Source organism: Muntiacus reevesi, chromosome 18 (assembly GCF_963930625.1).
Source record: "Muntiacus reevesi chromosome 18, mMunRee1.1, whole genome shotgun sequence".
Classification (NCBI taxonomy): Eukaryota; Metazoa; Chordata; class Mammalia; order Artiodactyla; family Cervidae; genus Muntiacus; species Muntiacus reevesi.
In genome coordinates this window covers 22071305-22192316 of record NC_089266.1, presented here as the reverse complement: position 1 = coordinate 22192316, position 121012 = coordinate 22071305, and the positions used below count along the sequence as shown (strand labels likewise).

The following is a 121012-nucleotide window of genomic DNA, read 5'->3' as shown; positions in this document are numbered from 1 at the left end:
TAGAGAAAGTTAGAGCAGTGGTTCTCAATCTTGACTGTGCATGAGAATCCCCTGCAGAGTAATTAAAACCCCCAGTGCCCAGATCAGACCACACCCCCAGATCAGCTAAATCAGAATTTCCAGAAGTGGAACTCAGTCATCACTACTTTCAACATTTCCCTCAGGTGATATCTGTGTACCAGTGAGAATCACTGTGTTCAGAGGTGATAGATGCAACCTCTAAAGTGGAAACCTACTTTTGGCACTGCCCTACCCTTCTCCAGGGCCTGGCAACCCACTCCAGTATTCTTGCCTGAGAATCCCATGGACAGAGGAGAGTGGTGAGCTACAGTCCACGGGGTTGCACAGAGTCGGACACGACTGAAGAGACTGAGCACGTCTACCCTTCTCCTCCCAACACTCTCCACTACTACTACCACACACACACGCATGCACACACACTCAGCTGCCACACTTGAAATGCATTCCTTGGGGCCAGAGGGCTCAAAGGTGAGGACTGCAGCTACCCTGAACATAGCTGGCCTCCATCCTTACCCAACCACGGTGAACCGCCATCTTTCTCTGCAAAGAGAGGAAGAATAATCTCAGCGAGTCCTCAGGTCACCTCCACCCCAGCTCACCCCATGGACATTCTTGTCCCAGTGGTGGGGGTTCTCAATTCTAGACTCTGAGCCCTCACTGCCTATGCTGGGGAGCCGGCATCCTTATCATGGTGTATAAATGACAAAGTACTATATTTACAGACCCCTTCCTACACTCAGAGATAGGCAGCCATAGGCATATGCCTAAGATGATTGAAGGAGAAAGGGAAGTCCAGAGAGAAGCACCATGCCCTTAGTCACTCAGAAAGTTTGGGTGACAGCAGGAACTGGAATCTATTCCCTGACTCCTCTGTGATGGCACTTAAGAGTGACAGAGAATCTCACTTGAGCTAGCAAGACCTCGCCAGAACTGAACCTGCAGCTTCTACAACTTTCAGTAATTTCTCTTGAGTGTTCTGCTCCACCTAGACTTCTACTCCACCTAGAACCTCGCTCCACTCCTTCACAAGGGCCCTTAGGCAGAACAACCATTATGGGATTCAGGGAAAGGTCAGAGGAAGCCACACACTGAATCATACGGGTCTCCTGGTCTAGTCCTAGTTCCTTTTAAGGTTAGTACAACCTGGGGGCTGTAGGCCTATTGAGCGGCACAGCCAGGCCAAGACCCTGAGACTATCTGACTCCTAGTCCAGTGTTCATGCTGTTGTATGAGAACAGGCCAGGCAATTCAACTGTGCTTTGTAAGCCAATAGGCCTTCTGTAAGGACTGTGAACCCAGAATCCAGCCCACTGACCTACACAGAGCAAGTCAGAGTTGGCGGAGCCTAGAAACCCTAGGCCAGCTTGCAATCCAACCTACTTATCCAACAGGCAGATTTTCCTCCTGCCCTCACCTTGGCTCAAACTTGAGTACATCCTGTTACATTCTCAGCACTGATGACTCTATAATTCCAGGTCATTTGCTATCCTCTTTTTAAAACCAGTATCCCTGCCAATTCTAGAATGATGAACAGGAAGCCCACTCACTCACCTTCTGGAAAGGATCTGGTTTCGTCGAAGAAACAAATGTCTAAACCAGTTTTTTAAAAGAGAGGAAGAGAGATCAGTTGTTAAAAAGCCCAGTTCTCTCTCTGTAAGTTCTTCTTTTTAATATCTCCCCAGTCTTCCCACCCTGCCCAACAGGAAAAATAAATTCTGGGAGAGAGACAGGAGCTAACACCTCTAGGGAAGAATTGGGTTTCCCAGGTGGCTCAGCAGTAAAGAATCCGCCTGCCAATGCAGGAGACACAGGTTCGATCCCTGTGTTTGGGAAGATCCCCTGGAGAAGGAAATGGCAACCACCCATTCTAATATTCCTGCCTGGGAAATCCCATGGACAGAGGAGCCTGGCAGGCTACAATCCACGGGGTTGCAAAAGAACTGGACATGACTTAGTGACTAAGCAACAACACCCTCCATCCTTCTTCCCAGTCCCTGAAACTTCCCCCCACCTTCCAGGTCACCAGGACACCTACAGACTGACACAGACCCCAGTTGAACTGACCCCCACCTTCTTCATATGTTCAGCTCCCCTATCCCACCCCACCCACTGACCCCACGAGGCCTAGCTTACCCATCCTCTCCGCGCTGGGGAAGACAAGCTGCTTTACCCGATAGGCCAGGACCTTCTCCGGGGTGATGGTCACTTCCTCTTCATTCTAGGAAAAAGGAGCGATGTAGATTGACCCCTCAGTTCCTGACATAATTACCTTGCCTGGTCTCCCAAACATTCCTGGGTGGTAGACATTATTACCCTCAATTTACAGATGAGAGAACCGAAGCTCTGAGAGGGTCAGCAGATGAGCCCATTTCACATCAGCAGAGTTGATATTTGACTCCACATCTGATTTCATTTCCATTTCATTCAACAAATATTTATGGGGAATTCCCTGGCTGTCCAGTGGCTAGGACCCAACACTTTCACTGCCAGGGGCCTGGGATCGATCCTTGCTTGGGGAACTAAATTCCCACAAGCCACATGGTGTGGCCAAAAAAAAAAAATTTATGGAGGACAAAACATGCCTGTTTTGTTCCAGGCATCATGGCTCCTGTCGTCCTGCCTCCTAAACGGGGAGGAAGACAATGAACAAGCAAACACCACCTGTGTAATTATGAGCCATGGGAAGCGCTATGAAGCAAATGAAAACAGAGCACTGCCAGAGATTTAAAGGGGAGAGACTGTGTGATACTATATACTTTCTTGGGGCAAGAAGAGAAGTTGTAAGAAGGCAAGACTGCTCAGAAAAGTCTAGAGGAAGAGATGAGGAGCCTGGTGTCTGGGCTGGCAGCCCCTGACCTGCAGTGGGTAAGCCAAGCTGGCTTGCCCACTGTCCCTGCCTCCAGAGATGCTAGCCTTGCTTTCGTATTGGAGATCAGAAAGTTCCAACAGGATCTGAAAACTAAGTTGCTTTTTACATTTCAGAGTTTCAGTCTTTGCTATCTTCACAGTTTCTGTCACTAGATACAGGTCTTCTCTCTTCGCCTGGATTGATTGGAATGAAGAAGGCAGTTCCTTCTTCAGCTTCCTGGAAGGAGTAAAAGGGGGAATGAGAGGGGCCCCACCTCCTAGGCACATCTCTCCCTCCCCACCAGTTACTCTGTATTTGAGACTTAGTGCTCCTGAGGTCGGAAAACCAAGGTACATGGAACCCCTGTCAAAGTTCACTTTACCCACCATGGAGGGGAAGGGGTGCAAAGTGGGAAGGGAACCCACTAGCATTTCTGGAAGATTAGAGTATGCCAGCACAGTGAAATACTTCACACGTTGTTTCATTTAACCCTCCCCACATCCGCATGATATAGGCAGGCTTGCATTCATTTTTCATACGAAACTGAGGCTTAGAGACAGGTCCTGAATGGTCCAAGTTCACACAGCAAATAAGCAGAGCTGGGATTCAAGCCCCGGTCTGTATGAGTCCAAAGCTTCTGCCCTTCTCATAGCACTGAGATGGGCATGTGCCCAGCCCAGAGCAGCCCCTTCTCTGAGAAGCGGTCCCAGCTCCCTACACGGGTCTCTGGGACCTGGTTGTGTATTGTCCACCTTCAGGGTCCATGTGCCATTTCTGATTCCATAAGGGAATTCATGGGCTTCCCCAGTAGCTCAGAGGGTAAAGCATCCACCTGCAATGCAGAAGACCTGGGTTCAATCCCTGGGTCGGGAAGATCCTCTCAAGAAGGAAATGGCAACCCACTCCAGTATTCTTGCCTGGAGAATCCCATGGACAGAGAAGCCTGTGGGCTACAATCCATGGCGTCGCAAAGAGTCAGACACGACTGAGCGACTAACACACAAGGAGATTCATTTTGTGACTTAACACAGCCTGGTGGAATTTCTGGTATTTGCAGCCAAAAGATCTCTCTACATCCTTGCCTCTGGTGACCTTCCTTTACCTACCTGCCCCCACACAACTCTATTTACACACTCAACATAGCCTCACCCTAGAAACAATGCATTCTAGAAAAAAAAAATGAGTTCCCTCAGCAAAGGCCCCTCCCCAGCAAGACTGTGGTGGTAGGAGAAGGTCAAAGGACCAGTCCAATTTCACTGGAAGCCTTTCAGTTCTGAATTAAAAAAGGGAAACAAAAGGCATCCACCCTGCCCAGGGAGGGCTAGCCCAGGAAAACAGAGGGGCCTCTTTCCCTGAACCAGCCACACTTTGCAACGATTCCAGCTAGGGGAGAAGCCACCAATACCAGCCACAATATAACTGCTGAGGCGGAGGCTGCTGGAGTCCCTCGGAGGGACCATGCCCCCAGCTATCAGCATGTCTGTAGCCCTTGATCGGGGCCACTCTGCTGGGGCGGGGTGATGGCACTTCCTGTGCAGGAAATGTTCAACCGGGGTGCTTTGATTTCACCGTGCGTCCCCTCTGCTCTCTTCTTGAGCACTTACCATGTGCTGCGGATAAACAGCGAGGTTAGTAAAGACGGTCCCTGGTCACAAGCTCTTCTTAGTGCAGCGAGGGACAGGTACATGGAAACCACTGACTTGCCAACAAAGCAAAGTGAAACAAGCACAGAACGAAGGTTTGGGCAACACAGTTTAAGAAAACAGAGGAGTGTGGTCTCAAAACCAGCCAGTTTGCTCCAAGTCAGAGCCATCAATTACCCTGGAGGACAGCAGGAAAGGAAGTGAATTGGGGACTTCAGAAGAAGGATTCCTGGAGGCTGGTTCTGGCTTGCTAAGGGTGGACAAGAGGAGGGCATGCTTGAATAAGGACTGGGTTGAGGCGGGGAGGAGTACTGGGAATAGGGAGTGACAGGCAGCACCAGCCAGGGCTCCCCCCACCTCCGATGGCCTAGGTGCCCCAAAATATGGGCTGCTCCCTCTTCTCCTTCTCCCTTGCTGTCCACCTCCAGCCTCACTTGTTGCTAAGGGAATCCAGGAATTTGAAGGGTATCTTGCACGTTTTTAACTTGATATTCATCTCATGGAAAATGTGAAATGCTATTTTAAATGTCATTTCGGGGGAAAATTTCACTGTCCAATTTTCCTTTGAGTCTTCGACGTCCAGAATTTCAAAGTTACCTGGAAAGAGAAAGGTAAGGTCACAATGTCGTTATTATCACTGAGGCTAACCCAAAAGATCTCTAGAAGATCCTTGCTGATGTGCCCCATCCTGGGCTCCCCTCATGATCCCCTTCTCTTCTGAGCAAGTCTTCCAGCCATGGCTCCCAGTCAATGCTGTTCTCCCAAGAAGTTATATAGTTGGAGCCCGCTCAGCCACATTCTTACCAAATGACCTTGGGTAAGTCACTCCACCTCTGAATCTGTTTCCTCATCTATAGAAGGAGAATATTCTTAGCACCTACTTCCAGTGCTTGAGGAGATTAAATCATACCGCTAGCACTTAGCACACTGCTAAATGCTCAGTAAATGTGAACTAGTCCTATTAAACCATTTGAGAGGTTGAAACGGAACAAAGAAAAGTAAAGCGAAAGAATTAGGAGCCCCTGACCACTTGGCTTCCCAGGTGACGCTAGTGGTAAAGAACCTGCCTGCCAATGGAGGAGACAATGAGACTTGGGTTCGATCCCTGGGTCGGGAAGATCCCCTGGAGTAGGAAATGGCAACTCGCTCCAGTATTGTTCCCTGGAGAATAATGGACAGAGGAGCCAGGAGGGCTATAGACCATGAGGTCACAAAGAGTTGGACACGACTGAGGGAATGAACACAACCTTTGGGAAATAAAAATAGAGCAGAGTTCAATCTCTGTGTTCGTGTGACCTGAGCAGGTGTAAAGTGAGGCAACTCTGGAAAGTTGCCCACCAGCATGGACTCTGCCCGGCCTTGCATAAGGCCTTGTGTAAGGGCCTAGAGTCCAAGTTCATTGCTGCCCCAGAGTTAATGGTGAGTGTGTGGAGATGCTGCCAAGCTGAGTGCCTTTCTCTCAGACCTCCCAGTTCTGAGCCCACAGAGGAGGGAGAGAATCTACTGCTGCATTTTAGGGGTGGGCCTGAATTTCTAGAGAAAAAAATGCATTTTGAAACTGGTGGAAACATGACAGACTTAGAAACAATGCCTGAAATCAGTCCTGTTTGTGTGATGCTAATGTCTCAGGGGCCATTTGTTTCTTGAGTAACGGAAAACTTGGTGTACTTTATCAAAGAGAAAGAAAAATCAAACCTCATGCACACAAAGGCTACAGCGTGGGAGAATTCTCTGGTCCAGTAGTTAGGACTCCATACTTCCACTGCAGGGAGCATGGGCTTGATCCCTGACTGGGGAACTAGATCCCACAAGCCATGCAACATAGCCCACACAGTACGGAGAAGGGCAGCGGGGAAGAGTAACGTGACAATGAAGAAACCTAACAAGTACTACCTCAGCCAGGTGACCAAGGTCAGTATCAATAGTGATAAGTCTTGTTGATAGTACATAGCCTTGCTATGAGGGTTTCCCAGGAGGCTCAGTGGCAAAGAATCCTCTGGCAATGCAGGAGATGCAGGTTTGATCCCAGAATCAGGAAGGTCCCCTAGAGAAGGAAATGGCAATCCACTCCAGTTACCTGGAAATCCCATGGATGGAGGAGCCTAGTGGGCTTAAGCAACAGCAGCAGCAAACCCTTGACATGATGTGGTGAGAACAGCACTTTACCTCTGTAATCTTTCCCCACCCCCCAAACCCATTTCCTAGGTCTAAGAGACAGAAAAAAAATCAGACAAATCTCAGTAGAGAGGCCTCCTACAATATGCCTGACTGCTGCTGCTGCTGCTATTGCTAAGTCACTTCAGTCGTGTCCGAGTCTGTGTGACCCCGTAAATAGCAGCCCACCAGGCTCCCCCGTCCCTGGGATTCTCCAGGCAAGAACACTGGAGTGGGTTGCCATGTCCTTCTCCAATGCATGAAAGTGAAAAGTGAAAGCGAAGTCGCTCAGTCGTGTCCGACTCTTCGAGATCCCATGGACTGCAGCCCACCAGGCTCCTCCGTCCATGGGATTTTCCAGGCAAGAGTACTGGAGTGAGGTGCCATTGCCTTCTCTGATATGCCTGACTAGTACTCCTCAAAACTGCCAAGGCGTGTAACTCTATGGCTGATTCATATCAATGTATGACAAAACCCACTGAAAAATAAAAAATAAATAAATAAATAAATAAATAAATAAATTTTACAAAAAGTTAAAAAAAAAAAAAAACTGCCAAGGCCATTAAAAACAAGAAAATTCTGAGACACTGTCACAGCCGAGAGGAGCCTAAGGAGACATGACAACTAAATGTAACATGATGTCCTGGATGGGATCCTGGAACAGAAAAAGGACACTAGATGAAAACCAAAGATATCTGAATAAAACTAAAGAAATCTGAATAAAACTTTGTTGCTGTTCAGTCACTCAGTCATGTCTGGCTCTTTGCGGCTCCATGGACCACAGCACGTCAGGCTTCCCTGTCCTTGACTATCTCCCGGAGCTTGCTCAAACTCATGTCCATTGAGTTGGTGATGCCTTCCAACCATCTCATCCTCTGTCACCCTCTTCTTCTCCTGCCCTCAGTCTTTCCCAGTATCAGGGCCTTTTCCCATGAGTTGGCTCTTCACATCAGGTAATGGACTTTAATTTTTAAAAAACCTATGTACACACATCCACACCAAAAAGTTAAAAATAATAATGTTTCAAAAAGAAGCAGGTCAAATTGCTAAAAATCAATTTAAATTATCAGTTCACCTATTCTTAATTTTTTTAAAGTTTGGTTTCACCTCTGTCTCTGAATTCTTTATGCAAACAGAATTTCCCTTAAAGGAAGTTAACCTCATCAATTTTCCATAATTAAACTTGCCCCTGCTGCCCCTGGAGAATAATGTGATCGTTGCAAAACATCCTAGTCCTACTTTAAAGTTTTTTTATTTTTGTCATTTGGCAAACTGATTTTTTTTGTTGGGGGGTGGGGTAGTTGGCCATGCTGGGCGGCATGCAGGACCTTAGTTCCCAGGAACTTAGTTCCCCTACAAGGGTTCGAACCTGTGCCCCCTGCAGTGGAAGTTCGGAGTCCTATCTACTGAACCACTAGGGAAGTCCCTGATTTTGATTTTGACTTTTTTAAAAACTAGCTTTTAGTAAATTGACTCTTGGCAATTCAACTTTCAGAAAATCGAGTCTTTGAAAAATGCTAATCTGAAATTTTCCTAAAGATGCTTGCTTGCTGAATTAAATTCCACTTGTGGAAAAGCCCATCACCTCTGAGCAATCTGGGTACAGTTCTTGATCACATAATAGTCATACGTGGCAGGTGCTTTAGAACCATACAGTGGTGTTGTTAGAATTCTTTTCCATCTCTTGTGGAGAACCAAAAGGATTTTGGTAGAGATGTCTGAGCTGTAAAACTCCTCACCATGAGGCATGAGACGCCGTAATAAAGTCTCCAAGAGAAGTTCATCGACACCTCTCCTGGGGCTTCTGAAACCCAAGAAACCCCAGGAGTTGGGAATCGCTGAGCTTGGAAGCAGGAGAATGGGACAGACTTCTCTCCTAAGGCCTCTGAACCCTTACGGAGTTCTGCTGATCAGCAACTTCCCATTCAACCCACATCCCCAGGGAACTTGAAGGGCTAATAACTGCCACCAGCAAAAAGCCTGGGGAGAACTTTCATTGAATGCTCCTTCTTGCCGGCACTGTGATAAATGATTTACATAATTCACCTCATTTGACTCTTCCAACAGTCTTCTCAAGTTGACAGATGAGGAAACAAGCACAGATAAAGCAACTTGTCCAGAGGTTACCCAGCTGCAAGTGTGGCAGAGCCAGGTTTTGAAGTCAGATGCCCCCCAGTTCTAAAGCCTGGGTCCTTTCTTAACCACTATGCAAATTGTTTGCATTTACTTATACGTTTCAATGATTAACTTTATAAACACATGAGAAGACCTTAGCTAATTTAAAAGCGAATTATTTACAAAGGGAAAAAATAGGAAAGAAGACTATTTAGGAATAGTTTGCAAGAGAAACAAACTGCCACTTCCCCAATTCCCTTCTCCCCATGCAGCTCTCTTGAACATTTCTTAAGTTGAAGTGTATGGATATGTACATACAAATTCTATGGTTTGTTTGTTGACTGGTTGACCTGGTTGTTAGCAATGGGGCATTGAGAGAGGGGCAGAGTAGGAGCGGGTAAAGTCTCTCACACCTCATACTGACCTTGGAACTCAGGAACCACCACATCAAATGGTACTTCACTCTCCAGGATGTCTTTCAGGGTGAGGTTTGTCTTGTCATACTGGTATCCAAAGAAACGTCTCCTCTTCTTCACCAGATAGAAGCAGTGGAATTTGTCAGCATCCGTGAAGCTTCTGACAGCAATCAACTCTCCACTGTTGTCTAGCTCTTCAACCACAACTCTTGTGATTGACTCAAATAGTGTGGGCATTGTGCCTGGACCAACTGGGGAAAGGAAGTCAATTGCAGTTTGGGGGCAGGGGGATATTGGTTCAGGTTTTATGATCTTCTACTTTTGGCAGATCCAAAAGTTCTAAGCCAACCAGAACTTGGAATGATTTGGCTTCCCTGTTTCTAGAAGGTGTGGCATTCACTACAAACTAAGATGGAATGACCATTACAAATGCCAGACTCTCCTCACCGCTGGTAGAACCCTTCTGGAGGAAGGCTGGAATGGCGATTGCCCCAAAAGGAAAGTGAGACCTGTTTTCTGAGTCTCCCACAGCAGAGTTGCCCCCTTGCTCAGAGGGACCTGATGGGTGGGAAGGCATTCCCACCATCCCCAAACCTTACCAGCGCTGATGAACAGAGGAACCAGGAAGAGATGAAGAGCCCGGCTGCAGACCTCACGTTACCAACCCCAACAGATGACTTCTTCCCTTGGCTCTGACTCCTGGGCCTCCCTCCCTTCCTGTTCTGCAAGGCAGTTGGATGGGTGCCCCTACCCACCATTTCCCAGTAAGATGGTGATAAACTGGTCTCAGAAGGAAACAGAAAGGGTAGTCCCTACCTTTATACTTAAAGAGTGGCTTGCAGCTGGGTACCTTGGACAGCCACCCACCCCCAAGTCCTGTCTCCTCCATTTCTGGTCACCTTCTGAAGGATTACCTCATGTTTGGTAAAAGCAAATGAATCCTGAAACCTCACCTGGGTATCTCCCGCCACCCACTCTCTGCTTCAACCTCTCCCTGGTCTACTTTTGGCCCCTGTACCTCTCCACTCGCTGGCCCTGCGGGACCTTCCACAGGCCCACCACCAGTCCAGCCTGACATACCCACCACGTTGGAGCCCTCAGGCTCTCTTCCCTCTAAATCCTTCCTACTCTCTCCTCTTCCATCAATCACTCTGCCCCTCCTTCCTTTTCATATCTTTTCCCCCTTTCTTCAGGTTCCTCTGCTACCCTCCTGAGGCCAGACCACAACCCACAGGCTTCCTGGTCACCTTCCCCTAATTCCCTTCTGGCTGACGCAGGCACCTGCTCACCCCTCACCCATGTTCCCCTCTCTGCCCCTGCCCCCGTCATGGTGATCAGCTCACAACTCACTCCCCACCGGAATCCTTCTGGGATTATGGAGAGGCTGTGCCCGGGGCCTAACGGGTCCATCTCTTTGGACCACAGGTGTGTGGTCCAAAAAAGAGGCCACACACCTCTTTTTTGTCCTCAGCTACTCACCAAAAATGGAGGTTGTAAGAATTCCCTCTGTGTAAGGTCTCTGCACAGTTCCGGGCCACTGTGTCTTGGGACTATATAATATGGGAACTGAAAGAAAAAATAAACTGGAGAGCTAGGAGCCCCACCTCTCAGATTTTTAGATATGCCACTTTAAGGCCTGGCTGGAGGCCGACCCAGGTCAAAGGTAAGAAACCGACAGGGGTTCCCTGGTGATTCAAAGGGTAAAGCGTCTGCCCGCAATGCGGGAGACCCGGGTTTGATCCCTGGGCCGGGAAGATCCCCTGGAGAGGGAAATGGCAACCCACTCCAGTTGCAAGTGGTTCTCTTGCCTGGAGAACCCCATGGACAGAGGAGCCTGGTAGGCTACAGTCCATGGGGTCGCAAAGAGTCGGACACGACTAAGCGATTTCACTTTCACTTCCCTCCTCAAGGACCCAGGACGCAGATAGGTGGGAGGCAGACAGGTAGACACAGATAAGGCACAGAACGGGCTGTAAAGGCCCCTCCCTGGCAGTGAGCCTCAGTAAGTCCTCTTCCCTCCCAGTCCTGCTTATAGAGGGAGAAGGAAGCAGGAAGCTTCCTCTGAGGACACAGAGGCCAGGGGGAGAAGCCGCCCTCCAACGCTGGAGGAGAAGTGACAGGAATTCAGGGGGAGGAATTCAGAGGAAAGGACTGGGCACCCCTTGGGACTCTGGCTTCTTTAGGAAGCCATGGCTGAACTGACACCCTCCCTGGCTGCAGCACAAACTCTCCCTCTGCCGGCCCAGCCTGGCTCAGCCAGTCAAGCCTAGAGGTGTAAGTTCTGTCTGAGGACCAGCCAGGCAAAGTCCCAGAGCAGACTGCTGCACTCTGGCCAGCTTACTGCCTTGGCTAGCTCGCCACCAGCCCTTTCACCCCTTTCTGCTGGCCCCAGGGGCCCTCTCACCATCCAGCAAAGGGTTGGACCCATGCTCCACACTGCCCTCCCCCCGCTCCTCCTCCAGAGCCCTCCAGGAAGCAGAGGCCAGACTCCGGGGAAATAGGAACACATTGTCCTTTATTTGCATTTCGCAGAATACTGTACAAAGGGAGTAAAAATCCTATTCACACTTTGCTTAGAAAGATTTTGAGGTGAAAGTTCCCTATGATACATGGGGTGGCCCTTGGGGGGACCAAGAGGCAGAAAACAGGGCCAGTGACCCCCCAACCCCCACTGCTCCCTCAAGGCCCTGGTACCCACACCTCAGAAGTGACACAGACCCCAGTCAGACGGGGGTGGGGGGGTGGGGGGGGTGGGAGTGGGGAGAAGGCGGCTCCCCTCTGGTCCGTGCTCAGGCTCCCGCCCCCCTCACCTCCTCAGCCTGAGTGGACAGCCCCCACAGGTCACTCCCTGCTCCCTCCACTGTCCTGCTCAGGCGGGGACCATGCAGGACTCTCTAGCCCACCAAACCCATTTGGCAGTGACCTGATGAGCCCACGGGTGCATGCCACATGAGAGGCCCTGGCCCAGCCCCCATCTGCGCGAGAAGGTTACAGGTGAAGGGCTGCAGAGGGGCCGCAGCAACGTTTCTGTGCATCGTCCCCAGGCCGCCCCCCACCACCACCGCAGAGACTGTCACATCAGATCTGGGCTTACGATGACTCACGGGCCTCTCCAACCCATTCCACCCCCCCACGCCACCCCTGAACTGCAGATTCACAGCAGCCTCCCTCCCAATGCATGACCCCACCATGCGGGGGGTAAATGACCCCTCCGAGCCTGCCCCTCCTCCCAGACCACGTCTCAAAGAATGAGGTTGGGTCTGTCCCCACCGCCCACCCCCCTCACACCAATCCCAGCTGCTATGTGACCCCATTCTTCTAAGACTCAATTCAGGATCCCACCCCTGCCCCTAACTCCCTCCCCCAGGGCCAGGACGGCTGCAGCCCTGGCCCCTCACCCCTGGGATCAGGCCACCCACATTCAGCCCGCCATCCTGCTCCTTACCCTCCCCACTCCTACCCAGTACCCCAGGTGGGTCGTGCAGGAGCCATCTGACTTGGATTAGACAATTCTCTACCCAGAGCGATGAGGTGCTGCCACACCTCATCATGGATACAAGCACACACTAAGTGTCACTCTAAAGACTTAAGAATTAAAGTGAAACAAACTAGAAGCTGTACCGTCCCCTCTGCCCCACTCACAGGGGTTAAAGTGCTTTAGCAGTCTGAGGATGAGCAAGTGAGCGGGGGGCTTCTCTTACCCCAACCTCACAGGTCTGTGTTCAGCCCAGAAGCCCAGCCCATTTCATGAACACCCCCCCAGAGTCTCTATCCAAAAGGCAAAAGGAAAAGATTAAAAAAAAAAATCAGAAGGGTCAGAGCCCAGGGGGCCCCACCCCAACCCACTACAAGCTACTTCAAGTCTGCTACTGGGGGAAGTGAGGGGAAAACTAGGGCCCGGAGGCTCATCCCCCGTCTCTGGTGGTTACCAGAGGCTCCTTCTGTCTTCAGCATCACAGCCCAGGCTTCGACCCCTCCCCTGCCATCCTGGGCAGGGGAAGGGGCTGCACCCTCAGTACTTGTTGATTCCAAAAATCCGGACTCCGTGGAGCTGGGGCAGCTTGGGAATGAGCACACTCATCAAAGACACAGTGTTGAGGATGAAATGGATCTGGTCGTACTTGGTATAGAAGCTGGTGAGGAAGTACCTGTAGCAGGAGGTTGGGAGGAGGTATAAAACTCTGTTTAAAAGATCCCTTTCTTCCCCCCTCCCTGGTTGGAGGAGACAGATTCCTGACAGTGAGGAGTTATGGGAAAGACCCCCCAGAACTGAAGTAGGGTGGTAAGATCCCCCCAACTACAGAAGCCCCTGCTGACCCAGGTCCCGTGTTCTACCCCAGACCTGTGGACCAAACTCAGTGGCAGGAAGGAAGCTCCAATGGAGGACAGACAGGACCAAGGAGTCACAACCTGAGCCCAGCAAGAGACCCAGGGGCACCCCAGCCTTTCTTCCTCTGCTCATTCCTAAGCCAAGAGACACAGCTGGCGAGGGGTTTAAGCCTCGCAGGGCCCCAGGGTTCCCCGGGCCTTGGCCTTTCCACTGGTATCCTCCTCTGCCCAAGGCACTCACAGCACGATTGGTGTGATGGTCAGGAATTTCCGAGACGCGGTGAACTGGACCCCATAGTCCATCTGCTCCCAGTGGGTGAGCAGCCTCGCCTTGCCCTGGTCTGGGGTCTCAAAAGGTGTCCCCTTCACTGTGTGCAGGAAGATGTACATGCCCTGGAGGGAGGGGCCTTCGTTAGAGGACGCAGAAGGCCAAGGGTCCTCCAGCTCAGCTCCTCTGCCCCAGTCACAGACATGGGCTCCCAGCGATTGGGAGCCCCATCTACTGGGCAGGGGGATGCGGGCCGGAGGTCAGGCTGAGCAGCTGGGAGACTGGCCAGAGAATAAGGAGACCCACTGGGTGAGAGGGCAGGCCTGGCATGAGGAGAATTCCTGGGGAGGAGTCAACCATAGAACCAGCAAGGAGACGCCATCCCTCTAGTCCAGGACTAGGCTTCCTGCGCCAGCTGCGAGAAGGCCAGCTAATGGGAAGGAACCAGGTCTTGCTTGCCCATCAAGAGTACCAGGGAGCAAGCAGGTAGTGAAAGAGCATGGAGGGGCAAGAGAGAAGGACACTCAGATCCTGACTGGGGGAAGAGGCATTTCTGCCCCAGGTTAGGCATCCAAGTGCTGCAGACTCTTTGGGGTCCTTAGCTCAGCTCTTGATGACCCCCTCTTCCAATCCATAAGCCACCCCGTCCAAGAGGTGTGGCCATAGCTGCAGATTTTATTCCAGTAACGGGAAGTGGGGCAGAAACAAGAGAGCTCTGGTGACTGATGTCAGCATGTCACCCTGACATCTGGCCCACGTCTGGGGGGGAGGGTCTCCTACCCCCACCCGCACCCCACCAAAGGCAGGCAGCAGGCAGGCCCTCACCATGTTGTGGATGAGGTTGGTGAGGGTCCAGACGACGGGGACGCTCACAAAGGGGATGCTGAGCAGTACGACGTGGAGAAGCCCGATGGCCAGCACGTACGAGAGCCAGATGCCGCGGCTGTTCATCACCCGCGTGTTGGGGTTCACCTCGCTGTGTGCTGTTCCCACGTTCATCCTGCTGCCCCTCTCCTACCACTGTCCTACAAACAAGCAGCACAGGTGAGACAGGTTACACCACTTTCCCTGCTCCCTCACACCTTCCAATTCCTGCAGGGACGCAGGCTTTATCCATTTCCCGCTGCAGGGCTGGGACAAACTCCAGGCTGCTCTGCACGTCATCCAATCAGGACAGTGCCCTTCCAGGCATTGGAACTGCCTGGGTGGACAGGCCATCAACAGGCATCCAGCCCCAGAGCAAAGAAACCACTGCCTGCCCTGCCATCTCACGCTCTAGGGGGCCCTCTACCCAAGAAGCCCAGGGCAGTGGAGAAGAGGCCTGTGCCCTAGCAATCACTCAGCAATAACCCCTGCTGGACTCCGTCTCACTGAGGGTCTGATATGACACATCTCCACCCCTGAACCCCAGCTCTCCTCATGAGAAGAAATAAAAGGAGGTGAGAACAGGCAGTAGTGAAAGAAGTATTTGAGGGTCACTGTTTCTACCCACCTTTCCTAATTCTCCAATTCTGAGTATCCCTGCACCCTAACTCAGGAGAATTGGTGGGGGTAGAAAGTGAGAGAAAAGTTAAAAAGAGAAAACAGACAAGAGACAACCTTTGCCCAGACCTGGAAGCTGCCTTCTTGGGGACACAAAACCACCCATCCAGATGTTTTATCCATTTGGCAGCCACTCAGGCTAGCCCTCCTGATGCCACCCATTTTCCTGCCAAATCACCTTGGCCCTTTTCCCTATTAGAGGAGGGGCAAGGACAGTGAACATGATCAACATCTACAGTGCCCATGGGTGTCTGGAGCCCACATCAACAGAGGTCTCCCAGGGACACACCTACGGCCTCTCTCCTGACCCCTTCCCTCTCTGTCCACCCATCCTCACCTGAGCCTCTTTTCCTAGTATCTGTTTCCAAGTGTAAGTTATTAGCACTATGCCTTCCTCCGCCCAGTTCCAAGAGCAGAGGCCCTGCAGCAAGGGGAACCAGGAGGGCTGCCCTGGCTGCCCATGAAACCATGCAGCCCAGCCTGTTCTTGGATGCAGGTAAGGAGGGGAATGAGCAGCCCCTTGTCCAGAGCTCAGCTGTCCCCAGAACTCTGAGGGCCCTCTGACCAGCAGGAGGTGGGAACAGATGGCACCTTTATACTGGCTCACCTCCTGAGCAAAGGGGAGATCCTGCCCAATAAAGACCCAAAGGTCATCACCATAGTAACAGCCCCATATTTCCTGGGGATACAGAAAGGGGTCCCAGATGAGGGTATCCTGGAAGTGCTCAGAAGGTCATCCCCCGACCCTGCTGCGATGACCCCCCCACCCCCAGACTCAGTTGCCCTCTATCTCTGGGTGGGATCACAGAGACTGCATTGGAGCTGGAATTCTCAAGGATCAGTTCCCTACTTCCAGAATAATGGGAACAAGTTTCTGCCTCTCGGATGGCTCCAAGCTTAGAGACCGCAGGGGAAATGTGACCCACAACACACCTTCCCAACATACAAACATACATGCGATGGCTCCAAAAGCAGTTATGCTCTTGGGGCCCATAAGCTCAACCCATTAGGTTGGATAATTGGGCCTAAGAGAAACCCAGGGAACTAGAAAACCAGGACTGGCTCAGTTGTTTACCTTCCCAAGGCTTTAGGGCTTCAAGTTACCCAAACACAGCTCCTGGGAAACCTACTGCACAAAAGCCTCCACCTGGTGGAAGGGGAGTGGAGGTTGGGGGAGACTGACTAGGAAGTGACGGCCTGAAGGGCTTAACTACTGACGAAGAAGAGGGAGACAGTTCCCCAAGTAGGACCAGAAACTGCTTCCCTTCCCCACTTCCCCCTAACCTAGACCTACAAGGATAAAGGAGTAGCAAGACCTCTAGCCCTCCCGAGGAGCCTTGCTGAATCCCAGATGATTCGACACTCCTTGCTGGCTGTAACAGGGCACCCAGCAAAGTCTGAGGTGCCTCGGGGCGTGGGGGCGGGGGGGCTCAGACCTATGGCTTCAACTGATGCCCTAGGAAGCTTCTTTCTGCAGCCTGAACACCAGGTGCCCAGAGAGCAGAAATTCCCAAGAGACCTCCCCCCAAAAAAAGATAGAAAAGTCAATAAACTAAGGGAAAGACTGGCAGCAATAAACTAAGAAAAGCTCTCTTGAGACTTTTGTGTGACTAAGGGTACACACCACTTCCATTAGTGAAATAACCAACTGCCCCTGGCCCAGAAGGGGAGAAATGGGAAGAAGAAGCTGGCAGACACAAAGTAAGCTCACAGCAGCTGAGGCTGAAAAGTTCTGCCACTAAACTAGCAGGTGGCTGCCCGCGTCAGTCCCCGAGGTGGTTTCATAACCTGCCTCAAACCAAAGCCTGCAGCAACTCTGTTCTGTTAACTACTTTCTTGCAGGCAGCTCTTTCCTACTCCTTCCCTCCCTTTCCTACTGGCTCCTACACAAATATCTCTGCCCAGTCTGTCAGACACCTAAGCCAACACCACAGTGCCAACGGCCAGGTGAGTTGCTTCGTAATCTCTCCCCCAACTAAGGGCAGCAAATCTTTCGCCTTCTGGGTGAGGAGCTCAAAGCACAGCAGCCTGCAACCTGGACCCCAGCGGGGAGTCCCTGACACAAAGCCACTGTCTTTCTGCCCACCCCCCAACCGGCAGGGCCACCATCGTCACTCACCACTTAGCTCCGGTTCTCCGGGAGGGCGGTGGGGATGGAAAGAAGGCGAGAAGAGGAGCGAACCCCTACTACCACGGGGAGAGGGTGAGGCGAGGAGGCGGAGTCCTCACTATTGTTGGGGTTTACAGAGTGGGACTTCGAGACGAAGTGGGGGTCTCCGCTCCACACCCCCCAGCCTGGCACCTCGCACTCGGAGCCTGGCCTCGTCCGGAGCCCCACCCCCACCCCCACACGTTCACCCAGCTGGAAGCGGCCAAACCTTTATCCCCGAAGCCCAGCCTCTCCCCGCCCCCATCCCCAGCGCTTCTCCTCGACGCCCCATCCCCTGCCTCCTGCCCCCACTTTCCCCTTTGGGCATCACTTCGACTGATGCACCCCCGCCCCCCGGCCGATGCACCCCCGCCACCTCCACTCGCCCTGTCCCGATCCCCTCCAACCCGGGCGCCTACCCAACAGCCCCCACCTCCTTTCCCGACCCTCCTGTAGCCCCAGGGTACTCCCGGCTTGGCCACTCCACGGCCGCCCGTCTGGACTCACCGTGTGGGGCCGGAGGTCGAGGCCCGGGAAGGGTACCCGGGGGCGGGGGCCGCTGCTGCTCCAGCAGCTGTAATGAGCCGCGGCGGCAGCCACCCCGCTGGCAGCTCGGGCCGAATCAGCGCCCCGCGCCAGCCCCCATTACGTCACCGCCCAGCGCCGGGCCGCCCGCAGCCTCCTGGGAGTTGTAGTATTTACCCCTGCTCCAGCCCAGCGCTCTCTGGGGCCGCCCGCAGGTTTCAACTGTACGCGATACAAAGGTCAGCTGGTATTGCTTTGACGCATAACAATGCCTGTTTTTGCGTCAGCGTGCTTCTTGTGGAGTTTACTATTGCCCGGTTTTGCAGATGAGGAAACTTTAAGCTTTAAGTAACTTGCCATAGGTCCCCGCTGGGTCCCAGCCTGGATTGAAACCCAGAAATTCTGACCCCAAGTCAGAGTTTTTCAACTACACCTCGCTGCCTCTGGCTCTCCAGACAAGTGCTGGCTCTGCCCCTGTCGGGCCCTCCTGGAAGCGGGTTTTTCGCGGTATTGGTTAGTATCAGAGTCTGGAGGGCAGAGAACTAAGTCCACAGCCTGTCTGCTGCTCAGTTACACCTGACCCAGGCCGGCCTGGGCCAGGTCTCATCTTTGGCCTTCCCACATTAGACGTGGGAAGAAGACATGTGACTTGGGAAGACACCCTGATGAATAACCAGGTCCCTGAGTCCCAGGCCCAGGTCAGCTGTGTGGGTTTTGGGTGGCTCTGGGGTCTGCAGTTTTCCCCTCAGAACTCTGCAGGCCGGGGCACAGATTTTCCTGCCAGGTAGACTAAGCAGGTACTGCCTCACCAGCAGTATAACCCTCAGCAAATAAGTTGTCTTAATCTCCAATTCCATACCTGTGAAAACCTATCTCCAAGGTTGTGGAAATTCAAAAGAATGTTTGCAAAACGACTGTTATATTGTAGGAAGCTGTTTCTGTAGGAGGCTGAACTAAAGGACTCTTGAGGTCTCCTGGGTCACTCCCAACTCTCCATGTCACCAAGAGGGCCTTGTTTGAGTAGTTTCTACTTTCCCTGCCCCAGCTTTTAAGTCCACTCTGTGCCCAGCAGGGCTGGAATAGCAGGATCAGGTGATGTCACGACTGGCCAACCTGCCTGGCTGTGAACACACACTGAAATGAAGGTGAGGGAACAGAAAGGAGAATGCTGGTCCAGGGAACCTGGGGAGCACTCCTCTGTGACCTCACCACCCTCTCACCAAGGGGCTGTCAGGAAACAGCTGTCATAAAGCTGGAGTGGGCCCCTGAGGGACCTATTGGACACCCAACAGGTGGATATCTGAACCACTCAGGGCAGGAGAACAGGCAGCTTCTGAAATATTTCCAGGGCCAGTAGCTCGAGAGCACTCAGCCTAAGACTTAAATAGTCACCCCAGAGTCCTTTTTTTCTTTTTTTTTCACCCCAGAGTCTTAAACAGTTGTGCCTGGGCCTTACAGAAGTTCCTGCTGGTTGATAGTGGCCCCTTCTGAAGAAATAAGCAAAAACTGCATGTTGTCCTTCCATAGAGGCCTCCCCAGTACTAAAGGGAAAAAAATTCTCTTATTTTTCCCAAAATGCGCCTACTGAACTCCTTCCACTTTTCTCTGGGAGTCTTTCATCCTCCCCATAGTTGATCAAGCTCTCTGATCTTTGCCAATTTCCTGTCTGTGAAGTTCAGTGACCCAGACTGGTTCCAAGCCTCAAACAAGGGTCTGACTAAATGCATAGTCTAACGGAAAGATTACTGGACATGCCATGACCTATTAATAGTTCCTGTTATCAAGGGTGGTTTTTTTTTTCTACAATGAGAATGAACAGAGTCCTGACTCACTCTAGGTTTGTGGTGAATTGTGGATCGCTTTCTGCTTAATTTAGCCTGAGTCCCTGTCATCACCTTTCTCCTCTGGCTCTCTGCCCTTGTAATTACCATGTCTTCACCAGACATCCTTCAGCCTTGAATAGGCCTAAGCACAGTCCAGAATGAGTGACAGCACTCTTATGTGGCGCTGGCCAGTGTATAACCCCTCAAACAAGCAATTTCTGATATATGCCAAGAGGTTAAAAAATTGTTCAGGCCTTGGAGCCATGATTACACTTCTGGTAACAGATTCCGAGGAAGTACAGCCCATGTACTATATGTGAGGGTGTTCATTCCAGCATTATCTATAACAATAGAAAACTGAAAGCAACCCGGTTCAGTTCAATTCAGTCCCTCAGTCACGTCTGACTCTTTGCAACCCCATGAACCGCAGCACGGCAGGCCTCCCTGTCCATCACCAACTCCTGGAATCCACCCAAACCCATGTCCATTGAGTTGGTGATGCCATCCAACCATCTCATCCTCTGTTGTCCCCTTCTCCTTCTGCCCTCAATCTTTCCCAGCATCAGAGTCTTTGCAAATGAGTCAGCTCTTCGCATCAGGTGGCCAAAGTATTGGAGTTTCAGCTTCAACATCAGTCCTTCCAATGAACACTCAGGACTGATCTCCTTTAGGATGGACTGGTTGGATCTCCTTGCAGTCCAAGGAACTCTCAAGAGTCTTCTCCAACACCACAGTTCAAAACAATTCTTTGACCCAGAGGAATCCGGTGGAGAGGGAGGTGGGAGGGGGTTCAGGATGGGAAATACGTGTAACTCTATGGCTGATTCATATCAATGTATGACAAAACCCACTGAAAAATAAAAAAAAAATTAAAAAAAATAAAAAAAGCAATTCTTTGGTGCTCAGCTTTCTTTGTAGACCAACTCTCACATCCATACATGACCACTGGAAAAACCATAGCCTTGACTAGGCGGACCTTTGTTGATAAAATAATGTCTCTGCTTTTTAATATGCTGTCTGGAGAGTTGGACTGTGAAGAAAGCTGAGCACTGAAAAATTGATGCTTTTGAACTGTGGTGTTGGAGAAGACTCTTGAGAGTCCCTTGGACTGCAAGGAGATCCAACCAGTCCATCCTAAAGGAGATCAGTCCTGGGTGTTCATTGGAAGGACTGATGTTGAAGCCGAAACTCCAGTACTTTGGCCACCTCATGCAAAGAGTTGACTCATTGGAAAAGACCCTGATGCTGGGAGGGATTGGGGGCAGGAGGAGGAGGGGACGACAGAGGATGAGATGGCTGAATGGCATCACCAACTCGATGGACATGAGTTTGAGTCAACTCCAGGAGTTGGTGATGGACAGGGAGGCCTGGTATGCTGCGATTCATGGGGTCACAAAAGTGGGACATGACTGAGTAACTGAACTGAACTGAACTGAACTGTGGTTGGTCATAACTTTCCTTCCAAGGAGTAAGCATGTTTTAATTGCATGGCTGCAATCACCATCTGCAGTGATTTTGGAGCCCAGAAAGATAAAGTCAGCCACTGTTTCCACTGTTTTCCCCATCCCAAGTGCCCGAGAAAAAAGTTATAATACTATATCCATTGAGTGACATAGAAGGAAGCCATATAGTAAATGATTGTGACTAAGAAAATGTTAAAGGAAAAGATCAGGATACAAAATAGCCTGTGCTGGGAGTTACCTAGCAGTCCAGTGATTAAGCACAGGGCTTTCAGTGTTGTAGGCCTGGGTTCAATCCCTGGTCAGGGAACTAAGATCCCAAAAGCCATGCAGCCTGGCAAGGAAAAAAACAAAAAAGTCTGAACACTCCCCAGGGATGCAGTCAGCAAAACAAAAACCCAACTCCATCTACAAATCAATTGGAAGAAAAAAAGGAGAGGGAGAGACTTAAAATTAAAGGAAATTAAGAAATCTATCAATCAAAAGCCTTATTGGGGTCCTCATTAAAGTACACCAACTTTAAAAGAATATTTAAATTATTGAGGAAATTTGAATGCCAACTATTCAAATTGATTATTTTAATGAAATATACATTTTAAGGCATGGTATGGTACTGTGGTAATTTTTTCAATAAAAAAGTCCTTATCTTCTGGACATATATGCTAACATATGTGGATGAAATTATATGATGAAATTATATGATTTACTTCAAAATAATCTGGGCTAGGGGTGGGGGAGGGGAAGAAAAGAAGCGAGTTGGACCGTGAGGTGATAATTATTGAAACCAGGAGATGGGGACATGAGATTACTTCTCTTATTTTCTATGCTTTTTTGCGTTTGAAATTGTCCACAATAAAAAGTTTTTATAAACCTGCAAATGCATTAACGATTATGATGTGACAAGACAGAGCAACAGTGGTAAGATCCCGGCACCAGACTGCCAGGGTTCAAGTCCCAGCTCCTGTGGTTGTCAGCTGTGTGACCTTAGGTGAGTCACTGGACCTCTCTGCGCTGTGGTTCCTAGACATGAAGAATGTTGATCTTCATGGTGATACCTGCCACGTGTTGTTGTGAGAATTAAATGGGTCACTACATCTGAAGCACTTAGAACAAATCCGGGCACTCAGGAATCGTTATCGACTTTTATTAATCCAGTCCACATTTGAGTGATATTTGATCATCTACTTCACAAGGCTGTGGAAATCCAATAAAATAAAAACAGATCTTGTGTTAGGATGGAGGGGTTGGGGGTGATCTTTTTCATTCTCTAGTTTCAAACTTTGTGTAATGGGAGATTATTCATTTTAAATTTTGTATGAAAAGTGTTTATGTTTTTAAAACAGAGTGAGTCATCTTCACTGACTTCTCCCTGCCCTCTGGGAACTCCTTAGTCTGCTCAAGTAGACATGTTCCCAGCCTTGGGGTGTTTCCATCTGGCGGGGTGGTGTGGCCTCTGCTTGCCACAGATACACCGTGTGGGCCGAGATAGCAAACAGGGGCGGGGTAACAAGCTGGGAACACATTCCTGGGGTGCTGGCAGTGGTGGGAAGTGAGGAAGGTGGGATGTCAAGAAACAGAACCCCTTCTTCTGAACCCCGGGGGGAATGACTGAGCCCTCCACTCTTATCACCTCCTACTCCCCTCCAATTCATTCTGGCTGCTCTCCAGCTCCCCCCACCTCACCTCCCTCCTTCCAGAAGGGGAGGTGTTGAGGTCACACCCAGAGCAAGTGCAAGGAAGCAAAGAGCTGTTTATGTCCGCAGCTGTTTTTGTTTGGGTGGGGGGGCACCCCGGACATGTGGTGGCAGCGGAAGGGAGGGGGCAGTGATGCTGAACCATCAGAGCCCTGAGTGAGTTTACCAAGTTGATGAGAAACAGGAGGAGGTGCCAGGACAGGCCGAGTTGCCAGTGGGCACTCCACTCTCCTCCCCTTGCCCTGCCCTGTGGTTGGCTATTTTGGGCTGCAGAGGGAAAGGGCCGAGCCTGCCAGGGCCTCCTGGGCCAGAATCAAGGCTAGGGAACCAGAACCTCCCTCTGGGAACCAAGAGCGGGCTGCTCATTAGGAACCCCTCCACCTGCATATTCTCTGATACAAACAACTGAGATTTTCCCTTATGCGGGGAGAAAAAAAAAGTTTAGAAAACTGTAAATATCACCAGATCAAAAGGGCAATGGATATAAAAACAGTAGCTTTAAGAAAAGCTCCCCTAGGTTCCTTCTAGTCTCATGACTACCCCTAGCAATCCCCACCTCTTTAGGAATTCTGGGCTGCCACTGCCCCAGATCAGCTTCCGCCTTCCCCTCCTAATACAGCTCTTCTTTCAGGGGTAATCACAGTCACCATTATTAGCATTTGCTCTGTTCCAGGCACTGGGCAAAAGGCCTTACCCACATCAACTCTCTCCATCTTTCTAACAACTCTGTGAGATAGGTATATAGGTAGATAGATAGGGTTTTGTTTGGGGTTTTTTTTGTTTTGTTTTGTGTGTGTGTGTGTGTGTGTGTGTGTGTGTGTTTTGCTGTACTGGGTCTTCGTTGCTCCTCAGGCTTTTTTCTAGTTGCAGTCAGCCACTCTAGTAGCCACTAGGCTACTCTCTAGTTGTGATGATGTGCGGGCTTCTCGTTGCGGTGGCTTCTCTTGTTGGGGAGTCCGGGCTCTAGGGCGTGCGGGCTTCAGTAGTTGCCGCTCCTCAGCTCTAGAGCACAGGCTCAATAGTTGCAGCACAAGAGCTTAGTTATTCCACGGCATGTGGGATCTTCCCCGGACCAGGGATCGAACCTGTGTCCCCTGCATTGGCAGGCAGATTCTTTACCACTGAGCCACCAGGGAAGCCCCAGTAGGTATTTTTATTATCTCCACTTTGCAAATGAGAAAACTGCTGTAGGAAGTTTAAATATTTTGCCGAAGGTCACACAGCCAGGAAATGGCATTTCTCCCAAAAGTCAATCCTGGCCACACACACTCCTGCAACCACCTGTCCTTCATGTTTGCATCAGTGCCTTATAAAGACTTCTCTCCTGCACTGGGAGCGCTGTATTTATGTTACACATCCACTGTCCCTGGAGGCTGCTTGCTCTGTATTTCTTACTCATATTTGCATTTCCTGTATACAGTAGGTTCTCAGGAAATGTTAGCCGTGAGGCACACCTACCAAACTACTGCTGCAACAAGCCCCTAACCACTCTCCCCTAACCACACCGGGCTCTCTCTTGCTCTTGTCTCAGACTACAATGCCTTTATGCTGCTGGTAGACTCCTATTTGTTCCAGAAAGCCACCCCTCACCTGTCTCCTTCTCTTTGAAGGAGACTGTCCAAATAGAACCCACTGCTTCATCCTCTCAGCTTCTCTGACGCCTGCAGACGCCTCAGCTACAGCCCACCCCTAGGCCATCAAGAGGCCAAATTTGCCTGCATACCCATCATCCCCTATTGTCTGAAGGCTATTCTACTTCTCTCTGCATCCCCAACGCCTAAGAGGCCCAGCAGGTGTGTCCCGAACTAAGGAGAGAGTACGTCTGAGGATGGGAGCGTGACTTATGTACACCCTTGTCAGTTTCCACAAAAGAGCAAAGGACTTTGTTACCCCCAAAGCCCAAACTGCCCAAGAGACTGGTGTTAGATGGGTCCCTGGTTGACATGCTGGGTCAAGGAGACAGCCCTCCTCCTTTCCTTTCAGTTGTCACTCTCTACCCAGGCTGAGCCTGGGGGTCGCTTTCAGTATAAGGCAGGGAGGGGCCTAGAGGACTGCTCAACTTCCTTCCTCCAAAGTCACATCTCTGGGGCATGGAGTTACTGTCGTTGGAGGGAAGAGTTGTGACTCAGGCCACGGAGGGTGGGAGCCTTTGGGGCCTACTTTCCAGGGCCCTGAACTTGGGAGCCAAGCCCTGTCATGCCTCAGCCTCTTCCCTGCCTCATCCTTGTAGATACATTAAACATCAGGCTGGAAGGGATTTCAGAGGCCAAGAGTCCAGACAACCAAAGACCCAGGGGAATTGGGGAAGGATGTGCCCACTGGTACAAGTGTCTGATGACCTTGAGCTCCTTCAGTCATAGCTCCTTCAGTCGCCCATCCCTCATCACTTTCCCACCTGGACTGGTGTGGTAGCTGGTCTCTCATTCACCAATACATCTTCCACACGGCCAGCGGCATGATCCACATTCAAAGCTAATTTTAATACCCTTCCATCCATCAGCCATGGAAACAAGTCCTAATTCTTGCCTTGTATACAAGGCCCCAGGATCTAGATCTTTTCCACTTTAACTGCAGCCTTTGCCACCACCCCTTCAGCTCTACATCTAGGAGAAGCCAAGCCTTCTGATGTTCCCTTCTACCTTCATATACTCTGCTGCTCCGCCTAATGAACTCAGCCTTAAAACCCAACTCAAATATCCCTCCCTGGTAAAGCCTTCCCTGAGATCTTGGAAAAGTTAGTGTATCAGGTAGGAATGCTCTCAAGTTAAAAGCAACAGAAATCCCAAGCAAAGGAATGATTCTGACCCTGGGTTGCCATCTGAATCATCTAAAGAGGAACTTCCCTGGTGGTCCAATGGTTAAGACTCTGCGCTTCCAGTGCAGTGAATGCAGGTTTGATCCCTGGTTGGGGAACTAAGATCTTTTGTGCCATGAGGCATGGCCAAAAATATTTTTAAATGAAAAATATTTAAAAGAATCACCTAAGGAGCTTTAAAAAGTCCCCATCACTATACACATGCCAGATCAATTTAATTAGAATCTTTGTGGTGGACCCAGGCATCTGTAATTCTCAACACCTCCCATGTTCTAATGTGCAGCTAAGTTAAGAAGCACTGAAGCAGGAGTTATCTTTCTCACATAATGAGTCCAGAAGTAGGCAGTTGCTGGTGTTGGCTGAACAGCTTAGCCATATCCAGGCCAGGTCTCAATGATACTCTTGACCTTTCCTTTCTGCTTTGCTGCCTCAAGGTCAAAATATGGCTGTAGTTGCCTCTTCATGTCCAATGGCTGAAGAAAGCTGTAGAGAGAAGGGGAGGGTTCAATCCATCCTCTTTTTATGAGCAAATCAAAGACTGTCCTAGAAACCCCTCAGTCAACTTCAGCTTAGATGTCACTGGTCACAGTGAGCCACACCCAGCTGCCAAGATCGCTCCTCCCAAATCAGTGTGTTATCGAGGAAGGAGCTCAGGAACGGACACTGAAGGGTGGCAGAATACACCACCCCAAAATATGCCACTTGGGCCGAAGGATTATTTTGAGCAGGTGCAAGAAGGGCCTTCTAATCTCCTCTTTTCTTCCAGAAAAGAAAGTGGAAGTGTTCATTGCTCAGTGATGTCCAACCGTTTGCGACCCCATGGACTCTAGCCCACCAAGCTCCTCTGTCCAAGGACTTCTCCAGGTGAGAATACTGGAGTAAGTAGGACCTTGTCATTTGTCTTTTTTATATATAGGGGTATGTATCTGTTAATCCCAAATTCCAAGTTTATCCCTTCTCATCCATGTGAATGTGTATGCTTTTCTCCTGTTAATCTGCTTATGTCCCTTCAATTATCAGGCCCAGCTGAAAAGCCCTAATTGGGCAGGGGAAAACTGTTGCCTCCCCTAGAGCACCAGCAGATTCTGCCACGGTGACTTAACCTCTCCCTTGGCTTCACACATCATCTGGCAGACATCGCATTAAAGGCATTGTGCAGACGTGTGTCAACATGTCCGTGTCTCCCGCCAGACTGGCAGTTCTTAACTCAGACTGAACATTAGAAATACCTGGGGAGCATTTTGAAAAATACCAGTGCATACACCCCATCCACAGAGATTTTAATTGGTCCAGGTACACCCAAGCATAACTAATTTTAGAAACTCCCCAGAGTGATTCTAATGGGCAGACTGGGTGAACCACTAGGCTAAACCACTGCTATCTAAGACCTTCAAAACGGGGGCTGGGGACTCCCCTGGCAGTTCTGTGATTAAGACTTCATCTTCCAAAGCAGGGGGGAGTAAGTTTGCTCCCTGGTTGGGGAGTAAAGATCCCACATGCCTCATAGCCAAAAACTAAACCATAAGAAAAAAAAAAAAAAAAACCTAGAAACAATATTGTAACAAATTCAATAAAGACTTTTAAAATGGTCCACATTTAAAAAAAAAAAAAAGAAACTTAAAAGAACAGGGGCTGAATCTTGAGCACAGCACCACTTATAAAATGGGACTCACAGGGTATCTTCACTGAATGAACAAATTAATAAATGAATGAACGGCGGAGAAGAACTTCTGCTTCAGCCTTGTTCACCCTCAGACTGTACTGTGCACCATTCTGAGTGTTATTCTTCCTTCTTCTCTGTTTTCTCATCTCTACTGAGCACCACATTCAATCACTCTCAGTGAATGATGTCCGTGAGCCAGCCGGACCCTCCTTGGTGCACGGACTTCCTGCTTCTCTGACAGCTGCCATGCCAGACACCCCAGTCCCACTCTTACCTGGCAGCAGCCCTAGTTGAAGAAGATAACTCTCTCCATCCACATCCAGGCTCCCCTTGTGTGCCTTAGCTAAAGCCCCCACCCAGTGTGACAAGACAGCAGTGGGAGGGCGGGGGTAGGGTTTCACGTGCTTCCTCTTCCACACTCCGCCCCATCCCAAAGTGGACCCCCAAGTATTCAGTAGCAGAGTGTCTGACCTAACAAACAAGCAACCCACAGACAAAAGGTCCACTTCTTCTGCCCAAGTGTAGAAAACGCATCTTATTGGATTCCATAGACAATCTGCAGTCTGAGAAATGACCCTGTTAATGTCACCGGAATGAGTCAGTGGTGAGCACATCCTCAGTGATAACATCATCCCATATCCTAGCCTCTGATTATGACTTCCATTACCCGCCGAAAATGCTTGTTCAAGGTCACCTACAGGGCCAGGCTCAGGTCCTGCAACCTGTGCAGGGCCCCATGCCCTCCATTCAGTAGGGTCCTGCACTTGGTTTTACAACCTACTGCTGTTGCCGTCTTGAAATTCTCAAGTTTTGAACAAAGGACCCCACGTCTTCATTTTGCACTGAAGCCTGCAGTGCTGTTCACCGAGTCTCTTAGAAAATCCAACAAGGTTTTTTCCTCCCCAGAAAGGCCTCCACAGCACATGACCTCAGCTCTCTGTGACACGCACTCTTCTGTTCCCTTCCCTTACATTAGGAGAGGGTGGCGTGATGGGGCGGTGTGGCTGTAAATGACGGTCAGGATCAAGAGACCCTGGGGAGTAAGTCGTCCAAGCTCTCCCCAGCTCCTGGGCATGAGGGAGAGTTAAAAGTACCAACTTGAGAGCTCAAGACCCCAGTAAACTAAGAGAACATGAGTCAGGTCCAATCCAGAACAGAAAACCAGTGAGAAAGCTTCTAGATGACCGTATGGGACTTCAGAAACCTTGAAGAACTCCCTCCAGCTCCTTAAGGGGCCATCTGCCAACAGTACAGAGAACTAACAGTGCCCCCTTCCTGGCAAGGAGGCTGGACACCCTTCAGGGAGCCAGAAGATGAGGTCCTCCCAAGAGAGACAAGTTTTCCCAGAAAAAGAGTGAAGGAAGCTTATTTACCATGGAAGAAGGTATGCGTAGTAGGAGGAGAGACGGGTTGCTGAAGGCAGTGGTGTGAGATGAGGCCCCCCCCCCAGGCCTGCCAAGTGGGAATCCTCCTACTGAGCCAGGCTTGGGTAGAGGGCAGAGGTTCTAGGAGGCAAAGTCTCAGCCCTGGCAGAGAGAGGAAGGATGGAGGCTAGCAATGTCAAGGCCTTGGAAAGGGAGCCTGAGGCAAGGAATAGAATTGGGGCCTGGTCTTCCCACGACAGGGCTCATCAGAGTCCGGGATCTACCCTCTCTGGGCATCGCCTGGCCAGACCAGGGCTCAGGTATCCGACACCTGGGGCCCGGAGTCACATGCCAGGAAACCCAACACTCCTGGGCCCCAGCCCCCAGCTTCCAGCAGCTACGGGAGCAGGGCTCCGGAGGAGGAAGTGGGTCTCCAGAGTCGCACCGCAGGGAGGCTACTTCCGGGAAGAGGGCAGCACAGGAGAAGGCTCTCCCAGCAACAGGGTGAGAGGCTGGGAAGAGGAGGAGGGAGAGGACAGGGAGGAAGAGTGAGGCGGAGAGGACAGAGCTGGGACGGGCCGAGGGGTGGACGCTCCAGGAAAGGGGGTGAACGGGCACAGAAGGTGGGGGCCTGAGTCACTCAGCCTGGCTGGATACCATGAAGTCCTATTACTGATCCGTCCTCCCCGTCTCCTTCACACGAGTGCTCTCTGGTGCCTACCTGGCCCACCTGGCAGCCATCCAGGTCCTTTATTCCAGTGGAAGGAAACAGTACATGGGCAGAAGCAGATGCTTAGGAGCCCCCAGACCCAGAATCACCAAGAGTCTTGGACAGAAAGACTTCCTAGATTAGCCCTCCAGAATCAAAGAGAACTTAGAAGAGTCTCAGGCCCAGGGAACCGTCTACCCCAAGGGCTCAGTAAGGAAGGAAGCAAAAGAGCCACCCAGGCCTGAGGGGGAGAAGGAAATGGCAACCCACTCCAGTATTCTTGCCTGGAGAATCCCATAGACAGAGGAGCCTGGCAGGCTGCAGTCCATGGGGTCGCAAGAGTCAGACACGACTTAGCGGTTAAAGAGAGAGAGAGAGAGAGGCCTGAGGGAGCTCCCAAAGAAGAGGCCCTAGCCCATAGAGAGGCGGACTTCAGGAAGAGAATGCTGGCCGCAGGGAGCAGAATTCTCTCGACTCACTCTTCCTTTCTGGAACTTTTCCTTCCCCAGATTCTACTCCAGTCCAGGACTATGCCAATCTGTGGCCATGTTCCCGCCAGCCGGTCGCCTCCTGTCCCTGCTGCTGGTGATAGACGCAGGGGGGACCGTGCCCAGCCCCCAGGGGGTTCCCCAGGGCTGCTATGCGGCAGAGGAAGCTGGGGAGCGAACCTTCCGCTGCAGCCAGGCGGGTCTGAGCGCCGTGCCCACCAGCATCCCCAACGACACCCGCAAGCTCTACCTGGATGCCAACCGGCTGGTGTCGGTGCCAGCTGGTGCCTTCCGGCACCTGCCTGTCCTGGAGGAGCTGGATCTGTCCCATAACATCCTTGCCCACCTCTCAGGGGCTGCTTTCCAGGGCCTGGCGGGCACGCTGCGCCGCCTCGACCTCTCTGCCAACCAGCTGGCCTCGGTGCCCGTGGAGGCTTTCGTGGGGCTAAAGATCCAAGTGAACCTGTCTGCCAACCCGTGGCGCTGCGACTGTGCCCTCCAGGAGGTGCTCCGGCGGGTGAGGCTGGCCCCGGGCACGGGGACGGGCATCGTGTGTGGCCCGGGAGCCCGACCGGACCTGGTGGGGCAGGAGTTCCTGCCGCTGGTCGGGGAGGAAGAGTTGTGTGGGACGGGGCGGGGCGGGGCCCGGCGCAGCACCGACGTGGCCCTGCTGGTCACCATGGGCGGCTGGCTGGTGCTGGTGGTGGCTTATCTGGCCCATTACGTGTGGCAGAACCGGGACGAGACCCGACGTCCCCTCAAGCGGGCCCCCGTGCTGCCTGTGCGCTCTGAGGACTCCTCCACCCTCAGCACAATGGTCTGACGACCAGAGGGACACTGCTCCGGGCCCACGCCCGGCTCGCCTCTCCTCTCCTCTGACCCCCTCTGCCTCCCCTGCAGCCCCTTCCCATCCCCCAATTCCACCCCCTTCCTCCTCTGTCTCTCCGAAACACCTGATATCTCTCAGTCCACCAACACCATCTTCGGTGCCTGGGGGGTTGAACGCCTACTTTTGGTACCTACTCTGCTGGTCTCTCATAAAGAGAATGAGGGAGAGAGACTGTAACAGTTACTGTTATAGATTCACTGCATGGAAAAATATCTTCCAGAATTATGAATTAATTAACAGCCTAGAATTCTTTTTTCATACTTATGAACTATATAATGAAGGACTGCAATGCATTTTGCATAGCATTCATTTGTTTAAAATTGCTACTTTCTAAAATTCTCTTGTTTTCACATTTTCTTGGGGAACCCAACATCTCTACTGAGAAATCCAACTCAGTAGAGTTTCACCCAAGAAATAGCAATAGTTGGACATTTCTGGATTTTTCCATATTGCTTTTTTCTTGTTTTATTTATACTTGATTTTGAAGGGTTGCTTATGCTTGTGTCACTGCAAGCAATCAGTGCCCAGTCATCCTGTAACACAGTGATACTTACTGTACAACAAAGCCTGAGTTTCTACCAACTGTAAGCCCCTAGAGTTGGGTGTCTCCCTCCTAATCCATTTATCTATACCATGGCCTTTTCTCTTTACACTCAGCAGGTTCATAAGGTTATTTGCCTTTAGTGATTTCACTTTCTTACAGTATGAAATATGAAGGTTGATAAAAGGAGAGATTGCATCTAAAAAATAATAATAATAAAGAACAGCAAAGCAAAGCTAAAAGAAACAGCAGCTCTAATTTATTTCCTTGAGAGTCTCAGGTTTCCTTAAGTGTTTTCCTGTTTTGGCTCTTCAAATCCAGCCTAAGCTAAAATGAAGGGGTATAGTAGATGCTGGTATTATATATATGAACAGTTCCCAAAGACCCCAGTAGATTAAAGACCAAAAGGAAGCAAAACTAAAAGAATATAAAACAGGAGAGCTGGGTTCAATCCCTGGTTTGGGAAGATCCCCTGGGATCTTCCCTTGGGAGAAGGGAATGGCAACCTTGGGAGAAGGGAATGGCAACCCACTCCAGTATTCTTGCCTGGAGAATCCCATGGACAGAGGAGAGCCTGGTGGGCTACACTCCATGGGGTCACAAAGAGTCGGACACGACTGAGCGACTTTCGCTTTCACTGGGCCTGGACTGTGCTAGACTGAGACCCAGAGCTTCCGAGTCCACGGAGATGGGGGAGTGACAGACCAGAGAACAGTGGCAAATGGTCACGTGTGCCACCTCGGAGGTAGGAGCAGGCAACGTGGAGCATGGCGGAGGTGGTCTCAAAGGCCACACTGAGTGGATGTTTGAACTGACTCTTCAAGAATGAGGGGGGCTTTGGCAGAAAGGGGAAAGTGCCCAGCTGAAAGGTGGTGGGCCAAGGCAAAGAAGATGCAAAACAACTTGGAATGTCTGGGCAGCGGCAAGACTTACCTGGGGGCTGGAGAAGAGGGCATATAGGAGGGCGAGGAGACAGAGGGACCAATCTGGTGGTGAGGTCAGAAGGGACCCTGCGGGCTCCTCCTCTCTTCTCCCTCTGCCTCTGCTGAAAAGCTGCACCTGCTCCCCCCCGCCCTCTCTCTCTCTCTCTCTCTCTCTCTCTCTTTCTCTCTCTCAGACCCAACCTCCACTCCCACTACCCTCTACTGTGGATCCCCTAGCTTAGGGTCCCCTGCTTCCTGATTCGGAGATTCCCTAGCTCTCTGCTCTCTCCTTTATACACAGAAGGGCTTCCTGAACCCTTTCCCTTGGGAGAAAAGCGGTTTCTGCTCCACCTAAACTGGGGATGGATCACTAGAGAGCTAGAGGGATGGGGAGATTTCCCACCCCCACCCCAGAACATCACTGGACAATTCTGTGAAGTCCCTTTATTAATGTCGCTGATCTCTTTCTCGTTTCACTGAACATGTGCGGCCTTGCAATGGGGAGTGGGAGGGTGTTGAGACCTTCACCTCCACCACCAGCACTCCTTTGATGAGGGTGCTCCCACTGAGCTGGTTCCAGCTCCTCTCTCCTCTCCTACCTCCCAGCTCCTGACACCAGAGTCTATCTGCCACGGATGCCAGGGCCTATGCATTAATGATGATGGAAACAGAAGGAGAGGGGATGGGAGGGGACCAGGAGGGAGGTCAACCAGGGAGGAGGGAAGGAGGGCAAAGCCCAGACTACTAAGGGGGCACGGGCAGAGGGAGTCAGTACTCTCTTAGCAATCTGTCTCTTCTCTCAGCAGGAGTCCGGGTAGGGGGCAGGGAGAAACTCGATGTCCCCACAGTTAATCAAAGAATGCCTGGACAGAGTGGGAGGGGAGAAACCACGCTGGTTGAAGGAGGGGGCTGTATGAGACATTCCCATCACAAAGTCGGCTTTTCACGGGACCCAAAGTTGCCAACACACACTGTCCCTTGTCCTTATGAGGATGACTCACCCATGTGGCCTCCGTGGAGGAAACAGCCACTTTGGGAAAGCTCCTGGGAGACCCAGTAGAAACTGAAGATAAACACTGAAGCAGGGTTCCACCTAACTTATGGCAGAGCCTGGGGCAGAGGAGGAAGCCACTCAACAAGCAGCAAAGAGGAAGCCATCACCTCCCTTCGTCCCTCTGACCCATCCTGACTTCTCTATCTCCTTTCCAGTCCTGCCCGATCCTCTCTAGATCCCTGAGGTTCTCCGACCACTCCAAAGCTGAGCTTCCTCACCTCACCCAGGAAACCTCCACTCGACTTACCTCACAAGAACCTGGGACAGGCCCCCATCTTCTATTCTCAGGAGACATGGGCCTCCGTCTCCACTTCCAGAGATGCTCAGGGATGGGGGAAAGAACTTGAAGCTGGGGAGTTTCAGGCTGTGGCTTTGACCATCCACCCCAGCCACATCCTAGCCTGGGCCTTAGGATCCTTCCCCATCCCTATCAAACCCTCCGTCAGTCCCTCCCCTACCACTCTCAGAATCCACCCCCATTCTGCTCACCCATCCCCTTCCAGAATCAGCTGGGACTCATCTCACTGGGTTCTGGGAAATAGAGTCTGGAGACCTGTGGGAGTGGGAGGGTAGGGGACGGGTGGGGCTCGGGGTCCCTGTCATTGGTGCCTATTTCGGGAGGTTCATTCAAATCCCTGTTGTCCTAAGCAGCAGCGACAGCATCTTTAAGGTCTTCAGAGAGTGGGTTCCCCTACCCTGATCCCTAACTCCAGTTCTCAGAGATAAGCGCAGGATGGGAAAGGATCCAAGGAGGGAAGCCTGGATAGTAAACATCCCACCAGTTATCGCCATGGCTCCCCTCTGGCTCAAATTCCTTTCCCTCTCTGGAATTAGGACAGGAGGGAGGGAGAGGGAGGGCAAGTGGGGCGGAAGACAGGGGGCAGGGTGGGGAGGTGGCAGGGATGGGGAGGTGGTGGACTGCTGTGGCTCTCCTCCCCAGAGAGCAACCCCCTCACCCAGGCCAGTTGGGGTCTCGGAGGCAGAACTTGGTGCAAGGGAGATATCAAATGCTGTAACTTTGGACTTCCCTGGTGGTTCAGTGGCTGAGACTACGAGTTCCTAGTGCAGGGGCCCTGGGTTCGATCCCTGGTTGAGGAGCTAGATCCCGCATGCCACAACTAAGAGATTTCTCATGCCGCAATGAGCTAAGACCCAGTGCAGCCAAAAAAGAATCTGCCTGCCAATGCAGCGGACATGGGTTTGATCCCTGGTCTGGGAAGATTCCACATGCTGTGGGGCAACTAAACCCATGCACCAAGCCACTTAACCTACGTCCTAGAGCCGGTGATCCACAACTAGAGAAATCACTGCAATAAGAAGCCTGCACACGGCAGCTGGAGAAAGCCCACACACAGCAATGAAGACCCAGAGAAACCAAAAATTAATAAATAAAGGAATAATTTTTTTGAACGCTGTAGCTTTGACTCAACCCATGACAGGAGACTGAACAAAGTGGGACACCCATAGACTGAGAGAAACACCTGCTGGGATAACAGTCACTGACCCTAAGCCCTTCCCTCAGCACCTTGGCCTCTGGGTATCCTCTGAGCAGGCAGGAAGTGGTGGCAAACCTGGTTTCACCCCCATCCTTACCTCTACCAGGCACCAGAGGTCATAGAGCCAGAGTTCCAAAATGCCACCTGGGCCCTGGCACAGCAGCCGGATGACCTCATTTTTGTTCCCTGCTTCTGGCCCTTCTGCCTGGTCCAGAGGTAAGGGAGACATGCTGTGTCGAAACCAACCTCTCCCCCAAGGTGTGCTGGAGCTAGAAATAAAACTGCCAGGTACTGAGAGAGCCCAGCCACATGCCTAGTCCAGCTTTGATGCGAGAACCCAGGAAGGCAGGTCCCGGCTTGTCATCCACAAGCAGCACTCTGGAGCATGCGGGCTGTGGGTGGGGGTGGGGGCACAGGAGAGTCCCTCACTCAGCCTTTCCATCACCAGCTTCTTCCTGCCCATGGAGCAAAACCTGGAGTGGCAGAGAGAGCAGACGCTACCCTCAGGGAGTCCCCATCTGAGGAGGAGAGCTATGACCCTAATTCTCAGGGAACCCCTAGGCTAACAGAAGAAATTGCAGAGCTTTGATGCTGGTGAGGCCAAGACATCCCCCAGATGAAGCCCATGCAACGCCTGGTTAGCTACCAAAGGCAGTGGAGAGAGAACAAACTGAGTTCACGGGAACTGAGGGAGACAGTTAAGAAGCAGCAGGCGGGGCACAGCCCCACCCTTCCTGTCCTGGCCTCCCTTGCAGACCTACCAAGTGCAACCCTGAATGAGCAGCTGCTGCTGCTGCTAAGTCACTCAGTCGTGTCCAACTCTTTGCAGCAGGTTCCCCTGTCCTTGGGACTCTCTAGGCAAAAATACTGGAGTGGGTTGCCATGCCCTCCTCCAGGAGATCTTCCCTAACCAGGGATTAAACCCGCATCTCTTATGTCTCCTGCATTGGCAGGCGTGTTTTTTTACCACTAGTGCCACTTGAGAAGCCAGGTGATGAGAGGGTGTCGGTATTAAAACCAGGAGCGAGAACCAGGCACCTTCTTCCACATTAGACTCCCACATTAGACTAAGGGGAGTTCCAACTTAGAAACGGTTTCCCCTCATCTCTCTGAGGCTCTGTTATCAGCAACCTCAGCATCCTGTGAGGAATGATTTCCCAAACCAGGAAGGCAGAAAACCAAACAGACAGTGCAAGGTATCTGAGCTGCCACAGACAATGCCACAAGTCCACTCACTCATTTCATAAACATTTATTGAGTTACTATTACTTTTCAGGTCCTGCAGGTACAAAGAGAAGGAAGTCATGGTGCCTATCCTTGGGAAGATCACCTGGAGAACAGAAAGGCTACCCACTCCAGTAGTCTGGCCTGGGGAATTCCATGGACTGTGTGGTCCATGGGGTCGCAAAGAGTCGGATATGACTGAGCGACTTTCCCTTCCCTTAGTGATGACAGAGGCGTGCACAGGGGTCATGTGAGCCCAGAAGGGACATCTAAAGCAAATACTCACTCTGGTTCAGGCACTTTGTTCACAACAGCACTCACAGAGAACGCATTTATTTCGCCTATTTTTGGAAATCTTTTTTTACATAGAGGTCTAATAATATCGTAACTATGGTTTCCTGCATACAAAAGGTTCCTGCATACAAACATTCCTATTTGAAATAAGAAAAAAGTTCATCACAGATAGAACAACAGCAGGTCAAACCAACAGCCTGACAGCAGGGAGAGACATTACTGAAGTATTATTTTTTATTTATTTATTTATTTTTGGCTGCACTGGGTCTTTGCTGCTTGCCCGGGCTCTGTCCATAATAAATAACACAGAATGACTATTGGAAACTGCTCATTCTACCAGCGCTGTATCCTCATACCATCTACCCACGGGACCAAGATCTGCCCTGGGGCTGTACAGAGAGCCCAGTCGCTCCTGGAACAGCTCTTTGGGTGAGGGAAGATGCCTCTCCAGCACCTGAGTCAAAACATCATGATCCTTCTCTGGCCCCGTTTAATGTCTTATGTTCAACATCACACCCACGCACCGGCTTCAGTTCCCTGGCATCCAGTTTATCTCCTGCTGGTCTCAATACTCTCTTCTGCACTTATGATGATCACTATCTTCCTCTTTTAGAAAGTTAAAAACAACAACTCAAGTCCCCATTCTAAAACTAACGTCAGAGGTCAGCCCTCAATTTTCATTCATTTTATTCATTCATTTTAGGGGTCAGGGACCCCTATCATGCAAAGTCAAGCCACCAGGAAAGGTTCTCTCAAAGAATGTATGGGGGAAATTACAGGGGCATGGTGTCTGTCTTGGAGAACCAAGAAAAGACCCCGAGATCAACAAAGCTGCAGTCGTAGGACTCCCAGTGAATATCTCTGTCACAGGCAGCAACAAATGTCAAAATTCCTACACCCAAAATCTCAGCATTAAGAATGATCTGAAAAACCTAAGAAGGGATGAGTTTGCAGAGTGAGGTGGGGAGGCAGACTGAGATAACAGGCCAACCAAAGAACTTGGCACCAAGGGGCATGTCCTCGCCCCAAGCAGTGCAGGCTTTCAGAGTGGACAAAGATCTTTATTTCATTAACACTTCTGCCCCGATAGGAGGGAAACTTTCTTGAATGCATCATCTGCTCCCTATCCCTGAGAGTGAACGCTCTAAGATTTGACCTTTTTTGCAAGTAACTCAAAGTCAAGGAGATTGATATTACACGTTTTTGCCATTTTGAGGTGGGGAGAAGCTTTTGTCCACACAGGGCCATTTAGAAGATACTACATGTAAACTGGGCTTCCCTGGTAGCTCAGCTGATAAAGAATCTGCCTGCAATGAAGGAGATGTTGGTTCGATCCCTGGGTTGGGAAGATCCCCTAGAGAAGGGAAACACTACCCACTCCAATATTCTGGCCTGCAGAATTCCATGGACTGTCTAGTCCATGGGGTCACAAACAGTTGGACATGACTGAGTGACTTTCACTTTCATTTTCTTTCTTCACATGTAAATTGGTGCAGTCACTATGGAGAACAGTACAGAGGTTCCTCAGAAAACTAAAAATAGAGTTGCCATATGATCTTGCAATCCCATTCCTGGGCATATATCTAAAAAAAACCATGTAATTTGCACCCCCTTACTGCAGCACTATTTACAATAGACAAGACATAGAAACTTCAACATCCATCAACAGAAGAATGGATAAAGAAGATGTGGTACATAGATACAATGGAATACTACTCGGCCATAAAAAAGAACTAAATGAAATAATGCCATTTGCAGAAACATTGGTGGACCTAGAGATTATCATACTAAGTAAAATCAGAAAGAAAAATAAATACCATATGATATCACTTATGCATGGAATCTAAAATATGACACAAATTAACTTATCAATGAAACAAAAACCAGATTCATAGACATAGAGAACAGACTTGTGGTTGCCAAGGAAGAAGAGGGTAGAGGAGAGATGGACTGGGAATTTGGGATTAGCAGATGCAAACTATTATATATAAAACAGATAAATAGCAAGGTCCTACTGTATAGTACAAGAACTATATTCAACATCCTGTAATAAATCATAATGGAAAAGAATATGAAAAAGAATGCATATATAAGCCTACACATATATATATACCTGTGTATATACTATATATGTATGTATATATGAATCATTGATGTACACCAGAAGCTAACATAACATTGTAAATCAACTATACCTCAATAAAATAAATTTTTTTTAAAAAAAGATGACACTACAGGGCCCTACTGCATTGCTTTTTGAGTTCTTAAAAATACTTTTAGTAGGCCTTCCTTATTGATCCAGTGGTTAAGAATTCACCTACCAAAAAAAAAAAAGAAAAAGAATTCACCTGCCAATGCAAGGGACATGGGTTCCATCCCTGATCTGGGAAGATTCCTCATGCCACAGAGCAACTAGCCCATGTGACCCAACTACTGAGCCTGCATGCTGTGACTACTGAAGCCTGCAAACTCTAGAGCCCATGCTCTACAACAAGAGAAGCCACCACAGTAAGAAGCCCATGCACCACAACTATCAATACAAAAAAGCCCAGAAAAGGGTGGTGAGTTATCCAAGGTCACACAGAGAGTGAGGCGTCCTGGTTCTTCCAGGACTAGAATCCACAGGCCCCCCTGCCCCTCTATGATACACACACTCCCTTCCAAGGGAATGGGTTGAGGGAAGGGTGGACCCAGGGGTGCCACTGAGAGAGCTGGACATGGACAGGAAGAGAGCCCCACCCGCTCAGAGCCAGCTCCACCCCACCCAGTGCAAGAAGCTGAAGAAGCTTCAGGAGCATGGGGAGAACCTGTCTGTACATGGTGACTGAGGCTGTGAGATGCTGAAGGGAGCCAGACAGGAGAGTTATCTCCATCCCCCTCCTCACTGCTGCTGGGCATCTTTTATAATATCATATCTTTTAGAATATGTATTTATTTGGCTGTGTTGGACCTTAGTTGCAACATATAGGCTCTAGAGCGCAGGCGCAGTAGTTGCAGCGCTTGGGCTTTGTTGCTCTGTGGCAGGTAGGATCTTAGTTCCCCAACCAAGGATGGAACTGGAGTCACCTCCATTTCAAGGCAGATTCTTAACCACTGGGCCACCAGGAAGTTTCCCCTGCTCCTTGCTTCTCTTTTCTAAGGACTTTTCCATCTATTATCTCACACGAATCCTATGAAGTTGGGCTATATTGCTGCTGCAGTCCCCATTTCATGTGTTTAAGAAACTACCTGGGAAAAATCCAATGGTTCACCAGCTTCTTGGTGGGGAATCTGTGAGCAAAACCCAGGCTTTGAGACTCCAACCGGGGCTTTCCCCTCACAGCTCCACCTCCTGCCAGAGTTCTCACCCCGTCTGCCAGGTTCCCCTGTCTTCATTTCTCTCCCATGAACCCCCCTGCGCCATGCGCCCCTTGATGGCCTGTCTTTCCCCAGGGCTCTCTCAGTCCCATCACCACCATCAGCCTGCCCCAAGCAGTAGTCATTAGGGGGAAGGTGGTGGGGGTGTGCCAGGTGGAAGCTGGGTGAACACGAAGGAGAGGAGCGGAGGCAGGCAGTCCAAGGCTCGTCCCCCAGCCTCAGGGCTAAAATCTGGGAGGTGGAGGTCTTCCATTTCTCTTTAAGTTCTGCTCCCCAAACTAACTGATGACCCCAGCCCCGTTCTCAGCCCCTTCCAGACCTTTCTGTGCAGCTCCCTAAAGCATACACCTCACACCACTCCTCCCCTCTCCGAGACCGAGACCACACTACGTGGGTATATGTGGTGAGGAAAGCGGGCCAGAGAAGGCAAGATGGAGGCAGGGAGTCAGTGCCCCATTTCTGAACCCCCACAGACATGTTCCTATTCAAGGACCAGAACCTGACATTGTTCCCCTCCAAAGGTGAGAGAAGCTCTTCTTCCCTCCCAGCCCATAATATGATGGAGGCTGGGAAAAGGTGGACAAAGTCTTAGATGACGAGAGGGACACAAAGACCCCCGCTTTTCCAGCAAAGGAAAGAAACTGCTCAAATGAGGACCTCATTCCCAGAGTCCCTTGGGGTGATGGTGGCTGGGATGCAGAGGGGTCCCCCAGACCTTGACAGGATGCAGTGATGTCAGGAATCTCAGCCACGGGTTTCTTGGGCCTTTAAGTGCATCCTCTCCCTGCCCTCAGCCTCCAACACCACTCTACCAGGCAGGATGAAGCTGGGCTGCACCGAGGAGCCGGAGGACGCCTCTACCCTTCGGGCTTTCAGTCCTTCTGCTTCCCCTCTGCAGGATCCTCAACACCCATCGAAAAATACTGTAAGGAGCTGAACTCCTCTGGCATCCCACAACAGGCCCTGATCTGATCCTCTTTCCCTGGGGAGGGCTTCTTGGGGGAGGGCTTCTTGAGGGAGGACCAGGACACCAAACCCCACACTCAAGTGCCTGTGAGTGGCGGGCCTTTCGGGTGACGTTACATGAAAGTAGACACAGGGTAGGATTCTGGTCACTACTATCCTGTATTCAAAGCTCTGTCTGGACCTGAGCCGGTCCCCGGAGGGCCCACGGGGTTTCGGGAGCAACAGGCTGAGGTGGAGGAGTTGCTGCTGGCACCTCTCGGCCAGGCGCGGAGGCTGCAGGAGCCCTGGGCCTTGCGGGGGCGGGGGCGGGGTCGGGGCGCCCGGGGGCAGGGCCTGGGTGCCCGGGGGCGGGGCCGGCGTCAGGGGCGGGGCCGGCGTCAGGGGGCGGGGGCGGGGGAGGGGCAGAGTGGGCAGGATTGCTGGAGACTGGGGGCGGGGCGACACGGGAGTTCCGAAGCACGCTGCTGTGGTGACTGCAGGACGGCAGGGCTTAAAACGCCTGGGGGCCAGGTTTGGGTCTCTGGGGGAGGACGTGAGGTGCTGGTGATGGTTAGACCTTCGGCGCTGAGGGCTAGGCCAAGTGGTGGGGGCGGGACAACGGAGTGAGGGCGGGGCTTAACGCAGCTGGGGCGGGTGTGGGCGGTCTGGGCTGGAGCTAGGGACCGCAGGGGCCAGACGCAGGTCGGATAGGGCGGGACTGGCCTCCTCCGGGAGATCTCGGCGAGCACCTGCACTTCAAGGGAGGCTTCTTTATGCTAAGGTGGAGATTAGACTCCTGCCCCGAGGGAGCCCTCCCTCTCAGTGGGGAGACCTGCTTCTCCTCCCTCACAGAACTCCCTGTCTCTCTTAACTACGGGAATATCTAGCTGATCAGTTCTCACCTTTCTACCATATGGGTGAGCGGGCCTGGATCTTAACAAGCCAGAGGTTCTAGGCGTCCGAGGGGCAGGCCCGGGGATTCAGTCCTCAAATGACTGTAGGAGACTTCTAGCAAACTCAGCCCCATACTGGCTGAATACATCCTCTCCCTGTGGAGGCTCTGGGCGGTGAGGGTCGGGAGTTGGGGTGGGTTGAGTTACTGATGTGGTTGTGACGGCCCTACTGGACTCATCTCAGTGGTACTGGGTACTGGACTTGGCCAGTGCCAAGAAGGAGGACCTGAAACATTACGAGTCCCAGTGCACAATGAGAAATATGTTAAAAATTTATTGAGTTATTATTTAAGATGACAACTGTTGTCCTTTTAGTCACTAAGTCGTATCCAACTCTTTGGGACCCCATGGATTGTAGCCCACCAGGCTCACATCCTGGAATGTGAAGTCAAGTGGGCCTTAGGAAGCATCACTACAAACAAAGCTAGTGGAGATGATGGAATTCCAGTGGAGCCATTTCAAATCCTGAAAGATGACGCTGTGAAAGTGCTGCACTCAATATGCCAGCAAATATGGAAAACTCAGCAGTGGCCACAGGACTAGAAAAGGTCAGTCTTCATCCCAATCCCAAAGAAAGGCAGTGCCAAAGAATGCTCAAACCTCCGCACAATTGTACTCATGTCACACGCTAGTAAAGCTTAAAATTTTCCAAGCCAGGCTTCAGCAATACGTGAACCATTCCAGATGTTCAAACTGGTTTTAGAAAAGGCAGAGGAACCAGAGATCAAATTGCCAACATCCACTGGATCGTCGAAAAAGCAAGAGAGTTCCAGAAAAACATCTATTTCTGCTTTATTGACTATGCCAAAGTCTTTGACTGTGTGGATCACAATAAACTGTGGAAAATTCTGAAAGAGAAGGGAATACCAGACCACCTGACCTGCCACTTGAGAAACCTGTATGCAGGTCAGGAAGCAACAGTTAGAACTGGACATGGAACAACAGATTGGTTCCAAATTGGGAAAGGAGTATGTCAAGGCTGTATTTTGTCACTCTGCTTATTTAACTTATATGCAGAGTACATCATGAGAAACACTGGGCTGAAGGAAGCACAAGCTGGAATCAAGATTGCCGGGAGAAATATCAATAACCTCAGATATGGAGATGACACCACCCTTATGGCAGAAAGTGAAGAAGAACTAAAGAGCCTCTTGATGAAAGTGAAAGAGGACAGTGAAAAAGTTGACTTAAAGCTCAACATTCAGAAAACTAAGATCATGGCATTCGGTCCCATCACTTCATGGCAGACATATGGGGAAACAGTGGAAACAGTAGCTGACTTTATTTTTCTGGGCTCCAAAATCACTGCAGATGGTGATTGCAGCCATGAAATTAAAAGACGCTTACTCCTTGGAAGGAAAGTTGTGACCAACCTAGACAGCATATTAAAAAGCAGAGACATTACTTTGCCAACAAAGGTCCGTCTAGTCAAGGCTATAGTTTTTCCAGTGGTCATGTATGGATGTGAGAGTGGGACTACAAAGAAAGCTTAGCACCAAAGAATTGATGCTTTTGAACTGTGGTGTTGGAGGAGACTCTTGAGAGTCCCTTGGACTGCAAGGAGATCCAACCAGTCTATCCTAAAGGAGATCAGTCCTGAGTGTTCATTGGAAGGACTGATGTTGAAGCTGAAACTCCAATACTTTGGCCACCTGATGCGAAGAGCTGACTCCTTTGAAAAGACCCTATGCTGGGAAAGATTGAGGGCAGGAGGAGAAGTGGATGACAGAAGATGAGATGGTTGGATGGCATCACCGATGTGATGGACATGGGTTTGGGTGGACTCCAGGAGTTGGTGATGGACAGGGAGGCCTGGTGTGCTGCGGTTCGTGGAGTCACAAAGAGTCGGATATGACTGAGCGACTGAACTGAACTAAACTAAGGCTCCTCTGTCCATGGGACTTTCCAGGCAAGAATACTGGAATGAGTTGCCATTTCCTTCTCCAGGGGATCTTCCCAGTCCAGGGATCAAACCCATGTTTCCTGCATTGGCAGGTGAATTCTTTACGGCTGAGCCAACAGGGAAACCCTAACTTAACAACAGCAGTGTTAAACTAAGCATGACACCCATGCACAGCTTGCATGACCATCAAGCCAGCTGTGGTGCCAAGCAACGAAGCAGAATGACTCAGGGTCCAAGCTCCAGTTGTCCCTCCAAAGAAAAATAAGAGGTGCAAGGCTTCCTACCCCCCCATCCCACTCATTTTTTGCAATGAAAAGGGAAATATATCCTTTTAAGAATCTTCACTTATCTTCTCCTGGAGGGGAGTGAATTTGCGGCACCCCCAACAAACAAACACACACATCACACACATGCAAGCCCCAACTCCCAGAGCTGCCTTACAATCCCCTGCCCTCCAGAGAGGGAGAGAGCGTGCCCCTGTCCCTCATGTCATCACCACTCCTGTACCCTCTGCAGAGCTGAACCAGGAGCAGCAGCAGCTTCTGGCCATGTCCATGGAGAAAGTCTTCCTTCTCCGACAGAGTTGGTGAGGATCTGAGGATTGCACAATGAATGTCAGGGATGACAACAAAGGTAAACTTAAACACTAGAAAGGATGTGGGAGCGCACCCAGTTCCACCCCCTCTCTCATCACGAGCACTCTGGACCAGAGAGCAGAGGGTACTTCTCCAGGGCCACACAGCAGGCTCTTGGCAGAGCTCTCTACAGATCTCAGATCTCCAGATTCTTAATCCATGCCCATTTCTTCTCTGATATAGCACTAACGGGTAGAAGAGGTCAAGGAAGGGGTAGGGACTGAAATTTAAAATTTTACTGCAGACTACCTCTGAAGTTGGTAGGTCCCCAAATGCAAAGCACTTCGTGATGTTTATTCTCCACCATGCCGGTGGTGACCATCCTGGAACAAATTCTTCCAGTGGGAGGCAGTGCTCTTCTGTCTTCACTTCAAGCTGCCCAGGGGCTTTTAGGGTGAGGAGCTGAAGGTCACCGAGCCCTGGCTGAACTCTGCAGCCTCGACATACAAAGGGATGGGCCCCCCTATACCCAGGAGCCCAATGCCCCATCACCACTCTGCGTCCTCCACACCGTCCTTGCTATCTTTCGGGCGTGGCCAACAACACCTGGCTTTTCCCAAATGGAACAGGGCAAAGCAGAGTAGGGCTTGACACAGGCCTGAGAAAGCTGGAGAAATGGAGAGGAGCTTCGTCTACAAGTTTTCCTGGAAGCAGCGTTTCAAAGGCTCCACCTGGGACTCAGTCTCTTTAACCAGGATCTGGAGACTGTCCCATCTGGAGAGCCTAGGAATCACGACTGAGGAGGAAAGTTTCCCTTTCATCAGCCAGGAAATGGGTGGAGTTCCAGCCCTTGATGCAGCTGCATCTTCAGCCTGACAGGTCGGGAACCTGGCAGCAGAGGGCTGGGGGCTGCGAGAGCTGGAACCTTAAAGTTGGACATTGAGTTTGATGCATTTCTTCAGTTCTTCAGCATAACTTTGATTTGAGTATCACAGGCCATTGACCAATGTCTGCTCGGACAGGATTTGGGAGATATTTTGGGCTCCAAAGCTGATTTGGGAATTTGGGGAGAAAGCTTAAAGATTTTTAAGGGATAAGAAAAGAGGCTGGGGTTTTACTTCATTCATCTCACAATCTGAACTCTGCACCCCAAAACTTCCAACCTCCCAGGAGAAATATAAAACATGATGCCTAGGGGCCCATTCTTTCTGCTCCTTCATCACTCCAGCCTGTCTTCATCCCTAGCTAGTCCACCTCCTTTTACTCAGCAAAGGTCTAGAAGCTTGTCTGGGCAGGGGGTCACTTCCCCTAAATGCTCCAACCTTCCCAAGTCCTTCTCCTTTTGTCTTCAATCTGGAGAAGGGGGTAGCAGAGGATAAGATGGTTAGATGGCATCACAGACTTAATGGATATGAATTTGAGCAGACTCTGGGATTAATGGAGGACAGAGGATCCTGGCAAGCTACACAGTCCATAGGATCTGGCCTACATACATATGTTATATGTGCTAAGTGACTGCAGTCATGTCCAGCTCTTTGCAACCCTAGGGACTGTAGCCCACCAGGCTCCTCTGTCCATGGGATTCTCCAGGCAAGAATACCGGAGTAGGTTGCCATTTCCTCCAGGGGATCTTCCCAGGAATTGAACCTGCATCTCATATCTCCTATACACACACACACACACACACACACACACACACACACATAAATGAAGAAGAAAATGGATAATCTGCAGGGTCTGCAGTGCACTCTGTGGGTCAGGTTTTCAGAGAACAGGTGGCTGGGGCTTCCTCCCCTAAGTGTATTCCCTTCCCTGATCACCTTGGCTGATCCCCCATCTCCTAGCAGCAACACATAAATCACAAGCTTGGCGCAAAGCTCAGGGGTGATTATCACCCATTACCTCCCCTAATTTACCACCAGAGGGAGATAGAGAGCAAAGCCTGTTTCTTGCATCAGCACGCTGCCCCACCCTGGCTCCTGTTTCAACACATCTCTATTAATTGACCTAAAGCGTTCTTACACATTAGTACAGTTTAAATTTTCTCCAGTACAATTGTGTCCCAGATTCCCCTGAACATAAACAAGGACTCTAAGGAAAAGAAGTCTTTGAACCCTAAAGGGATTGTGTGTGTGTGTGTTGTACTTTTTGCAGCTCATGGACAGTAGTCCACCAGGCTTCTCTGTCCATGGAGTTTTCCAGGCAAGAATACTGGAGTAGATTGCCATTTTCTTCTCTAGATCTTCCTGACCCAGGGCTGGAACCCAGGTCTCTTGCGTCACATCTCCTGCATTGGCAGGCTGATTCCTTACCACTACGTCAGCTGAGAAGCCCCAAAGGAATTCTGTGGTCTATTCCTAATGCTTTTACCAGAGGTTTTCTTAAGGAACTGGTAGTGATGGGGGTGGGGTAGAGGGGGAGGTTGACAGAAAGACAGGATATCCTGGGTGGATGGGAGGAGTAGCACAGGGACAAGCTGACAGAGATGTTTTTATGCCAAAAGCACAAGATCTTCAACTGGCTGCCTCACAAACCCTTATTTCTTCTCTGTGCCTTGAACCCTCAAAGACTCCAGCTTGCAACACCATCAGGCAGTGTGGGGAATGGAGCAATAGGATGGAGGTAGGTGGGAGCAGGCCTTGTAGAGTTCAGGTTGAAAGAAGGATGGCATGAGAAGTAAAGGAGAAATATTGCTAGGCCAGAGGAGAGAAAGCTGGCTGGATGGATTTTGGGGGTCCTCAGGAAGAGCAGGTACAGGCGTGACTTTTTTTTTTTTTTTGGCCGTGCTGCACAGTATGTGGGATCCTAGTTCCCCAACCAGGAATCAAACCTGTGCCCCGTGCAGTAGAAGTGTGAGATTCTTGACCATTGGACCTCCAGGGAAGTCCCCAGGCATGACTTCTTGAAACCACTATTTTCCAAATCTTTGGAGAACGAGCGGGACTGGAAACCTTGACTTGCAGTCAGCAGGAGGAAGATAGACACCAGGAAGAAACTCCCAAAAGTCTGGCCAAGGCAATGGTGGCTGGGAAGAGGGTGGGGAGTGGGGCCACCTACTCTGGAGCTTATTAAGGGATAGGAGACTGCACAGCCCAGGACCACATGCTGGTTGCTGTGCAGTCACATCCATGTGCTGAATAAGAGCTATAGAGAGGAAGAGATGAAAATCCAGGAAGAACCAGGAAACGAGACGTGGAGAAGATATTACACAGACACACATTTCTGCATACACGTGCACTCATGGTGGGAACTGCATGACTAACGACAGCCCTCCCACACACTCCAGCTCCCACCTTTTCTTCTCCTAAGGAAAAGGGATGTTTGCTTAAGGTGATGGTTAGAGCTGTTGAAGGAGGAGGTATTAGATAGTTGCACAAGATGAGCGGGGGTGGGTAGAAAAAGAGGTGAACCTCTTTTTGGAGGCAGAGGACATCCCTGGTGGTCCAGTGGCTAAGACTTCACCCTCCAGTGCAGGGAGTGTGGGTTGGATCCCTGGTTAGGGAACTAAGATTTCCACATGCCACAGGTTGCAGCCAAAAAGTTTTTAAAAAAAATAAGGTTGGGGGCTTCCTTTGTGGTCCAGTGATTAAGAATTCACCTGCAAATACGGGGACACAGGTTAGATCCCTGCACCAGAAAGACCCCTCATGCTGGGGGGCAACTAAGCCTGTGCGCAAATACTACTGATCCCACACCCCCGAGAGCCGGTGCACTGCAACAAGAGAAACCCCCGCCATGAAAAGCCCATGCATCACAACTAGAGAAAGCCTGCACATGGCAACAAAGACCCAGTGCAGCCAAAAAAATTTTTAAGTAATAATTAAAAACAAAAAACCCCCCACAAAGTTGTATTCCTACAAAGTTAATACACAAAAATCAACTTAAAAAAGGAAGATAGGAGGCAGGAAACAGAGGCCCAGCAGGGACAAGGTCTTGTCTTGTTTCAGGACCCAGAGAAGAGAGATTTGGGAGCAGCTGACATACCGACTGAGACTCTGGGGGTAAAGGAGAAGTAGCTAAGTTTTCAGAACTTTGAGTGATGTGATCCAATCGCTCCCATTCACCACCAACCCCTCAAGAAAACCTCCAGTAAAGACCTAACTTATTCTTCATGGCCTTCAAGGTCACATTTCACTTTTGGTGGGTGATATTGAGGAAAGCCTACAGGCGAGAGCATGAGGGCTCAGTGGTATTCAGGTTTATGTGCAGATGGACAGTCACAGATCCCAACAACATAGGAGCCTTGCTTGTAAGTGTCTTGATTTGTCATCTAGGGACCTGTCATGTGTATAAAGCCTCCTTCACAATTCCTTCCAGGCAGAGATTTAAGATAAGAGCAAGACTTTGATGGGGAGAGATAAATTAGGAGTTCGGGGTTAACAGATACAAACGACTACATATAAAACAGACAAACAACAAGGTCCTACGGTATAGCATAGGGAACTATATTCAGTATCCTACAGTACACTTTAATGGGAAAGAATATGAAAAAGAATACGTACATACATGTATAACTGAGTCACTTTGCTTTATACCTGAAACTAGCACAACATTGTCAGTCAGCTATGCTTCAATAAAATTTTCAAAAACTATACTTCAATTAAAAGAAGATAAGAGCAAGACCTGAGTAAGCAATGGCGAGGAGTCTGAATTCCCATGACAAATACACATTGTGGGCTCTTTCCTTAGCTCCACTGGGCCTCTGCCTGCGTATATGTGTATGTACAATACTACGTGAGATATGGAGATGCTGAACAGGAAGCAATGCAGGGAAACACTTGGCGTATCTCCGTCTCCCACTGCACAGACATGAGCTTCCAGCAGTGCCATAGTTAGGTCTCTGTTTGACAAACAGGGCAGCAGACAGTTTTTCAGCTGCTCTGCTTGTTGTTGGAATCTGAAGACACACAGGATTTCTTATCCCCTCATCACACCCACAAGGCCTCATCATGAATCCTAGATGCTTCCTGATGACCATGATGATGAAACAGACATGCCTGTCCCACATCACACACATGCATGTGAACACACACACACACACACACACACACACACCTGCCTGTCCCCACTGCCTCTCTCTGCAGCCCCCTCCAAGGCACCTTCCTTCCTCTCCTCTCAGCCCATCAATCCAACCTTCAGTCGCCGCCTCTCCCCCACCCACGCTGGCACCTGCCTGGCAGCACCTCACCCATCCCCTCAGCCCTCGGGAGGCCAGGGCCCGGGGCAGGGTGCATGTGGAACAGGTTGATGCTGTTCTCCCGGAAGTGGAGCAGCTGAGGGGTGGGGTCACTGGAGCAGGCGGGGTCCCTGGAAGCCTACATCCTTGCCTCCACAGAGGCATAAAGCCACAGCCTGACCTGGTGAGGGACGGTCATTCTCTCAGCCTACAGACCCAGAGGGCTCCTGACCATCACCCAAGACCCAGCTGCCAGATAGGACTCAGCACTGCTCCCTGGTAAGAACTTGATGACACCAGGGGGTAGGGGGCAGGGGGGGCTCTAGGGGTGAACAAGAACATGGGTGGGACGGGAAGGGCCTAGGAGTCCCATAGGGCCCAATGGAGTAGAAATATTTTTTGTAGTATTTATTTATTTATTTGGCTGCACTGGGTCTTGCTAGATCTTTTAGTTGCAGCATGTGGGATCTACTTCCCTGACCAGGGGTCGAACCTCGGGCCCCCTGCATTGGGAGCATGGAGTCTTAGCCACTGGGCCACCAGGGAAGCCCGTGGGGTAGGAATCTTGACTAGCCTTGGGGAGGGAAGGGAGAGGTGGCCCTGTGAGCACTTCTCTAGTGAGGAGGAGACAGCAGTCACCCAAGACTTTCCTGGCTAACCAGATTGCCTGTCCCACCTGAGCCCTCCAAGGAATGAAGGATTAAAAAAGCGTGTTGGAGCATGGTTGTATGGTTGGCAGAATGGCCCCGTGTACCTGTGAGTGTGCCCCCGGCCTCCCTGACTCTGTGAGGTGCCCACAGGGGGTGGTGAGGTAGTTTCCAGCCAGCTGGTATGTCCTCTTCCACCCCTGGGGATAATTCAGCTTGGCCAGCTGGCTGACCAGCTAAAACACCTGGACTTGAACGTCAAAGGCAGGGACCAGAGGCCATGAACTTCTGGAGGCCGTGAACCTAATGCAGGCCCTGCACTCTCCAGGGTCCTCTGATCCTAGCTTATGTCTCCCATTGTTAGTTGCTTCAGTCGTTGTCTGACTCTGTGACGCTATGGCCTGTAGCCCGCCAGGCTCCTCTGTCCATGGGATTGTCCCAGCAAGAATCCTGTAATGGGTTGCCAGGCCCTCTTCCAGAGGATCTTCCCAACCCAGGGATCAAACCCGTGTCTCCTGCATTGCAGGCAGATTCTTTACCATCTGAGCCACAGGGCTGCATTTCTTCATTCACCTCCTCATTCATTCTTTCCACACACATTTGTCAAGCTCCGCGTCTGCACTGGGCACTGTGCTTGGCGCTGAGGCCACAGAGATGACTAAGACCCACTTCCTGGCCTCGGGGAGGTCATGGTCAAATAGGTGAAGGTCAGGTAAACAGATCACAGCCACATGAGGTGGCAGGTGTTTCAGAAGGGCATGTACACAGTGCTTTGTGGACATGGGGTAGAGTCACCGGCTGCTGGAAGCGGGGAAGGAAGGGGTCACAGAGGAGCGACCCAAAGTGAGTCTTAAAGGACGAACAGGGATTCTAGATGGGAGAGGAGGTATTACAAGCAGACAGGCCAAGAGCAGAGAGCATCAAGATGTCTGGATCTGTTGAGTGATACCTGGAGGGAAGCGGGTCTACCCATAGCTGTGAGCCAGGAGCAGGGCACGAGCGACGTTAAGATATAGGGAAGTGACTCCCACCCAAAGAGAGAGCAACTGGGTGAGCCTAGGCACAAATGGTGGCTGCCTCCCTCCCCCAGATTCCCCAGGTGGTGGCTTTCACGGTTCACTGGTGGGGAGACAAGGTGGGTGTAGCTGAGTGAAAGGAGCTTTACTTCCATGTTAATGAGATGTGCCAGTCAGGCTCCATGTCCATGAAGAAAGTGAGCAGGGAGTGAGCAAAGAGCCCTTCACAAAGAGAGGGGAGGTCTGGCTCCTCTAGCCAGCCTTGCAGCCGGGCAAGTTGTTTCAGCTCTCAGGGCCTCATTTCCTCACCATAAAACGAAGACTCCTCTGGTCCCTTTCAGCTCGGACATCCTGAGGATTCAGGCGTCTTTAAAGAGCCACCCTACCCCGGAGCCCATGGACTTGTCTTGGTGGGAGATGTCACCCTTCCTCCCAACTTATCACTTTCCCTCCCTGTACAGAGACAATGACCATGTTTGAAAATGTCACCCGGGCCCTGACCAGACAACTAAACCCTCGAGGGGACCTGACGCCCCTGGACAGCCTCATAGACTTCAAGCGCTTCCATCCCTTCTGCCTCGTACTGAGGAAGCGGAAGAGCACCCTCTTCTGGGGTGCCCGGTACATCCGCACCGACTACACCCTCCTGGACATTCTCGAACCTGGCAGCTCTCCTTCAGGTCAGCCTTGGCCACGGACTTGGGGACTGAGGGATGGGCTAGAGCCGGCCGACCCGGAGGACCTGAAGCTGTCTCTGTCCAGGGGACAGCGGTGGGAGTCCTCTAGCCAGAAAGTTCTCGAAGGAGGCAGGGAGGAGGAAGCGCCTTTCAGCCTAACCCCCTTCATCTTCTCCCTCCTGCAGACCCCACAGATTCAGGGAATTTTGGCTTTAAGAATATGCTGGATGCCCGAGTGGAGGGAGAGGTGGACGTGCCAAAGACGGTCAAGGTGAAGGGGACGGCCGGCCTGTCCCAGAACAGCACCCTGGAGGTCCAGACGCTGAGTGTGGCACCCAAGGCTCTGGAGACCTTGCACCAGGAGCGGTGAGACTCGGGGCAACGCTGTGCGGTGAAAGGGTGCTCTGGGCTTTGAGTCAAAGGGCAGGGCCCTCACACTGAACTTTCACCTATTGGTCACCCCAGAGGAGCTCTTGAAGATGACCCTTCAGCATATGGGTGCATCCGGGCCATTTCCTATCCACTCCCCTCAACCCCAGCCCCATCCTTCCACCGCCTCCAATACCACCTCCCCACTGTCACGAACACCCCGGGGATGAGTATTTTCACAGTAATGAGTTGTGTGGCCTTAGAAAAGTCACTTCGCTTCAGCTTTCTCTCCTGAAAAATGATGAGTGTTCGATGAAATCCTCTAGGGTTTTTTCCCTACCATAAGACTCTATGAAAATACACTAAAAGGGGAAGAAATCTTAAAAGCTCCCTACTGTGACGTGAGCCCAGCATTCTCCTTGCGTAAACAAAGCCCCCCACCCAACCCCAACCCTCAGCTCAGGAATGCTGCCCCAGCACCACAAGGGGTGTGGCAGTTGCCCTGTCTTGGGGTTTCCTCAGATGTTTGACTTGACAAGGGAACTGACTTTTTAAGTAGTTAAGTGGTGGTTGAAAGGAGGTGAGTGCTGGGGAGGCAAGAAGAAAGGGCTGAGGTGCTTGGGGAATCATGCAGTTAACTCAGCCTGTCCAAGTGCAAAGCACTCTATTAGCTGCTGGACTGCACTAGAATACCTTTGCCTTGTGATTTCAGAGTGAGGGGAGGAAATGTACAACAGTAGCTCTAACCCAAGACTAGAAATGTAAGTGCCAGAGGAGGGCTTTGCCTGAGTTTTGTGGCAGGTCAGAGGGACTTCTTGTTGGGGAAATGAGGACAGACTTCGCGGAGGAGGCAGCCCACGATGTAGGCCTTGAAAGTGCTCCATCAATAGTCGGGGAAATAAGATCCCACATGCTACACAGCGTGGCCAAAATAAATAAATAAATGCAATCCATCCATTTAAAAAAAAGCATTTTTTTTAACCTATAGGGGCCATGAATAGCCAGTTTGGCAGAAGCAGGTAAGAGTAAAACAAGGGAGAAATGTAGGGAGAGCCAAGACCATGGAGGACCCGGGTCAAGGACACGTCTATGCTGCAGGCACCAGGGAGACCTGGTGACTCTGATGTGCCATGATTAATCTGGCCAAACGGAGGAAGGGTGTCAGAGGACAAAGAACAGGGAAGGCAGGCAGACCAGGCAAGACTCTGTTCCACTGCCCATCAGAGACAGAAACTCAGTAGGGAGGAGCAGACAGAAAAAAAAGGGCTGAATGGACACAAAGTCTTGAGGACAACAGAGTGGGTGGACTTGGCAGGGTGAGGGAGAGGATTTTGTCAAAGTGCACCTGATGGAGATCTAATGTGCAGCCTGGCTGTGTTAGTAATTCTATATTGCAGGAAATTCTCTGATGGTCCAGTGGTTAGGACTCCGAGGTTTCATTGGCGGGAACCCGGGTTCAATCCCTGGTCAGGGAGCTAAGATTCCACAAGCCAAAACAAAAAAGTGGAGAGAAAGAAAGGACCCCCCCAGGAGAGATGCACAGAACTAAGAACGGGGAGGAAAAGGAGGGGCATCCAAGGGAGAAACAAACAACCACGAGACCCCATTCTTGGCCAGGGGCTGTGCCCGAGGGTTCCCCAGTCTCTCTCTCTCTTTCTCCCCGGAGGTCGGTGTCATTATCCTCGTTTTATAGATGAGGCCACCCAGACTCAGAGAAGCTGCCCTGCCAGGAGCCGGGAGAGCTGGGTTCCAGCCTGTCTTGCTCCAGAGTCCTCACGCTTCCTGACACCCGCATGCCTCACTCCTGGGAATGAGAGAAGAAAAGAGAAGGGCAAGGCCCAGATGGGGAGAAGCTCTGGACAGTTCCCTTCTGTTTCTCCTGTCACAGGAAGCTGCTGGCAGAGCACCCATTCCTGGAGGAGATGCGAAGCCGAGGAGAGAACCTGTACGTGGTGATGGAAGTGGTGGAGACCGTCCAGGAGGTGACCCTGGAGAGAGCTGGCAAGGCCGAAGGCTGCTTCTCCCTCCCGTTCTTTGCCCCGTTGGGGTTACAGGTTTGCCTCATGCACACACACTTACACTGAGTTTACCCTCAGAGGCTGCATTGCTTTGCCCAATCCACGCCCCCTGCCCCAGGATACTGAAAAGGACCCACTCCCTCCCCTTGCTCTTCAACATCCAGACACCAGTTGGCCAGGAACCAATCATCCCTACAGTCAAGTTGCCCATTTGGGTAGATTCGTGTGCCAGCTGCCACAGGGAGCTAGTAGGGAAGGGGAAACTCACCTTACAGTGCTCCCAATCTGTAAGAAAGTCATCCTTGCTGCCAGAAAGGTCTCAGTCTCATGAGGGAGACACAGAGGTGAAAGGCCAGAGAATACAGGCTTGGAAAATTCAATGTAAATAAGTAGTCTTTACTTACCTCTATCTATACTGTGTAAGTATAGATCCAAAAAAAAAGCAAGGAGGTGAAACCAGTCAATCCTAAAGTAAATCAACCCTGAGTGTTCACTGGAAGGACTGATGCTAAAGCTGAAGCTCCAATACTTTGGCCACCTGATACAAAGAGCTGACTCATTGGAAAAGACTCTGATGCTGGGAAAGATTGAAGGCTTCTAAAGGAGGTGATAGAGTATGAGATGGTTAGATAGCATCACTGACTCAATGGACATGAATTTGAGTGAATTCTGGGAGATGGTAGAGGAGAGAGGAGCCTGGCATGTTGCAGTCCATGGGGTCACAAAGAGACAGTCATGATTTAGCAACTGAACAACATACTGTGTAAATATTCAAGGGCTGAGTTGGAACCAGGAGTAAGGATTAGTCATGGAAGGCTTCCTGAAGGAGGTGATCATGGGACTGATGGCAAAGAGGAAGAAGGAACCAGGGCCTGGATGGACGCTCTAAAGTGGGACAGGGATGCACAGGCAGGTGATGAACAGGTCTGCCCAGTTCTTTCATGTGTCTGAACCCAGAAGAGAGAAAGAGGTCATTAAAGGGGTGATCAGCAGAAATGAGCAGAAGAACTCTGAAGCTCATTCCACACGGGATGGAGAGGTGATCAGGGACACCACTGAAGGGTTCCTAACTTCTCATCTCCCCAAAGGCTTTTGGGCCTGGCCTTCTACTTGCCCTTTACCCCCTCACTCCCAACATCTCACATGTAGGATCCCTGCAGACTCACAAATCCTCATTGTCTACTCCTAGGGATCCGTAAACCACAAGGAGGCTGTCACCATCCCCAAGGGCTGCATCCTGGCATTTCGAGTGAGACAGCTGATGGTCAAAGGCAAAGATGAGTGGGGTGAGCATGTTTTCCCCTGCAGACAAGAGTTACCCACACACTCCTAAGGCATCCTGCTCCCCTCTTGTGGCAACACTGGGGAAGGAGTAAAGGAGTATATTGTATTGTGGTCCAACCTCCACAGACAGAACTGTAGGGGCTGCTCTGGGAATGAGGAACCCTGGATTCTGAGCACCTCCTGAGTGCTAGGCACCTTTGTTAGCAGGGAGAAGGGAGTACAGAGGTGAACAAGCACACCCTCTGCTCTCAAGAATTCTGGGGCCAGGAGTTTCCTGGTGGTCCAGCGGTTAACTCTCCCTACCTCTACTGCTGGGGTCTTGTGTTCGATCCCTGGACAGGGAACCAGGATCTGGCATCCCACGTGGCCAAACAAAATAGAAGTCTGGTGCTGATGGAGGAAACAGACACGGACACCAGGACTAGAATGCAAAGTGGAAAATAGTGATATCATACGGAAAGGTTTACAGAGGGAGAAAAGGTTATTTCCAGCCGTAGAGACAGATCAGGGGATAATGTTGAGGTATTCAAAGATAGGTTCTTATCCTTTAGCAGAGTCCATGGGCTTGAGGCCAGAGAAAGAAAGTTGGGGCAGCTACTAAAAGTCCTTCTGCCCGCCCCACTCTTGTTCCTTACAGATATCCCACACATCTACAATGATAACATGCACACCTTCCCTCCTGGAGGTAAGTAAAAATTGCTTCCTGGCTCCCCACGTGTTCCTCCCTACCCCTGCATTATCTGCTGACATCCTGCACCCTCTAATAGGGTATACCAGAAGCCCCCAAGGAGCCCCCTGGTTTTGTTTCCCAAGACTCTAAAAATATCCATCTTCAGCTTTAGGAAAGGCAGATAGATGCATAGACATGTGCCCAAGAGAGCCAGAGAAACAGAAAGAGACTGGAAGGCACCATCGGAAGCAGAAATACTGGAGACAGTGTGTGTTCCCAAAATTGCAGGGGCGGATGAGCTCTGTTTTTATAATGATAACTGATAAAGCTGCCTTGACAACTGCTCTAGATAAAAAGACACAAAGAGGTTTTATGCTGACATATGTGCGTTGTTTCTGTCTTCAGAAAAGCCAGAAGATGAGAAGTTCACCCGTAAGTGCTTCCTGTCATTTCACTGAAACATTCTTGAGAGGATTTTAAAACTCCAATGTTTTTCTTTCCTTTTCTCTGGGACTGACAAGGAATGTGGCAGAGCAGATCTCAGAAAAACTATTGTCTCTGAAACGTGGCAGGAATTCCAATAGCTTAGAAGAAAGCAGTGGAAGGGGGAAACTCTTTGGACAAGACTTCCAAGTGGTCAGATACCTCTGACCTCTGTCCTCAAGGCCTTAGTAATAATGACCTGTCACATGCCCATCTGTGTCTCTGCTGCCCAGCACCTGGGGCAGGAGCTGCTGAGTCACAGTGATGCCAACTCAATCCAAGTGCCCCTTTTCACAATGCCTTAGCTTCTCTGCTGCCCCATTTCTGCCTCCCACAAATGGTACAAGAGTATCTTTAAGACAGCTGGGACATCCCAGGAGACAGGATGTATTTCCTAACCTCCATTCATGTCCCACTCCCTGGGTATGACTACTGTTTGGGAGGATTGCCTTCTAATTGGATTTTTTTTTTCCCTTCAGTTATCCAGGCATCTGATGTTGGTAAGGAATTTTGTGTTTCTCTCTAGATTTTGGCAGGAAGGCAGTGGAAGTAACCTTGGGGTGAAGGGAGAGGAAGACAAGTGCTGAGTCCTTGGTGGTGGGGCTTGGAGCCACTTCCAGGAAGCCCACTCTTTCCAAAGCAGGCTGGATGTGTTCCTAGGATGCCAGGGCCCTAGAGGGGCAGGCCAAGGTTCAAGCTATCCCTAGCCAACCCATGTCCCTGGATTTAGACCCACTGCTCTTGGGCTTCCCAGGTGCTGCTAGTGGTAAAGAATCTGCTTGCCAGTATAGGAGACATAAGACACACGAGTTCAATCCCTGGGTTGGGAAGATCCCCTGGAGAATGGTATGGTAACCCACTCCAGTATTCTTGCCTGGAGAATCCATGGAGAGAGGAGCCTGGCAGGCTACAGTCCATAGGGTCGCAAAAAGTTGGACATGACTGAAGCGACTTGGCACGCAGCACGCACACACTTCTGAGCAGTCCCCTTCTGATCTTCATCCAGTCACCAAAATCACTTTGTCAACTGACTCTTGCGAAGAGAAAATAGACCTTCCTTCTCAACTCTATGGGGGGTCCTAGAGAAAGGAAGGCCACTTGTCTACTGATCTGGGATGGAGCCTAGAATCTCAGGGGGAATGGACGCCTGGTTTAGATGATACTGTGAGTCCTGGCCCACCTCTCGATTCCCCATCTCCCCACTCAACACCTTAAGTCAAGTCTGGGGAATAACGTTATAACTGTGTACCTTGGTCAAGCAAAAATAGAAGCCAGGCTCTAGCTGAGAGCAGAACTCAGGGGCAGCAGAGCCTGGGGGCCTGAGCAGGGCTGAGTGAAGGAGACCCGCCGGGAGGGCATATACTGAACTGATGATGACGATACCGCATCTACTGTTCCCACAGGGGTGGTACACGAGGACTTCAGGACCCTAAAAGAAGAGGTTCAAAGGGAGACCCGGGAAGTGGAGAAACTGAGCCCAGAAGGGAAGAGCTCCCTGCTCAGCTCCCTCTGCAAACTCCTAGGGAAGAAAAAGGAGCTACAAGACCTGGAGCTCACGGTGAGGACCCAAGGGAAGGGTAGGAGATGCAGGAGAACATGTAGGTGGTGCAGCTGGTGGGGGATCCCACAGATCTGGCAGAAGATGGTCGGTGGCCAGAGGAGTCGACAGTGGATGACTTCTCCAAGGCTGGTCAAGTGCCCCCCTCCCAGGCTGCCAGGGTCACCACTGTGCCCTGTGTCCCTCTGGAGATGGGCAAACAGTGAAGATTCCCAGGCTTCCCCCTGATCGACAGAGGGTGGGCAGCAGGCCAGCAGGACCTCCTTTTGGAAGGGGGCTGGACCTTTCCTTTCCAGAGCCCAAGACCCAGGGACCAAGGAACCCAAGAGTCTAATACTTTTCAGGACTTGATATCTTGAAAAAGAAACAAGGAAATGGAGAGAGTTAACACACCTCAAGGGACTGTCATGGGCCAGGCACTGTGCTCTCTCCCCATGTTCTCCTAGTCACCCAGCTTTCCCCACAGCTTGAAGGAGCTCTAGGCAAAGGACACGAAGAGACCCTGGAGGCACTCCCAAAGAATGTCCTGCTATCAAAGGAGGCTATGGATGCCATCCTCTATTTCCTTGGAGCCCTAACAGGTAAGTGGGGAGTGAGGTCTTCATTTATACATCTATTCAGTAGTAAGAATGAGTCACTAAATGAATTCTTAAATGAATGAATGAGTAAATAAATGCCAGGCAAATTATACTGCAGTTAAGTAGTTTATATCCACATTTTAAAAAATTGGTTTCATTCCTAAGGATTCACATGGTCACCATACCCTAGTCTTGCTAAAAGAGGTTGGGAAATAACCCTAGTTTTATCAGCCATATATTTAAAACTTCTGCTTATTGCTAAGCTCATCACTTTAATTTCAATATCTGATAGCTTTAATCTGAGGATAACATCTTCTGATCTTACCCCTGAATTCTTTTTCCCTCTGCAAGAAACATTGTCCTACTTTGAAAAACACTCTGATCCTTCACATGTAAGCTGAGATGTTTGTTCCTTCAAGAAGGCTGCCCTAGGAGCTTCCCTGGTGGTGGCTAAGACTCCATGCTCTCAATTCAGGGGGTCCGGGTTTGATCCCTGGTCGGGGAACTAGATTCCACATGCCTCAACTAAGACCCAGCACAGACAGATTAATTGATTAGTTAAAAAAAAAGTAGCAGCCTACCCTCAAACACCAAGACCAAAGTAGATCATCAGCTATGGCTCCTGTCACAGCCTATATTGTAATTGCACGTTATTTTGTCTTCTCCACTAGAATGCAGACAAGTTTCTTGAGTGAGCATGATTTTTTACCTAACACACCAAGCAAAGGTGCCTGGCCCAAAACAGGCATTCCACCGTGGGTGAACATAAAAATCAGTGAATGCTGAAATTCTGGAAGTACACCCATTTGGAACTTGTAGTTCCCTTTACACCAAAACACATCTCTTCCTCTGCTTTTTTTCTCCAGAGCTAAATGAAGCCCAACAGAAGCTGCTGGTAAAATCTATGGAGAAAAAGATCCTACCAGTGCAGCTAAAGCTGGTAAGAAAAAATGGCAGATGTTAGGGAGACTTTGGAAGGGAGTCAGCTATAACTGGTGGAAAGATACAGTCTAACCTAATGACAGAACCATCCTACTCCGTCTTATCCTAGGAGATCATGCCTACTTCTCATTTCTCTCCATGTTTCTTCCTGTTTGCTATTTCACAACTAGAGGTAGAGGAATGCGTTTCTGGGCAACTATCTGCATTTTTCAGTCTGATCCTGGGAGAAGAGACAGAAAACTCTAGCTTGGTTTATTCCTAGCGAAGTGATGTGAGTCAATCTTAATGTCTCTGAGTCTGCCTCAATTCACTCCTCTGTAAAGTGAGCCTAAAAATAAATGTGATGCTCATCCTACAAGGCTGTTAAAAAGCCCAGGCAGAGCTGTCATGTAATGTAACCTAAGGGGTTATAGTGAGAGAAAGTTAGCCCTCTTTGTTGATTTTGTGAGTTGGGAGAAACTAATAGCGGTTTCCAGTTCTTTCTTTTCATGCTGCTTTGTTTCCCTCCAGGTGGAGAGCACAATGGAACAGAATTTCCTCCAGGATAAAGAGGGTGTTTTCCCCCTGCCACCTGAGCTGCTTTCCTCCCTTGGGGAAGAGGAACTGACGCTCACAGAGGCCCTGGTGGGGCTGAGTGGCCTGGAAGTGCAGAGATCGGGCCCCCAGTACACGTGGGACCCAGACACCCTCCCCCGCCTCTGCGCCCTGTACGCCGGCCTCTCCCTCCTGCAGCTACTGACCAAGGCCTCCTAACTGGCCTTTTCTATTCAACTCCTGCTTCCTTAATGCCTTCCCTACCTCGCTGTACCCTGTGCGGACACCCAAGGGCATTTCAGAACCACCAGGCTGAGGATAATGGAAACTGTAGCTGATCACTCAATTCCCACTTGTCCAACTCTGTACATCCCCCATCCCTACTGCTCCATAGCGCATCCACAGATGCTTAAATTCTCTAATAGTGGAAACACTCAAACTTGAAAAACTATGAACCATTTCGGCAAATTCCAAATTAATTAATTAAACTCCTATCCCAACCCCTCCCACTTATGATTCCAAAAATCAAACTGGAATTAATTAAAAAAAATATTATTTCACTTTGAGTGAAACGTCTTTTGGTGTTTTTCCTTAAAAAAATCTATCCTAAGGAAATTCTTAATTTGTGCCAGGAAAAAAAAATAGACATTATCATACTCTATACAGATTATATGTACATGAACACTATTACGATGTCCTCAGACCAGTTAGAAAATGCTTGGAGAAGAACTATGAGTGTGTAGAATGTGGAATCTAGACTGTAGAATCAGAAGATCATCAAAGCAATTTGTCTTCCAAGAGGAGCCTTTGAGGTTCTCTGGACTTGGGTTAGGGACTGGGAAAGGTGAAGACATGTGGTACAAGCACAAGAGTAAGACGACTTCCAAGTTTATTGAGTAGAAAATGCAGGGGAATTCCCTGGCTCTCCAGTTGTTAGGACTCTAAGTTTCCAATGCCAGGGAGCCAGGTTTTATCCTCAGTCTGGGAACTAAGATCCCACAATCCATGCAGCCAAAAAAAAAAAAAAAAGCAAAAAAATGCAAAAAAAAAAAAAAAAAAAATTTAAAAAACTTAATGCAGATAAGTCAAAAATAAATGGTAACCCAAAAATACTGGGTGGCTTCCCAGGTGGTACTAGTGGCAAAGAATCCACCTGCTAATGCAGGAGATGCAAGAGATGTGGGTTCGATCCCTGGGTCAGGAAGATCCCCTGGAGGAGGAAATGGCACCCCACCCCGATAGTCTTGCCTGGAAAATACCACAGGCAGAGGAGCCTGGTGGGGTACAGTCCATGGGGCCGCAAAGAGTCAGACAGCATGGAGCATACCCAAGAATAAGACTGATCCAAAATTTTAAACAAGAAAATATAATATTATCTTCTCATTCCAACTTTCCTTCTTCTGCCCTCAATTAGGGTGTTTGCAGGAGGAAGTGAGGTGGGTAGAATTGGCATGTGGATGGGTTAACATACAAATTCAGGCTCGTAAAACTGCTAGGTTTATACCAGCCTCCTCTGCCTAAAGCTGGGTTTTAACGTCTTTCACTGATCTCTTTTAACGTAGTTTAATGGGTGGAATAATTTCTCCAAGGTTTTTGGCCCCAGGAGTCAGACTCTTCCCCTTCTTAGCCACCCCTCTCCAGGCTGGTTCCCTCACTCACCAAGAATTCAAGACCAACTGCCAAAAACTGTGTTAAGCCATCCTCCCCCATACTGGGGCATCTTCCAAGGCCTGGATATATTGCTCAAGGACAGACTAGGTAGTTATCTGCTGACTTGATTGTTTTTCCCTTGTGATGTAAACTTAATAATGAAGTGAGCTAACACTCTAACTATCCAGAAGGGTAACCTCATAAAGATGAACAACAAAGCCCATCTGTTTTCTTCCTCTGCCATTCTCATCTACCTACAGTTACAGATATGGTGTTAGAAAGAACACGCTTTAGGGACTTCCCTGGCGGCCCAATGGCTAGCACTCCAAGCTCCCAATGCTGGGGACCCTGGTTTCATCCCTGATCAGGGAACTAGATCCAGCATGCTTCAACTAAGACCCAGCATGGCCAAATAAATAGATATTTTTTTAAAAGAAAAAGAAGAACACATTTTAATGAGTTTACTCCAGTGATGATTCAAAAGTCCTGTTATCCAATCTCCCAGCCCTAGAGGGCAGGGGTACAGTTAGGGAAGAATTGGTCATTTTTCACTAAAACTGGAGAACACAATTTTCCGTTTAAGAAGTCACTACTTAGTACAAGGAGCTAGCTATTCACTGCGACAGTATAAAAGGAGGGATACAAAGAATATCCTCTCTCTGTAAAAATATAAAGGAGAATATGGTCAAAACATTCTCTGCCCTCTAGGACCTAACAGCAGGACTAGGTTGCCTTGCAGGGTCTGACCTGGTCTAACCACAAAGCTTCCACTTACGGAAGAGATAAAAATTTCAAGGTACAAAAGGAGTTGTTTGTTTTTTGTGTCTTAGGAAATTGGAATCTGTATACTCCTGCAGAATCACCAGAGGAGTCCTTTGAAAAAGTGGACAGGGTTTCAGGTCCAGTTTCTTTTCCCTGGGGGACTCTTAGGCGCTCTTTAAGTGCACTATTATTCTGTTCCCCATTTCACTACAGTGTCTGTCTGGAAGCATATCATCTCCCCAAAGGACCCCCGAAGCCTCTCTGTTTCCTCCAGCCTCACAATACACCACAGCCCAGAGCAAAGCAGATCTTCCAGCATACCACATTCTGAAGCTGATTTCTTACCACCCGGCCCCCTAAATATGCTATCCCTAGGTTTCATAGAGAGTAGACTCCTAAATTTTGTTACATTGAAGTAATTACACCCAAATATACTCTCCCCGAAAAAAAGTCCAAAATGAAATGCAGTACTGGGATGCAATCTCAAAAACGACAGAATGATCTCTGTTCATTTCCAAGGCAAACCATTCAGTATCACAGTAATCCAAGTCTATGCCCTGACCAGTAATGCTGAAGAAGCTAAAGTTGAACGGTTTTTTGAGGACCTACAAGACCTTCTAGAACTAACATCCCCAAAAGATGTCCTTTCCATCATAGGGGACTGGAATGCAAAGGTATAAAGTCAATAAATACCTGGAGTAACAGGCAAATTTGGCCTTGGAGTACAGAATGAAGCAGGGCAAAGGCTAACAAGAGTTTTGCCAAGAGAACACACTGGTCATAGCAAACACCCTCTTCCAACAACAGAAGAGAAGACTACACATGGTCATCACTAGATGGTCAATACCGAAATCAGATTGATTATTCTTTGCAGCTAAGGATGGAGAAGCTCTATACAATCAGCAAAAACAAGACTGGGAGCTGACTGTGGCTCAGATCATGAACTCCTTATTGCCAAATTCAGACGTAAATTGAAGAAAGTAGGGAAAACCACTAGACCATTCAAGTATGACCTAAATCAAATCCCTTAAAATCATACAGTGGAAGTGAGAAATAGATTCAAGGGATTAGATCTGATAGGCAGAGTGCCTGAAGAACTATGGATGGATGTTCATGACATTGCACAGGAGGCAGTGATCAAGGCCATCCAAAAGAAAAAGAAATGCAAAAAGGCAAAATGGTAGTCTGAGGAGGCCTTACAAATAGCTGTGAAAAGAAGAGGAGCGAAAGGCAAAGGAGAAAAGGAAAGATATACCCATTTGAATGCAGAGTTCCAAAAAATAGCAAGGAGAGATAAGAAAGCCCTCTTCAGTGATCAATGCAAAGAAATAGAGGAAAATAATAGAATGGGAAAGACTAGAGATCTCTTCAAGAAAATTAGAGATACCAAGGGAACACGTCATGCAAAGATGGGCATAATAAAGGACAGAAATGGTATGGATCTAACAGAAGCAGAAGATATTAAAAAGAGGTGGCAAGAATACACAGAAGAACTATACAAAAGAGATCTTCATGACCCAGACAATCACAATGGTGTGATCACTCACCACTTTGTCGAACCAGACATCCTGGAATATGAAGTCAAGTGGGCCTTAGGAAGCATCACTACAAACAAAGCTAGTGGAGGTGATGGAATCCCAGTTGAGCTATTTCAAATCCTAAAAGATGATGCTGTGAAAGTGCTGCATTCAATATGCCAGAAAATTTGGAAAACCCAGCAGTGGCCACAAGACTGGAAAAGGTCAGTTTTTATTCTAATCCCAAAGAAAGGCAATGCCAAAGAATGCTCAAACTACCACACAATTGCACTCATCTCACACACTAGCTAAGCAATGCTCAAAATTCCCCAAGCCAGGCTTCAACAGTACATGAACCACAAACTTCCGGATGGTCAAGCTGGATTTAGAAAAGGTAGAGGAACCAAAGATCAAATTGCCAACATCCGATGGATCATCGAAAAATCAAGAGTTCCAGAAAAACATCTACTTCTGCTTTATTGACTATGCCAATGCCTTTGACTCTGTGGATCACAACAAACTGTGGAAAATTCTTCAAGAGATGGGAATACCAGACCACCTGACCTGCCTCTTGAGAAACCTGTATGCAGGTCAAGAAGCAACAGTTAAAACTGAAGATGGAACAACAGACTGGTTCCAAATAGGGAAAGGAGTATGTCAAGGCTGTATTTTGTCACCCTGCTTATTTAACTTATGTGCAGAGTACACCATGAGAAACGCTGGGCTGGATGAAGCACAAGCTGGAATCAAGATTGCAGGGAGAAATATCAGTAACCTCGGATATGTGGATGACACCACCCTTACGGCAGAAAATGAAGAACTAAAGAGCCTCTTGATGAAAGTGAAAGAGGAGAGTGAAAAAGTTGGCTTAAAACTAAACATTCAGAAAACTAAGATCATGGCATCTGGTCCCATCACTTTATGGCAAATAGATGGGGAAACAGTGGAAACAGTGGCAGACTTTCTTTTGGGGGGCTCCAAAATCACTGCAGATGGTGACTGCAGTCGTGAAATTAAAAGATGCTTGCTCCTTGGAAGAAAAGTTATGACCAACCTGGACAGCATATTAAAAAGCAGAGACATTACTTTGCCAGCAAAGGTTCAACTAGTCGCTTTGACTATGGTTTTTCCAGTAGTCATGTATGAATGTGAGAGTTGGACTATAAAGAAAGCTGAGCACCAAAGAATTGATGCTTTTGAACTGTGGTGTTGGAGAAGACTCTTGAGAGTCCCTTGGAGTGCAAGGAGATCCAACCATTCCATCCTAAAGGAAACCAGTCCTGAATATTCATTGGAAACTCCAATACTTTGGCCCATGATGTGAAGAAGCGACTCATTTGAAAAGACCCTAATGCTGGAAAAGACTGAAGGCGGGAGGAGAAGGGGACGCGACAGAGGATGAGATGGTTGGATGACATCACCGACTCAATGGACATGAGTTTGGGTAAACTCCGGGAGTTGGTGATGGACGGGGAGGCTTGGTGTGCTGCAGTCCATGGGGTCGCAAGGAGTCGGACACGACTGAGCGACTGAACTGACTGACACTCTCCCCTATCCACATTCCTCGGCTGCGGATTTTATGCTTTATTTTCAGCACTAGCTAAACACAGATGGGCTTGCCTTGTGACTCAGCTGGTAAAGAATCCGCCTGCAATGCGGGAGACCTGGGTTCGACCTCTGGGTTGGGGAGATACCCTGGAGAAGGGAAAGGCTAACCAATCCAGTGACTTTCACTTTTCCTTTTCAAACTCAGACAGTCTGAATCCCATAGGGTTCTCTGTCGTCTCAGTTCGGTTTTATTTCAAATCCAACAGAACTGATACTTTCCAATTGTGGTCCTGGAGGAGACTCTTGAGAGTCCCTTGGACAGCAAGAAAATCAAACCAGTCAGTCCTAAAGGAAATCAAAGCTGAATATTCATTGGAAGGGCTGATGCTGAAGCTCCAATACTTTGGCCACCTGATGCCAGGAGCCGAATAACTGGAAAAGACCCTGATGCTGGGAAAGATTGAGGGCACGATAAGGAGGCAACAGAGGATAAGATGGTTGGGTGTCATCACCGACTCAATGGACATTTGTTGTTGCTCAGTTGCTCAGTCGTGTCCGAGTCTTTTCTTGACCCCATGGATAGCAAGCAGTACCCCAGGCAAACTCCAGGAGACAGAGATGAACAGGGAAGCCTGGCGTGCTGCAGTTTATGGAGTCGCAGAGTCGGACACGACCGAGCGACTGAACAGCCTAGCTCCAGAACCCTGCGCAGATTCTTTTCTTCTCTCGTGCCCGATGCACCGGGCTACGGTTGAGGAGCAGCCTCATGGATCTCGAAAGTGAACCCTGCCGGGGGTAAACTGAGCGAGTGTAAGCATGAAACCCGCCCAGCAATTCATGGTGTCAGTACGCCCTGCGTTCCAATAGGTTCTACCCACTCTTCGCGGGGTGGGGTGCTCCGCTGTAACCCAGTTGGAGCCTGAGGTGACCTCTTGTGGACCTCTTGTGGACATTCACGGACGTGCACTCGAGAGAAACAAGCAAGAAAATCAACACACTGGAGCACTCCAAAACAAGCTTCACAGACTCTAAGAAGCTCCTCCCCGCACCTTCCGTGGAGATCCGCCTCCATCCTGAGTCTCGGTGGTTGACTTTTTTCCCCTTTGATGACTCGGCCATCGACCAGCCCGGCCTGTCGTTTCCCAGAAGGCCCAGCGCCGGGAAGGGGTTTGCAGCTGCTCTGTCATCGTGCGGCCCGACGCGAGCCCGCGCTCGTGTGCAGGCCCGGCTCGGTTCCTGGTCTCCGGTGCGAGGGTTTACGCGAGGCCCCGGCCTCGGTCCCCGGACTAGGCCGCGACCCCGGGCGCCATGAAGCAGGAGGGCTCGGCGAGGCGCCGCGGCGCGGACAAGGCAAAGCCGCCGCCCGGCGGAGGGGAACAAGAACCACCGCCGCCCCCAGCCCCCCAGGATGTGGAGATGAAGGAGGAGGCGGCGGCGGGTGGCGGATCAACCGGGGAGACCGCTGGCAAGACGGCGGCTGCGGCGGCTGAGCACTCCCAGCGAGAGCTGGACACCGTCACCTTGGAGGGTACGAGAGCTTGGGCCGGGGACGTGCCGTGATCACGGGTGACAGCACCGCGATGATGTAGCCTCTCCTTGGGACCCCGGCGTAGCCTTCACCACCGTGACTTGGGGGTTCCTTGGGATCACCCTCTAAGTGTCTGCTCCCGCTACCCTGACACTCCGGACCGCGGCCCGGATAACTGAACAGTCTCTCTAGACTCTGGACTCTTCCCTTCTCACACACCTCCCCCCCACGGGGAATTGCATCTAGAACTAGGTCTCACTGGGCCCATAGACTCCCTCTTCTGAGTTCTCTCCTCTTACCTTATTATTCCACTTACATCTCATCAGACTGATTCTAGTGACCCCAGTGCATGACTGATCTCTATGAAAACTAGTGTCTGTATTTATCTTTGAAGGGGGATAAGGATAACAGCGTAGACCCCTGTGTTTTAAGAATGATTTCTGTTGTCATAACTACCTTTAGCAAACTCCCCTAAGAGAGCCCTTTCAGCTTAATATCTTGCTTCCTCCTTGCTCTAATTGAACTGCCCAAACGGTCCTATTTTGTTTTTCTCTCACTTCAAACCCTTACTCATGGTCTGTTTCTAAAGAGTTTAAACACATTATACACTTTCAACTTTTTAGTTGTCATTTGTTTGAGTTCCTGATACTCACCTCCCACCTAAACTATATACCAGTTCCCCCATTTCTCTTCTCCTTGGTGCCTGTTCTCAGTTTCCATCCTCCTCTTGTTTCTCCAAGTTTATATTTCACTTTTCCAACTTAGAGCATCCTGTCCATATTTGGAGTGGGTAGAGTGAAGACTCCCAACTGTGACCCTGGTGCTATTTCCCACTTCTGGATCAAGTAGGACAGGACTATTTATTGGATTTGCTCTCTGCTTCACTGTATGAGAAACTAGCTCAAAAACATTGAAATAAGCAAAGTTGTGCTCCTGGGTGGTGGTTTGAGGATATGATAGTATTGACTGCATCAGCTCCTATTCTAATACAAAGGAATATGAATACAAGGGAAACTGAGAAGCTACCAATTGATGGTGCTCCCTTATTTCTGGACATTTGTTTCCATTTTCCTCCATTATAAATAGCTTTGCAGCCACCATCTCTGCCCACCTATTTGATCTATTTCTGTAATTACTCATTCATTATAGATCCCTGAGTTGAAAGGGTAAATGTTTTTAAGGTCTTTGGTAGATATTGTCCAGGAAAACTGTACTGATTTACATTATGCAAACAGAAAGGTTCTGGTCACCCCTGTACTCTGTATGTTATCATTTTTCAAATACTATTAGAATGGTTATTGAAAAATGTTTTCATTTGTGGTTATTTGAATACTAATGAAACATTTTTCATGTCTATTTGTTGTTCCTCTTTTCATACTGTGCATTGATACTAATTTGTATTCATTTTAATCCTTTATACAAGCTCTTTATTGAATATGCATCTCTGGCCACGTTTGTTGCAGATACTTTTCTTTTGCTACAGTTATCAGAAGGATTTTGTTTGTTTGTTTCTATGAAGTTCTTTAAGTCTTTTGTGTGTGTATGTGTGTGATTTCTCCCATTGTTCGCATTTGGAAAGTGTTTTCCTATTTGAAGATGTGCTAAATCTCCATGTGTTTTTGTTTTTCTTTTTTTTTTTTTTTCCTTTTTATGTCACCCTCTACTTCTTCCCCAACCCAGCTTTATTTTTCTGTGTCTCTTGGTTATGTCTTAAAATCAGCATATGGCATCCATAAGTGTTGCTCAACCCTGTTGGGGCAAAAGGGGGGACTGGCCACATCCTGACATTTGTAAGAGGCTTCCTAAGACTGCTTGGCTGGAGTTGCGGATGGGTAGGAGGAGTTGGAATTCACGTTTTTCCTCCCCTGGTCCTCCACAGACATCAAGGAGCACGTGAAACAGCTGGAGAAGGCAGTGTCGGGCAAGGAGCCTCGGTTTGTGCTGCGGGCCCTACGGATGCTGCCTTCCACGTCACGCCGCCTCAACCACTACGTTCTGTACAAGGCCGTGCACGGCTTCTTCACTTCCAACAATGCCACTCGAGACTTCTTGCTATCCTTCCTGGAAGAGGTGAGTGGAGTCAGGCCAGTGCAGGAGTGTGGGCTTGGCTTGAGACTCACAGGGACACTCATTCTACCCTGGGTAGCTGTGTCCCATCCTGGAGACCTGTCTTGTTACCTGCCACAGCAGAGACATGAAGCAAAGCAGCCCCTCTTAATACTCATCTGCTCTCTAACAGGGGGACCATCCTTCGGCCCTGTAGGGTCTTTATTCTGAGTCAGAAAAAAAATCTGAGTTAGGACCCTTCCAACTACATTCATTTCCCACCACTCCCAACATAGGGCCTAGGAGAAGGTTCTACCACCTCTTTGCCTGTGAAGCTTCACTGTGGAGGATGTAGAGAACAGTGGTTAAGGGACTTCCCTGGTGGTCCAGTGGTTAAGACTCCTCGCTTGCACTGCAGGGGGTGTAGTTGGATCCTTGGACAGGGGACTGAGATTCCACATGCCCTGCGGTGTGGCCCCACCCAAAAGAGAACAGTGGTTAAGAGCACAGGTTTTGGGGGAAGGTTGAATTTTTAATCCCAGGTCTACCATTTGGTGTCTGACCTAACTTGCCTGTGTTTCATTTGATGTATGTGATGAACAGATCTGGGGGCACGTTGTAGGGGAGCTGCTGAGGAAGAAGGGGCAGGCTCTTAGTGTGTGGCCCAGAGCGCATGTTGATGAAGTTAGTTTGCTGGTGGTAGTTGTCTCCATGCCAGGAGAAACCTCTCCTTTCCCTTTCTGACTATAAACCTCCTCTTATCATCCATGGTACAGTTCAATCCCTGTCCTTTCTTAAACTTTATTGGCCCTTTAGCTGCCTTCATCTCCCTAAAATTCTGTAAGCTTACAATCTGTTTCATAGATGTAAAGCGCAGAAAACCCCCTGAGGTGGACGGTGAAGACTTTACTGTCTGGGAAAGAGGAGAAGCACCCTCCCCCAGCCCCGCCTGGGGTATTTTTTAACCTGTACATCGCTGAAGTCCCCCACCATGATCGTTTTTTGATCTGTTACACATTATTCCAGTTTTAGTGACTAGATCTGAAAATAAATACTATGAATATGTCAATTCCCCCCAAATTTCTTCATTACCACCAAAAAAAAATTTTTTTTTGTCTCATTATTCTTTTTTGGCCAAGCCACACAGCTTGCATAACTCAATTCCCCGACCAGGCATTGAACCCAGGCCACAGCAGTGAAACCTAGAATCCCAGCCACTAGACCACCAGGGAACTCCCTGTCTCATTATTCTTGATCTCATCTTTAGAATTATATCACTTTATTAAACCCTGCCTGACAGAATTTGCAGTGGTTCCAGGTCTGGTGGTTTAATCTCTAGTTAGATTATAGGCTCTCTGAGGGGTCCTTCCATCATTCTTTCTGTCCCCATTCTATTCTGTAAGGATGTTACACTCCTGTAACCCTTTTTGTATTGATTTTATCGCCAGCCTTTTGGACTCCCTTCAGTATTTTTGTATCCCTAGCACCCAGAAAAATCTTGGCACACAGTTTGCACTTAGTAAATCTCTGTTGAAATAATAGTGAGTACTTGAGAAATTCCTGGTTGACTGATCTAACTGAGCTCTTCCACGGTAACTCACATCCTCTCCCAGCCCATGGACACAGAAGCCGATTTACAGTTCCGTCCCAGAACAGGAAAAGCTGCATCGGCTCCCCTCCTGCCTGAAGTGGAAGCCTACCTCCAGCTTCTCATGGTCATCTTCCTGATGAACAGCAAGCGCTACAAAGAGGTATCCAAGACCAGAGCATGTGACTAACGCACCCCAGGCATGCGTGGGGTTAGTGGGGGAGATCGCCTCTTGTGTAGAAATAGATCATCATTGGGTCATTCACTGCCCCCCAGACTCATCCCCAACGTGAGAATGCGCCCATCCGAGAAAGACCCCTCAACTCCTGCTCCAGCTCTGGGCAAAGCCTGCTCATGGTCACTCTGTACCTCTCTGTGGCGCAGTCCCCGGATAGTGGATGGTTTAAAAAGAGTTGATTTGGAGGCAGAAAGACCTGGCTTCAAATCCCATTTGTACCTTAGGCAAATTGATTTCTCCCAGTCATGTCTAAAATAAGACAAACTGCCATTCTTACAAGTTTATCATTAGTATTAAATCAAAATAATACATTTAAAAAATACTTGGCCCAATGACCTGCATAAGGTCAGCATTCCCAATGTGTTAATAAATGGCAGCTATTACTGTGGATCTGAAAGGCTTCATTGTGCATACGACTCTTCCAGCACTGCCTCCAGCTGGGGCAGCTGCCCTGGCAGGCTCGGCTTCTTTCCCAGGGGCACTCCCAGGAGGTGACAGTCTTATGCCTCAGTCTTCTGTTTTATTTTTCCCTTGCTTTGCCACTGGTTGGTTTTTGTTTGATTGGTTGCTCTTTAACTATAATTCACCCACTTGAAATTCTAGATGTCGATGGTATTTTTGTATATTCACAAGGTTATACAACTGCCCTCCTGTCTAATTCCAGACAAGCTTAATCACTACCCCCACCTCCGCAAAGAAAAACACCATACCTGTTAGTAATCACACCTTGTTCTCCCCTCACCCCAGCCCAGTAATCTATTAATATCTTGTGTCCCATGGATAGTATATGCCTTTTGTGTCTGACTTCTTTCTGTAGTTTAGTGTTTTCTAGGTTTATCCATGTTGTAGTGTGTATCTGTAGTCTGTTCCTTTTTATGGATGAGTAATATTTCATCACATGGATATACCACATTTTGTTTAACCATTGATTGGATGTTAAGCACTTGGGCCAGTTCCACTTACTGGTTATTGTGAAAAATGCTGATATAAACATTCACGTGCAAGCTTTTATGTGAACTTATGTTTCCAGTTCTCTTGGACATGTGCCTAGGAGGGGAACTGCTGGCTCACGTGATAGCTCCGTGTTTGACTCTTTGAAGCTCTGCCGCTTGACTCTCTTTTGTCTGCCTCCCCAGGCACAGAAGATTTCTGATGATCTGATGCAGAAGATCAGCACTCAGAACCGCCGGGCCTTGGACCTTGTGGCTGCCAAGTGTTACTATTATCACGCCCGGGTCTATGAGTTCCTGGATAAGCTGGATGTGGTGCGCAGGTACCAGTGGCCAAGGGTCTCGCTTGCGGCCCTTGGGGTCAGCAGCATGGTCAGGCACTTCACAGAGCTGTGGACTTGCAGAGGGCCGAGGCCTGGGAGACGTCAAGGGCCCAGCAGGAGGTGGGGGTGGCGGTTAACATGCCCTGAGCTGTGGGAGGGCTTGAGAGGCTGAGACAGAGATGACCACTGGCCTGTTTAGTCCTGTCCCCCAGGCTCCTCCTTTCACTGCACATCAAGGGAGGACTCTGGAGTGGGTCAGAGGTAGGAGGGCAGTATGGCTGAGTCCCTTTGTTTTGCACCTGAAACTACCACAGCATTGTTAATTGGCTGTACTCCAATGTAAAAATAAAAAAGTTTTTTTTAAAAAAAGGTACAAGGACAGGCTGGAAAACCTTTTACTATTCTGCTTGGAACCTGCTGTGGCTCCCCATTCCCCTCAGGGAAAAGCCAGAGCCCTCCTGATAAAAGCTTTTGAGGCCTCATAGGGTCTGGGCCCCCCTGCTCCCCGACGCCTCGCTCTTGGATGGGCGCACACTTCCCTCAGCTGAGAGGGCCCTCCTCCCTGCATCCTTCAAGCCTGTGGTTAACTGTTACCTTCTCAGTGAGTCCTGCCCTGACCAGGCTACTTAAAGCCACAACTCCCTCCCGTCCTCCTGCGCCCCTGTCACACATACCCTGGTCCCTGCATCACCCCCTACCCCCACCTTTTGTCACGCCTCCTGGTACGCTCATTCATCGAGAGAGAGTGCAGGTTCTCTGAGCAGAGCTCCATCCTCTGTGCACCCAGACTGGTGCTTTACTAGTTGGCTATTCAGAGTTGTTATTTGAGGCCTTTGACCTCATTTCTTTCCTTCTGGAAGCTTCCTGCACGCTCGGCTCCGGACCGCCACGCTGCGGCACGACACGGACGGGCAGGCCACACTGCTGAACCTCCTGCTCCGGAACTACCTGCACTACAGCCTGTACGACCAGGCCGAGAAGCTGGTGTCCAAGTCTGTGTTCCCCGAGCAGGCCAACAACAACGAGTGGGCAAGGTACCTCTACTACACAGGTGAGCGGGGCCCGCCCCGGCCGGGAGGGGCCTCAGGCTCACTCGGCACAGATTGGCTAAGCATGTGGTGCCGTGGGGCCTAAGAGGCGCTCTGGTTTGTGGGGGACCAGGGCTTAGATGATGCTCTCATCTTGATCAGCTCTCCTCTCCTCACACCCAGGGCGCATCAAAGCCATCCAGCTGGAGTACTCAGAAGCCCGAAGAACAATGACCAACGCCCTCCGAAAGGCCCCTCAGCACACAGCTGTCGGCTTCAAACAGACGGTGAGCAGCAGCGCTCCCTCCCCTTTGACCCCCTTACTCCCCTGATACCACGCTAGTGCCGTTTCCCCATCTGAGGAGCCAGGAGGGCATCCTTACTTAGCCTTCTCACCCTGAAGGTGGCGTCACATGTCTGTTTCCACCTTAGGCAGACACTGCCTGCACCTCTGGTAGTATATTTCCCCAGTCTTCTCCCTGGTAGGTAGGTTGAAAATATTCCTGACTTCCCAGAAGCCCCTATAGTCCTTTCATGCAAGGGTCTGGTTTGTGTTGATAAGCTCTGGACTCTTTACCTGGTCCCTCAGGTGCCCCTTTGGGAGCAGTGGTGTCTGTGGCCAGGGAACCCAGGGCTCTCCTTAAGGTGGCCGACTCAGGTGGAGGTAAACCTTGGCCACGTCAGAGCTGTCAGTCCCCAGGTATATTTCTTGAGTGCCGACCTTGATACTGGGCACTGTGAGGGATAGAAAAGAAGGATAAGAAATGCTATTTGCACTCAAAGAGATAGATACAGAACACTTAAGCAGAATGGCTTGAGGGCTGTGTAAAATCGCAGAGCCTAGCAGCCAGGATTAGGACCCACCTTTCCCAGCTACAGATGACTGCTCCTGCATTCACACCCAGAAGCCTCCTAGCCCTTGAAAGAGCAGGATGAGCATGTATACCGAGGAGGTCAGTGTGGTAGGAGGTTTGGTTTGTTTCAGTTCAGCAGTTCAGAGAAAGGCAAATTCAGTTATGGTAAAATAAAAGAAATCTTTAAACAGTTATATTTGATTGGTTTCTGAAAGATGGGTAGAATTTTCCTAGAAAGGAGTGGTTTTTCAGACACATAAGGTACATTGCAGAATGTAAGGTTGCTTACAATGTAGGACATCACACTAAACCTTCTTCTAAAAATCAGTAAAAATGCACATAATTGACATACAGGCTGTGTTGCACACCAGGGGGAGGTGTCATGGGGTAAAGCGGTATTTTCAAATCAGAGTTTTGCTGTGGATGGATAATTTTTCAGAGTTTTCTGTGGTAGACCCAGGTTGCAGGAAGGAGCAGAGAGAGCTAGAGTGAGGTCTTGCCCATGAACTGTTGGTGAAGGAGCCAGGAAAGAGGTGGAAGGGCTGCTCGAGAGGTGAAGAAGCAGAGTTGGGGGAACTTCCTACCCAGAGAGACTGAAGCAGTTAGGTGATGAGCCAAGGCCTGGGAAGAGGTAGGAGGAATGGGCTAGAGAGCCCAAGTGGAGAGCCAGCTTTAAGTAAAAATGGTGGGGTGGGAGTGGGGGTGAGAATGGGTAGAAACATACATAGAATTCAACATGGCATCTAAAGCAGAGCACGCTGAAAGTGTACCATCCGTGATAGTTCCACGTTCTCGCCTTGGGGGATCTCATTTGCTTTCACGGCTTAGCTCTCACCTCCACAATGTGTCACCAAAGTCCACTAATCTGTCTTAATCTGCCCGGGTTGCTATAACAAGACTGGCTGGCTTGAACAGCAGAAATTTATTTTGTCGTATTTCTGGAGATGAGAAGTCCAAATTCAGGATTTGAGTGTGGCCGGGTTGTTCTGGGGGCTTCTCTTTTGCTTGGAGTTGGCCATCTTCTGATGTCTCCAAATGGTCTTCCTACCGTGCATATCTGTATCTCTATTTCTTCTTGTAGGGACCCCAATCATAACTGGATTAGGGCCCATTCACATGACTTCATATTCCCTTCATAACCTCTTTAAAGGTTCTAGCTCCAAGACCAGTCACATTCTGGGGTACTCAGGGGTTGGGGCTTCACTATAAAAATCTAGGGGTTCATAGTTCAGCCCATAATACAAGTTTCGAGCCCTCTCACAAACCCAGACCTGCAAATTCCACTTCTCAGCACACATCTCCATTAAGATACTTGCTGGCTCCTCAGACTCACCTTGTCCAGACCCGCCTTTGTGCCATTTACAGCCCTTCTTGCTGTCCTGCTCTGCATAGAAGCCGTGGGTCACCTTGGACGTGCCCCTGCCTTCCCCATCACTGAGTCATCTGTTGATTTGCCTGACGGCTTTGGTAGTCATCTCCTCTCTGACGTTGCCCATGCCTTTGCTCGAGCCACCGACACTGCTGGTCACCATCCTCCCCTCCACCAGCCCAGCTTCCCCTGCCTGACTCAGTGGAGGTCCTGGCTGGTCTGCCTGGTCCAGGAAGCTTGCATTTTTCCCATTTCCTACCCAGTAGAGTATTGTGAGTCTTCTGGATCAGGTGGTTCAAGTAGTGTTATCGTTATTACACCCATTTTCGGGAGGAGGAATCCAGAGACTCGACATTTCTAGCTAGCATGTAAAGACTGGCATTCTGTCTCCGAGCTCAGAACTCAGCCTGGCACTCAGAACTGGGCATCCCGAGACGTGCCCCAGGCATCTCTCCTGACAGCCTCCCCACCCCTTCAAGTACAGGTTGGCCTCTTCTCCAACCTGTCCCCTGGGCTGAGGCATCCTCCCTCCTTTTTCTACTTCATCAGAATCCTCAAGGCGTGGGACTTCCCTCATGATCCAGTGGTTAAGACTCCGCGCTCCCAGTGCAGGGGGCACAGGTTCCGTCCCTGGTCAGGGAATTAAGATCCTGCATGCTGTAAGGTGTGGCCAAAAAAATACGAGTCTGTCATTGCTTAAAAGAATCCTCAGGGCTCATGTTAATTTCTGCCGTCAGCATGGCTTTCCCCTCACTCATGGAGTATGCAGAGGGACAAGGTAGCAGCGAGTGAGGGGACCACCCCGGAAGGCTGGACCCTCATTGCCCAGGTGTGGGCACCATCACCCACACCCGTTTTTAACCCCTCACCTCCTTCGTGACACTTGCTTGCCAGTGGTTTAGCTGTCTGTGCTCCTGTCCCTCCTGCTTGTGGGGGAGTTGCCCCCTCCTCCCACAGTCTGCCTTGCAGGGTGCTGCTTCAGGAGGAGGGGCCCCGTTTCCCAGGCAGCCCTGTCCATCATACCCAGCTCATTCACTGAGGCTCTGCAGGCCCTTTCCTCTGCTTCTTCCTCTGCCCAGATGACTAGTTTACATATGGTTCACCTCCCTAACCAGCATCTTAGGCTGACTTGCATCCCGTCCCCGAGGCCTCTGGGCCCTGCTTCCTCACTGGTTCTGAGCCATAGAACCTGCCCATCCAGCCTGTACTTTGGAGCTTTGCCCTTTTGGAGCATCGTGCACCGACTGGCCAAGTGAAATGAAGCTGAGGGCCCGGTGTAGTCAAAGGGTCAGATGCTCCCAGGGCCTGACTCCCAAGGCAGAGCTTCGGTTCCACATGCAGCACAGCTTGAGCGATTTTTCCTCTGTTTGTGGGCCCAGTCCAGTGCCACCCTCCTCCTTCTCCGGTGTGTCTGGCTGAGTTGAAGCCCCGTGTTGTCCTCTCCTCCCACCCTGCGGGGCTCCTTGCCCACTGCCTTCTGTGTCACACTCTGCCAGGTGCACAAGCTTCTGATTGTGGTGGAGTTGTTGCTGGGGGAGATCCCAGACCGGCTGCAGTTCCGTCAACCATCCCTCAAGCGCTCACTCATGCCCTACTTCCTTCTGACCCAGGGTAAGGCCAGTCCCCTCCCAGAGCGTGCCGCCCCCGGCACTGTGTCCCCTCTGGTGTGCGCCAGGTGCAGCATCTGACCCCCTCCTCTCTCCACCACAGCTGTCAGGACAGGAAACCTAGCCAAGTTCAACCAGGTCCTGGATCAGTTTGGGGAGAAGTTCCAAGCAGATGGGACCTACACCCTCATCATCCGACTGCGGCACAACGTCATCAAGACAGGTGTGGGTCGTGCTTGAGAATCTACCTTCCAGGGTAGGGGACGCGGGTTCAATTCCTGGTCAGGGAACAAAGGTCCCACGTGCTGCAGGGCAGCTAAGCCCACATGCCGCAGTGAGAAGCCCTTGCGCTGTAACGAAGACCCAGTGCAGCCAAACTAGAAAAAAGAAAAGGTAACCTGATCACTTAAAAAAGACAAGTGTGGTGCTCGCTTCGGCAGCACATATACTAAAAAAAAAAAAAAAATTGGAACGATACAGAGAAGATTAGCATGGCCCCTGTGCAAGGATGACTCGCAAATTCATGAAGCATTCCACAGAAAAAAAAAAAAAGACAAGTGTGGATCAGGGTCTGAGGGAGCCCTGGAAGAGCAGGACTAGGACTTGGCTTCTCCAGGGGTTGGGACAACGCTGTGGCTGTCCAGGCAGGTGAAGGGTCTGTGCCCACCCTGTCCTCCCCGTGGCCCCTCCTCCCAGGTGTGCGCATGATCAGCCTCTCCTATTCCCGCATCTCCTTGGCGGACATCGCCCAGAAGCTGCAGCTGGATAGCCCAGAGGATGCAGAGTTCATTGTTGCCAAGGTGGGCCTGGTTCAGGGACCACAGATGCTGTATTTCAGGCATGGGGTGGGAGGAGGTTGACGGCTAAGGCGGTGGCATGCCCATCTTACAGTGAAGCCAGGAAGTGTGTGTGCCATTCGTGAAGTGTGTGCACGAATGAATGTAGGAGAGAGCAGGGAGGACAAAGAGATGAGACGGGATGTTCTCAGACTTAGAAGATGGACTTTCTGGTGACTTCTCCTCCCTTGGGGCCTGCAGGCCATTCGAGATGGCGTCATTGAGGCCAGCATCAACCACGAGAAGGGCTACGTCCAGTCCAAGGAGATGATTGACATCTATTCCACCCGCGAGCCCCAGTTAGCCTTCCACCAGCGCATCTCCTTCTGCCTGGATATTCACAACATGTCTGTCAAGGTGAGGGGCCCCGAGCTGCAGAGACAGCGGGCCAGCAGCACGCTGCCACACCCGCAGGTTCCTAGAGAAGACCGGCTTGGTGTGAGGCCCGGCTCCTGGTCTCTAAAGCACTGGGGGTCCAGAAGGGGCAGAGGACTTGGCTTGTGGGACCCCAACGCCTCTGTGCACTTAAAGGGTCTGGTTGCCAGGGAGGATCAGACTGGGGTTTAGAGTGCACGGTTCCGGATTTGGTTCCAAATTTGAGTCGTTTACCTTCTCTGAGTCTCTGTGTCTCCATCTGTGAGACTGATAGTGAGGTATTACCTGCTCTGCCTACTTCACAGGGTTGTCGAGATTGGATGAAATCCCTGTCTTGGGGTCCTTAGCACAGTCTGAATTGTGTAAAGGGTAGGACCACCATCTTGGTCCACAAAAGGCTCCCAATCCCTTGTGTGTCAAGTGCTGGGTTAGGTGCTGGTATTGTTGGGCACCTATGTTTTTCCTGGTCTCTCCCCCCAGGAAACCAGGGATATCACTTTGTCTGAAGTCAGGCAAACACTGTGCATGAAAGACCCTTTGTGATTGGTCCCCCGTGTCTCTAGCCTCACTCCGCAGGACCGCTCCCGTCAGCCCCTCCCCCTCCTCCCCTCCTCCCAGCTGGCCCCGCTGAACCCCAGCCTAACTCTCTCACACCTTGAATGGCTCTGCCTGGAATGCCCTTCTTTCCACTCCCATAGGCCGTCCATTCTTCCTCCTCCTCCTCACTGCCAGTCTGCCTCCCTGCCTGACTGAGAGGGTCAGTCATTTATCCCTCTGGAATTTCTTCTTTAGTGTTTATCACGTGGTGTCATGGGTCACCATGCCTAGCTCCCCCACCAGACTAAACTGAGGCGTGTCACCTGTCTGGTACATTTCCTGGTGCCCAGGTGCCTGCCTCCTCTTCACTCACTCCTCTCTCCATTGTGCTTCAGGCCATGAGGTTTCCTCCCAAATCCTACAACAAGGACTTGGAGTCTGCAGAGGTAAGCTGCTTTCTGCTCTGGGTGGAAGCGGGAGTTTCTGGAAAGCCTGGGCGGGTCGGGCTGGGTGCAGACCAAGTGAGTGTCTGGCTGGTCCTCAGCAGCCTGGGTGGGTCGGGCTGGGTGCAGACCACGAGCCCCCGGCTGATCCTCAGCCCCCCCCCCCCCCCCCCCGACCCTCTTCCCCAGGAGCGGCGAGAGCGGGAGCAGCAGGACTTGGAGTTTGCCAAGGAGATGGCAGAAGATGACGACGACAGCTTCCCTTGAGCTGGGGGGCTGGGGAGGGGTGGGGTGAGTGGGGACTGGCTCTGTCTTTCCCCCACGGGGGTCCCCTGCCCAGAGAACTGGCTCCTCTTCCCACATGGGGCACACAGACTGCTATGCGCAGGGGGTGCGGGGTGCAGGGAGCCGGTCACCCTACCTCATCCCAGGGCCCCTCCTCAGCCGGTGACTTAGCACGCGGGGGCGGGCGGGCGGACGGGCAGCCTCCCCAGGGCAGGGTCCTGGCTAGTGGTGTGGGCCGCACGATGGGAGGGCCTAGCCCTGTGCTCTCCTCCAGGGAGTAGGGCACCGGAACTGGGACATGTGTTAGGTTGTACGTTTTTTGAAGCTTCAATTATGATTTTTAAACAATAAAAAGTTCTCCGAAGCGCCTTGTGTATCAGTTACTCTATTTTGCCCTCACAGGTACAGAGTTAACAGGCCCAGATTTTTCTCCTGGCCTGGGAGTGCCAGCCCCAGGCATGATCTGAGGACTGGTGCAGCTGTAGATGAGGAGGCGGCCAGGGGCTGGGTGGAGAGACTGATCTGGGGTCAGAAGGGCCTGGGTTTACTCTTTCGTATCTAACTGGCTCTCAAATAATTGGGCAACTCTCTAAACCTCTCAGGCTCCTTTGCCAGATCTGTCAAATAAATGATGATACTCGGTGACCTCCTGGCTCTAAAATTAGGAATCTAGGCTTCCAATGGATCAAACAAAATGTGAGAGTCTGGCCCTCAGCTGAGATTCAACGAGGAGAGAAGGGTCTCCAGCAAGGCTGCATCATGTTGGGAGCAGGGTCCTGCCCAGCTGGCCCTTGAGGAGAGGAGGATGGGCTCCTCCCTGAGAGCAGGGAGGAGGAGTCAGGCATGAGGGGGCTCCCTGTAGCCCCCCACCCACCTCTGCCAGCAGCATATGGCAAGAAAATGGACCTGCCCGGCTCACCAAGTCTTCAGCCTCAGCCAGTGATGCACCCCTCCTTGGGCATTTGCAGTATTCATGTTCTCGGGCTGGCACCTGGGGTGTACGTCCTGCCAGCTCTGTTATCTGAATGGCGCCTCATGGGTTTCTCCCTCTCGGCTGCATTCCCTCTCTTATTGGGCTCTTGCTCTCCACCTTGCTGATTTCTTTAATTTTCTTTTTTTATATATATTTATTTGGCTGTACGGGGCTTCCCAGGTGGTGCTAGTGGTAAAGAACCCATCTTCTAATGCAGGTTAGACATAAGACATGCCAGTTTGATCCCTGGGTCTGGAAGATCTCCTGGAGAAGGGAATGGCAATCCACTCCAGTATTGCCTGGAGCATCCCACGGACAGAGGAACCTGGCGGGCTACATACAGTTCATGGGGCCGAACAGAGTCAGACACGACTGAAGCAACTTAGAACAGCGCTGGCCTCACTTGCTGCACACGGCATCTTCAGTCTTCACTGCAGCTGTAGGATCTGTGTTTTTAATTGCAACATGCGGGATCTTTAGTCTCAGCATGCCAACTCTTAGTTGCGGCGTGTGGGACCTAGTTCCCTGACCAGAGATCAAACCCAGGCCCCCTGCATTGGGAGTGGGAAGTCTAAGCCACTCTACCACCAAGGAAGTCCCTCCACCTTGCTGATTTCTACACATCTTCCAGACATCCTGCCTCTTAGTGATTCAACTCCCCAGCTTCTGAACCACTCACTTATTGGTAATGGAATTCTTCTCTTAGGAGGTTGTTTGTAGGAAAGCCTTATCTTTCCAACTAGATTGCAGATTCTTAGAGAACTTGAGGCTTATCTGTCCCTCCAGGACTGCCCAGTGCCTAGCACACTGAGTTCAGTGAAGTCTTGTTTGTTAGGCAAGGTCCACTGTACATTGCCAGGTGGCGGTAGTGGTAAAGAAACTGTCGGCCAACGCAGGAGACAAAAGAAACGCAGGCTCAAGCCCTGGGTCAGAAACATCCCCTTAAGAAGGGCATGGCAACCCACTCCAGTATTCTTGCCTGGATAGAGGAACCTGGCAGGCTACAGTCCATACAATAGGGTCCCAGAGAGTCAGACATGACTGAAGCAACTTAGCATGCATGCACTGCATTTTCATCTGTGGATAGCCCCAACTCCATCAAAGGCATGTTTTAGAGTGGCCTTGCCTTAGATCCTTACATCCAAACTTTATTTTCTTTTTTAAGGATTCAATCTTTTCCCCGTTTTATAGGCCAATTCAAAAATCTAATAGATCTTTAATTCCTTTCTAGGAAGGATGAGGACTGATGGTGAGCACCGCCTCCACGCCCTTCCAGGGTGTGAGGACAGGCTTAGGTGGGCTGTGAACCCTGGCCCATGTGATTCCAAGTTGGGGTCCCATTCTGTAGGGTGTGTGCAGTCTTCCAGTTTCAGTCTGTGGCTCTGTTTTCTTGTTGGTTGGTTGGTTTTTGTCCTCACATTGCTGTCCTTCTGGCCCTTGACCACTTTGCCTGACCTTTAAAATGACTTTCTGGGGCTTCCCTGGTGGCTCAGCGGTAAAGAATCTGCCTACCAATGCAGGAGACACAGGTTCTATCCCTCATCTGGAAAGACCCCACATGCTGCAGAGCAGCTAAGCCCATGTGCCAAAACTACTGAGGCTTTGCCCTAGGGCTCAGAGCCCCAAGTACTGAGGTCCACACGCCCTGGAGCCCATGTTTCACAAGAGGAGCCACCACAATAAGAAGCCCTTGCAACGCATCTAGAGCATAGCCCCTGCTCACCACAACTAGAGGAAAGCCCACACAGCAGCGAAGATCCAGCACAGCCAAAAATAAGTAAAATGACTCTTTCTGAGTGTGTGATAATTAGTTGTAATTATTATTATTCAAGATGACAAATCTTGAAATCACCACCAGCCCAAAGTGCCCCAGACCCTTTCCTGGTTGGTAATGGATCAGAGTGTATCAGTCTTGTTCACAGAGTTGGACTTATTTGTCATGATTTCCTGGTTCTCACCCACCTTGAGTCTATGGACCATTTTTCTGTCTGCTCAGTATCCGGAAATTTCTTGTAATTCATCCTCATTGGCTTGGCTTTCTTTTCCTGGAGAAATTCAGTGTTATTTTTATGCTTGGAGAGTTCACTGTGTTCTCTACCTTCCAGTTTTGTGTTTCTTTTTTTTTTATTGTCAAACCGAAGGTCAAGTTTAAATTTAATGACTTTGGTATTAACTATACACATACCAGTAAGTGCTAAGACTTAAAATCTTCCAGTTCAGTTGTGACTCCAGACAGGATCCAGAGAGGAGTTCTAAAAATCTCTTCTCTGGGTTTTATGGAGACTTTCTTTACCCTCCTGTGTTAGCCTCTTAAGTCACTTTGTCAGCCTTAAAAGGGCATTGGAAAGGGTGACAGTTTTGTTTTTTAGATAGAAAACTACAGAGAAGTACAAAGAATAACATGACATAAGTTTAAAGCCCGTCTTTCCCTCAAGACAGCCACTCTGCTAAATTCAATAGGTAGCCTTCCAGTTTACATTTTTGTACTTTTACTACAACATACAGTATTGTCTTGAGTTTTTAAATCTTTGCAAATGATATATCACCTGAAAGTAAGTTCCTTTCCCTCAATATGGGGTTTTGAGGTCTAATCATGTTTAAACCCACACCCAGCACCGTTCCAAGGACTAAGAATACAATTGAATAAAACAAACTCCTCTCCTCCTGGGTTTTTATTCTGGAAGAGTGGGGAGGCACAGGTGGTATGAATGGGCCACAATGTATTAATTGGTGGCCATTGGCTTACTGTTACAAACAACATTCCAGAGAACATTTCTGTGTCCCTGTGTGCCTGCGTTCTGTGTACATAGTTTGCAAACTTCTCTTAAAGGGTCTGACAGTACTTTTTTAGACTTGTGAGCCATATCCACAGTCACAACTGTTCACTTCTGCCCTTCTCGAAAGGGGACTTACATAAGCAATATGTAAACAAATTATTTCTTTTTGGCTGTGCTGGGTCTTCAGTGCTGTGAGTGGGCTTGCTCTAGCTGCAGCGAGCAGGGGCTGCTGTCCAGTCGCAGGGCAGAGGCTTCTCGTTGCGGTGGCTACTCTCGTCTTGGAGTACAAGCTCTAGGTGTAGAGGCTTCAGTAGTTGCAGTGCGTGGGCTCTAGAGCACACACTCAGTAGTTGTGGCATCCAGGCTTAATTGCCCTGCGACCTGTGGGATCTTCCCAGTCCAGTGATTGAATCCATGTTCCCTGCATTGGCAAGCAGATTCTTAATCCTTGGGCCACCAGGGAAGTCCTAAACAAATTATTTATGAACACTGGCTTTTTGTGATTTTTACATGTGATAAAATATTCTTTTGATTTTTTTCCAGCCATTAAAAAAAATGTAACACTCATTCTCAACTTGGGGTGTACATATCTCGGCCCACAGGCCAAGTCTGCAGCAAAGGCATTACTCCAGAGCCTGTATAAAGACACTCTGGGGCTTCCCTGGCAGTCCAGTGGTTGGGACTCAGTGCATCCACTTCTGGGGCACAGGTTTGATACCTAGTCGGGGAACTAAGATCTCCATGTGGTGCATGTTGTGGCCAAAAATAAAAGGTGGGGGGGGGAGGGGTGGGAAGTGCTCCAAGCCCAGTTCCAGATGAAAACAGGAAGTGTGAGTGGAAGCTACCCACCCGCTCTGGCCATTGAGAAATAACTAGGAAAGCCTTGACGAAGCTGGAAGGATGAATAACAGCCAGGGGTCTCTGGGGCCAGGCCCTTTGAGAGATCGTTTCAGTCTGCCTCAGCCCACATGTATCAGAACCAGTAACTTTCTCTCTGCCTGGTCTTTACTCTCTCACGGGTGGGGCTGAAACCTGGACTGACCAGTCATCCAAGAAGTACATCTCTCTGAACAGGAAGACAGTGTAATAAGAATGACGGGGGCTCGGGAAGGGTGGCCACAAATCCTGCCTGGCTCTGCCCCCAATTTGTTCTATGATCTTGGGCCTTTCCCTTCTCTGAGGCCAACCGTTGTCTATAATGGGGATTATGCACACTCGGTTGATAAAATGAAAGACGAAAGTGCAACAGAAGGTGCCTGGCATATAAGAGGTGCCCTGTAATTGTCAGCCAGCATTCACCCAGATTCTCTCCGTATGGGATGGAGGCCAGAACACCTCCGTGGCCAGACAGTCCCACTTCCTCTGAAAGCAGCCCACCCCATCCTTCAGCACCTCGGGGGGTTAGAACACTCTCTTCTTGAGCTGAAAATTGGCCATGGCTTCCCCTCCCTAGCCTACTTCTGGTCCCTGAAACCACGCAACAACCCTCTCCTCTTTGCCAGACAAAACTACTGCCAGTTTGTGGACATTCCTGGTGGTCCAGTGGTTAAGACTCTGTGTTTCCCCTGCAGGGGACACAGGTTCGATCCCTGGTCTGGAAAATAAGGTGCCACATGGTGTAGCCCCTTCACCAACAAAAGTTTTTTTTTTTAAAAGTCTGCTTTTTTCAAATCAACATCTTGAGTCCTTTCACCATTCTGGCCACCCTCGTTAGAATTAGCATTTTCTGAGCCAAACATCTGACACACCTGCACTGTAAGTGAAAATTAAAATTTGGGTCTAGAGCTGGCCTGGTCACAGGTGAGGAAGACAGAACACAGAGATTCAACAGTTAAGAGCTGAAGACTCTGGCACAGCGCGGACCTTGGCTCTGCTATTTTGGGGCAAGTCATTTAACCTCTTCAAGATCAGATTCATCTTCTGTAAAGGGGGAGGTCTTTCTAGTAAGCTTGTCATAAGGCTTATTAAAAGAGTGAATTAAAAAAAAAAAAAAAAGAATGAATTTACCAATTTGCAGGAAGTGCTCCTTGGACTACAAGGAAATCAAACCAGTCAATCCTAAAGGAAATCAACCCTGCATATTCAGTGGAAGGACTGATACTGATGCTCCAACACTTTGGCTACCTGATGCAAAGAGTCACCTTACTGGAAAAGACCCTGATGCTGGAAACACTGGGGGCAGCAGAAAGGGTGCCAGAGGATGAGATGGTTGGATGGCATCACGGACTCAATGCACAAGAATTTAAGCAAACTCTGGGAGATTGCAGAGGACAGGGAAGCCTGGTGTGCTGCAGTCTGTGGGGTTGCAAAGAGTCGGACATGATTTAGCGACTGAACCACAATGGGGAGTGCCCAACACATTATCTGGGGTGGGCTGTGTACTCTGGAAGTCCTTAAGGCGAGGGAGAGGAGGCATGATTGTGAGAACTCTTGCCCTGCCTCCCAACAGTTCTGCTAAATTCACCCCTCTCTTCCCATGAAGGTGGGCCCAGATCTGGGCTTAATCAGTTGCCTGGCCTAAGGTAGAGTGGGGCCCAGGGCTGTCCAGCATGGCCAGGACCAGAGTGAGGACGTGAACTGATTCGTAGTTGGTGGCCCTGCCAGCTGTGACCACCAGGGGGCACCCCCACCCCAGAGACGGCCTGGCCCAGCCAGACACACCCACTCCTCTTCCCAAGACTGTTCTGGCACCTGGTGGGGTGAACTGGGAGGGAAAGTGACAGTCTCAGATGCAGTCGGCCACACTGCCCCAGGCAGGCCCCAGGGCCTGTGGAAAACGCTCAGACCCGAGGCAGAAGTCTGAGTTATAACACTGCCTGTGCTATCCATGACCTTGGGCAAGCCTCTTCACTCACTGACCCAGTTCACGGTGTTGGAACAGACGCCAAAAGTTCTTCCAGCCTGAACAGCGCGTGGTTCTTGGGTTTGAGGCCAGGTGGTTTCTTCTTTCTCACCCCAGCCCTTCTCCCCTCAGGGCAGCACACACTCGCCCGCTGGCAGTGAACCCCGCCAGGGAAGCCACCTGTCCCAGACCCTCAGCTCCAAAGCGCTGAGGCACTGGCAGGGGGTGGGGGTGGGGTGGGGGGCGGTTAGTGCAAGAGGAGGAGGAAGGACAAGGTCAGGTGACCCAAGAGCCTCAGAGGGTCTTGCTTCATTCGGGACAGACATCCGGTTTCCTCTGGTCTCTGCCAGGATTCCAGGGGCAAAGGGATGAGTCATGGGGGGATTGGGGAGTTCCCAGATAATCAGTTCAGGGTGGAAACTGGGAGTATGCCCATTAAAGCGTGGGGTGGGGACAAGAGGCCAGACCCCAATGTCCTTATCTCAGGCCTCTGGCCCCTCAAGAGGGCAATCAGAGCGGCAATTTCTATCGCCTGGGACTTGTGGGGGATAGAAATGAGGCAACTAGCTTCTTCCTTCTCCAAACTGGGGGCCTGGGAGCAGGTGGCTTAAGGATCCCAAGAGAGAGTGGTTAATGGGGCTGACTCAGGAGATACGCCAGGGAAGGAAGGGAGGGAGGAGGGCCCCAGGCCTGCCTCTTCCTTGAGGTTCAACCAGACTCCAGCTTCCCCGGCTTTTTATCGTTGGCTCCGTTTGGTACAGCGGTTCAGTTCAAACACCCTGGGGCAATTCAGACCTGGGTGGGGCTTAGGGGAGGAAGGGAGTTTGAGGGGGGCAAGACGTCAAAGAAGAATCAGAGATTCCACAATTTCACAAAACTTTCGCAAACACTTTTTTTTTGGTCCCAACCCCCCTCCACTGTCCTGGACAACAAATTTGCATAAAACTTGAGAAGCTATTACTAAGCGTTAGTCGCAGCACCAGGTAATTTCCTCCCAGGCCTCCATGGGCTTAAGTATAAAGGCCCCCGGAGCTGGTCCCTGACAGAACCCAGAACCTACAGACCCACCCAGACCCCTGGCTGAGCCTTCTGCCCAGAGCCCCATGAAGCTGATGGGTGAGTGTCTGGGTCCTGGGAGGGGAGAGCTGCGGCAGCGGGCAGGGGTGCCTGGGCTTCCAGAAAGGTCTGCACTTCTCCTGAGCCCCCGTCTGCTCCCAGCCCTGCAGCTGCTCCTCTGGCACAGCGCGCTCTGGACGGTGCACGAAGCCACCCCCCTGGGCCCTGCCCGCTCCCTGCCCCAGGGCTTCCTGCTCAAGTGCTTAGAGCAAGTGAGGAAAATCCAGGCTGATGGCGCCGAGCTGCAGGAGAGGCTGGTGAGTGAGGGAGGCCAGCGTGGGGACGGGGAGGTGACAGAGATGCTGCAGCAGGGCAGGGAGGAAAGAAGGCATATGGGGAGAGCTGAGGGAGAGAACCGGGCTGAAGGGAAGCGTGGGAAAGAGCAGCAGGAAGGGACGCGGGGCGAGGAAGACCCTGGGGGGAAGTGAGACTCAGGAGAGGCCCAGCCCGGGAAGGGCGGCTGGTGAGGAACTGGGGGAAGGACCTCTAGGCGACAGTGCTGGGAAGGTTGGCTGGGAGCTTGGATGAGAAGCCTGGCAGGACGGGTGGGGAGGCGGAGACGTGGAGGTGGAGACGTGGGGGCGCTCGAGGCGGGGGGAGGAGGAGGAGCGGCCCCCTCACCCAGCATCCTTCCCACCGCAGTGTGCCGCCCACAAGCTGTGCCACCCGGAGGAGCTGGTGCTGCTCGGGCACTCTCTGGGCATCCCCCAGGCTCCCCTGAGCAGCTGCTCCAGCCAGTCCCTGCAGCTGGTGAGTCCCGAGGGGAGAAGGGAGATGAGGGGGCGGGAGGGTAGGCTGACCTGGAAGGCTCCCCAGTTCTCTAGGCTCCACGTGGAGGCCCTGAGGGGAGCATCCCAGGCAGTGTCCCCTGACTCTCCCACCCGACCCCCCAGACTAGTTGCCTGGACCAACTGCACGGTGGCCTCTTTCTCTACGAGGGCCTCCTGCAGGCCCTGGCGGGCATCTCCCCAGAGCTGGCCCCCACCTTGGACACATTGCAGCTGGACGTCACCGACTTTGCCACCAACATCTGGCTGCAGGTGAGTGTCATTGGGAGCAACAAGCTTTAAGGGCCAGAACCGAGCTGGTCCCCAAAGGTGGTGCTGCAAGCCTGGGGCCCTGGAGTTCTCTAGGGCTGAGCCAAGTCCCTGGACCTGGTTCTTGTCCTGGCTCCACCGTGAACCCTGGGTCTTCCACAGCCCATCAAGCCCCTGGCCTTCCCTTTCTGTGCTAACACGCCCTGACTGCTGACCTCATCTTCCCCCACAGATGGAGGACCTGGGGGTGGCCCCGGCTGTGCAGCCCACCCAGGGCACCATGCCAGCCTTCACCTCGGCTTTCCAGCGCCGAGCAGGAGGGGTCCTGGTTGCTTCCAAGCTGCAGAGTTTCCTGGAGCTGGCATACCGTGTCCTGCGCTACCTTGCCGAGCCCTGAGCAGAGCTCTTCCCCTATAGTGTATTTATCTCTATATTTAATATTTATGCTAATTTAAACCTAATATTTAAAGACAGGAAAGCACAGAAAGGAGCCCCAGGCTCCTGGGTCCTTCCTTCCACCTCCATGTGGGGAAACCCCCCGTCTTCCATACCGGGACTGGGAGGGAGTTGGGTAAATACCAAGTATTACTTCTCGTGGCTGCTCCAGGCCTGGCTCTGCGGTGGGCTCTGGGGAGAGCCGCAGTGAACCCCTACCCTGAGGGTGCCCACCTCGGGGTCCTTGGAAGCATCGGGAAGTCTCCTAAGTGGGAGACGAGACAGCCCTGTTTAATATTTAAACAGCAGTGTTCCCCAACTGGGTCCTTGCCCCCTGGCTCCAGCCCTGCATTCAGGCATGAAGCCCAGCAGAGGCAGCTGGAGTGGGATGCTTGACCCTGGGGTCCCACGAATTCGCTGGGGAAACTTATTCTTTTTAAGACATTTTTCAGGCACATTTTGACTCCTCATGTGGGGAGCCCAGACATTAGTGACGCCTCTTGTTTTTCTGGATGCGCTGTAGACACCATGAGGCTCATGACCCTGCTCCACCCCACTGGAGCTGGGGTCAGGGTTCTGACTCTCTTCTGGGCTGGGCAGATGGTCATGTGTCTCTGCCTTGCTGGGTGAGACTGGGAACACGGAAAAGAAAGATGAGGGGGCTTGTGTGACGGGGTGTGAGGGGAACACTCAACTGTTCACTTTCCACCCCTGCCCCCACTTTCTCCCTGTAGCCAAACTTCACCATAATAAAGTGTTTGTCTCCAGTAAATGGCCTTCCTCCTTCTTGAGTCCAGCTGGTGCCTGGCCAGGGGTTGCGGGTGGGGAGTTGAATGGCGGGCGAGGCACGAGGGAGGGAAGAGGAGGTGCGGTCATTCCTTGGCACCCACTTGGTATAGACTCCATGCCGGGTGCTGGGGCACAGCAGTAATGAGGCAGGCATGGTGCCTGCCCTCATGGAGCCACAGCCTAGCGGGGAGGACAGGATGCAGGTGGGTCAGCAGTACCAGGAGAGGAGAGAGTGGGCTGGGGCCTCAACAGTCCAGACGCAGATGGACGCGGGCCTGACGCGAGGGAGGATTTAGTATTCGCTTCAGTCTACCACCTTCCATAAACCTTCCCCCTCCTGTGCTCACAGCTGCCCATAAAGATAGGATTATGAAGGGCCTTTTACAGACCAGGGAACTGAGGTCAGGGCGACAACTTGGATCAGACCCCAAATTTCAGGCTCTGCACTTCTCTCCCTTGTTGAGCTCTGCTTCTGACCTGGCAGGGAGCCCGCTGCCTGAACTCACACCTGGGGAGAATGGAGGGGCCACTTCACAGCACAGGTCACAGGCAAGCCTCTCGGCCAAAGACGCACATGTGCTTCTGGGCTGCTGCCACCAGACCTAGGACGCCCAGACAGCCAACCAGTCCCCGGGTCCCCTCCCAAGATTCCTATCCTCAGCTCGAGTCGCCTCCCACTGCCCTTCCCCACTGGCTCCTCAGAAGCAGGGTCGGGCTGAGGTGGCTAGAATCCTGAGCCGTGCAGCTCAAGGTGCCCTCCCCCCGCAGCTGGTCCTGCAGAAACCAGGGCTTGGAGACGTGTGACACAGGCAAGGAAGGGTTAAGCAGAGCCCCTGCCCTCATGCCCTGTGGTCCCTCAGCCCCCCTCAACCCCCAAGTCAGTCCTCCTCCGGAGAGGAAACTCCAGGTCAGTGAGACTCTGGGTGGGGCTTGGAAGGGCTGGGAAACATCGGAACGAACAAGACACCCTACCCCAGCACCAGCGGGGCCCTCAGCCAAAACCTCTCCCTTTTCAGAGTAAATCTGACTTTGCGAGCAGGGGGAGGCAGCTGGCAGGTATGAGGAAGGGAAGCTGCTCCCGTGCCCTGCCCTGCCCCTACCGAGCGGACAAACACGGGAAGCTGAGCCCAGCCCTCCCCTGAACACCTCGCCTGCCTCCTCTACCACCAGACCACACGGGTGCCAAGAAGACAGTGCTCCCCCCCACGTCAGACACCGCACCGATGGTTATAAAGGGATCCATGAGGCCTTTATTTACAACTGAGAGGAGGTAAACACATCTCGTGTAAAAAAAACATACATACATATTTATATATACACACACACACACCCACCACACCCGTGAAGTTCCTCGGAGGTAAATCCACTCTTGGAAGGAGGACGAGCAGGTGGGTGGGGGTGAGGTGGGGGGTGTTGAAGTGAGCCCGCTCTGAGTTAAGGAACCAGGCTGCTCACGCACATAAGGTACTGGCAGTGGGGAGAGGAAATTATGAAAGAAACTGGGAGCCATCTTAGAGGTCAGGAGTCAGGAGCAGGGGGAAAGATCTGGACACTGACCAAGGGAGGTTACATCATGTGGATGTGAGCAACGCTGGCTCATCGTGCTGCACGTTCCCTTCTGAGGCGCATGGGGCTGGAGCCCTCCCGCCAGCCCCCGTGGCCACTCCAAGCCCCTCAGAGGGCGGCGATGGCTTTGGCGGCCACCTGGCGGCCCAGGGGCAGGCTGAGGTCCGTGATGGCCAGAACCACCTTGGGGCTGGACATGGCCGACACCTTCACCAGTTCCGATACCTGTCAGACAGACAGAAGCTAAGTGGGGTGGTGGTGGGCGTGATGTCTCGGGGAAGAAGCCCCTCCCTACTGGCCACTGGACCCTGAGCCCTCCCGAGACTTGCTGACCGGCTCTGAGCTAGAGGGGGCAGGCCGGGGCCCGGGCGCGGGGGTGAGGGGGTACTCACAGTGGTAAAGGGCATGAACTGCAGGATGCTGCCTCGGCTGCCCTGCTCCAGGCAGTCCACACACTCCTCCATGAACCACTGAACAAACTGCGTGTGGGGGCCGGCGGTCCGAGAGCCCAGGATGGAGGAAATGAGCAGGAACAGGTTGGCTATGTGGAAAAGAGGCAGGAAGGAGAAGAATCCATGAGAAGTGCTTGGGAAGAGGTCAGATTCTGGGAGAAGACAGAAGTGCCAAGGGTGTCCCCAAAATGGGGACAACAGAAAGAAAAAGTACTTAAGAAAGCTGAGGGCGAGCCAGAGAAGGACTCGATGAGGGCCTGGGGGAGAGAGGAGAGCTGGCGGTCAGGGGAGATGGGCCAGAGGTGAGGAAGGGAAGGAAGAATAGGAGACGAGGTTCGGGAGCTGGGGTGGGAGGGCGCACCCAGGACTCGGTTCAGCGGATCTCTCATGTTGACCGTGTGGAGCTGGGAGGCCGACAGGGAGCTGCTCATGGACCGGTCAGCTGTGGGGACAAATGCGGGAGCATAGAGGAAACGGCCTCCTGTAATCAAAACCACTGTCCCAGGGGAAGCTCTCACCCTCAGGAGTGGCGAGCCCACACGGAGAAGGTCCTTGGGTCCAGCCACATGGGGCCCAAATACAGACACCCCCACAAGCAGAAAAGAGAGAAGAACTAACGTTGGTCGGCACCACCAGGCACCAACCTGCAGGCTGTACCCAGGTGAAACCACTAAATCCTCACATCTCCGTTTTACAGACAAAGAAGCAGAGACTAAGATTTGCTAAACTACTAGCCAAGGGTCACTAGCCAAGCAGCTAGCCAAGGGGTCTGTGGGTGGCAGACCCTTCATCTTTCCTCTGCTCAAGCACACTAGACCCCAATCCCTCAAGGCCCCAGAGGAAGCCCCAGGCTCAGGAGAAACCTCTGGAAACAGGAAAAACTAAATGCCACAGGACACCCCTTGCCAGGGAGAGGTAGTGATATCTAGGGAAGCAGGTGGGGGGGGCTGTCCTCCTGACAGGAAGAGAGGGGAGCAGTCCTGTCCCAGCCCAGGCCTGCTCCGGGCTTCAGGGCCCATTTCAGGGGAAGAAAGGTCAGGGCTGTGAGTCAAGGGCACAGTCTGTGCCTGAGGCAGTGAACTCACTGGGGTGAGGGGTGGGGAGGGGCCAGCTGTGCACCCTGGGCTGGGCTGGGATCTGGGTAGCAGAGCTCCAACCCTGAGGGAGAGATCACAGCCACCTCCAGGGTCTCCAGGGCAGGAAACCGGGCAGCCGTAGGGACAGAGGGGGGCAAACGCCTACCACGCCCCCTCGGGCCAGCCAGAGGGATGCTGGGGCCAGAACAGAGCGGCTCTCTGCAGGCGGGAACTCCCAGAAAGGAAGCGGCTGCCTGGCCCCGTCCACACACTCACTGGGACTCGAAAGGATATTTGCGTCTTCCTCATTGGAGCTCAGCAGGCGCATCAGCTTCGAGGGCTGCATGTCGTCCAAGGGGAAGAGGCTGATGTAATCCTGGGGGGCAGGGGAGTCACATCACCACCCCTGCACCCCCACATCTCCCAGGATGAGAGAGGGGGCTGGAACTCAGCTGGGAGTCAAGTCCCCACAGGCAGTAACTCCCAGAGGGCACGGTCCCTTTCCCCAGCCTCCCACCACCCTAGGGAGAGACCCTCCCCACACAGTGGCCCAGGGGCAGGGGCCATGCCTGGCTGCCTGTGCCCAGGAAGGCGCCTCTTAAAGAAAGGCTCAGCGCACGTCTGCGGGCAAGGGAACGGGAAGGGGTGCCCTCCTACCTCGATGTCTTCCCGGTGTCTCTTCTTCTGGCGGGAGGACGCCTGCCCCTTGTGGGAGGAGTAGGAACTCAGGGCACACCAGACAGCCAGCCTGGCAAAGGGGTCCAGGAGAAGGGGGGGAATCAAAGGGGGCTTCTGCGCCCGCAGACCAGGCCCCACCCAACAGGGCTGCCCCGCAGTCCAGCTTCCAGGGCGGGGCCCAGGCGGGGTGCCTGACATCGGGCTGGGGGACTGGAGGCTCCGTACGGAACCCTACTTGGCGAGAGCGGTGCCAGGGGGGTCCATGAGGCTGTGCCACTTGGAGGAGTCGGTGAGCAGGCCCGGAAGGATGTGGCCCAGCAGGACCAGGGCCGCCTGCTGCATGTCCAGACAGAAGATGGAGTACAGCAGCTCCACCGCGCGCAGCGTGTACTCCTTCCGCGTCTCCTTCAGCAGCTCCTGGGGGGCAGAGGAGGGGGACCCAGGAGCTGAGGACTCTCAACAGGGGGCAATGACACCCCATAGCTCCCCTCAGAGCCCAGGAGCGCCCCAGGCGAGGACCAGCCTCTGGAGCCCAAGGAGCCTTCTCGAGCTGGGATTCGTCAGGCTGGGGAGCCAGACAAGCAGACCCAGCTCAGTCCCATCAGGCCTGTCTCTGGCAGTCTGAGGATGCCTGCTCCCGTTGCCCACCCCCAGCACTCCCATACCTTAATCAGGTTGTTGCAGAACCAGTAGACACCGCCCATGTGCAGCAGGGTGTCAAAGATGTGGATGGAGCGGCTGTCCACCCATCCCTTCTCCAGCACCTTAGCAAATATGTCCGTCAGCACCTCCTTGATGGGCCGCTTGGGGGGCAGCAGGTTCCAGTAGGGCATGGTGTCCATGCCCGTGGAGGGGAACTTAATCTGCGTGGCGGTCTGCTGCAGCACGTCCGCACACATATGCTCCAGGATGGAGCTCATGATCACCACCCTGGGGGGGAGGGAGAGAGGGCCAGCAGGTTCAACAGCTGGGGTGGGAGTCGGGGTGGAAACATCCAGGCCCCACTCCTCCCAGGATTAGGCTTACGGAACCAGGAACCAGGCAATCAGCCCCATTCTGTGCAGGGGGGTGGGGGTGGGGGGACAAGAGGAAGTTGCAAATCCCGAGCAGACGTGACCCCACCAGCTCTGTGCCAGCACGGAGCCTGTGGAGGGTCAGCAGGGCACTTGCCTCTTAGGTCATTTCAGCAATATAGTCATACTTTTTCTCTCTCTCAGTCTCTCCCTCCAACTTCCCCTACCCTCCAGGCCCGGGCCTCCCCATCCTCTGGCGTCAATATTGATAAATACAATCACTTCCCTCTAGGCTGAGTGCTTGGGGGGGGTTCCCCACCCGGCCTTGGCTTCCTCCCAAAGTAAACTGTTACTTCCAGGACAGGAACCCAAGGGCTGCCCCACAAGACTCTTCCCGGCCCTTGGTAGCTGGGCAAGTAAGTATAAGTACATCCAGGAATTTCCTCATGACAGGAGTCTCTGACGGTGAATGCAGGCCTGGGCCTGAGTGCTAACTGTTCAGGGAACACGGCGGGGTGGGAAAGTCACCATGACTCTCATAGCCGCCTTTCCCACCTGCAGGATGGAGCCACAGATTTCCCCGACCGCAGTCAGGATGCTCAGAATGCATTATATCAGAGAAAACACTCCCTGATTAGTGGCAGGAGGATGAGGAAGGAGGCGAAGAACAGAGTAGGTGCCAGGGGAAAAAGACCCTTCCGATCTCATGTCAGTTCAGAGTTTCGATTTTTTTGCTTAAAAGACATTCTGATGGCTACCTTGTGGGTCATCACTCATAACTTAAGGTTTGATGCACGCCCACATTCATAGCAGCACTAGTCACAACAGCCAAGAAGTGCAAGAAATCCATGTGTCCATCAGCTGAGGAACAGATAAGCAAAATGTAACATATACATACAATGGAATATCATCCAGCCTTAAAAAAGCAAGAAAGTCCTGACACATGGATGATGTCGTTGAATTTTGAGGAACATTACACAAAGTGAGATAAGCCCACCACAAAAGATAAACATGATATGATTTCACATATATGGCGGATCTAAAGTAGTCAAATTCACAGAAACAGAAGCTAGGATGGTGGTTGCCAGGTGCTTGGGGAAGGGCAGGAAGGGGTGTTGTTTAATTGGTCCAGGGGCTGGAGGAAGAACAGGAAGGGTTGTTGTTGGTCCAGGTTCAGAGTTACAAGATGAAAACATTCTAGAGATGCTCCACAACAAGGTGAATATACTTATAAACACACTACTGAACCGTACCTCTGGACCTGGTGGTACAGTGGAGAATCCACCTGCTGGTACAGGGAACACAGGTTCAATCCTTGGGCTGGGAAGATTCCACATGTCTCAGAGCAACAAAGCCTGCACGCCACAACTACTGAAGCCTACAGACTCTAGGGCCTGAGAGGCACAACTGCTGAGCCCAAGCACCCTACATAGCCCACACTCCGCAATGAGAGAGGCCACCACGATGAGAAGCCCATGTACTGCAATGAAGAGCAGTCCCAGCTCACCACAACTAGAGGAAGCCCGTGTGCAGCAACGAAGGCTCAGCACAGTCAGAAAAAAAAAAATACTGAACTGTTATCTTAAAAATGGTTGAAGTGGTAAATTTTAGATTATGCATTTTTTTTTACCACAATGTTTTAAAAAACCTTATTGGATGGGTAAACAAAGCCACACTCCCCTGAACTCAACATAGCTGAAGTTGCTAGGGAGGTCTTCCAAGTCTCTGAAAAGTCCAGGGAAGAAAAAGTCACAGAAGATGGGGTGGGGGCAGGGTAGGGAGGGGGTGGACAGGCCCATAGCCTGTAAACACTACAGAGGGGCTCCACAGTTCCTAGAGAGGGACAGACCTAAGATAAGCACTTTCCCACCAGCAAGTGCCCCCAGACTCAAGTTCGGGGGGGAGGAACCCTGGTCGTTTGGGGTCTGGAGATCGGCACACACACACCACATGCTGGATTATAAACACGCCCGGCACGAAGACACACACAAGCACTGCTGAGTCAGTGAGTGAAGATGTGATTGAGAATGTGAGTGAGCAGACGAGCGGCATGTCTGGGGAGGTATGAGAAGAGGGGGAGCTTCCCTGGTGGTGCAGTGGCTAAGAATCCACCTGCCCGTGCAGGGGACACGGGTTTGATCCCTAGTGTGGGAAGGTTCCACATGTCATGAGCGACTAAGCCCGCGTGTGCCACAACAAGAGAAGCTACCGCAGTGAGAGGCCCACACACCACAACGAGAGAGTGGCGCCCGCTCGCCGCCACTGGAGAAAGCCCGTGCACAGCAATGAAGACCCAAGGTGTTCAGTGCAGCCTAAATAAATAAACAGATGATTTTCCAAAAGAGGGCAAGAGAAAAGGAGGAAGAGTGGTTACTGGAGGGGCTGACTTCTCATGACAGGCCCGCAGAGCTGGAGAAGGCAGGGGACGGGCCGCTGACCTCTCGTTGTAGAACTGCAGGGTGTTCTCGCTGTACAGTGGCCCTGCCAGCTGGCGGATCATCTGCAGCGACTTCTCACGCTCATCCAGTCCTAACATCCGCACGTGGGCCACGAGCCAAGCCACGGCGCACACTGCCAGACTGCATACCTTCCCCTTGATATTATCCGTGATTTTCTGGGGGAGGGAAAAAGAGTGACTGGGGCCTCTCACCCCCTCCATGGCCATCACTTGCCCTGGCCTCTGTGAGCAAGTCAGCAGAGCAGTGGGGTCCGGGGCCACGTCCACGCCTGTTCTCACCACAAGCTTGGTTTCCCTAAAGCCACCTGGTTGAGGGGAGGTAGGTAAGACTATGACTATAGGGGAGACCAATAGCCACATACGGGCCCCTGGAGGAAGGGTCTTTTTGTTTTTATGAAATGTAGCGACTATTAGACTGTCTGTACCTTAGGGAAGAGGAAAGTTGCTGAAAAGGGGGGCTACCTGGATGGACTCAAAGGCTAGCACCCCATTCTCCCAGGCGTTGAGGATTTCCAGGATGGCCGCCGAAATGTTGAGACAGGCTTCGTGCCACTTCATCTGCCTACACGGGGGTGGGGGCGGGAGAAAACACCACGGGTTGGGGGGCGTGGGAGGGCTGAGGGAGGGGGTCCAAGCCTGCGCGCCCACCACCCCGGGAGCGGGCGCCCAGCCACTGACACCAGCTTTATCTCCGAGGAGTTGTTGAGCAGAGCCACCAGAGACTCCACCTTGGTGGAGTCGGGCCGGAAGCAGGGGTGATCCGGGTTCAGGATTTTGCCCTCCTCGGGCATGCACGTCTGCATCCAGGTCTCAAAGAAGAACACCTCTCCGCCTGCGCTGGACTCGGACAGGATCACCTGAGAGAGGAGGGGGCGGGGGCGCAGCAGCCTGTGCCTCGGGCCCTGCCGGCTCCGGGCCTGAACTCTGCGGGAGGAGGACGGGGCTCTGCCGCCACCTGGTGGTGTGTGCGGCACTGACGGACTCGGGACACGACCGGGGGCATCTGCTGACTGCGCGCTGGCGCAACCAGGAGCACAAACTGGCCTGGGACGCAGATGTGTGTGTGGGGCAAGGGTGAGGCGGGAAAAGTGATCGGCTGTTTCTGTCTCCTCTGTACCCACTTGGTACCCCAATGCTGACCGCTCCCCCTCACTCACCTCTGAGCCATAGGTCTGGGCCACGTGGCATAGCATGAGGAAGGAGATGTCAAAGAGCAAGGCTCGAACCGAGGCCGCCTTGGCTGTGAAGGATGAGAAGGCTGACCCCGCAGCCTCAGGCAGGGGCCCGGAGGCCTCGGCTGGGTTGCCAGGGGCTCAGGAACTACCTCAAGGAAGGTCAGGGAACGAGTGGCTCCTTCAAAGCTCTAAGGCTCAGAATCCTTTTCTTGAGTTTCAGTTGGAACATCATCCCTTCCTTGGAACCAAAGACTCCTAAGCCCTCCTTCCCCCGCAACACCTGACCAACTCATCATGCTGATGGAGAGAGGCAGACGGTGGTCTGGGAAGAAAGCTCTTCCCAGCATGACCCTCTTTTGAGGCTCCCCAAAAGCTCCAGTCAGTCATCCCCAGGGGAGCACACAGCCTCCCCAGGATAAGCAAAGGCATCCTCTTCCTCCCCTGTTCTCTCCCCCACACCCCTCCTTCAGCGCCCCCGGGTCTGCAGTGTGCAGAGCTGACTTACTGCTCTCTTCGCTGCGGTGTGTTGTGAATTCGTTCAAACTGTGGAAGGAATGGAGACAGGTGGCATCAACCAGGGTCAGGGCTGAGCATCGGCCGGGGTCGGGGGCTCCGCCCACTCAAGAGGCGATCACTGGAGTCTGAATTGTGGGTTCAACTTAAACGGAACATCACTGCTACAGAAACAAGAACTCTTTCTATTTTTAAAAGATTCCAAGCCCTAGAGAACTGCTCGCTGAATGGAGCCATGTTCTATACATCAAATTCCAGGTCAATCCAAAAGGTCAGCAGAATGTGAGAGCCCCTTATTAATAAGTGGGTATGAAAGCAATCTCTCCCCAGCCACTGTTCAACACCTCGACACCTCACCAAACACCTCCTCCGCACCAGCCTTGGCTGAAAAGCAAAACACTCTTCACTTTAGAAAACCAGCCCTTGCCCAGTCTCCAGCTAGGATGCTCTGCCCTGGCATCTCTGGGGAGACAGAGCCTCCAGTGCCTTGCCCTTCTTCTGCCCTCTCCTCCTTCGGCCATGCCTCTCAGACCCTGGTCAGGGGCTCGACCTTCCTTACTTGATGAATTTCCGGGCGAAAGACTTCAGCTTCCCAGTGGCAGCAGCAGCAGCCAGCAGCAAGTCCAGGCTCTTCCCGGACAGCATGTGGCCCAGGACGCCCAGCAGCCCCTCCGGGGACTTGGAGTGGTCCGCATCCATCGTCTGGGGACGAGACAGGACACCGGTCCTGGAGAACACTGAACTTCCCAGATACAGCCTAGCTGCAGTTTCTCTCTCTGCCTGTCTCCATTCTATGGGAGACCACGACCTGCAATTTACCCTACAACTGACTCCAAGCTGGAAATCTGTTCCCTGAATCCTCTGCTCTCGGATCCACCCTTCTCAACTAGACTGGGGTGAGGGCAGTGGGGTCAGTGGGAGCCAGACTGGGGTCTCTCTGCTGGGAGACTCGGCACTGTTTCCACATAAGCAAGCAAAGCACCCACCACAGCGCGAGGCTGACTGGCAATGCTCAACACACACTCGTTTCCAGGGCACTTCCCTCACCTTCCCCCTTGCTCAGCTTCCAAAGAAAACAGGAGAGAGAGAGGTCTGGGGCCTGTTTACCCATCTGGCAGTAGAGGGAACCTGGAAAGAGGGAAGGGCTGACCCTGGGGGCCAGAGATGGGCGAGCTCACTTTCAGGATGTTGGTGACTGTGGGCTCCGCGCGGAGGATCAGCCCGGGGTTGGGCTGGATGTTGGCATTTTCATCTGACTTCAGCTGAGGGGCGTGCTCCCGATCTGCTTTGCTGTAGCCAGGACCAGTTGGTCCAGGAAAGGTAAGAGGAACAGAGATGAATTCCTGACACATACCCTCCTCCAGTCCAGAAGCAAAGGAAGGTGAGAGTTAAAACCCTAACAGTGCAAAACCCTGGTCTGCAGAAATCAGCGTCTCTTGTCCCTGGCAACCCTTGACATGGTTCCTGTCACCTACACTCAAACTCTAGACAAGAGAGAAAAGGCACCCAGCGGCCCAGGCTGGACATGAGGCAAGTGGTCATGGGGCCCTTGGGTCACCCCAGGGAGTGCCCACTTACCGCTTGGCCATGAGGTTGTTCATACTGGCCTCAGACAGAAGCCCCTGCTTGCTACATTCTTGCAGTAGGAAATTTGTACAGTCACAGCTGTGAGGGAAAAAGACGATGGGGGATGGGATACAACATCCCTGGGGCCTGTTGCAGGGATTACTGGGTGGTGGGGGTGGGAAATGAGGCCCTGCCTGACATCCTCCTTTGTTCAGGAGGAAGAACACTGTGAGAGCCTGAGGGAAGGCAGAGGGGCTCGGGCTTTCAGCAACCATGGAGTGGCTGCCTCCTGCCCCTGCCAAGGGGAGCGGACAAGCAGACGGTCCCCTGGTACTGACAGGCACAGAGGGCAGGGGGAGAGCCAGAATTCCTTCCAGTCAAGTCAGGTGAGCAGGGGGCCTCGTACTTGCAGCGCTGGTCGGCTTTGTCCAGCAATGGTGTGAGCTTCAGCAGGAACTCGAAAGCTGTGTTGACATCCTCAGTAAAGTCCTGCCAGAGTAAAGTAAAGCCAGAAACTGCCATCTGACTTCCAGGTCCTCCGCTCCGCCCACGGCCTGCACTGTAGGCTCACAAGGACACACTGCTGGGTAGAGTAGCCAACAAGTCGGCTGTGCCCACCGCTGGCCTCCAGCGACCCAACGGGAATAGCATGGGGCATCACTGTCCTGCGCCCTGGCCCTGGGACGCTGGCCCTGGGCATCTCGGGCACCCTCACCTCCAGAGCAGCCTGGCTGCCTTCTGTGCGTGGATGCACAGCTCAGGCACGGCCCCGCCTCCAGCCCGGCCCCTCACAAGAATGCCCTGCTGCCCAGCTCGGGCCATGCGACCCCTCCCAGGCCCTTTTCTCCAGAGCAGAACCAAGGACTCACCTGTCCCCATGCCCACTCCCCATTTCTTTCTTTTCTTTTTTTTTCTTATTTGACTGCGCCGGGTCTTAGACGCAGCACATGGGATCTTTAGTTGTGCATGCACACTCTTAGTTACAGAATCTAGTTCCCTGACCGGGGACTGAACCCAGGCCCCCTGCATTGGAAGTGTGGAATCTTAGCTGCTGGACAACCAGAAAAGTCCCACCATCTCATTTCTTTAACTCACCTTGTCCCCATGGGAGTATTTCTTCAACTTCACCAAAACCTGTGGAATCTGAAGGGTGAGGTGGGAGAAAAACAGGAAGCTCAATCTCCTCTCTCTCTCACCCAGAACGAAAGGCACACTCCCTCAGTCCCCCTGCTCTGGGTGGAGTCAGGGCCGCTCCTGCCCTGGGAGTGACAGCATTCTAAGAGCCAGATGAGACATGCCGGCGCTCAGCCTCAGAGCCCGGGAGCCTCGCTTCCACGGCTCAATGAGGAAGTGCCCTTTGTGAGAGTGGGCTCCCAGAGCTGCCCCACACCAACATGGCTGAGGACTGCTCTCATGGCACCTGTGTGCCAAGACACGGAAAAGCCCTGCCAAGCGGGCAGAAGAGCCTTGGGGCTTTTGGATAATGGGGGACCGGGCAAGCTAGGCATGAAGCTGGAGGGGAGAAACCTGGGGCAAAGGTCCAGGGGGTTGCCGCCCCCCTGAGAACCATCCCGACAGTGGCTCCCACGGCCCTGGTACCTTGAGGAAGGTGAAAGCTGTCCACTTGAGCTCCCCTGTGCCCTCAGGAGACTCGATGAGCCCCACGAAGCAGGCTTTCCAGATCTCCAGAACGAAGAGCGGGGTGGGGATATGCTGTGGGAAGGCCCGAGGGTGAGCAAGAGGGTGCCCATCCCACCCCAGTCTCCTGACCCTTGGGGACCCGCAGGTCAGAGCCAGGCAGCAGAGACACCTCCCTGACTCCTGAGCAAGAACCGGGGGTGGCAGGTGAGATGGCAGAGCCACGCCACCTGACAGAACCACCAGGAGTGGGATCCATGACCCACCACGAAGCAGGAGAAACCCTGTCTCTCCTAGCGAAGACCAGAAGAATCCTCCCTCCTGCCCCGCGTGGCCGGCCCGCGGTGGGGACAGAGCACCGCCCTGGCCTCCCACCTGCATGCGTTTCACCATCATCAGCTGCTCCACCAGGGGCTGCGTCTCGCCGGTCAGGTTCATGGTGCCCTCGAGCAGGACGACCGCGTGGACTGTGGGGAAGCCAGTCTTGTGCAGCTGCTCAGAGTGCATGGACAGCATGGTGGGGATGCTGAGGGGACACATACAGGGGACAGGGTGCAGGGAGCAAGGCAGAGTTGGCGAGGCGGTGAGAGCAGAGGGGTGGGGGCCAGGGGCCACGTCTGCCCGCCCACCCCCACGGCCTTCCCTCCCTCCCTTCCCCAGGGTCACCCCGAGCGCCGGTACCTCCTAATGAGCGTGCCACACTGCTCAGCCTGGCTCCGGAGCTGGGGGTTGCTGAGATTGGCCAGGATCTCTCCAAGCTTCAAGAGACAATGCTCGATGGCCGTCCAGGAGGCTGGCAGAGAGAAGGAAATGCGGAGGAGGATGGGAACCCAAGGAGAGGGAGAGATGGCCCCAAACCCCAGGGCCCACAGAACCACATGGGGAGGCTTCCCCTAAGGATGGCATGGAGGCTGGGGACCTGAGGGCAGCATGCACTGTTTCCAGAAGGGCGGGTGAGCACTAATGATGAAACCACCAGGAACGATTCCCAGAGGCCCGACTTCGAGGGGTCGCTCGCAGCTGACTTCAGAGACGAGGCACAACAGAACACAGGCAGTGACAGAGAGAAGTCCAGTGGCCGGAACAAGAAGGTGGCCCCGAGTCATTTCGAGAGTGGGCCAGCCTTGCAAGTGGCTACTGCTCTCCACCCCAGTCAGGCTGGATTCCTAAACAGCCTCTGTATTCAGCCGCTCCCTATCTGGGCCTTTGCTCTCGCTGGGCCCCTCCACTCACCTCTGCCTCTCATACTCTCACTGTCCTTTAAGTCACTGTTCAAGCCCCAGCTCTTTTAACAATTTACCCAACTGGTCCAACCCACTGATCTCCTGCTCCTAAATGCCTGAACTCATGATCTACACTGTATAGTTTAGCACTTAATTGTAAGTCATTTATCCTAGTTAACACTTTCAGAGGGTCAAATGAAGAATAATGGCACCAACTAGCCCATTAACCTCCATGTAGCATAGGGGGGGAAAAAAAGAAGAAAAAGATAAGACCTGAGAGCCAATAAAATTAAGTCAAAAATTCATTCATTTTTCAGCCAATAAACATTCATCAAGTGCTCACGATAGATAAGAAACCGTCCACAGAGCCCATTTTTTCATAGTGATCATCTTTCTGGACTTCTCACAGGCAATAAACCATATTTTCAGAAGTGATAAATACACGAATCCTAGAACCAGTTCTTCAACCAGGTCCTAAAGATCTATCTGGGTGTAACTCATTCCAGCACTCTCATTACAAAGAACAAGAGTTCCTTCCATGATCCCAAGCCTCATCAGCAAGACTGTGGTCCCTGGGCCCCATGTCTAGCAATACCTGTCTTCCCTCCCACCAGGTGATCTGTCTGATCCCCAGGCTCTGGAGGGTTCCAGGATTTAACATCTGCACTTGAGTTGAGAGGCAAATGGCACAACAGGCCCGACAGCAGACCGGTACCACATTTAAAGGGATCTTTTAGGCAACACTCAAACACAAACGTCATTTGCTTTCAGAGGATGAGTAACATGAAGACAAACACAAGGATGGATGATGTGCTTGTCTTGTCTGCTCATTTTTTCCACGTATACTAGATACTAGCCTTGCTCCCCACTAGCAGGTATGCTCGTTGAGGGCAGGGACCCTGCCACATGCTCCTTTGGTAGCCCCCCGCCCCCCACCCCCAGCACCTGGCACAGTGCTGGGCATACAATAATGCTCAGTAAATACCTGTTGGTTGATTGGCTCGGGTGCCACCCTGCCCAAGTCCCTGGGATGTATGCAATGCTTATGGGGAGAAAAAAAAGGAAGTGGGATGATTTCAGATCCTCCTGGAAAAAAGTGGGATGGCATCCTGCCTCTCCCCTCTCAATTAAAGACCCGGTTATGGGAGTGGTGGCGGGTGGGGCTCAAGGAACCAGGGGACATACAGGCCTCCTCCAGTTTGGCGATATGGAGCAGGGCCCGGTTCTTGGTGCTGCTGAGAGTCTTCTCCAGGCGTTGCAGGCACATAGCAAGCTGCTTCTCTCCGGCCGCTGGGGTGCCAGCCTCCAGCCCCTCCCGGAGCCGCTCTGCAGAGGCTGCAGTACAGCGCAGCAGCCAGTGGAGGGCGCTGAGCAGGGCCCGGCACAGCCCGATGCACTCCTCCGCTTTGCCGTGACAGCTACCAGGAAAGGATGCAAAATCTGTCTCCGCTCCAAAGGCTGAAATCCGACCCACACCCATGTTCCCCAGAGTGCCTGGCCCTCCCTTACTAGGGAAGAGACTTGGGAAGTTAGCAAAGTCCTGGGGAAGACTGCCCTGTCGGCTTCCACTGGGTAAGATTTCAAATGAGCTACTCCAAATAGAGCAGAGGCATTTTAGCCCTAAGAGAGTAAGTAGAAAAGATGGGGATGGGCGGGTGCGAAGAGCAAGTGGGGGAGAAGTGTGGGAACCCACAGAGATGGTTTGGGCCTGCATGCCAGGAGCTTCTCCTTTACACTCAGATAATGATGGAAGGTTGCAAGCCCCTCGCTCCTGCCATTACCTCAGTCGGTCACAAAACATGTCCATGATATCCAGCAAAGCCTGGACACACAGGTCCCGGGAAAAGTCATCAAACTGTGGAGAGAACAGAGGCGATGCGATGGAGTGTCCCGGTCACCCCATATCCCCGTCTCCCACATGAGGCAGCTGGCACCTTCAGGAGCCCTACTCATCTTTCCTCCAACCACAGGATCCACACTCGGCATCCTTTCAGTGCTGGAAATTGGCTCCTAATTGCCAGCCCCCACTCTCTAATGGAAGGCGGCCATGCCAGCCAGAGGTACGCTGTGCTCACGGTCCAGCCCCAGAGGTCACATGATCAGAGCAGTCAAGGAGGTAGGGCCCCATATGTCAACACCGTATCTCTGTCCCCCGCCCCCAACCCAGGCTGTGAGTGGCTGTGGTCGTACCTTGCTGATAGCTGTGAGAACGGAGGAGTAGGACACCATCTGGAGGGAAAGAAGAAAGATAAAGTTCAGACAACGGGTATGTGCAATCGAGAGGAACAAACATTGACACTTCAAGTTGCTGCAGCTATCTAGAAATCTCAACCCCTTCAAGAGGCCTTCCACAAGCCCCAAAGACAGGCAGTAACACCAGGCATTGTGCCCATCCCTGCTTCTGTCAAACTCACTGACAGCACCAGCATAAATGCACCAAGAAGATCATTTGGGGGATTCAAAGGGGCCGTGTTTCATGCCCTCCTGCCACTCACTGTTCACCACACAGCACAAGGTTTGATTGCTGGTGGGCAGAAGAATGGAAACACGTGAGGTCATGATACTGCTACTACTCCTACCAAGAGTGATTTTATTTGGACAAAAACTGGAGACATACAAACTGTTCCCACAGTGAACAGGTAGCATTTACACTTTGAAATCTGTAGTGAATTTCATTATACACACTCACTCTCTAGGACACCTCTGGGACACCACCCAAAGCTGAAATCCTTCCTTCAGTGCACTAAGCAATCCCTTTAGACCCGTCATGACACCGTGGACACCTGCTGCCCCACCAAACTAGAAGCTCCTTGAAGACAGTCTACGTGTCTTCATTCTACAATGTCTGCAGAATGAATACGTAAAAACACACCCTCAGAGCAATATTTCCCAAAGTAGTTTCCAAAGCTGCACTGTCCAACAGGGAAGCTACCAGCCAGCCACACATGGCTGTTTAAGTTTAAATTAGTTAAATAACATTACAGACTCAGGTCCTTAGTCATACTAGCCTCATTTCAGGTGCTCATCAGCCACATAGGGCTAGTGGCCACTGTACTGGACAGTGCAGATACAGAACATTTTTTTTAGTATTTTTATTTATTTATTTGGCTGCACTCGGTAGAATATTTTTATCATTGCAGAAAGGTCTATTGGGAGACGTTGCTCCAAAGGGTCCTTAAGATGTTAAGAAATTTTATACATGCACACACATACACAGAGCTTCTGCATGAAATGAATTTGAGAAACTCTGAAATAAACATATACAAAGAGCTATCTTTAAAGTAAAGGATTCTTTCAGTAAAGAGCTTTCTTTACTGTAGTACTCCTCTTACCCATTAATGTAACTTGTACACAGTGAAAATCTCTAAGATCACTGGAGGTGAGGCAAGCAATACTTTTCCAATTTATTGACCAAAGAATCTCATTTAACATAACTGCAAGGCATATTTTGCAAAATGCCACCTGAACAGTGAGCTCCCTGAGAATAGAAACAGAGTTAAATTTATGTTTCCCCAGAACTTAGCCCAAGGGCTATGACATAGTAGGTCCTCAGGAAGTTTTTACTGCTTTCGATTGACGAATTCTAGTAACTAGCATTCTAAAAAAACTTTTACCTTAACATAATTTTCTATTAGTAAAACCTACTTATCACCATTATAATATCAGAGATGTAGTTCAAAAGAAATAATCTGGCCTGAATGAAACCAAACTTTACCAGGAGCTTTTAAGTTGTCATATTTTTAAAAAAATAATTATAGCATGCTGATCAAATATGAATAAGACTACAGAAAATAGTTCCAACTCTACACTCAAAATCAGTGGCAAAATATATCAAAATGAAAAGCAGAATACAATGATAGAAACTGTCAGGCTAATCACCTGCCTCATAGAGGAAGAGAAATTTCCAAAGATTTAAAAGAAAGCTAAGTCACCCTCAGTGATTCAGTATGGTGAATTTTACATGCTTGGCAATGCCTTCCATGTATAATTTCTCCATCACGTGAACAGGCTGCTCTCCGTTCAGACATTTTTTAACCAGTATTTCTTGGATAAAGAGGGGGACAACACACAGAGGACTTAAATACACAAATTAGTGTTTAGTGCCACTCTCAGCGGGTCCTGCTGTGAAGCCATAGTTGGTGTCTGACAGTGGCCAGAAAGTTGGGAGCCTGCCTGGGCAGGATGACTGTAACGTTCCAGGCGAGTGTTTGTTTATTTATAACTGATGTCCCCATAGCAAGAGCTTGGCAGTGAACTGAACCTTGCTGGATACCAACCTGAAGGGGGAGCTGGACATTCCCACTGGAAACTGACCCCAAACTACAAGAGGAAACCCCCAAATCTGTACGTTTAAGGGATGCCATCAATTACTGTGAATTTATGGTCTCCAAATTGAGAATTCTGTTTGGTAAATTTCTGCTAACAGTATCAAGAGAGGCTTGCTACTTCAGAGACCTAAAAATACTTCCCACATGGTGAACTGTTTTTCACAGCAGGACTTACAACCTATCCCAGTCCTAATATATCTATCAACACAGAAGCTCTAACCTACCACCAGCCCCCGAGACTGGAGCCCATCTACAAGGCCCAGAGCACACCTGGCCAGCCCAGAGGGACCCTGCAGCTGCTCTCAAATCCCCTCTCTTCACATTCTATGCCCTCAACTGCTCCTAAGTGCCTTCTCCATGCATAGATAGCACTGGACCAAAGAGCCTCTTGACTCTGAGGGGAGAATAAATTACTAATTTTGCACTGCACTTTTTAAGTCAGGGAGGTCTTTCAAATATATTTATTTCTCGCTCACTGGTACTTCAGCCTCCACCCTCTCTTGCCTTTCCCATCAGTTTGCATATCTCAAGATTCTTCTATTTTTACAAGAACCTCCTGCAGACCCTACACTTCCAATTAACCACCACACTCTCTTCAGTCATAAGGGTTCTCGACCCTCTACCTCCCCAGCTTCCGTTCTCAATGTGACCCACTCCAATCACTTCTGTCCTTACCACCACTGCGTGAATCTCTCATTAAGCTCATCAACAAACTTGTTGTCAAATCCCATAGATACTTCTCAGTTCTGATCTCACTGACCTCTCAGCAGCATCTCACACCAGGGAACACCTCCTCATCCTTCGATCCTCTCCTCCCTGGGCTTTTCTTTTTTTCTTTCTTTTTTTATATTTTCTTGGCCACACTGCACAGCATGTGGGATTTCAGTTCCCTGAGTAGGGATCGAACCTGCGCCCCCTAGAATGGAAGCTCGGAGTCTTAACCACTGAATCGCTAGGGAAGTCCCCCTGGGCTTTTCTTAATATCACACCTTCTTGCTTTCCTTCGTTCCTCACTGGTCCCTTCTTTGAACATTCCTATGAGGAATTATTTTCCTATGTATGTTCCTGAAATGTGACTGGTTCCTTAGAAATATGGCTTGGGTCACTTCTTTGTTCCCTCTGCATGCTCTCTCTGGGTAAATCTCATCCATGCCCATAGCTTCAATTATCACCTGCGGCTAACAACTCCTAAACTGCCACTCCAGCATCAACCTCTCCTTCCGCGTCTCCAACACTGATGTTCAACTGCGTACTGAATGTCTACTCCTGGACAACCCACACAGGCACCTTCCATGAAATGAGGTCAGAATCAAATAAAGCATCTCCAACCTTACCTGCAACCAAACCCTGACAATGGTCCTGCTCTTCTCCCACAGTCTCCCTGAGATCCCATCAGCCATCTGATATCCGAATCAGAAACTGAGACACTACCCTTCACTTCTTCCTCTCCTGCACACCCTTCATCCAATTAATCACCAAACCCTCTCAGTACCACTTCCTAAATTGTTCCTAAATTTATCTTTTTTTTTTCTGCTGCCACTTCTCAAGTTTAAGCCAGTATTATCTTTTACCTAAATCACTGCAACAGCAGAAATCAGGGGCTGGAAAATGACAGCTTGCAAGCTAAAACTGGTTCATCACCTTTTTTTGGTAAATAAAGTTATGTCAGGGCACAGCCTCATCCATTTATTTATATGTCACCAATATGTGCTTCTGAGCAATAATGATAGAACAGTGGTAACAGAGACCATACGGCCAGCTAAGCTGAAAGTATTTACTATCTGGTCCTTTACAGAAGAAAAAAAAAGCCACACTAAACTGTCTCACTGCCTTCTGTCTCACCTCCCTCCAACTCATTCTTCAAACTACAACCGGAGTGATCTCTCCAAAATTAACCTACAAATTCCCCAAATCCACAAAGTCGAGGAAACTCCAATCAAAATGCAATAGGCTTTTTTAAGAATTTAACTTGATTCTAAAATCTGACTGGAAAAGAAAAATGCCTGAAAACAGCCAAGAAATTTTTGAAAAATAAAACAACTAAGGGAATACTTGCCTAATAAGCATCAAAAATGCTTCAAAGGTATAGTAATTAAAATAGTAAAGCAACAGTCCAAGAAAAGACAAATATGTTAATGAAATACACTAGAATGTCAAGAGATAGACTCTCGTCTATCAGAGAATCTAAGATATAAAAAAGAATGGCTTATTCAATTAAGGCATTTAAGCTAATTGTCTATCTATTCAGAAAAACAAATAAATTTGGATCTCGTCCTCATATCAGAATAAATTCTAAATGGGTTAAACAAAGTGAAGTGTTGGCAGAAATGAAAGATTATATTTTGATCCTTGGAGTAGGGAAGCCCTTATGAAAGACAAAAGTCATATAGAGGAAAAAAGGCAATTAAATCTGAAAACAAATACATTTTTAAAATTCTAGGGAACACTCTGGTTGTCCAGTGGTTAGGACTCTTCACTTTCACTGCCAAGGGCCTGGGTTTAACTCCTGTTTGGAGAAATAAGATCCTGCAAGCCACGTGGCACTACACTCTCCGCAAAAAATATAAATAAAATTCTGCATGCTAAGAAAAGAAAACAAGTTTAAAAACTGATAGAAAGAAAATTTAAAACATAAATAACAGACAACAATTACAAGATACAACATATTAAAAGACACAAAAATCAGTAAGAATTCTTGGGGTGATAAAAATGGTCTGAGTTGACTGTGGTAATGGTTGCACAATTCTAAATATACTAAAAATCAGTGAACTGTACACTTTAAATGCATAAAATGTATGGTATGTGATTTATGGGCTTTCTAGGTTTCTCAGTGGTAAAGAATGTGCCTGCCAAGCAGGAGATGCAGGTTTGAACCCTGGGTCAGGAAGGTTCCCTGAAGAAGGAAATGGCAACCCATTCTAGTATTCTTGCCCGTGAAATCCCATGGGCCAAGGAGCCTGGTGGGCTACAGTCCATGGGGTTGTAAAGAGTCAAATACGACTAAAGCGACTTACCACTTACGTACATACACAAAATTCTTACTTAAAAAATAAACAAAACAAACTAATGATAGAAAAATGGGCAAACAAAATTCATAAGTAATTCACAGAATGTATACAAAGAGCCAATAAGCATATGAAAAAATATACTCATCATCACAATAGTGGATATACATCTTATAATATGTTGTAATTTTTTCTCTCTGGAAAAAAAATGTTAAAAGATTCAATGCTGGAAAAGGTGTGGAGAAATACTCTCAAGCACTAGGAAGCAGGTGTAAATTGACAGAATCATCTTTTGAGGGCAATTTGCAGGATCTATTATAATTTAACACATGTGCACTCTTCAAACCAGCAACTCCATTTCTGTGTATCTATTCTAGGGAAACAGTGCCAGATATGCAGAGAGGTTAAGTATAAGAACATTCAAGGAAACACTGATTATAATGGTAAAAAATTCAAAACAACCTAAATTAAGTATATATGGAACAGTATGCAGCAGTTAAAAAGAACAAGGGAGGGACTTCCCTGGTGGTCCAGTGGTCAAGAGTCTTCCTTCCAATGCAGGAGACACAGGTTTGATCCCTGGCTGGGGAACTAGGATCCCACAAGCCAAGGGGAGCCCACGAACCACAACTAGAGAGCCTGCAACTACTGAGTCATGGTACTCGAGAGCCTGTCCTCTGCAATTAGAGAAGCCTGAGAGCCAAAACTAGAGAAAGTCATGCGCCACAACGAAGACCCAGCGCAGCCAAAAAAAAACAACAAAGTAGATGAATATGTGCTAACATGGAAATGAGACTTGATGCCAAGAGGAAAAAGGAAGCATAAGAACTACGTGCCAACTGAGGAATACTACTCACCAAATTTAAAAAAGGATGACCTACTGACATATACAACAACATAAAGCTCAACAACATTTATGTTAAAAGAAGACAGAGCATTAAGAGTTAATACTAAATACGAGTTCATTTCTATGAAATCCAAATATAGGCAATATTAATCTATGGGTATAGAAAAAGATGCTGAAGCTGAAACTCCAATACTTTGGCCACCGGATGTGAAGAACTGACTCCTCTGAAAAGATCCTGATGCTGCGAAAGATCGAAGGTGAGAGGAGAAGGGGACGACAGAGGATGAGATGGCTGGATGGCATCACCAACTCAATGGACCTGAGTTTGAGTAAACATGGGGAGTTGGTGATGGACAGGGAGGCCTGGCATGCTGCAGTCCATGGGGTCGAAAAGAGTCAGACACGACTGAGCGACTGAACTGAACTGAATAGAAAACATTTAGTGGTTACAGGAAGATGGACTAGAAAGGGCACAAGGAAACTTTCTGGGAGAATGGAAATGGGTCTATCTTATTTTGGATGTTAGTGACATAGGTAGACACAGTTACTAAAACTCAAGTTTAATTCAAAGGCAAGAATATTTTAATAAACCTTTCAGAATATCCACATTTATCTGAAAGGCTTATTAAAATATTCTTTCTTTTTCAAGCTAAATATCTGATGTGCAAGGCCAGATTTTCTTCAGCTGAAACAGCCTATTGCAACAACTGAATGCAGAAGCAGCTATGAGAATTCAGCTGCAATCTATTAAGCCAGAATTAAAGAGATCTGCAAACATGTAAAACAATGCTACTTTCCTCACTCATTTTTGTTTTGGAAAATATGGTTACTTTTTCATTAAAACGTTATGTATATTAATATACAATGGGTTTACTTTTTGTTACTTTTAAATACGTAAGTATTTTTTCAATTTTTTGTTTTAATTTCTGAAGTGGTAAATATGAATAGATATATTACATATAAACAAAAGCTCTGCAGGAGTCTCAATTTTTAAGAGTATAAAATGTCCTAAGGCCAAAATTGCTACTCTAGTCATTGTTATTTAGTTGCTAAGTGGTGTTTCAACTCTCTTGGGACCCCATAGACTGTAGCTCGCCAGGCTCCTCTGTCCATGGGATTTCCCAGGCAACAGTGTTGGAGTGGGTTGCCATTTCCTTCTCCAGAGGATCTTCCTGACCCAGGGATCGAACCCCTGTCTCTTGCTTTGGCAGGCAGATTATTTACCACTGAGCCACCAGGGAAGCCCTACCCTACTCTAGCCGTATATCAAGTTATTTTCAATTCCTAAATATCATGTGATGTTTGTCTCCCAACTGCTGCATATTCTTTCTCTCTGCTTTGTACACTCTCATCAATCTCTTCGGCTAATTCCCACTCAACACTCAAGTCTTGGTTTAAACATCACTTCCTCCCTGGTTGCTCAAGTTGGGATTAGGTATCCCTCCCATGTACTCCCATAGTACTCTGTCCTATATCATAATCCCATCCTGTGATTGACTGCTTATTCACATGCCTATATTACTCACTAAATACCTGTGTGCTGGGATTAGACCTTGTTCACAGCTAAATCCCCAGGGCATATGTGAATATTTATTGATAGAGTAATGTAATATTCATCATAACCAATGGAGGAGTATTATTTTCACAAGAAAACTGAGGCTCAGAAAAATGATGTGTTCAAACAAATTCACCTAGAAAATTTGAGCTGACAACTGTATTCCAAGCCTTTCACCTTCAAACCCCGTCTGGAATAGGCAGAAGAGTTTACCTGGCTACTAATGGCATACTTCAGGTAAGACAGGATGAGAGGATTGGGGGAAGGTCCAATCATGGCCTGCTCCAGTAGTGCTTCTGCAAGGAGAATAACAAAGGAAGACTCAGTGTTACAACATTTCTGGGTTTAGCCCTCCCATCCTTCCTTCCTACTTCACTTAAGACCTGCTAGGTTGAGAATGTCCCAGGTGGCTCCTTTGGGAAAGAATTTCTTCATGTTGACTGCCCACTGGTAGTCACTCCATCGCTCCTTCCAAGCTTGCAAAATGGCTTGCTTCAGGTTCACCACCTTCATGATTTCACTCTGAGGAGACCGGGCCGGTAGCGGTCAGCCTTGAGGTTGGAGAAATCAAGCTAGAGAAAGGGAAAGGGATTCTGAGGAAAAGAACCGGGCGGGGGGATAGGGGATGGAGCACAGACTTAGATGGAATGGGGTCGATATAGGAAGATTAAAGGGAAATAGAAAGGAAAAAAGGGGGAAAGGGGCAAAACAGGGATCCTATTAGGCTATTCCCTCCTGAACCATTCTTTAAACAAGAGAAGTAAGAAGAGGGTGCCAAAGGGGCTTACTACAAAGAATAAATGGGCAGTAAGGGGTTAAGCCAGCTCCGGTTGCCTAAATAAGCCCTTAGCTCTGGCTGCGTCCCTCAGCCACTACTACCCCAAATCCAGATTTCTCCCCCCCGCCATTTCCTCCACCCTCCCCAACCCTGAAACTATAATTCCCTATTTCCTTTCCATCCATCACCTCCCCAAATTTAAGCCTACCGGACAATCTAGTTCTAGATCCTAGGTGTCGCCATTTTGGCACTTATAAAAGAGCTAGCTCTCTATTGGCTGACAGTAACAAACACGAACCAATAGGAAGGCAGCGAGACACCGGTCACACCACGATGTCTTCTGGGAATTGCAGTTCCTTGGACTCAGCTAGCGCGGAAGCTGCGAGAAGCCAGTCAGCCCGCATTGTTTCTCTCCTTGAGGGAAAGACGAGTAGGAGCTGAGGATCTCGGAGACTCAGGAGGCTTAGGGGGAAAGGCTCTCAAAAGGCCTAACGCAATCAAGTTTCTTCTAGTAACGTCATTGTCGACCGAGCATTTAAATCAAATTCTGACACCCTTTCAGTGCCCGCTAGTTAGTAGGCACAACAGGGGTGTGGCATACGTTCATCCATGTTTTCTCTTTCCTGGCTTTTTTTTCCCTCCGAAACCCCCAGATTTACCAGAGTTCTTCTCCTTTCTACAGCTATATTCCAAAGCGACACTGAGTCTCTGTCATTTGATCACACCTCACCCACCCCTTCACCCTAAAATCTGACAGTTCTCTCAGAATCTCCTGGCACAGCCAACTGCTTGACTAAGGGAGAAGTAAGGAGGAAACTGAGATTTAGGAAATCGAAGATAAGGAAAGTCTAAAAAAAAAAGAAAAGTATAAGAACCTGTCACAATCAAGACGGCCTAAGGAGACATGATGACTAAATGTAACTTGCTATCCTGGATGTGATCCTGAAACAGAAGAACATTAGATGAAAACTGAACAATCTGAATAAAGCCCGGACTTCAGTTAATAATAATGTATCAATGTCAGTTAATAATAATGTATCAATGTCAGTTAATAATAATGTATCGATGTCAGTCATTAATTGTAACACCTACCATACTAAGTAAGAAGTTAAAGGGGTAGGGATTGAAAGTGGGGTATATAGGAATCCTCTCTCTCTTCAATATTTTTCCTATAAATCTAAAACTAAAATTCCTTTTTAAAAAATGTTTATTAAAAGCAGTATGATTAGACTTCCCTGGTGGTCCAGTGGTTAAGACTCTGCCTACCGATGCAGAGGACACGGTTCTAGCCCTGATCCGGGAAGATTCCACCTGCCGAGGAGCAACTAAGCCTGTGGGTCACAAATGCTGAGCCCAGGCTCTGGAGACCAAGAGCCACCACCACTGAAGCCCGCAGGCCTTAGAGTCCATGCTCTGCAACAAGAGAAGCCACCAAAGTGAGAAGCCCACAGACCACAACTAGAGAGTAGCCCCGTGCTCATCTGAACTAGAGAACGCCTATGCTCAGAAACCAAGGTCCAGCACAGCCAAACATAAATTAATTACTTTTAAAACATGATGTCTTGCTTTAACCTATGGAACCATATTATAGATAATTATGTCCAGTGTTTGGAGTGTTAGCCTTTCTCCAACCCCCCTTCCCCAGTGAGAAGCCAAAAGTAAATGCTACCCACCTCTGACTCAAACGGCTGAGCCTCTCTGCACACAGCCCTCATCCCTGTCCTGCCCTGTGGATAAATCTCCACTAACATTTACAACCAGAAGTACATTTACAACCCGAACAAGCCAGTGTCCTGCCAGCCCTATTTTCAGCCCTCCATCCCATACCACAGGGAACCTCAGATCTCCACCCATGAATCCAAGCTCCATCTGTATTTCCCAGTCACCATTCTTTGGTCACACTTTAAGTGTCAGACTCAGTTCTCAGAGGAATGAATCTGGAAGAGCAGTCCCCTCAGGCTCTGGAAGCAAACCTGCAGTTCTCGGGGCAAAAAAATGACAGGATCCTGAGTGTCTGGAGCATAGTCTAAACAGGGAGACCAGAACTCCTGTTCTGAAGACGAAAGTGCAGCTGGAGGAGACCCAGATCACATCCCTCTAAGGTCATGACTGCTCTCAGCTTCCTCCTTCCCCATAACCCACCCACAACCCCCTCCATTCTGCTCCCTTTAGTGCCTGCCCAAGCGACACCACTGGGGAATAATGTTTATACAAAACAGCTGCCAAATATGTGTAGCCAAAGCTTCCAAAGCAGGAAGGAGGGAGAACCCAGACTTCTCACACTTGACCTCCAAACTCCCCTCAGCCACACACATTGAAGCCGCCACAGACCCTGTTTCTCAGCAGTCTTTCTTGTACCCGGCTTCCTTGCTTCTCCCAGGCCCCCAACTCTACCTTCGCCCACCTCCCTCCTTTTATTCCTTTTCTGTCACTGCAGCTTCCAGCTCCCCACCTCGACACATCCATGCCTCCTGCAGCTCCACTCCCATCCCACAGAGCCCAAACTGTCCTCTCAGAGAAAAGCTGTCAACCTTGTGACTGCTTCTGACTTGGTCCACATGGGAGTGGAGAATGTCTGGGCCCTGAGAAGAGTGGCATTCTGAACTCAGACCATCCCCTTCTGGCAGGAAGCTGGCAGACCTCTAGGGGGGTTCCTCCTCCCCCACTTTACAGTGGCAGAGAGGCGGCTTTTGTCATGAGACCGTGTGCCTTCCCTGTCCCCCACCTCTCACCAGCAGCTCTTTCTCTTGGTTTGGCAGGATTTCCCCAAGGACTGGACTTCTAAGGGTTTAAAAGGACACCCCCCCCCCTTTTTTTTTTTAATTTTGGCTGTGCCGCACAGCTTGCGAGATCTTAATTCCTTGACCAGGGATTGAACCTGGGCCCTTAGCAATGAAAACATGGAGTCCTAACCACTGGACTGCCAAAGAATTTGCTAAAAGGATTCCCTTAGTTCTGGGTAAGGGCTATTTCCAGTTTTTCTACTTTGTCCTCTCTAGTGTGTCAATTTCAGAGACTGCTTTTCCATACCCCACCTCTTTCCTCCATACCGGAATAGCTTCTAGGGCACTGTAGGCTCTCTGACTTGCCCTCCACAAGACCGGGATTCCATGATAATCCTCCAGTGGGTGAGAGAAGAGATGCCAACATCCTCTTTGGGAGTAGAAGGAAACCCTTCCCACACACAGCCCCTCTCAAATATCCCTCTTACTTACTCCACTTTCCTAGGCTGTCTGTTTCTTCTCTCTCAGCACTGATAGGAGCTGAGCTCTCACTTCCACCCTCTTAGCCCCAAGGTCCAAGCTCCTCATTCTGCTGGCTGGTCTGGCTAGGAAAGGGGACTGGCTGGAGAAGAGGGGCAGGTAAATGCCAGCCAGCCAGGTAGAACTTCCCTGGTGGTCCAGTGGCTAAGACTCTGCTTCCAATGCAGGGAGCCTGGGTTTGACCTCTAATCCGAAAACTAGATCCCACGTGCCACAACTAAGAGTTTGCATGCCCCAGCTAAAGATCCCACACGCTGCAAGTAAAGATCCCATGTGCTGAAACTAAGACCCAGCGCCCTCAAATTAAAAATGAATAAAAATAAATAAATAAGCCAGCCAGGCAGAGTAACATGGCAGCACTGAAGGAGTAACTGAAAAGGAAGGAACTGGGTCGGAGTGGGGACTTGCGGTGGGGTAAAATGCTGTGAGGAATCAGGGTATGGGTACCCAAGGAGATGGGAACACTCCTCATCTAGGCTGGAAAGAAGTGTAGGGAAAAGTGGCAAGTCTAAACCGAGAAACTCTAAAATACTTGGTAAGCACGCAAGGCACAGAGGGTGTCATCATCCCTTCTCTCTATAGGGAAGAACATTTTTCTTTGGAAGCTTGCCTGGGTCCCCCCACTATGGGGAGTTAATTGGCAGCAGGTGGATGGGAAAGAAAGCAAGTCGTTCCCACACACTCCACACTCTGTACACAGCTGGCTCCAAACCAGTTCCCTCCCCTTACCCGTCCCCACATTCAGCTCCCCACTCTCTGTCTATCTAGGGAAGGGGAGGATGGAGAAGACTACAAGGTGGTCCCCCCCTCAGGGACAGCTCCTGGATGCCCCCCAGTTCCGCCTCTATCTTCCCACTGCCCCCAGGAGAGGTCCAGAAAGAGGCCAGCCAGGACAGTGCAAGGCAGAATCTGAACCTTTGAATCACTGAACCACTCTCAGAGTGGTTTCCTCTCTAACACCTGAAGGACACCTTCTCTCTCCAAACCCTCCAGCAAGGAGGAGAAGAGAGTGCTATGATCCTGGACCCTGGACAGGCCGCTGCTCCTCCCTTCTGGCTCTGAGAGCCACTCTGTCCTCTTGGCCTCCACAGCGGCCTGTGCCATCTCTCCTCTAACTGGAGGGGGAGGGCTGTGGTGTGGCAGGTAAAGGAGACTGCCTCCCCCACCTCTTCTCCTGGCAAAGCAGGATGAAGGGGTTCCAGGTGGGAACTTTCTGAGACCAGAAGCTGGAAATGTTTAGGGGATCCGATACCTGAGATGTATTAAGTTGTTCAAAAAGAAAGTGTCAAATGAATGGACAAAAGTAGAAGAAGCTCTGAAAGACAACCTGGAGAAGGTGTCAGCTTTTTCTACTTTTACTCTTAGATACCAAAAGCAAGGCTCAGCCAGGCCCGAGTTCCCTCCCTGGCTCCCTTTTTTGTGACCCATAAGCAAGGGCATCTGATGGGACAAAGGTGATTGATAGGGAGCAATAAGTGGTCACTTTACTCTTAGTTGGGCAACTGTTTGCTAATTTCTCAGTCTCTCATCTCTGCCAGCTACTGATCCCCAAATCGCATAAACTGACCTCATTTTGTCTCCTCCTTTCCCACTATCTTTTCTTGATTAAAAAATTGGTAAGAGAGAGAAATACCTGGGTTTTATGTTCTCTTAGTTGGTGATACCTCAATTTTTTCTTTCCAGAGTCTTTCCAGAACTCCCCAATAAGTGGGGCTGTGTCTGTGGAGTCAGGGGTGTCTGTTGGACACCTCATCACTTGCTGACATCACCCGGGGCCCAGGAGGTCAAAGGGAGATGGGAAGGGGAATTACTGAGATTATTGAGGCCCAGGCCACTGAGGGGCTCGTTCATTCCAGGGCAGGCTGATGGAGGCCTTGTCCCCATTCCCCAAACTATTTGTGGATTCATGGTAGGGGTGGAGAATGTTGGGTGGGGTCTTGGCTTCCAGGATTTGGGAGAAGCTCTTCAGAAAGCTATCTGGATCCCCAGGTTTCTAGGGGTGAGACCCTTGATCAGTCCTGAGGTGCTTCCTAGCAACAGTCTGGGAGGGAGAGAAGGAATGGAAGAAAGAGAGGGAGAGGCCTGGGCATAGCTGTTCCAATGGGAGCCCAGAGAACAGGCTGTTCTTGCTGCCTCCTTGGCAACCAAAGTCTAAGAGGGAGGGGGCTGTCAGACATATCCCTGCAGGGTCTCTATCCATCCTCACTTGAGTCCCACCCTCTGCTCTCCCCATGGACTCAGCCCTGAAGAGGTGGCAGGGATGGGAGGAGCAGCCTAGATAAGGGTCTTATGGCAAGGAAGGAACACAAGCTGGGGACAAAATGACCCTGAGATGAGCTAGAAGCTTTGAGAAACGTGGGTAGGCAGGGTGAGTGGGGTGGGAAGGGGAATGACGCAACCCAGGGCCAGGGGCTGTAAGCCTAGACCAGGGCTGGATCTGGCATCTGGCAAGATGCCTGCTTTGGAGGCAGTGTGCCCTTCACTTTGCCCTTGTCCAGGTCTGTTACCAGCCCATGTCGGGAGTGAAGGAAAGTGAGAGAGGTAAGGAGAAGGTAGGACGGGTGAACTTTCCTCTTTGAGTTCCAAGTGCCCTGGGGAAAAACAGATAGATCAGGAGGCACTTCATTATCTATGACTCTGGGTCTAGGATTTCATAAAGTCTCCCTCGTCCAATAACTTTAGGGCCTTTCATTAGAGAGATGTGGTGGGGAAGCCAGAACGGAGGGGAGAGAAAAACCATAGTGCTTCCACCTTCCCGCTCTGGACTCCATCACCCTGCTCTAATCCTGACTGTCGTTAGACCTCTCCACCACCTCCTGGTTCTGGCTGATGGAGGCAGAAGATACAGTAGCTCATCTCATAAATGTGCCTTATACACTGAGATTATCTCCCAGCTCCCTGGGCAACCCAGTCCCAAAGGACTGTTTCCACACATGGCACATCCTGCATCCTGGGCACTGCATGGCACAGCCCTGCCCCCTGCCCCAGGATATCAGCCAAATCCCATCACTGAGGAGGTGGCATCAATTGGCAGACAGCCACCCTCAGTGCTCTGCACGCTGCCTTGACCCTGCACAATCAGCTTCCTGCCCCACACTGCAGCTGTTGCATGTCCACCATGAGCCCCGGCAGAACCCACAGGCTCAGTGACTGCATGCTGGCTCTGCAGGCTGCAGCTCTAACTCCCTGCTGCCATCTCCCTTCCGCCATCTGCAAACCCCTCATCACCAGCACTCCACTCTGCATCCCGAGGGTTTCTCCCTAACTGCCCTTCTCTTCCCTGTGATTCCAGGGAGGTCCCAAGAGAATTATCCTCCCCTCATCCATGCATTGCAAATGCCAGGACCCCCTGTAAAAGAAGTGGCTGCAACAGAGCTAGGAGGCAGGTGGCTGAGACTAAGGAAAGCAAGGCAGTCGACTCCCATAGGCTGTTGGTCAGAACCCCACATTTGGCAAGTGATTTTGCCTAGTACAAACTGGGCTATTGGTGAAATAGCTCTCCTACACACACACACACACACACACACACACACACACACACACACACACACACACACCAGTTCTCCTTCACACACACACACACACACACACACACACACACCAGTTCTCCTTCACACACACACACACACACACCCCTTTCCAAGAGCAGACGGTGGAGACAGGGCCCCACCCTGGGAGCCGTGGGAAGGCTAGGGCCCCCGCTGGTAAAACTGGGCTAATGACAGCGGGGGAACCGGCGGGGCCAGAGGGGGTGCTGGGGTAATTAGAGTCCTGTCTGCCTCTGGGAGATCTCGAGATGAAAGGGGCTCTGGCGTCACCGGGTTGGTTTTATGTCCACGAATGCAGGTGTGTGTGCGTGTGTGTGTGTGCGTGCGTGCGCGTGCATGAGAGGTGGGGCTGGCAGGATGGAGACCTCTCCTTTGGGGAAGGGGATCTATTTTTTCGCAGCCCACCCTTCTCTCTGGACTGGCCCTGTACATTTGGATGGGGAGGGGCAAACGTGGCAGGAAAACCCACTGTCCTGAAGCTGAGAGTTAAGGGGGGTAGGGCAAGCCTCGCCCCCTCCCCAGCTCAGAAAGAGCACCAGATTGTCGAGGAAATGACTGGTGGCAGTGAATAGAAAAAGCCTACATTGGAGGAGGGTGACATTTGAAAGGGGAGGCAGTGGATCGGGCAGGTAATGATGTTAGAAATGAGCGTGCAGGGGAGGTAACGGGGAAGCATACCCCCAAAAGGATTAAAAACACAGGATGACTTAATTTAAGAGGACCCCAGGGGTCACGTGCTCAGTCC

At 50.6% G+C, this 121012-nt stretch overlaps 7 protein-coding genes, 2 non-coding genes and 1 pseudogene across 14 annotated transcripts in view; 5 read left to right on the top strand and 5 right to left on the bottom strand.

Annotated features, from left to right (window-relative positions):
- GSDMB (gasdermin B) overlaps positions 1 to 9434 on the bottom strand; it is an 11320-nt gene extending 1886 nt beyond the window's left edge. The window contains 8 exon segments of the mRNA XM_065910806.1: positions 535 to 561; positions 1573 to 1611; positions 2155 to 2239; positions 2935 to 3106; positions 4947 to 5109; positions 6270 to 6274; positions 6460 to 6556; positions 9206 to 9434. Coding sequence (XP_065766878.1) covers positions 535 to 561; positions 1573 to 1611; positions 2155 to 2239; positions 2935 to 3106; positions 4947 to 5109; positions 6270 to 6274; positions 6460 to 6556; positions 9206 to 9434 — 817 coding nt within the window.
- A 2251-nt stretch (positions 9435 to 11685) lies between these two features.
- ORMDL3 (ORMDL sphingolipid biosynthesis regulator 3) lies at positions 11686 to 18113 on the bottom strand. 2 transcript variants are annotated; one of them, XM_065910608.1, is made up of 4 exons: positions 17993 to 18113; positions 14620 to 14819; positions 13768 to 13919; positions 11686 to 13345 (listed from the first exon to the last, which is right to left on the bottom strand). In XM_065910608.1, the coding sequence occupies exons 2-4, from the start codon at positions 14791 to 14793 to the stop codon at positions 13210 to 13212; spliced, it is 462 nt and encodes a 153-aa protein (XP_065766680.1). In that variant the 5' UTR covers positions 14794 to 14819; positions 17993 to 18113; the 3' UTR covers positions 11686 to 13209. The 2 variants fall into 2 exon arrangements, with proteins under 2 accessions (XP_065766680.1, XP_065766681.1); XM_065910609.1 differs by having other exon boundaries at positions 14620 to 14814; positions 17993 to 18105.
- Positions 18114 to 29177: 11064 nt separating this feature from the next.
- LRRC3C (leucine rich repeat containing 3C) lies at positions 29178 to 30849 on the top strand. The gene is made up of 2 exons (XM_065910899.1): positions 29178 to 29377; positions 30048 to 30849. The coding sequence occupies exons 1-2, from the start codon at positions 29178 to 29180 to the stop codon at positions 30847 to 30849; spliced, it is 1002 nt and encodes a 333-aa protein (XP_065766971.1).
- Positions 30850 to 46669: 15820 nt separating this feature from the next.
- Positions 46670 to 60625, top strand: GSDMA (gasdermin A). The gene is made up of 13 exons (XM_065910081.1): positions 46670 to 46802; positions 49516 to 49635; positions 51481 to 51699; positions 51882 to 52062; positions 53954 to 54119; positions 55273 to 55369; positions 56005 to 56052; positions 56443 to 56469; positions 57000 to 57020; positions 57924 to 58078; positions 58545 to 58659; positions 59523 to 59596; positions 60109 to 60625. The coding sequence occupies exons 3-13, from the start codon at positions 51486 to 51488 to the stop codon at positions 60349 to 60351; spliced, it is 1341 nt and encodes a 446-aa protein (XP_065766153.1). The 5' UTR covers positions 46670 to 46802; positions 49516 to 49635; positions 51481 to 51485; the 3' UTR covers positions 60352 to 60625.
- Positions 60626 to 66744: 6119 nt separating this feature from the next.
- On the top strand, positions 66745 to 79980 carry PSMD3 (proteasome 26S subunit, non-ATPase 3). The gene is made up of 12 exons (XM_065909604.1): positions 66745 to 67137; positions 69017 to 69207; positions 70797 to 70934; positions 72146 to 72282; positions 73143 to 73333; positions 73494 to 73597; positions 77030 to 77144; positions 77244 to 77363; positions 77837 to 77940; positions 78178 to 78333; positions 79284 to 79334; positions 79521 to 79980. Exons 1-12 carry the CDS (start codon positions 66918 to 66920, stop codon positions 79596 to 79598), a joined length of 1605 nt encoding a protein of 534 aa, XP_065765676.1. The 5' UTR covers positions 66745 to 66917; the 3' UTR covers positions 79599 to 79980.
- Positions 77585 to 77683, top strand: LOC136150394 (U6 spliceosomal RNA; annotated as a pseudogene).
- Positions 79981 to 82807: 2827 nt separating the features above from the next.
- LOC136150451 (small nucleolar RNA SNORA26) lies at positions 82808 to 82930 on the bottom strand. Its single transcript, XR_010659872.1, has one exon. It is a non-coding gene; the product is annotated as a small nucleolar RNA SNORA26 (small nucleolar RNA).
- Positions 82931 to 87274: 4344 nt separating this feature from the next.
- Positions 87275 to 89450, top strand: CSF3 (colony stimulating factor 3). The gene is made up of 5 exons (XM_065910660.1): positions 87275 to 87324; positions 87427 to 87581; positions 87967 to 88074; positions 88218 to 88364; positions 88594 to 89450. Exons 1-5 carry the CDS (start codon positions 87312 to 87314, stop codon positions 88756 to 88758), a joined length of 588 nt encoding a protein of 195 aa, XP_065766732.1. The 5' UTR covers positions 87275 to 87311; the 3' UTR covers positions 88759 to 89450.
- Positions 89451 to 90812: 1362 nt separating this feature from the next.
- On the bottom strand, positions 90813 to 113706 carry MED24 (mediator complex subunit 24). Of its 5 annotated transcripts, XM_065909975.1 has the most exons (27): positions 113665 to 113706; positions 113062 to 113250; positions 112892 to 112974; positions 105134 to 105172; positions 104725 to 104798; positions 104129 to 104361; positions 103929 to 103985; positions 102402 to 102513; positions 102096 to 102246; positions 101682 to 101795; positions 101178 to 101225; positions 100489 to 100571; positions 100095 to 100181; positions 99695 to 99806; positions 99076 to 99218; positions 98509 to 98546; positions 97986 to 98068; positions 97507 to 97685; positions 97291 to 97390; positions 96809 to 96984; positions 94023 to 94287; positions 93593 to 93774; positions 93337 to 93427; positions 92956 to 93055; positions 91965 to 92045; positions 91544 to 91692; positions 90813 to 91376 (listed from the first exon to the last, which is right to left on the bottom strand). In XM_065909975.1, exons 2-27 carry the CDS (start codon positions 113189 to 113191, stop codon positions 91260 to 91262), a joined length of 3027 nt encoding a protein of 1008 aa, XP_065766047.1. In that variant the 5' UTR covers positions 113192 to 113250; positions 113665 to 113706; the 3' UTR covers positions 90813 to 91259. The 5 variants fall into 5 exon arrangements, with proteins under 5 accessions (XP_065766047.1, XP_065766042.1, XP_065766046.1 ...); XM_065909970.1 differs by lacking the exon at positions 103929 to 103985 and having other exon boundaries at positions 91965 to 92099; XM_065909974.1 differs by lacking the exon at positions 103929 to 103985.
- On the bottom strand, positions 98148 to 98251 carry LOC136150471 (small nucleolar RNA SNORD124). The gene has a single exon (XR_010659890.1). It is a non-coding gene; the product is annotated as a small nucleolar RNA SNORD124 (small nucleolar RNA).
- Positions 113707 to 121012: the final 7306 nt, after the last annotated feature.

Coding starts and splice junctions, on each gene's coding strand:
- PSMD3 (XM_065909604.1), top strand. CDS start 66,918: ATGAAGCAGGAGGGCTCGGCGAGGCGCCGCGGCGCGGACAAGGCAAAG. Junction 67,138..69,016: donor GGACACCGTCACCTTGGAGG/GTACGAGAGCTT, acceptor GGTCCTCCACAG/ACATCAAGGAGCACGTGAAA. Junction 77,145..77,243: donor CTACTTCCTTCTGACCCAGG/GTAAGGCCAGTC, acceptor TCTCCACCACAG/CTGTCAGGACAGGAAACCTA.
- LRRC3C (XM_065910899.1), top strand. CDS start 29,178: ATGCCAGGAAACCCAACACTCCTGGGCCCCAGCCCCCAGCTTCCAGCA. Junction 29,378..30,047: donor GGAGAGGACAGGGAGGAAGA/GTGAGGCGGAGA, acceptor TTCCTTCCCCAG/ATTCTACTCCAGTCCAGGAC.
- CSF3 (XM_065910660.1), top strand. Junction 87,582..87,966: donor CCGAGCTGCAGGAGAGGCTG/GTGAGTGAGGGA, acceptor TTCCCACCGCAG/TGTGCCGCCCACAAGCTGTG. Junction 88,075..88,217: donor CCAGCCAGTCCCTGCAGCTG/GTGAGTCCCGAG, acceptor CCGACCCCCCAG/ACTAGTTGCCTGGACCAACT.
- GSDMA (XM_065910081.1), top strand. CDS start 51,486: ATGACCATGTTTGAAAATGTCACCCGGGCCCTGACCAGACAACTAAAC. Junction 52,063..53,953: donor GAGACCTTGCACCAGGAGCG/GTGAGACTCGGG, acceptor CTCCTGTCACAG/GAAGCTGCTGGCAGAGCACC. Junction 58,079..58,544: donor TACAAGACCTGGAGCTCACG/GTGAGGACCCAA, acceptor CTTTCCCCACAG/CTTGAAGGAGCTCTAGGCAA.
- MED24 (XM_065909975.1), bottom strand. CDS start 113,191: ATGAAGGTGGTGAACCTGAAGCAAGCCATTTTGCAAGCTTGGAAGGAG. Junction 99,807..100,094: donor AACAACCTCATGGCCAAGCG/GTAAGTGGGCAC, acceptor TCCTGGCTACAG/CAAAGCAGATCGGGAGCACG. Junction 96,985..97,290: donor TAGCCTTTGAGTCCATCCAG/GTAGCCCCCCTT, acceptor TCCCTCCCCCAG/AAAATCACGGATAATATCAA.
- ORMDL3 (XM_065910608.1), bottom strand. CDS start 14,793: ATGAACGTGGGAACAGCACACAGCGAGGTGAACCCCAACACGCGGGTG. Junction 13,920..14,619: donor CCAACCTCATCCACAACATG/GTGAGGGCCTGC, acceptor CCCTCCCTCCAG/GGCATGTACATCTTCCTGCA. Junction 13,346..13,767: donor ACCATCACACCAATCGTGCT/GTGAGTGCCTTG, acceptor CTCCTGCTACAG/GTACTTCCTCACCAGCTTCT.